Source organism: Mercenaria mercenaria, chromosome 4 (assembly GCF_021730395.1).
Source record: "Mercenaria mercenaria strain notata chromosome 4, MADL_Memer_1, whole genome shotgun sequence".
In the NCBI taxonomy this organism is placed as follows: domain Eukaryota; kingdom Metazoa; phylum Mollusca; class Bivalvia; order Venerida; family Veneridae; genus Mercenaria; species Mercenaria mercenaria.
This window is the reverse complement of record NC_069364.1, coordinates 24872076-25016254: the sequence shown is the minus strand read 5'-3', so window position 1 is coordinate 25016254 and position 144179 is coordinate 24872076. Positions and strand designations below refer to the sequence as shown.

The following is a 144179-nucleotide window of genomic DNA, read 5'->3' as shown; positions in this document are numbered from 1 at the left end:
CTTTGCTAAAGTCGGACAATGCGGTAAACCGCAACAATCTCTATTACGCCGGATTTGATTCCATATTAAGAAACATAGGTGAATGGAAATGAATTACTGTAACAAACTTATCACATAGCCCTCGTACGTTCTTCAGTGAAGCATTGCGGAGTGGCTACACCTTTTCGGTGAGAACTCGTTTAATATACAAAGTGTACGATGGGCATGACAGGATATGAAACCGCTCTAGAGGAACTAATGTACCGTGTACAATGTGATTCTCTACAAAGAGTTATTATTTTATTATTTCCAAATTAGCCGATTTTGTGGGGTTAACAGGCCAGAAGAACTTATTTCAGACGACATCTTTCTTATCGATTGCCGGCAAATATCAAGTAACCGTAAAACATCTATCTGAATTAACGAATGTACCATCTGATTTCACAAGTCGTAATGCTCCGGAATGTGTTTAACCTAGATGCCAAGTTAACCCATTACATGTCTAGAGTACGTCTGTCAATATTCAAGACATAATCCATAACTATGCCAAATTACTTTGACGTCAGCTTGGAAAGATGTACAGTCCAAACGGCTTTATGTACGCGGGGAAATGGCAAACTTGAAAGAGGGCATCCTTCCATCAAGAAACTTACAAACTTCAAAGACGTAGCCAATCTTTAGTCGGTCTTTCGGTGGTTCGTCGCAGTGATCCTCTACTTCCACCTTCTGATCTGATTTAGTTCCAAGGAGCGTTTTAAATGGGCTTTTCATGGCACTACATATCTGATTAGAACATGCATTGAAAATATCAACCGCAATAAGATAGTCAAGAGGCACTTTAACGCGCTGGACTTGTCACAGACCATTGAAAGAACATTGTGCAACGTTCGAGCAAGTTCCAGATAGCTCTGCTTTGCAGTCTTCCAATCATCCCTTTGAATGTATTGTCGGCAATTTTTCTGCAACTTTACTCAAGTAATCAATTTACTCGGCATATCTGATACATACTTCAAAACGTTGCACTTTGTTGAAATGACAGCAGACTTATTCTACTAGAAAGCCTTCCTTGTTTTCGCATGTGCATGCAAACTTAAATTCACATAAAACTTACTTTCACACACTTCTCCTTCTTTATTTTTGTTTTTAAGTTCTAATCGAAAATGCACGTCAAATATTTTATTGGCTCTATCGAATAAGAGATAAAAACCAATATTTATAGGTAAAAGCAATATCACGAAATGTTTATATATCTACTACTTTCAGTATAAGCATGTTGGTGGGAGTATATCGGATGAGACAGGGGTATGCGAGGGATTGCCTCCTTCTTGGGGTCAGAACCAAATTATACAACCTGGATATGGATACGTGAAGAAAGCATACGTTCGAGAAAACTTTGATCCACCGGTATATGCATTTTAAAAAGAATATATTCAGAATTTTTGATAATAAACCTAAACCCTCCTTCGAACAATCTTTTGATGAGGAAACACCATTTGGCCATCATATATTGTGTCCATGTTAATTAATGCTATGGAAAAGTACCTATGGCCTAGTATGATTAAAAGCTGGTGTATAGTATAGTACGAAACAGGAAATGTTTCTGCGCATGCGCATGATCGAAAAGTACTTTAGATGTTACACCTATCGTAGAGCGTACTGCTCTCTATCGCTGGAGGTGAAGAAGTTGTTATATTAATATGGCGGCACCCATACAAATTTCGCTAATATTCATACGACAGAGCAGGACACACATAGGCACTCTCCTCAACGGTTCGTGTGTTCCAGCTCTCTTTTAATTGCAATTAAGAACAATAAATTCCAACAAAACACTAAAGATATTGTAATTCCATTGCCTCTTTAACATGTTCGAACCTTTCTCCGCCAGTTTTAAAGTAGAGGAGCCAAGCTGACCTGCTAGTTGAAATATAGTTTAAAAGATACGTAATATCCGTTAACTAGAGGAAACCATACCCTAACTATAGTTAAAGTAATAAATTATCAAACTAGACCTTTGTTACCTGCTATACAAATTAACACAGTCATGCATCTAACAGTCCTAGAATTGTTCATTTTTCCTCACATTTTTAGGTATTTTCCTATACTTTTACGCAGATATATAGACAACAGAGGTTGTTCTCTTTCCAGTAGTACTTTCTTAACATACTTTTTCCTCCTGAAATCTTAAAAAGAAATTGCTGACAAATTTGACCATACAAAATAATACCCTTCACCTCTGGCATTTCTAGATTTTTACACAGTCAGCTGAGGCTACTATTAAGTTTTAGTAAAGTCTTCTTTTTTCAAATATTTTACCCAGGCTTAAAGAACTCTCTGACAGAAAATGTTACTTTGATATTTTATTACTGCGCAATTTGATGCAGCTAATTACACCAGCACATTTCTGAAATAGGTAGCGCCTACTTGTATTGGTATCTTTAGTTCTATTGCCTGAATATTCGCTTGTCTTTTATATTTCGAGATAGGAACGCGCTATAAAAATTGTAGCTGACTCTCGAAATAAATTGTTTAATAGAAGTATATATTTAACCCTTATCATACTGGACACGATTTATTCTGACTTTGCTACATGTGGTATTGTAAGATATTTACATTCACCTTATTCTTTTCCTTTGAAACTTTTGACGTTCATTTCGCATGAACAGCAAAAGGAAAGGCGCGAAAGTTACGTAATCGCTGCTTAGTGATAGCCGACCGCTGCTTTGACGACGTCCGCGTATAGTCAGGGAGGACATCGCAGTTGTTCCGTCTGGCGAACAGAATGACCGGGAAGCTGATTTGAATGCAAAATGCTACAAATTATTTGCAATTCATAATATTATATAGTTTACAATTGGAATGGAAATATGATGTAAATATAACGCGATTCATGGATTTGCCGATTCTATTCTGTTGTTCATTTTGCATGAACACCGAAAAAAAATCATTTCATTTCTTAAATTACCTCCTATAGCCTATCATTTTGACTGAAAGAAAAAGACCTAGGCCTAAATTCTATCTAAATTAAAGAAAGACAGAAAAAAATGATGGATTTTTGTATCTTTACCAACCTCATATAGATCTATTATATGAAATTCATAGCAGATCGGAAAGCGTTATACACACTCTAAATGAGCCGCGCCATGAGAAAACCAACATAGTGGCTTTGCGACCAGCATGGACCCAGACCAGCGTGCGCATCCGCACAGTCTGGGCAGTATCCATGCAGTTCGCTTTCAAAGCCTATTGCAATTACAGAAACCGTTCGCGAACAGCATGGATCCTGACCAGACTGCGCAGATGCGCAGGCTGGTCTTGATCCATGCTGGTCGCAAAGCCACCATGTTGGTTTTCTTATGGCGCGGCTCAAATAGTTTACTCTTTTATCTCACAGTTACAGTTGTTTTTCATTAAAAATTATTACTTCAAATGTCCATGATGGTAATTGTTGGCAGGATGTCAAAAGGTGTTGCGTTATTTTTATTTTTTATCTGTTTTATCTGTTTAGCATAGGGGCATTAAATGGCCAGGTTTTCTTCGGGGAGGATACTGAAGACGTAGGACTTTCCAATACCGACTCGGTTGATCTGCCCTCGGGATTTAGCCCATTGACTGATCATAAGATCTCGTTTGTAGTCAAGAACAACTCTGTACAAGTAAGAAGTTATATGTTTTTTTTTCATGTTGTGTTATAAGATAAGTAATTTTTCAAATTTAATGGTATTTCAATCAATACATCTAACAAAATGCGAGCAAGAAATCGGGTTTGTACATTTCTCAGTTGTTGTTTTTTTTTTCTTTTTCTTTTCTTTTTTTTTACATTTTGTTAATTGTTGCTGAATAAACTTCGTTGATTTCTTTAAACGACTGGATTTTTTTTAATTCACTGGAAAACCAAGTTCACTATTTGTTCCGTTAGGAATCGTGACTTTTGTAACGATGTCAAAGTAACGATAACGCCGCTTATGTGATTACGTGCTGCCGCGTGTGTGTAGTCAGTTAACATAAGAAATGTTCCTTTTGCAAACACAATTTGCGAATAAACCGAGCGTATTCTGTTCTTCATTTTGCGTGAACTCCAACCCAATAAAATAAATTCATTTCTCAACTGACAAAATAAATTCATTTCTCAACTGACAAAATAAATTCATTTCTCAACTGACATTTTTTCCTGATATATTTCTAGGCCTGCAGGTAGATTTATCTTTATACATTTTATGTTCAGTTAAATTCTAATTAAGAAATGATAAGTTCCCAAACGTGCTTTATGGTAGAATAACCCGTGTTTTGAGTTCTTATGCGTAAATATATATCACGAAGGCCGTAGGCCTGTGTGATATATTTTTTCGCATAAGAACGAAAAACTCTTGAGTTATTTCTACGATAAATCACACCTTGGAACTTATTATTTCGATTCTAACATCGACATACTAGTATCGACAGTGTTTGAAAAAAATGGTAACTACTTTTTACAACCGTGCTACGCACCTTGACCGGATGACGTCATTGCACGCGAGTGGTTTATTGCAGAATAATCCGGGATATAGATTATTTCAACTTATTTGCTGGCCGTGTTAGAATTGATAATATATACATGTAGTTTGACAGTGATGTCCACCAAAGCATGTGAATGCATATTCACGTATCGGAATCTTCATAGATTTTTTCCCCTGAACATTCTAAGTTGAGAAGTTTTTACTTACGATTTTATAGAATCTGTCGTGTTTTAATGGAAATGTTCATGATTTGTTTCCGCTTAAGAATTTTGTATAAGATTGGTGCATTTTGATTTGAGAAACAATATATCCTTAACAGGGATGCGTCGTTGAATAGTATATTTCCTTAATATGAAAGTAGGTGCTACCTAAAGGGCAGAGCTTCCATGAAAAATCACCAGTGCTCGTTAAAAATTAAAGGAGTGGTGCTGGAATTATCTGGAATTATGGGTTCGTTTAGGAAGTTTATGTTCTTTAGATCTATTAAAATTATTAATGATAATTCATGATTTCTGAATGCATGTTTTAGACTGCATCAAGATTAATTCTCGACATGTGAAAACTCTACAAATATTCTGTATATAATCAAAAGAAAGTTTGGTATAGATTAACATCTGCACCAAGATAAAGAAAAAAAACGTATTTGAATAATTTCTGTTATTCTTATTAAAACGCACTGCATCAACAATTTTACATAACTTATTATCATACTGGAAACCAGTCAAAAAATGATAACTGCTTCAAATTGAAAAGCTTGAACTTTGAAAATTTCAAACCTAACAGAATCTCATTAGGCCAATAGCCAAAGGAATTCTGTGTCTTTGCGTGTGAATGTTGGGCAATGAGGACTTAATGTAAAAAGTTAATGTTCCAATTCCAAATTTAATTACAATAGTTTTTAGTTATACAATATTTTCAAAACTCATAATAATACAAAAAAAAAAAAAATGAAATAAAAAATAAAAATTAAAAAAAAAAATCTGGTCCAGGTGAGGTTCGAATTCACGACCTCTGAATTACACGCGAACTCGCTAACCACTACACCATTGTGGAGTTATGACGTAATGAGACAAACATAAGTATATATAATAAAGTTCAGTAATGGCAGCGTGACAAAAGTCGTTTCAAACTGAAAATATTGTGTTTTATTTCTTTTTTTCTTCGTAGAAAATATATTTAGCATTAATTTCTTATTATCAAACGCTCATTTGCATTTTTATTCAATATTCAAAGCAGTAAACGAGACGCTTTTGTCAACCGTAAACAGTAAGCGTCTACTGACGTCTTTACTGATTAATTACTATGTGCATAGTGTACTTGAAAAAATCCGAACAACACCGATTCCAAAAAGTACCACGAATTTTCAACTCGATAGTATACACAGTTAGATCTCTCTATTCATTTTATTTTTCATACGTTTAACCGTAATGCGGCGCCGGTAGCTCTGCTATTGAAATGTTTCAAAATAAGATAGCGTTACGCTCCAAGTGCTATTTATAAATAAACAGGAGCTTGTTGGCGTGCGTCTTTAGAATGAATGTGATGACGTCATTTCTGCTTATAGACGTTGATTTCCCGCTCTTATTTAAAAAAGCTACTGAAAGAGTAAGTAATACAAAGAAAATTTCATGTATTACTCTAACTATTTTAAGATTTGTAAAATATGGTATATAAGAAAAATGATATACCACTAGTTGTTGATGCGGATGAAAATATTCAGCTCTAAATAAGTAACTGTTCTGGAGAGACTCGGCAGAGTCTCGGTACCACACAAACTGTTACTTCTGGACCCGGATATTCCCATCTGCATCTGAAACCGGTGACAGATTATAATGATCTGAATAGCTTGCCTGTGTAAGACAGGGTTTTCTATGAAAAACTGAGCGTTAGCGAGGTTTTTTTTATCCGGAAACAAAGCATCCCTGACCACGAAACTGACCTCTTGCATCTACTTCAGATTCTTGCTGATGACCAGGAAATCAAGAGAATGGACATGGAATTCGTGAGTTTGAACAACCTGAAATGGCTTAGTATGAGAAGCGTGGAGACCAACAGCATTCCTGTAATTCTTCGATGTCTTGAGTTCAGTGAAGCGTAATATTGTAATGGCGTTCGACAATAAATCGTTGGTAGAAAATCCAAAGCTATAGATTTGAGCGAACATTTTAATCCGTATTTCAAGTTTAATCACATAAATAATTACGTAGGGTATTATTTGTATGAAGCAGTTGTTTTGGTCCAATAACTATAAAGTCTTGTCATAGGTAAAGTTACATTACTAATACAATTAAAGCAAATAGGTAAACAACTTGCTCTACTGTGTAGTTGTTAAATTACAAAGGCGGACATGTGGAATCTAAAGGAATCCTCATTAATATCAATTTAATACCTTATATTCAAATCAATATAAAAGAAAGCATAACTAGTAAAGATTGATTATTGTCCAAAGTTCATCTTATTCAAGTACAACCCCCCCCCCCCCCCCCCCAAAGAAAAAAACAACAACAAAACAACAAACAAAAAAACAAAGCAACTACAACAGAAATACTTTACATTTTTTATTCTTATACTCTTTAAAATGTTTGCTGACTTGAACTATTCCATAAGGATTCACTACGCATTACTCTTGTTCATACGTTAGCATTGATATCACGCATTAACGGTGATAATACATGAACATTGATTCCCGTTTATCATCCATGATAACATTTTTTTCATTTTAAATACAAATTATATCTTTGTGAGCAAATATAACAATATACTGCACGTACACTAACAACAATGAAAAAACTAAAAACTTCTTTCGAATGGCAGAGTTATGGACCGGCAAAAAACAGGCCTGTTAACCTTTGGCATCTAAGTGTGTCCTTGACCTTGGAGCAAGGAGTCTGGGTCGTGCCATCCATGAAGGGATTTTGAAATAACTTGGCATAAATGTTTACCATAATGAGACGATATGTAATGCGCAAGACCCAGACCCCAAGCCCTAAGGTCAATGTCACATTTAGAAGTTTACAGAGTCTGTTTCGTGTCCGGTTCATAACTATGCCATTCGTCAAGGAATTTTGAAATTACTTGGCATAAATGTTCCCGATAATGAGACAGCGTGGCATGCGCAAGATCCAGACCCCTAGCTCTAAAGTCAAGGTCACACTAAGAGGTTAAAGGGTTTCTCGTCCGGTCCATAACTCTGGCAACGATGAATGGATTCTAAAATTACTTGGCATAAATGTTTCATAAATTGAGATGACATATCATGCGCAAGAACCAGACCCCTAGCTCCAAGGCCAAGGTCACACTTAGACGTCAAATTTTAACAGGGTCTGTTTTGTGTCCTGTTCATAATTCTGCCATCCATGAAGGGATTTTGAAATAACTTGGCATAAATGTTTACCATAATGAGACGATATGTAATGCGCAAGACCCAGACCCCAAGCCCTAAGGTCAATGTCACATTTAGAAGTTTACAGAGTCTGTTTCGTGTCCGGTTCATAACTATGCCATTCGTCAAGGAATTTTGAAATTACTTGGCATAAATGTTCCCGATAATGAGACAGCGTGGCATGCGCAAGATCCAGACCCCTAGCTCTAAAGTCAAGGTCACACTAAGAGGTTAAAGGGTTTCTCGTCCGGTCCATAACTCTGCCAACGATGAATGGATTCTAAAATTACTTGGCATAAATGTTTCATAAATTGAGATGACATATCATGCGCAAGAACCAGACCCCTAGCTCCAAGGCCAAGGTCACACTTAGACGTCAAATTTTAACAGGGTCTGTTTTGTGTCCTGTTCATAACTCTGCCATTCATCAAGGGATTTTAAAATAATTAGGCATAAATGTTTCCTATAATGAGACGATATGCCATGCTCAAGATCCAGACCCCTAGCACTGAGGTCAAGCTGACACTAAGAGGTTAAAGGTTAGCTTGGTCTGTTTCTTGTCTGGTCCATAACTCTGTAATCGATAAAGGGATTTTCAAACTGCTTAGCATAAATGTTCCCTATATTAAAATGACGTGTACGCAAGACCGAGACCCCTAGCTCCAAGGTCAAGGTTACACACAGAAGTCAAAGGTTAACAGGGTCTGTTTCATATCCTGTCAATAACTATGCCATTCATCAAGGGTTTTTAAAATCACTTGGCATATATGCCCTATAATGAGTTAATTTGTCATGCACAAGACCCAGACCCCTAGCTCCAAGGTCAATGTTACCTTTTGAGAACATTTTTGTCTGGTCACAAAATGATTCATACCTAAACTATTCTGGCATATTTTGCGCAGACAAATGTAGCATTCTTGGACACGCTTTGGGGGCATTTGTCACTAATAGTGACAGATCTTGTTTGTAAATATCAACTACTAATATTTTTTTTTATATTTGTTCGTAACAGATATTCAAATTAAAAAGATATTTTTCATAATTTAGAAGTTACAAGCATGTCCAAACATTGCATAGATTGGTCAGTCAGTCAAGAAAGAAAGGAAAAGAAATCAAACACTCATCTCGTTCCAGCAACACTGAATATATTTATCTTAAGGTAGTGGACCCGTAATGACAATCGGCAATTTCCGTTCGTTTACGTATTCTTCGTATGCGATTTCGGCATTCTCCGTATTTTAAGGAAAATGATTTTCTGTTATGGCCGAAGAATGCCGAAATCGCATTCTGAGGTTACGGAATCACACGGAAATTGCTGATCATCATTACGGGTCCATTACCTTAAGATAGTGGACCCGTAATGACTATCACAAATTTTCGTGCGATTCCGTAATCTCGATAGGCAATTCGGCATTTTTCGGAAAGCTGAACGCGCGCATAGTTCTCCTATGAAAACGGAAAATGTCGAAAACACATATGAAAGATACGTTAATTGCCGGTTTTAATAACAGGCCCATTACCTTAATTTTGCCCGAGTTCACTGAAGAATGTAGACGTTAGACTGTTTTGTAATTCATTTCTTTGAAAATCATAAAACAATTTATTAGAGCTACATACATTTTAGTAAATTGTCGAACTATTAGAATGAAATATTTCTGGCATTTTCACAATGGAAACATATCAACTGTATTTTCGCTTGTAAAAAACTATGAAATAGGTAAATTTAGTCAAAAGATGAAATAAAAAGAAATGTGTTTGTTTTACATATAAGATGAAAATATATTTCACTCATGAACACCATATTTCACATTTTCACTTGTGGTTATGCCACTTGTGAAAATATTGCATCTGGTTTTCACTCGTGGAACATACATCTTACATTAAAAGTTTTAATGTAAGATGTATGTTCCACGAGTATTCGAATATTCGGTTTGCCATATTCGAATATATTCGAATATTCGGTTTGTTTTAATGGAAGCTTTAAATTCTTATTAAGTGATTGGTATATACACAATGTATTCATTTGTTTTAAGCGTGGATCATCGTACGTAACAATGTCAAAAACTGTTTGTTTCGGGTAACCTGATCCTAACTAGCAAAACCTGCCGATCCTAGCGTTTTATTTCACGATTCTGTCAGTATAATCATGAACATATTTAACTAGTTCAGTGTTTTAGCTTCAAAATGATATAAAAACTCAAAACGATTATAATTTAGACCGTCGCAATTTTATCTAGGTCGTCCAATTCAAACACGTGACGCGCTGTTGTATTACCGCCGCCATTTTGAAAATTTTCAATCGGCGTGTAAAAATCGTCGTGTAAAAAGCAAGTAAACCTCCTTCAACATGAACTTATACATCAATCATATGTTATTTCTTGATTTTATTATAAAGTACTTCGAATTTAATTCGAATACGACCGATTGCCGATGAAAACCGATTCTGTGGATGGTCTGAAACGTCGTACAAAATATTGTGAAAAGATCGACAATGTCTACAAGTTTGGTATATTGTTTTCGAAAAAAAAATCTACAAACTTGTTGCATAAAACAGGCGCCAATAAAAATGAACAAAAGATAAAAAGATATCACATTTACGCCTGATACAAACTGTTAATCCGTAGCGATGACCCCAGGTAATTATGCATTGCAATTTTCTTGTTAATTGGACATCTTTTGACATGCATCTGACACATTGACGCCTGTTGCAAACTGTTAAACCTTAACGATGGCCCCTGCCAAATATGCATTGCTATTTTCTTGTTAATTGGACATCTTTTGATACACGATAAACCAACATGAAATGGTTTTATTCTGTAGAATTAGCATGCTCATATTGCCCAAAACCAATGATACTTATTTTGAAATTTTTTTACGAATATTCGAATTTGATTTTCATATTCGAATATTCGACCGATTTTCGAATATTCGAATATTCGTTCCCATCCCTAATTAAAACAAATCTCCTCTATATATTGAAATTCACCCCCTCCCATCCCCTCACACACACACACAAAAATAATAATAAAAAAAAATAGTGTGCTATACTATTTACTTTGTTTACGTGTTAAGTCATTGTTTACTTTTTTGTTGTATGCTTTATCAAACATTTATTTTAAGTTTGAAGAGATAAATAATGAATTTTCCACGAATCCTATGAAATAAATTCACTCTGTATATACTAAACAAAACAGCAAACCAGTCCTTTGTTACTTTGTCAATATCCTAAAAAAAATAACTGAAAGTATTTTCTTGAATTCTTATACTTCTAGAAAAATATGCTGTTGATAAGTTTGCAAAATTTCCGCAAAATCACATGCTATAAAGGATTTACTCATTTTATGATTAAAAAAGTAAAAAAATGGAAATAACGTCGTTGTCACACCCCATTGGGAAAGATATTTAGTCATGTTTACTAAAAGAATCAAAATCTACACCTCTGAGTTCTTATAAATGGTATTCTTCAGTTTTCTAGAAAGTACAACTTCCATGCATAATTTTGTCACTTTAGAAAATGGGGCCTGGAGGTTTAATGAATAGAAATATCTTTGAGTTCAAAGTTTGATGATATGTAATCAACAACGTATTGGTCCAAACATACGGCTTATTTTCAAAGGCACATACAGCAACCTTTTAGATATTGGCAAAGTAGAAAATGGCGGGTTAGCCATTTTGTCCAGCATATAACTGTGCTATCAAACTAATTTACTAAAAGAAACGAAAATATTTTACAAAAAACATTACAGTAAAGATCACAAAATAACAAATGTAAAATAAAAAGAAGTAAATGAAATTATGAAAAATGTGACCATTCAGCTCTAATACCAAACGAGGAAAATAAAAATCCAAAGTGGTATATTTTATACTAATTAAACATTTTCCCGGCATGGGTAGACAGACTAGTAAGAACCTTGAAATTTACAATACAAGCAACTATGTTTGCTTTAGTTACGAACAATAAACTATTTTTATAGAACCTAAAACTTCTGTCTGTATTGTTCATTAATTTTCTTTGATTTAGTCAAGTCTAAGTTGTTCCTTGTAAAGACATCTTAGTTTCATGTTTTTGTACAAAAATTCGTAAGCTATTTAGAAACACTATTATTGTATTTGTATTTGTCTTTTCATTTTCGCTTGTTGTTTTGTATTCACAGTGTATGCCTTATCAAATGACTTTGAGTTATAACCTTTAGCATGCTGGCGGCAGCTGATTCAGTCTTTGTGACCAGTGCAGACCAAGGTCAGCCTGCCAGGCTGATCATGGTCTGCACTGTTCGCTATTCAGTCAGTAAATTTTCAGTGAACACCCGCTTCAAAAAAGTGGTACTGCCCAGATTGAATGATGGACCAGTCCATTTTAGAAATTTATCAGGGTAATGGTCAAGAGGGATATTAGAAAGAACGAGATTACATTCCAGGCAAATATTTAAAAAAAAATGTTAAATGAAAATATATTGGATGTTACTAATACTTTATATAAAAAATGATAAAAAAATCTTTAGAAATTTCAATTAGATTTTGTTGCTTTTTTAGAAATTGCTATCTACACATGAACCAGATGCCTAGTATACGTTCAGTTTGTGATACCTCAGTACTTTTCCGTTATTTTGCAACTTACTGACCAATTTCCCTAAACTTTTTGAGCTATGTGGTAGATAATGTATAATTTTAAATTAGTTTATAGTATTTCATATAATAAATAATATTATTCCAATAATATATACTATATACACAATGACGTGCCACTTTCATATGTAATCAAATATAAAAACGTCAAACATAAGAGTGATTGTAACAACTTAGAAAGTAGAGGCCGTCTCATCATAGTGTACAATGTAATGGGCAACTTGTTGACATATTAGTTGTCATAAAGTGCCATAGAGGGGGTGACTGGCAAACTTTTGAGGTGTCAGAAAGTCTAGTGAAGTGGACGACTGGAAAATCTATTTTATGTCAGAAAGTGCAGTGTAGTGGGCGACTAACAACCCTATAATATGTCAGAAAGCACGATGTATAGAGCGGCTGGTAAACCTATAACGTGTCAGAAAGTACATCATAGTGGGCAACAACAAGGTCTATAATTTGTAAGAAAAGAGAATGCAAAGCGAAAGTGTATTACAAAGTACTGAAAGTAATATTCGATCACACTGTAATATTTGATACGAAAGGCAAAGTGTAAACTGAGTGAAATAACGATTTGTCATTCTACTATGTCATATAAAGGTAAAACAAAACATAGAATTCTTTCAATATATGAGCCGTACTATGATAAAACTAACATAGTACATTTGCGACTAGAATGGATCCAGACCAGCCTGCGTATCCACGCAGTCTGGCCAGGATCCATGCTGTTCGCTAACAGTTTCTCTAATTGCAATAGGGTTTGAAAGCAATCAACATGGATCCTGACCAGACTGCGCGGAAGACTAGGCTCGTCTGGATCCATGCTGGTCGCAAACGCACTATGTTGGTTTTCTCGTGGTGCGGCTCATATCTTTGTTTCATTCTACACTGAGATTGTTTTGGTTAGTTTTAATTGTGTTCTTAAATTTACATAGTTTCATTTTAACACTTGTTATGTATCTGGAAATGGCAATAAATACAACGTGGCATGAAGTAAATAGAAATTACAAAATGAACTTGCATTTATATCATTGTGCGGTACATACTGACCTAACGATACCAAACAGTATAATATCATAAATATTTTAATTTATGTTGTCAGTAAATAAACTTAATGTGGTTTAGTTGGCGACTTTGTTTTTATTTAATTAAGGTAAATTTTTCAGTGTTTCGACTAGCATCCAGCCAGTCTCGGAATAATCTTAACTGATATTTATTACATCTTATTAATTGGATTAAATATTCGCATCAATATTTCTATTCCAGTAGAGTACATACCCAGACCAAATGATCCCGGTCTTCTAATGTCTTTATAAACATTCTACGTCAGCTTAGCACAGGAAAAATGTTGCCAAGTCGGCAATTGTCTAAATTCAAAAAAGAAGAAAAATAAAGATAGTTGTGCTTCAGTATACACTGATGAAAGACATGATTTAACGCTGACCATTGAGACAAACATTTCAGAGGTAATGATGTCGTGTTACACACTGCTGAATTTTTGATTCAGTAAATACACTTGAAATATTTGTGTATAATTTCTTGATAGTAAGATGTGAAGCATGTTTATTTCTCATTACCAACTTTTAGTAATATCGCTTTACATGTCCCGCTTTATCTATCACACAAATTAATATAACCAATAATCCAATATCACAGCTATTGGAGGCATTCTTCGATTTCGGTACAAATTGTGGGGCTTTTAAGACAAAAAAAGGGTTTTAATTCAGGAATAGTGTTTTTGGACGAAAAAGGGAAAAATATTGAAAAGTTTTTTTATAGTGTGTTTTAAAAAATGATTAGTTAGGTTAAATAAGATGTAAATAAATTTTTAAACACAGAATGTTTTAATCAGTATTTTTTAAAAAGAAATTTCTTACATTTTGATAAAATACTTTAAAATTTTATAGTTAAAGGGGGAAAAATTAATTATTTGATTGTTTGTTTTTCCTTTTCAAAATAATTATGTCAGCTATCTTTCCCAAGAAAATGTTTATGTTGGGACGAACGGGGAACTACACTTTCAATTCGAGTCTTTCATGCTATCGGTATGTCAAAAATTTGGACAAAGCCATTGAATTAAGTAAACGTTTAAATCACAGAATATTAATCATGTGTAGGTTTTTTGTCTTTTTTTGTGATTTACATGCCATGATTTGGTTTTAGTAAAGAGTCTTTTAGCCTGTGAAATTTGCTCTCTTTTTTGTACATGTTTATTGTTTGCCATAAATGTTTACAGTTTTTAAAAATCTATGTGTCTGTTTTAACCGTTTATTTTTGTAAGAAATGAGAAAATTTCCTTAGATATTGAACACAGCGGCCATTCCCCATGGCAGTGAAAACTTGGTTATTCCCTTTAAAATCCCGGAAGTTTGATTCTCCCTTTTTGAACCAATGAGTATGATCACCGATACCATGCGTTGATATGTTTTTGCATGTTCGCCATTCAGTGTATCTTTTTGGTAAGCCCTTTTTTTAACAGTTAATGGTACGTCCAATTGAAAGATGGTAAATTATTATGAAATTTGTAGGGTAAGAGTAAATTTCAGTTTAAAAATGTGGTTCCTCGGCAGCGAAGTGGGCAAATGAAATTTGGTGTTGGGGGACTTTAATTTCACGCAGGTTTGTTGATTTTTGGTAGTGGATCAAAGTTCATGGTCACGGTCAGGTTCATGGTCACATTGACTGTTTTCTGCTTGGTATCTGTGAAACCCTTTACCTAAGATTCTCAAATCTTGCAGGCAATTGATCAGTCTGTGGATGAATCGTTTTTAGCTCACCTGTCACAAAGTGGCAAGGTGAGCTTTTGTGATCACGCAGCGTCCGTTGTCCATCCGTGCGTGCGTGTGTGTGTCAGTCCGTAAACTTTTGCTTGTGACCACTCTAGAGGTCACATTTTTCATGGGATCTTTATGAAAGTTGGTCAGAATGTTCATCTTGATGATATCTAGGTCAAGTTCGAAACTGGGTCACGTGCCGTCAAAAACTAGGTCAGTAGGTCTAAAAATAGAAAAACCTTGTGACCTCTCTAGAGGCCACATATTTCACAAGATCTTCATGAAAATTGGTCAGAATGTTCACCTTGATGATATTTAGGTCAAGTTCGAAACTGGGTCACGTGCCCTCAAAAACTAGGTCAGTAGGTCTAAAAATAGAAAAACCTTGTGACCTCTCTAGAGGCCATATATCTCAAAAGATCTTCATGAAAATTGGTTAGAACGTTTACCTTGATGATATCTAGGTAAGTTCGAAAACTGGGTCACGTGCCGTCAAAAACTAGGTCAGTAGGTCAAATATATAGAAAAACCTTGTGACCTCTCTAAAGGCCATATTTTCATGGGATCTGTATGAAAGTTGGTCTGAATGTTCATCTGATGATATCTAGGTCAAGTTCGAAACTGGGTCACGTGCCTTCAAAAACTAGGTCAGTAGGTCAAATAATAGAAAAACCTTGTGACCTCTCTAAAGGCCATGTTTTTCATGGGATCTGTATGAAAGTTGGTCTGAATGTTCATCTTGATGATATCTAGGTCAAGTTCGAAACTGGGTCACGTGCGGTCAAAAACTAGGTCAGTAGGTCTAAAAATAGAAAAACCTTGTGACCTCTCTAGAGGCCATATATTTCATGAGATCTTCATGAAAATTGGTCTGAATGTTCACTCTAATGATATCTAGGTCAAATTAGAAAGTGGGTCACGTGCCTTTAAAAACTAGGTCAGTAGGTCAAATAATAGAAAAACCTTGTGACCTCTCTAGAGGCCATATTTTCCATGGGATCTGTATGAAAGTTGGTCTGAATGTTCATCTTGATGATATCTAGGTCAAGTTCGAAAGTGGGTCACGTGCCCTCAAAAACTAGGTCAGTAGGTCAAATAATAGAAAAACCTTGTGACCTCTCTAAAGGCCATATTTTTCAATGGATCTGTATGAAAGTTGGTCTGAATGCTTATCTTGATGATATCTAAGTCAAGTTCGAAACAGAGTCAAGTGCGGTCAAAAACTAGGTCAGTAGGTCTAAAAATAGAAAAACCTTGTGACCTCTCTAGAGGCCATACCCTTGAATGGATCTTCATGAAAATTGGTCAGAACGTTCACCTTGATGATATCTAGGTCAGGTTCGAAAGTGGGTCACGTGCCGTCAAAATCTAGGTCAGTAGGTCAAATAATAGAAAAACCTTGTGACCTCTCTAGAGGCCATACTTTTCATGGGATCTGTATGAAAGTTGGTCTGAATGTTCATCTTGATGATATCTAGGTCAAGTTTGAAACTGGGTCAACTGCGGTCAAAAACTAGGTCAGTAGGTCTAAAATTATTAAAATCTTTTGACCTCTCTAGAGGCTGTATTTTTCAATGGCTCTTCGTGAAAATTGATCTGAATGTTCACCTTGATGATATCTAGGTCAGTTTCGAAACTGGGTCATTTGTGGTCAAAATCTAGGCCAGTAGGTATAAAAATAGAAAAACCTTGTGACCTCTCTAGAGGCCATATTTTTCATGAGATCTTCATGAAAATTAGTGAGAATGTTCACCTTGATGATATCTAGGTAAAATTCAAAACAGGGTCACGTACCTTTGAAAACTAGGTCAGTAGGTCAAATAATAGAAAAACCTTGTGACCTCTCTAGAGACCATATTTTTCAATGGATCGTCATGAAAATTGGTCAGAATTTTTATCTTGATAATATCTAGGTCAAGTTCAAAACTGGGTCACATGAGCTCAAAAACTAGGTCACTATGTCAAATAATAGAAAAAAACGACGTCATACTCAAAACTGGGTCATGTGGGAAGAGGTGAGCGATTCAGGACCATCATGGTCCTCTTGTTATTTTAAGGTCATTGGGTGAAAGGTCAAGGTCACTGTGACTGTTAGTAGCAAAAACAATTCCACCCATTTCATGTGGGCATTATTTAGAAAATTCATGTTAACAGCCTTATTCACGGTGTTGAGAATTTGCGAAAAATGAATGTTTGAGTTTTAGGACATGAAGCAGAATGATTCATTCTCACAAATATTTTTAATTTGCGAGTGGCATTATGTACAAATAATGGCAAAACTGAAACATAAAATATACAATAACTTGTCCCTTCATAAAACCACCCACCTACCCCTAAAATTCTTAAAAAAATGCAATACACCTTGGGGGATACAGTATCCTGGTAAAAACAGGATATCACAGTATTAATAGGATATACTTAAGATACCTGCAATCATTTGCATTTTAGTTCAATGGATCTGATAAGCAAAATACCATTTAAATAATATAACAATGTGTTTTTCCCTTAAAAATGAGGTTTGGTAAAGATTTTTTGGATGATAACAGGTATTAAGACAGTTTTAAAGACATTTTAATGACTATAACAGTACTGTAAATTAGGTGCATATCCGTGTAAATGCATGCAGTATATATACAGAAATGCACAATTTATTACCTCTAACATGGTGCTTGCTGAAAAGAAATTATATTGATTGAGTAATCTCCTTTCCTTTCAATTATAAAGTGACTCATCTAAAACAATTAAGGGATGTTTTTGCAGGTTTTCAAAGACACATACTCCATTATAATAACGGATATTTTGGCTTAAAGTCTTAAGACCTTATGACTGTTAACGGTATGAAATGGCTCATAACATTATATATACGTTTCATCAACTATAATCAGAACAACGAAGCTATCTATATCGAACCTACATTTAGATTAATCTCACAAAGTGTTGCAAAGTGATGATATGAAAACTGAAGCTTTCCAGCAATAACATAATGCATTTCAGAATTTTGAAAGAGATGGAAGTGTTTGGTCCATAGCTGAGATAATTAAGCTGGAGATAAATACGACTGTAAACAAATCATTAGAAGGTAAAAGTTACCTCCAATTACCAGTTTATTATTCAGAAAAAGTAAAAAAAAAAACGGCTCTCATATCAGAAATGCATTTGGTTTACAACAAATCATTCCAAATTGAGTAGGTCATTATATTCCAGATGATAAAGAAATAAATTTGGTGAAGTTGATAGTGTCCAATTTTGAAAAGGAAAGTTACAGGACTCGTTTATTTTTAATCAAAGCATACACAAAAATGAAGTCATGACGTTTTTAAGGGCGTACTAAATGAAAGTATGTCTATTCTGTTACGGTATTTCTTGAAAATACTTATTATGTATGTGTTAAGTAATTAAGTCATTTCAACAGTAGCCTGGGCACCACGGTTGTTCAAGTTTTGGGCAAATACATTATAGCCAAATACATCACCCAAGGCTACGGTTATAATTAATATATAATCATTTTTTCAAGGTTCGCCTGTCAATATATTGAAAGATGTATAGTTATCCGGTGAATAAAAAACATATGTCGTCTTAAGTGTTTAATACTTACACAACTATTCACTAAATAATATATAAAAGATCTGTTTACAACATTATTTTTTAATCAAAGATTTTACTAAATTTTACATGTTTGGCCTACGTGGGTACAAAGGATTTACGTAAGAAAATGACTTCATCCAATATCGGAAGGACAATATGTAAAATAACTAATAAATATATAAGCATGATAGTCTAAGTGCAATATATCAGAAACAATTGCAGGTTGGACATTTTTCTCTACAATTCATTTAAAATGATCCCTACTACATAACTTTATTTCCATTTATTAAGAATATTTAGTTCACAGAGTATGGTGGACGGGTTTTTTTTCATAGTGTAATTCAGAAACGATATTTGAATCTGCGACTAAGATTTTCATGCTTTATATACTTGCTATCATTGTGGGTAAACATACGTACCCATTCTGTTTGTTCACCCATCGTTACATTCGTTCTAACAGAATGTGATCACATTTAGATATATTAAACCGACAATTGCAGACATGAAATTCCTTGATGCTGAATTCGATGTGATTTCTTGTTCCTGGTCATCGTTCATGAGAGCAAAGATTCTGGTCGGCCCCCAGTGCCACCTCGAACCTTGGGAACCCCGAGAACAATGGTTGTACCACGTGGCGGAATACTATCTAGATTGGCCATGTATTCTAGTAGCGGCACATTGTTAGGCTGGAGATACATGTGGCATGGGTACATTGGTGGTTAGGCTGGATCTGTTGACGGTGTATCTACTCCAAGCACGGACACCTGACATGATATCATAAAGTAATGAGGTGGGAATTTTCATATCATAATGAATAGTGACTTATTTTCTCGATAAAGAAAGATGAAATCTAATGAAATATTTTAACCAAAACTAAAAACAAAAACAACAAAAGAAAACAAACAAACAAACAAACTAAAGACCCACTTTTACGAGAACTAGGTAACATATATATTGCAATCTGACAGGGACATCATGCTATAAGTATATATATTTTCATTTGTTAGTGTAATTAGAAAATTACAAAGTTTACAACGAGTTCTACTCGACTGTGAAATATTTACATGTGATTAATTGTAGAACTTTCTACTTTAGGTTCAAACTTAGACTCGTATAACCATCAAGATATGATTTCATTGATTTACATTAACTGAATATTTGATTTACATTATCTAAATATGATCATGTCAGTGTATAAGGAAAGAACGAGGATGTCACTTTGTGTCTAAACGACTGCCGTTTTATTAGAAATATTCAACAACTATATAGTTTGTAAATATAGCCCGATTTTTTAATGTTTTACTAAACTCTTTCTAACGTCCATATATTTCTTCTTCTTTTTATATTTTAAGATATTTAACGTGTATTCTAACATGGCTCGATTTGATTTTCAGTTAAGACGTCAATTATGACGTCAATTTGCCGCATGACGTCCGATACATTACTCCTCGCGTAAATGAAGTCCAGCATAATATTTATTAAAATATATCAATGAGCATGTCAGAATGAAAACAATCAACGCCGACACGACACCGATCAAGTGATGACAATAACTCATCTTTTTTTTTCAAAAATCAGATGAGCTAAAAAAACAAATATGGAAACAAGCCCCTCACACTAGCAGCCATGTTTTTCTACAAATCATACAACTTGAACACTCTTAAGACACTAAAGCATAGATAAGTTTTTCCATGATTTGACCTACTGACCTTAATTTTTATACTGTATGACCTAGTTTTGAAACTAGCATTCATAGAGAAAAATATTTTGACAAAGACAGACAGTGTGTGTGAGGATGAATGCCTACATCTGTATTTTAAACATACCTTATCTACTGTGAAATCTAGTTTTGTAGTTTTAGCTACAGACTTCATCAGAGACTTCATGATGTTTGAATAATCACAGAAGATCCGAGTTTAACAAGCTCTAGCATATCAGAGAGTTTATGATTCTATGATGTATCAAAGTTTACAATACTACAAAGAATCAGAGTTTATGATCCTATACTATAACAGAGAGTTTAAGATGCTATGATAAATCAGAGAGTTTAAGATGCTATAATATATCAGATATATCAGAGTTTATGATGCTATGATATATCAGAGAGTTTATGATGCTATGCTATATCAGAGAGTTTTTGATGCTATGATGTATCAAAGTTTACAATACTACAGAGAATCAGAGTTTATGATCCTATACTATAACAGAGAGTTTAAGATGCTATGATATATCAGAGAATTTATTATGCTATGATATATCAGAGAGTTTATGATTCTATGATGTATCAAAGTTTACAATACTACAGAGAATCAGAGACACCGATCAAGTGATGACAATAACTCATCTTTTTTTTTCAAAAATCAGATGAGCTAAAAAAACAAATATGGAAACAAGCCCCTCACACTGGCTAACTCCCTCGTGGTTCAATTCCTACGCATCTGAACTCTGAACCGTGGTAAATCAGACGATAAACAACTCGAAGGCCTTGATTATTTGTTAATTTATGCATATACCTGACGTTCCTCAAGTAACATTTTACATGCTTCCAAACTCCAACCCGGAAAGTGGAATGTGGTAGGATCGGAGGTATTTTCCGTCCCAAATATCAGATTTGCGTTCGGATACTTTTGTGCCCAGCCGGAGTTAAATGAAACTATAGCATTAGGAGGTATTCTGTCATATTCATCTTCATGATCTGCAATGAAACAATACAGTGAGTTGTTTAGTTGGCTACTCTAATTTATATCAATTAATTTAGCAAAAACAAACAAATTATGTATATGTATCATAAAACCAGGAAGGCCAGTTGTTCCAGATAAAACTAATCTATCAAACTTTATTGATTTTTGATAAAAGGATACACATAAACTAAAGTCATGATCCCTTATACAAACTATATTAACCTTTTTAATGCAAAAAAAGTTTTAATATATGAGCCACGCCATGAGAAAACCAACATAGTGGGTTTGCGACCAGCATGGATTCAGACCAGCGTTTAAACGAAATAAAAAAAAGTCTCACATTACCTAATTGGAAAAAAAGTGTGTAACATGTCACTTTATGGGCACCGTACGATGATCAGCTTACAAATACAAATGAACCTCACACCGCGAAAGAAATATATATAAAACTGCTTGAAATATATCATATGTATTATTTTCTTACATGTTTTGGTGTCAATGTAATAGTTGTACAGATTTTTATTCAGAGACACATATCTTTTAAATTTAATTATCTCCTGTCAAATATGTGATACAGATTAAAATATGTACCTATTTGTACGATTTTTTTCCAGAACAAAACTGCATCCACGGTAGCGTATGTGTCATTTTCAAAAACCTATCTACAAGGCATGAAAAGTGTGGAAAAAAACTCGTTTCTTCCTGACAGCGTTTAAGCCCATTAAAATATACCCAAATCTAGGTTTTAATTGTAGCGTGTGACTAACAGAATAACTGCACAGTATAAATAAATGAGGACTGTTTGTATTAGTGAATGAAGAAGAGTATATGTACGAGTGTCTGAATATACATGACCAAAATGTGTATGTGTGCGTGCGTGCGTGCGTGCATGTGTTTGTGTATGTGTGTGCGCGCTTGCGCGCATGTGTGCGGTGTGCATGTCTGTCTACAGGTAGATACCTATATTTCAGAAGGGGAATAAAAAAGTAAATATTGTCAATGCAGTTCCAACACAAAACTATGGAAGCGTCCTGGTGCCAGCAGAGAGATTTAAACTTGTCTTACGTACAACTATCTCCTACGCAGGACATATTGTCTCCTACGTAGGACTAAGTACCTACTTTGTCCTACGCAGAAGATACTAAGTCCTACGCAGGAGATACTAAGTCCTACGTAGGAGATCCTAACCCCTACATGAGGAACTGCTTTATTTTCTACCCCCAGTGCCATGCGATAATTTAGTCTGGAAACATTAGTTGTAGATAGTCTGACATAGTAACTACTGATAAAAATTATCTGTTGACATAGGCTGGTTTACAGACGAGTGTACAATGTCTTCTTATGTTTATAACACTACATTTAATTAGACTAGATTTTATGTCAGATGTATTATATCAGTCATTTACAACTTCTAATAAAGTTTGAAATTTATTTTTATTTTTGAAATAAGTACAATATAATTTGCATACATAAAAATACACATTTTTCAGGATAACAGTCAGTTCCAATTCCAAGAGATTTCAATTACAAGGAAAGATCATTTATGAAAAAAACACTAAAAAAGGAGGTGACACAAAACCTCCTGCATCGATCTGCATTTTTGTATTGTTTTAATTGGGTTTAACATAGCAGCGCCCCAATTACATGCCATATGGCGATTTTCCAGCGTTGATGGTAGACGAAGACCAAAAAGTGCCCCTCCGTGCATTCATTATTTCGTCGAGAGCGATTATCTGGATAGAACCACCGATGGCTGTATGGCTTGATAGCTTCCTTACATGAAACATTGATTAACGCCCCAAGTGAGGCAACATCATCGGTTAGGGGCAAGTAATTTAACGTCAGCGACGATAACCACTGGACCACAGAAACCCTCTGTCTCGATCTGAATGTAGTTAACATTAAACCAGTCTGTATAACAGATCGACTTAATTGCTATCAAAAATTTTCATACACACATATAAAACTTAATATATATATTTTATATTGTTGAGCCTAGACACACAGATGCAAAAGTCGTCGCCATGATTTATATTGTACAGCTCTTGTTCCTTGATAAGCCTAAGATTTTGGCAGTGAGCCAAGGGATTTCTAGGTAGGGACTTAAAATACTTTCACAGTACGTTTGTCATTGCACAGGGAACATTAATCATTGGAAAGTCACTCAAACATTAAGAGATTTAATATTTGATAGAAGACGAAACTGTGTATTTGAATATCAAAGTTATTCAGACATGATATCAAACATTTCAATTTGAAAAATAGTATATTTTACACTATTTTATCTTTTAAAAAAGAAATATACAATATTTATCATGATTAATTTTACGGAAAATACATCCTTTAATACTTTTCAAGTTATGTCAGGTTGATTGAGCAACTTTACACTTTTAAATATATAAGACTTTTGATCAATATGGATTTTATAGAAAGTCAGAGTATATTACTTCCCGCTCCTGTTTAGAGATATACGCAAAATTACGAAGGATAACGATGAAAAGTATTCTATGTATATGACTAGCTTAAATGTAACGTTTATAATGACTCTTAGACCATCATGTCTTTGAAGGGAAAAGTGATTTCAAAAAGCCAATGAAAAGATATGAAATACAGTACAGTATTTTACAATAGAGTACAACCTCTCCGGAGCGGCCCTCTCTTAAGTTAAAACCTCTCTTTAACAACATCATCAAATTTTCTCTCAGCTGAAAAATACTATAATTTTTACCTCTCTAGAATATCAACATCTACATTACGGTAAATATAGTTTCTCACATAGAGAAGAAGAAGAAGAAGAAGAATAGTTTATTTCACTAATTAAGGACTTGAGCCATTATGGTTCCTCGTCCATAAATCTATTACAATCTAATACAAGGTCAAAAAAACATATATACATAATATCATATAACGTTCTGAAGGTATAGTGTTATAAAGTACAGTATTGAGGATGAACAAAAATAATATCAAAATAATATTGTTGGCTACATCAATGCACATAGCATAATACATTTTCATAAAACATTTTTTATAGAAGTACCAAAATATATAATATGTACTAAAATAAAACAGTAAACATATTTCTATCTCATAATCACAAGATATTGTTAATAGTGGCAGATCGTATATTTATGGCATTTTTGATAAAGGCTGCTAAGTTATTTAAAGTTTTTCTATCTGTTGAGTTCAGTAGTTCAATAAATTTCCACATACTAGGATTTCTTCTATATCTCTTTGCAATATAACGTTTTCTTAATGCGCTGGATTTTGTACATATTAAAACAAAGTGGTATTCATCTTCTATGTCAGAGCTTCTATTGTCACATATTAAGCATAGTCTTTCATTTCTCTCTATCCTGTTTCTACCATATCTGCCTGTTTCTATTCTAAGCGTATGTGTCGATGTTCTAAGTCTTGTTAGTAAACTTCTGTAATATTTACTGTTCATTGAATTTAAATAACTTTCATACATAAAATCTTTCTTCAAGTGTTTGTATAGCGATAATGTTCTATTATTTTGTAGGTTCTCATGCCACTCTTGTCTGAACATATCAATTAGTCTTTGTTTAAATATAGCAGGGAATCGCTTTTGATTTATTGCTGAAGGATTATCCCACACATATCCGTAACCATGTCTGTATAACAATGAATTAACATTATATGCCCAATTTCTTTTCTCATTATTACAGTCTTTTAAAGCCTCTGAATATAATGACTTTATAATACAATTATCTGAGTTGATTACTTTTATCCAATATTTGATTACTCTGATATACCTGTTTATATACAATGGATATCTGCCTAATTCACCATATATACTTGCATTACTAGCAGACATTTTTACATTTAACAGTCTTTTACAAAATTTCAAATGCAGGCGTTCTAACTCTTTCGACTTGGTATTGCCCCATATTTCACATGCATAATTCAAAACAGCCCCAACAAATGCATCAAACAATTGACAACATATTTTCGGATTCAGATCAAAGTATTTCAAATTATATAATAATATGTTCATTGCTTTTAAACCCTTACCGGCGAGCATATTCTGGTTGACACTGAAAGTTCCTGAAGAGCTAAACACGACTCCTAAATAGTTAAACTCTTCTACCATTTCTAAAGGTGTATTATTATAAAACCATTTCTCGTTTTCTTTTATACGGCCTCGTTTTTTAAACACCATAACTTTAGTTTTTTCTTCATTAACCGTTAATCCCCATTTATCGCAATATTCTTTCAAAGAGTTCAAACTACACTGTAGGTCTTCCGGAGTCTCTGCTAATAGTGCCATATCATCGGCGTACATCAACAATATTAACATCACTTCATTAATATTAAAACCTGAGTTAGGACTAGTTTGTAAATATAATTCTAAGTCTTCTATAAATAGAGAATAGAACAAAGGCGAACATATATCTCCCTGCTTCAATCCGACCGCTACATTGATAAAGTCTGACAATTCTGAACAATGTTTAACTTTACATCTTACCAATTCATACATAGATCTGATTATTTTCAGAATTTTTCCTGAAATGCCTGTTTTATAAAGTTTGTACCATAATGCCTTTCTGTCAATCGAATCGAAGACTTTTTTCATATCCACCATAGCTACATATAAACGTTTACCAGCATTAAGCATATTTTGTATTAAGTTATTTAAGCAGAAAATAGCATCAACTGTAGAATACCCTTTCCTGAAGCCGAATTGCGCATCTGATATGATATTGTGTCTATTACACCAGTCACTTAACCAGTTATTAATTACCGATGAAAATAATTTCGCTAAACAGCTTATCAGTGTTATTCCTCGATAATTGTTTGTATCATTTTCGTCGCCTTTCTTATACAGGGGGATAATTAAGCCTTCCATCCATTTTTCTGGAAAGTAACCACTGTCAAAAATCAAATTAAACAAGTCTGTTAAATGACCAATCAAAATGTCGCTAGATTCTATGAAAAATTCGTTTATAAGGTCATCAGTTGAGCAAGCTTTATTACGTTTCAGTGATTTCAAAGCTGTTTCTATTTCTTTGCTACTTATCTGACGGTCTAGTTCAACAAAAATAGGATCTGTTGACTCTAAATTCCTTTCGCAAAAATTCTTAGCTTCATCGCAAGTGCGTACATTCAGTTCGTCTACTAACTTTTTGAAATATTCATAAAAATTGTTTACATTTATATTTTGTCCTTTTTTCATCTTTGTCTTAGAAAAATATTTCCAAAATTCTTTGGGTTTTTTAAATTTTAGATTTTCAATCTCCATTTTGGCACGTGTGTACACACGTTTCTTACGTATTAATAATTGTTTGTATTCTCTTCTATATCTACATAAAGATAACCTGTTTTCAGCACTTTTTACTAAGTTAAAGTTCGTCAGTGCATTTGTATAAAGTAGCTTTTTCTCATAACAGTCCTTATCAAACCATTCAGCTTTTTTCACGGGATGGTTTTTATGTATAAATCCTGTCTGGTCAGAATTTGTAAAATATTTTGTAAATAAGGGCTGAGTTACTGAGTTAATAATCCCGATAAAACCGTTAACACATTTATCCACCGACTCTTTATTGTTGCTACTGTCTGTTAATACCTCGTTAAAATCGGGCAATTTTGAAATGATAGATGGCCGAAATTGATCTCTCTTTTCACTGTCCCAGCGTATATAGGTCACGTGCTCATTAATATCCCGTGATTGTACAATTGATCTTTCACCCGTAATAGAAAAACAAATTTGTGCGTGATCTGAGAACATGTTGAAATCAAGCACTTGAAACGATGTTATTGATGTAAAATCGTCACTTTTTGCGAGTAAATAATCTATAACACTGCATCCTGCTTCGCTATAGAAAGTATATTGGTCCGTGTTATCAAGTCTCCCATTGCATATTCGTAATTCCGTTGCCTTACAAAGGTCTATTAATTGTAATCCTTGCGAGTTACTGACTTTATCAGCTGAAAATCTTTTCAGTGGTACATCAGGACTGTAGTTTACAGCATCTATTCCGTCGTGCGTTTTATCATTTGGAATAAAATCTGGCTTTAAACCTGTCCTTCCGTTAAAATCGCCTGCAACATAGACCCTGCCAATATTCTGAAATTCATTTATATCATCTTGTAATATTTCAAATAGGTTTACATTTGCCACATTGTATGCCGGTGAGCTTTCGCCCCATATATAAGCCCCGCATAAGTATTTATCATGTGTGTATCCGAAAAAATCTTTATCTAATTTTATCCACACAATTGTATCATACTGATTTTTTACAATTTTGATACCCTCCTGTAAGCGTTCTTTGTAGTAAACAACAATGCCGCCGCTGTTTCGTTTAGCATTTCTATTTTGAAACTTTCTATACAAATTCTTACAAATATACCCGTGCATGTCTATCTTACTTGATTTATGTGTCCATGTTTCTAGCAATATGATTATTTCATACTGAGCTAATAACTGCGCAAAATTTTCATCTTCGAGCTTTTTAGTCGTTAAGCCGTTACAATTCCATATACATATTTGTATGTCACCCTCCTGTCTATCCTATTCAACTTTACCATACTCCCCGTCCGTGTACACTTTTCCATCTACTATCAGTCTATTATATTTAATGTACGCGTCTTTTTTGTCTTTTCTTGCCGCGACTAATATAGGAATTAGCCGTTTTCGTTGTGCGACTACTTCCGGCGGAAACTGATCATGTATGTAATAACCAGAGTCTTTTCTTAGTTTTTCTCTTAAGGATTTGACATAATTTTTGTCTTCAAGCTCTTTGAAAATTGCCACAATATTCCTGGGTTTATTAATTTTTTTCTGCCCCACTCTTCTCACGTTTTCGAACTTTATAGTTGCCTCTTTCTCCTTTGGAATATCCATATTATCTGTGAGGAAAGTTCTTACTAACTCTTCTGTTTTTACTTGCGTTTCATCCGATTCCTCTGTGATACCGCCAATTATCAAATTTCTCATCATGGACTTTGATTCCATGTTGTTAATTGTTTCTTTCAACTGGCTGTTTTGATTTTTTAAGGTTTTCAGCTCTTCTCTGGTCTTCTCAGTATCAAAATCTATGAGGTCAACTCTCCCATCTACCAGATCGATACGGTCTGTGTTTTTTGATACCCTGTAGTCTATATCTGACCATAGCTTGTTAAGTTTATTATCTACTTCTAGAACTTTTTTCTCCAATGATTCTAATTTGTCAAGTCGTTTATTAACTTGGTCAAATTTTGATGTCAGGAATTGCATCAGGTCTGAATTGGTTATATTAGATTGGCCTCCTTGTGTATTCCCTACGTGATTATTACCATTTGGTGACTGTAGCACTTTATTATTTCCAGTCATATTGCTATTTTGTGTCATTCCGCAGGACTGTCCCTGTGCACCGTTGGGTATTATAGTATAACTAGGAGCGCTTGAAAAGTTCTGATTTTGTATAGGATTATGGAACATCATTGAAGGCTGTGGTACTTGAGATAAAGGTAGTTGCTCTGATTGACTTGAATTGTACATAATTCCGTTACACTGATCAGCGAAAACGTTATTGTCAGACGTCAAAAGCTGGTAATACGATATATCACTTACTGTACCGTTATGCTGCGACTGCGTTGAATGGTAAACATCGCTCACCTGACCTGGACTTTTTGCTGTTTTCGGTTCTTTGTTACCTTTTGTAGCTTTCGAACAATAGAGTGTTGCTCTTTAGAGCTTGCACTGGTCATAAAGAAGGTATATGCAAAATTGTTTTGGATAGAATCAGAAAAGTCAACATTACACAATCATTTATGATTTTTATTCTACAGCATTGCACGTGTATTCTATGTGGTCTGTTTAAATAGGGCACAAATTACATAATTTATCTAATAATGACAGTAACAGCATTATCACCATAGATTTGACCTTACAAAACATTTACTGTTACAGGGCATGATAAATACAAAAGCCATAAATAAAAACAACAACAACAACAAAACACCAATACATACCAAGAATATCTTGTACAGTTACTGCATAATCAGGGTTATTCTTGACCTTGTTGCGAATGTCTATTACTACTCCAGGACCAATTAGCCTTTCAGGCGGAATCTCATCAAGTGCCTGCCGACCATTGCCGAAATGGTTCGGGGCGTCTATGTGTGTACCTTGGTGTTCGTAGTATTCAATCTTATTGAATGCTAGCCTTAGAAATGAAAATGATATTTACATTAATATTTCATTATAACATCAATAATATTTTTTACTTTTTTTGGATCAGTTAAAGAAAATTTGATACTTTTAAAAAGGTATTTCAACCATAGAACTTATTATCTAAGAGATGCATAAATCAAACGCATTTACTTTTCTAGGTCTACCCACAGAATCAATTATAGAATTCCTATCTAAAATGTGATTATCGTTTTCATTATAACATCAATAATAATTTTTACTTTTTTTGGATCAGTTAAAGAAAATTTGATACTTTTAAAAAGGTATTTCAACCATAGAACTTATTATCTAAGAGATGCATAAATTAAACGCATTTACTTTTCTAGGTCTACCCACAGAATCAATTATAGAGTTCCTATCTAAAATGTGATTATCGTTTTCATTATAACATCAATAATAATTTTTACTTTTTTTTTTGGATCAGTTAAAGAAAATTTGATACTTTTAAAAAGGTATTTCAACCATAGAACTTATTATCTAAGAGATGCATAAATCAAACGCATTTACTTTTCTAGGTCTACCCACAGAATCAATTAAAGAATTCCTATCTAAAATGTGATTATCGTTTTCGTGTCATCCCCATTAACTGTAGATAAAATAACTTTAATTTATCGAATTATTTCATTTCATGTGTAAGAAGTATTTCTTGGTTCTATTTTGTTTTGAATGCATATCAATTCTAACTTTTTATGAAATGAGCCGTGCCATGAGAAAACCAACATAGTGGCTTTGCGACCAGTATGGATCCAGACCAGCCTGCGCATCCGCGCTGTCTGGTCAGGGTCCATGCTGTTCGCTTTTAAAACGGTTTCTCTAATTGGAGTAGACTATGAAAGCGAACAGCATGGATCCTGACCAGACTGCACGGATGTGCAGGGTGGTCTGGATCCATGCTGGTCGCAAAGCCACTGTGTTGGTTTTCTCATGGCATGGCTCAAATGATATCTGAAGTACGTTTCACAATTTCTTACATTATAACTTGGTTCGAGACATTTAATTAAGTTGCACGCAAAACAACTCTCCAATTTGTAATATTTATTATAATTCGAACTCACCACATTTCATCAAAATATTGCGCAGCCAAGATGTCCATTTGAAAGTATGTGAAATTTTCATAATTAAGCCAGACTAATGGATATTTGGGGGCATCTTTATCAAAGGTATGCGTTAAGTCAACAACCTTGCGGGCTTGGATGAACTGGAGAGTGGTACACAGCAGCAACCAGTAATTCAGTACCATGGTGTGATGATAATCTAAAAAGAAAAGTTACGGTTAATTCTTTCGCCAAATTATAGAATTTATTCCCTCCCATCTTCTAAAAAGGATAGCATCACAATTGATTAAAATGAATTATTTAAACAAACGTGATTCAATGTATTAGTATTTACCATCTTTTTCGATATAATTCATTTTAATATGGTACTAAGACTGGTCAAAAATGGTTAAAATGAAAATCAAGACGAAAGACAGAAAACATCTTTTGTTGAGGCCATGTTCTTTTTATGTAAAATTTACAGTTTCTGCAAGCAGGCAGTATTCTGCCTAAAAGTGTCACCAAATTTCTTTTCAATTTCTCAGTATACATTGAAAACATGAGTATCAATTTGAGTAAGTAAGTAAGTTAGATAGTAAGTAAGTGAAGTGAAGTGAAGTGAAGTGTGAAGTGAAGTGAAGTGTGAAGTGAAGTGTGAAGTGAAGTGAAGTGAAGTGAAGTGTGAAGTGAAGTGAAGTGTGAAGTGAAGTGAAGTTAAGTGAAGTGTGAAGTGAAGTAAGTGAAGCGAAGTGTGAAGTGAAGTGAAGTAAGTGAAGTGAAGTGTGAAGTGAAGTGAAGTGAAGTGAAGTGAAGTGTGAAGTGAAGTGAAGTGAATTAAAGTAAAGTGAGTATTAAAGTGACATGTGTTAAACGTTTCACCAAACATATTAAAACTAATCAATTTAACACAACACCCGACCCGATGGACCTGTAAGTCACCTAGTATACAAACATTACAATATTATATCACATGAAATTATATGTACAAATTGAAATCTGCTCAAGTTTACACATCAACTCATAAATATAAGTCAAGAGTTGTTAACTATAAAGTTTGAATATGAATAGGTATTTATTCAATGATGATAACTGTATTTGAGCCGTGCCATGGGAAAACCAACATAGTGGCTTTGCGACCAGCATGGATCCAGACCAGCCTGCGCATCCGCGCAGTCTGGTCAGGATCCATGCTGTTCGCTAACAGTTTCTCCAATTCCAATAGGCTTTAAAAGCGAACAGCATGGAGCCTGACCAGACTGCGCGGATGCGCAGGCTGGTCTGGATCCATGCTGGTCGCATACCCACTATGTTGGTTTTCCCATGGCACGGCTCATTTCTTCTTAATAAATAGGCATTCACGAAATATTTAGCTTTTTTTTTCTTGGAAAGTTTTCGACAATATGTTTCAATTGATCAATATTGTTCATGTTTGTAAACTGCATTCACGAGATATTTAGCTATTTTTCTTGGAAAGTTATTGACAATATATTTCAGTTAATCAGTATTGTTCATGTTTGTAAACTGTATATTAGACAATCGATCACTGAAAGTATCTACTCTGATTTCATTGTAAAATAGACACTGAATTAGAAAGTGCATCTCGTCTTCAATTTGCTGCTTATTGCAAAACGTACATAGTCTTTGCTCTGGTGGCTCGCCAATATATCGGCCTGTTTCTACTCTTAACGGTAGGATACCACATCTGAACTGGGATAACAATGATCGGTCATGTTTACTCATATTTAAATACACATGTTATTCTGTTCTAAAAGTATCTTTGAAGGTTACATAAGTTCGTAATTTAGACACTTTCATATCATCCGCTTTCCAAATATAAGTGTAATAAACAACTACCTTTGCCATTGCGGTGTCTATGTGTTTCAAAATGTTCTATCAAGTTCAATTTTGACATAACTGTTTTTAAGTCACTACACCAATTATTCTTACATTTGCTGTAATCCATGTTAAAGACACGTTTAGTAAGTGTATTGTTATCAAATAATACTAATCGATTCCAAAACCTCAAAATCGATATCCAGCGGCGATAGTTACTTGGGAGCCATCATGTATCTCCAGTGATTGCGAGTTTTGGTGCAAATTTATGCACCCCAAGATAATATCGTATAGCGCGGTATTGTAAATTGTCTAATGATTGGTAGTATTTGTAGCCCCATATCGAGACACAGTAATCTAAAACTAGCACAACACATGCATCAGATAGTTTATTAAATGCTTTATACCCAAAATCTTTATACTTGTATATTTTTTGAGATTATCTTTCCAAAAGCACGGCCCGCACCCTTGGTAAGAGCCTCACAGTGAAATGAAAAGTCTCTTTTATCGTGAAGAATAACTCCAAGGTACTTGTATCGATCAGCAATTTTAAGGGTATTTTTACCTACATGAAATGCATAGTTAGTCTGTACAGTACGGTGCTTTCTAAAATACATACATTTGCTTTAATCAGTATTTATAAGCACACGCCATTTCTTACATCAAGAATAGAGTACGTTTAACATTGCTTGCAAATTTTCTTCCGTTTCAGCGATCAAACAAATCATAATTAAAAGACACATGATCTCAGAGGAGTATTATTTTAAAACTTGAATATTTGAAAGATTTCTATCAACAAAAAGGAATATATGGGCCGTGCCATGAGAAAACCAACATAGTGGGTTTGCAACTAGCATGGATCCAGACCAGGATCAGGATCCATGTTGTTCGCAAATGGTTTCTTTAATTGCAATAGGCTTTGAAAGCGAACAGCATGGATCCTGACCAGACTGCGCGGATGCAAAGCCACTATGTTGGTTTTCTCATGGCGCGGCTCATATATATACACTTATATTTGGTTAAATAATGAGTCCATATATAAATTTTATATACAATTTTGACCCACCAATCAGTTATAATCAAAGAGACCCACTTATCGTTTCCTAACACATTAGGCTAGTTTTATAGGGGTAACCCCCCTGGACCGTTGGAGAAATGGTAAAAAATAGTTGGGTGCAAAAGACCCACTTTTCCACTTCGCGGCCTGACAATCAACTTTGTATATTATATGTGCGTGTTCGTTTGTACGACGGGAATAACAAATGGAGTAACCCTTACAAAAATAATTCAAATATTGTAGCTGATGTTCTTTTCTAATAAATATTTGAATATAGTTAAAGATATATATTAGAAAAATCAGACATAAATAAATATGAGTATATTTTATGATAAGTTTAAAGGAAGAGCGAGCCGTACAAATTATTGTAACAGAAATGATTATTTTAATCAGTCAGTAAAAGGAGAGGAGATGGTCACATTCTAACTGGTAAAGAAGTAGGTGTGCAATCGATTTGTGTTTATTTCAGTGTAGTTTAATGACTCATTTAGAAATGACATTTGCTATTGTTTTTGAAACGTGTGTAGTAAAATTGAATGAACAGAATGGCATGATTTGATTACTCAGTGAATCGTTTTGTTTTCTTGATGTATTCTTCGATTAACTTGAAGATAGAATTGTTTATGCCATATCCTAGTTTACCAGTTATTTTCATATATGTGGCTGGAAAACACCTACGTAGGTATTTCGTGAAGATGAAAGTTTTATGTGTTATATGTGAAGTACATGATACAAGTAGTTCATTGATGCCGGTAGTCACAATTCTAAGGTCAAATTAAGGTCAAGAAATTAGGTCAAAGGTCATTAAGTGTATTTACTAATTTCACTTATATGGCATCATATCTTTGCCATTTTGATGAAATAAGTGAGCAGAAATAGTATTTAATTGAAGCCAATGTATGAAATTATGAAATAAAATCAGTATATGCAAATTAGCTCATTAGCTCATTTGCATATTAAGTTATATTAACAAAATTACGATAAAAATTGGCATGTAGTACAGCTGTACAATAATTATTGTTTTAGATAAAATTTTCGTGATTTGAAAAACAGAAAGGTAACAAATGATATGTGGGATACTCATTTTCTTGATAAACGCAACTGTTTATATCGCCATCATAGGTTTTGCAGTATTTTGACGGATAATCAAAAATATACTATTTAAAACATATATTTGGTCTAAAATTAGGATAGCCTAAATTGGTATCAATAGTATACTTAGTATAACGACTGGGCACTAAATGTATCTAGTGGTATAAAAAAGGCAAATATATATGTATATCTTTGGCATATCGGCAGGCAAACTTGGCTTTTCATACAGGCCACTGTGTGTATAAGTGATATAAAGTCAGGCCATTTTTGGTATCAGACACGCCATCCGAGATAAATATTGATGCCACTATCGGTATCGAGGGTATACAGACATGTGTATACATACTGACAAATACTGGCATACTGAATACACAGACAGGCAATTCTGGGCATTCTGAACATACAGAAGGGCCAACCGAGTTTCATTGAAACTCTGGATAATCTGGATATACAGGCATGTCGTCCTGGCTTTACAGTTGTATATAAAGGCTACTAAGGGTAACTTCGATTTACATACACACCATTTTGGGTATCTTGGGTATATAGACATGCCATCACGTCTATACATTCAGGTCACTTTGAATGGCATTGGAATACAGACAGGTTAACTATGTATCCACGGTATAAAGCCATGCCACTTTGTGTAGCCTGGATATACAAACATGTCATCATGGCCATATATACTGGCCATTATGGATATCCCGGTTTTACATAATAAGCCTTTCTGGGTAAAAAAAAAACTGGGTATACAGGTAGACCATCGTTGCTATACACTAGGCCAGTATATACGTTGAGTTTGCTTGGTATATAGACAGGTCACCTGAGTGCATCCTAGGTAGGCCACTTTAGTATCCTAGGTATACAAAAATCCTGACCTTTTACTTAATGCCTGTGACCACTATGAATATCTTAGGTATAAATACATGCCACCGGTGTACCCAAGGTATAAAGGCAGTTCTATCTGGGTATCCTTGGTATACTATCAGGTCTTCTTCAAGCTATAAATACAGGCCACTATTGGATCTTGCAGGGTACCACTATTTGTAAACTTGCAATACATAAAGACCACTCTGGGTATACTTGGTATATAGGTCTTCCTGGTTATATATACAGAAAACTATGGGTATCCTAGGTGTACAAACAGGCTTCTCGTGGTATCCATTGCATACATACAGGCTATCTGGGCTATATATGTATGCCAATCCGGATATCCTTGATATACAAAAAGACCGACAATGTATCCAAGGTAGACAGGTCACTCTGGGTAATATGGATATACATACAGGTCAGGTTAGCGATACATACAGATACACTTTGAATGATCGTGGCATAAAATGAGGCAACTATCGGTACCTTAGATACAGATGCAGGACATTTTGGGTATCTGGGTTATACAGACTGACTACATGTGTATCCTGTGTATACAGACAGACCATCATAGCCATATATATATGCCAGTTATACATATACTAATTACGCTTCACAACTTTGCACCGATAGCGTAAAATAATGGATCTAAGTTTGCATGCATACAAAGGGTACCACGGGTGATATGTATGACTGTATTCCTATTATACCCAATGTAACATATTATATACTAAAGTGGATTGCAAGACGGAATGTGGAAGTTCAATGTGCAAATGCTACCGATCAAACCAGGTTTGCATGTTTGAATGTGCATGCGAGGCTATTTACCAACTTTAGAATGTACCTGGCACAAGGACAATAACGTTTGACATTTTTTAAAACAATGTCCTATGGTTTTGTGTATAGAAAGAAAGACTATGAGCAAGATTGAACTGTGTAAACTACGTTGTGCAGTATTTGTATAAAATTTATGTTAAATACTAATTATTAGACATATTCTTAATGCATGAAATATTAACAAGCTTCACTAGGACATTTATAAAACTGATAAGATTTTTATCAATGGTTAAGAACAGATATATGTGTACTAAATGAACGTTTTAAATGAATATTTGATACATTTCAATTAATATTCATGAGTATGCAGATGAGCTGAAAAACTCTGAAATAATATTTAAGAAGAACATTATTCCAAAATCAAAATATCTTACTATCTCAAAATATGGTTTATATTTGAGAAATGTTAGTATTGTCAGTTTTTTTAATATTTGTTTTTTTCTATGATTAATATGACCCACCCACTTTTGACAGTATTTACTCTTACAAACAATAAATAATGCTACAAACAGATATATATTTATATAAAGTAATGTTTCAAATGTAATATTATATTGCTTATTTTTGTCCTTTTATACACACAAACAGTAAAGATTTGATCTTTGTATTATTTGAAAATAACATTTTATCGAATTATCTGCCCATTTTTTAACTTTTCATGAATATTCAGAAGTATGTAAATGAGAAAATAATTGATTAAGTGTTTGTAAATAAATGTACAAAGCCTTGGCTTCATTTTGATACCATTGTTGTTATTTTACACCAATAAATGACCAAGATACAAGGTATTTTATGTGACACACATGAAAATATGCATTGAATGACCTTTGACCTCGTTTATTTCACTACAAAGGGCCTCTCAAATGTGACTACCGGGCAAATCTTTCTTGTGGTACCTAGTAGATAACGTTTAACATGGTAGTCGTCCATCAGAGAATTCCTACGCAAGTCACAATTTTGAAAATTCTAGGTATAGGTGTAGAATGAGACAGGTTTTAGCTCAACTGGGCACGAAGTGCTCAAGGTGAGCTTTGTGATCGCCCTGTGTCCGTCGTCCGTCGTCCGTCCGTCGTCGTCAACAATTTGACTGTTAACACTCTAGAGGTCACAATTTTGGCCCAATCAGTGGAACTTTGTCAGAATGTTACCCTTAATAAAATCTTGGACGAGTTCGATATTGGGTTGTCTGGGGTCAAAAACTAGGTCACCAGGTCAAATCAAAGGAAAAGCTTGTTAACACTTTAGAGGTCACAATTTTGGCTTAATCCTAATGAAACTTGGTCAGAATGTTACTCTCAATAAAATATTAAATGAGTTTGATATTGGGTTATCTGCGATTAAAAACTAGGTCACCAGGGCAAATCAAAGGAAGAGCTTCTTTATACTGTAGAGGCCACATTTATGACTGTATATTCATGAAACTTCGTCGGGATGTTAATCTTGATGATCCCAAGGTCCAGTTTGAATCTGGGTCATGTAGAATCAAAAACTAGGTCACCAGGTCAAATCAAAGGAAAAGCTAGTTAACACTGTAGAGGCCACATTTATGACCATATCTTAATGAAACTTGGTCAGAATGTTAATCTTGATGATCTATAGGTCATGTTTAAATCTGGGTCAGCTGGGGGTCAAAATCTAGGTCACTAGGTCAAATCAAAGGAAAAGCTTGTTAACACTCTAGAGGCCACATTTATGACTTATCTTCATGAAACTTGGTCAGAATGTTAATCTTGATGATTTTAGGTCAAGTTCGAATCTGGGTCCTGTGCGGTCAAAAACTAGGTCACCGGGTCAAATCAAAGGAAAAGCTAGTTAACACTGTAGAGGCCACATTTATGACCATATCTTAATGAAACTTGGTCAGAATGTTAATCTTGATGATCTATAGGTCATGTTTAAATCTGGGTCAGCTGGGGGTCAAAATCTAGGTCACTAGGTCAAATCAAAGGAAAAGCTTGTTAACACTCTAGAGGCCACATTTATGACTTATCTTCATGAAACTTGGTCAGAATGTTAATCTTGATGATTTTAGGTCAAGTTCGAATCTGGGTCATGTGGGGTCAAAAACTAGGTCACCGGGTCAAATCAAAGGAAAAGCTAGTTAACACTTTAGAGGCTTATATATGACCATATCTTAATGAAACTTGGTCAGAATGTTAATCTTGATGATCTTTATGTCAATAGGTCAGGTGAGCGATACAGGGTCTTCATGGCCCTCTTTTTATAATTTGGAGACAGTCGAGAAGTTCTCGTCGTTCGGTGTTGTACCGTTGGCAAGCAAAGAAATAGTGGTTGCTGTCTTCAATTTCGCCGCATTTGCAAAATGGACTTAGCACAATTTTTTCCGAAAGAGATCTTCTTTGGGAGAACTACACTGTGTTCTAAGTCGTGTATGCATGATTTGAAGTACCCGATCTCCGGTATAGTAATATTTAGGAATGTTTTTAGTTAAACCTTTGATCCTGCTTTTGAAAACAGCCAGGGACGCGGCATCCCGTACGGCTTATGGAAATGAATTCCATTCACGAATAGAAGAGGAAAATAGTAGCTGGCACTAACTGTGAAACAAGTCGCCTTAGCTCCTTTTTTAGACATTTTATACATGTATATATATATATATATTAATCCATACAGAGTCTTGGAATCACCATTGGCGTTTTCTATCTTTTCACTGAGTGTGTTTTTTTTTTTCTTTTAACGTTTTATTTCAAAATTGTATTCCTTTCGTACTGCTATACCGACTCAAACTAATCTGTTTCACCGTAACGTTTCCATGTACGCCCAGTATTTCTAATTTGTTGTTTTGTTTCAAATTTTAATTGAACCATAGTTTGAGTGTTCTCTGAATTATAGCTTTCTGTTTCAGAGGAGCGTGCTTATTCAGGACGTCCTCTATTTCTAATTCAAACTCATTCACAAACATGTTGATATTCTGTGAATCAACGTTTGTTGCACTTAGGTAAATAGAAAGTTCTGATTCGTTTAATTTTTTGAAGTTTCTAAATGATACGCTCTACTAGTTATTGTCTCTTCTTAACATCTAGGAGAGATCAGATAAGAATTAAATGGCCCAGGCTAGATTTTAACAAAAATGGCTCTCTGTAAAATAAACATTTGTTTATGCATAATTTATTTTAGGTCGATTGTGAAGGAAGTTCTGCAACTTATATTAATCACTCTCGACACCTCATTCCTGATGGAATCTATAGCCACGAGGGTATGAAAGAAGAGGCCAGTTTCCCTTTTAATGCTAAGCGCCAAGCAAGGGAGCTACTGGTACCATTTTTCACGTCTTTGGTATGACGCGGCCTGGGATCGAACCCATACTTCCCGCACTCGAGTCGCGGTGGACGCTCTACCACTAGGCTATCGGGGTGGTTAAGCATTGAGCACAGCAAACACAGCCAGAGATACAGATAAACATTGTTATTATGTCTCTTAGGCCATACCAAATTGATTAATAGTTCTTCGGAAAATTTTCAAAAAATATAGGAGCGAACGAGCGAAATTTTTATCTTATTTTTTTAGTCCCAATTTTGATTTTTTTTTTCAGAGGCGGGTAGATTTTACATGGAGCGAGCGAGTCTTTTTTATTTTTTCCCAGCTTGGACTCTTGAGGAGGCGGTTATGATTGTACATGTTAGATGGCTTCGACACATGAACTATGAATCAGGCTAGGTTAAGTTTTTTGTGGTAGAGGTTCATTTCAGTGAAAAATGATAACAGACGGACAAAGGATGATCCCAATAAAGTCACCTTGAAAAGTGGTGTTTGTTGTGCTTTGATTGACCTAGAAATTTAGAGTTTGGGGAGGTCTGTTTTTTTTTCAGTTTCTTTCTTTCAATCAATTCACTTCCAATCAATATACAAGCAGGGAAAATTTGGGTTACAATAGGACTGATTTTGTTAGAAATTATTTTTAAATCTACACTACTTATTTGAAAAGATAAACAATCTGACTGCTGTACTAAAGAAGTTAGGTTCAAAAAGATTAGGGCCGATACAATGTGATGGATCGGTCAGGATCTGTGAACCTTTTTTATGCCCCCGAAGGGAGGCATATAGTTTTTGAACCGTCTGTCGGTCTGTCGGTCTGTCAGTCTGTCTGTCGGTCTGTCAGTCTGTCCGCAATTTTCGTGTCCGGTTCATATCTTTGTCATCGATGGATGGATTTTCAAATAACTTGGCATGAATGTGTACCACAGTAAGACGACGTGTCGCGCGCAAGACCCAGGTCCGTAGCTCAAAGGTCAAGGTCACACTTAGACATTAAAGGATAGTGCATTGATGGGCGTGTCCGGTCCATATCTTTGTCATCGATGGATGGATTTTCAAATAACTTGGCATGAATGTGTACCACAGTAAGACGACGTGTCGCGCGCAAGACCCAGGTCCGTAGCTCAAAGGTCAAGGTCACACTTAGACGTTAAAGGATAGTGCATTGATGGGCGTGTCCAGTCCATATCTTTGTCATCGATGGATGGATTTTCAAATAACTTGGCATGAATGTGTACCACAGTAAGATGACGTGTCGCGCGTAAGACCCAGGTCCGTAGCTCAAAGGTCAAGGTCACACTTAGACGTTAAAGGTCATTTTTCATGATAGTGCATTGATAGGCGTGTCCGGTCCATATCTTTGTCATTCATGCATGGATTTTAAAATATCTACGCATGAATGTGTGACACATTAAGACGACGTGTCGCGCGCAAGACCCAGTTCCGTAGGTCAAAGGTCCTAAACTCTAACATCGGCCATAACTATATATTCATTCAAAGTGCCATCGGGGGCATGTGTCATCCTATGGAGACAGCTCTTGTTTAAGATAGCACTCGGCTTTTGCTCTAGATCTAACATGCTGAACTAAACAACTGTTAACAAATGGTCTGAAAACTTTATATCTGAACAATATTTCTATGTTTAATCCAAATATTTTAATTGCATTCCCGTGCACGTATAACAAGTTGGGCTTCAATCTTTTCACTGTATTGAACAATCGTAGAACGTGCCTACTTTATCACCTACCAGCACATCGAAGGCCATGTGTGGCACTAGCACAGACACTCCGGATTTAAAACAAATGATGAGCAAGACCATAATTCCTGACTTTTTGAGTTTGGGTCAACAGCTACATGTATTATGGACGCATAATTCCGATCAATATTACTTTGTTGCATTAAAACAGCGATAAAACCTGTTTTGCCGTTATCATTCCGGACCGCGTAATCAGAAAAAAAATTTGGGAGTTTGATGTTCAAGATTCAAATGGCATGTGTTTAATTGGTAAATCAAGAGAGAAGCAGGAGAACAGAAAAGCCGATGTCTAAAGTAAGAAAAAATAGCTAAATATAACACTCTTGACGTGATGTTGAAGATTTTTCAAATAGTTGCAATTAAATCTTTCAGTCTATATCCAAATCTGGTTACTGAAATACCATTTAGTCATTTACGCAGTTTGAATTTGCGTTTGCCATTAATAGATGTTGTTTACATTAACAAGAAAAAACTTGCGTTTCGCGTGAGAAAACTTTAAATTTGCTATGTGTGGGTAGATAGATTCATCAAAAACCTGTCAAAATAAAGATGCAGAAGTAATGCATTAAATTATGTATGCAAGTTAAATTTTGTTATCACTTAGCTGATCATGCATTAAATTGTCATCAAATTCATCTGTATGATACGGTGGCATAGAGGGGACATAGGCAATATTTTATTTATCACGTGCGCACGTGTTAGCTATCACGTGCCCACGTGATTACTATCACGTTCGCACGTGTTAGCTAACACGTGCCCACGTAATAAATAAAGCTATCACGTGCGAACGTGATAAATAAAATATTTCCTATGCGAACATGATAGGTATCACGTGCGAACGTATTAACTACCACGTGCGAACGTAATGGCTACCACGTGCGAACGTGATAATTATCACGTGCGCATGTGTTAATTAACACGTGCCCACATGGAAGCTAACACGTGCGCACGTGATAAATAAAATATTTCCTATGTCCCCTTTGTGCCACCGTAGTATGATAACAAAAAGTATAAATATCATTTTGTCATGTTATGTATGAATTTTTCAATTACATTCGTACATAAACAGATCTATATGCAGCAGACCTTTAGACATATCTGTTAACTTATTGAATTAACTTAATAATTAAAATAGTGGACTAAAGAAGATAGAAGATATTATTAGTTTTTACTTAAATTCAATTTTGTAAAAATTCTTAAAATGTCGAAGGGAATATTCATTTTCTTGTATTGTGTTCATAGTTTTTAATTGTACTGCACTTAATTCATAATATAAGATATAAAATGACCCATCATGCATGCTACGCAAGACTTACTTGGTCATTAACATTTTATAAAAGTGAACTTCTTGATAATAAATGTGACATGATTAAACAAACTACAATATATCTAGAGAGTTATATACTTCTCAAATCACTTGCCTCCAACCGATGTGGGTTCGAACCAAGGGGCACCGAAATCTTCATTAAAGGAAGTAATTCAGCTGGCTTACCGAAGTTCAATGGTTCTACCAAGGTGCCCGTCCATGATAAAATGATAACAAACTGCGTGGCTCTGTTTTCTCTTTACTTAAATATCATAATTATTTATCATTGAAACAAAGATAACTTGCTGTCAACGTCTTTGTCAAAGCCTCTAAAGAATTTCCCTATTATTTCAAATACCTTTAATACAAGTAGGACCTACCTAAGTGTTGTAAGTTCATTAAAAGGAAATCTGGTAAAACTTTAATATATATTTGAGAATATATCTAATAATCAAATATATCAATATCAAAATGTTATTACCTTTTATGTTTACAGCAATCCTAAAATAGTCCGACTATGACGAGTCCTAAAATCTGTATGTTTGTAGTTAAGATATATTAGAATAAAGCAAGTCAACTTAGATTTTATAGATGCATTGTAGCGTAACAGGGAAGTTACCGAGGAATAAAACCCAGAAAAGTATACCAATTAAGTCTTTTTATATACCCTCCTAAACCCGGGTCCACATTTCGAAGCTAAAGTGTCTGCCTGTAGAAAATATGAACATAGTATAAGCTCCTGTAGAAATGTTTGTTTTGGGTCTAACCCGTTTTTTCAACAGTATTTCAATTATGTAACGACGGGCATTTAAACGAAATAGTGTTCCTGGATTCTGTACCAGTACAAACTTGTTCTCGGCAAATAACTGCTAATTTCCCCACAATGAATCAGAGAAGGGGGACGAATGAATTCAGACACAATGTCTTCTATCAAATCATCACGGAGAACAGGATCGAACTCATGGCACCGCGATCCGTAGATCGGCGCTCTACCTATTCAGCTAAGCGGGCGCTCTGTAGAAATGTAGTTTGCATTTTAGCGCAGATTTTTAAGACGGTATACGTAATTATTTTACTTAAGGTGCTATGGAGTTTATTACGTTCAGTAGTTTTCTATATTATAACGACCTTTAGTGGTACCATAAATTCTACTCTGTATTGAATGCAAAAAATTAAGCTCTCTTCTTTGCAAATTTAATGTTCTACATGTACTTCTTTTTGTTGAATTACTGACTGAAATCATAGACCATGTACAAATGCTTAGCTCTAAAGTATATATGAGCCGTGCCATGAGAAAACCAACATAGTGGTTTTGCGACCAGCATGGATCCAGACCAGCCTGCGCAGTCTGGTCAGAATCCATGCTGTTCGCTAATGGTTTCTCTAATTGCAGTAGGCTTTAAAAGCGAACAGCATGGATCCTGACCAGACCTGGCGGATGCGCAGGCTGGTCTGGATCCATGCTGGTCGCACACCCACAATGTTGGTTTTCTCATGGCGCGGCTCATATTTAAACTCAGGTGTCCATCGACTTTAATACATTGCTAATTCTGGAGACGTTTTTAAAAAGAATCATTGAAAGCATAGAATGCAACCAAGGAAAAATGATAGCAAAAACGATGTATTTTTATAATCACAACATCAGACATTTAGTGCCATGTGGTAACTGTAAAAGGTTACCCCGTACTATATCCCAATGTTGTTATATCGTGGCCTCAACGCGAAACTAGTCTATCTGCTTCTATTTCTATATACACATAGACTAGTTTCGCGTTGAGGCCACGATATATCAACCGATTCCTTAAAACCATTTACCATTTGTATGTTTGACCGAGCCTATTTATGGCAGGTAATGAAATGTTAACTTAAGACAGCCTCACACCACCTATAGAATCGGCCTAAATAGAATTGTATTAGTAATAAAGATTGAAAGGACTACCAGTCCAGAAAATATAACAACACTGTGAGCAAAAACTTGATGATTGTTTTGGACACGTATTCATAAATATTACAACTGTTTGATTAAACGCAAATATGACTTTTCAACTCATGTCTGTTCTTTCTCATCTCTTTAAATATCTCCGTAAACTGAGATTTGCAATAACCACATGGCTAATCAAAAATTCATGTGCAACCGTATACATATGTTTCTGAAAACGCCGTTGTCCATAATATTACATTCATATTTTGTTTTGACCTATATGAAGATTTAATAAATACAATTTATTGAAATACACTCAATACAAAATATACACAAGTTCAGTCTGCGTAGCTATTTACTCATTATTTAGGTATATGTTCAATATAAATGGAATAAATGATTTCTCGTCATTAAATACAACTCATTCTTTTGGTACACCAAATCCATGTTCGTTTTCAATAGAATTACAGGGTGAGGTAGACTTTTCTTGCCTACCTAGCGGGGAAAGTATACATTTATCCGAGCACGCGCCGGGAATAGACATTCCTGTCTTTCCCTAGGGAAAACCCGTGCACTAAGGTGACGTCACATAGTACTGGTACCATTGTGACGTCATAAACTTTATAAATAATGTCTGCGACACTTTCAGAAGGACTCAGAGACTTTCAGGAATCGATGCCAAGGGAGGAAACACCGCCTCAGTAATCCCCGTGTCCTTTCAAAACATTCAAAACTGTCTGCGACAATTTCAAGACGAATCGCAGACTTTCAAGAGTCGGTGCCAATAGAGATAAAACCGTCCAAGTAATCCCTGCGTCATTTCAAAACATCCAAACTGTCTGCGACACTTTCAGGACGACTCGCAGACTTCCAGGAATCGTTGTCAAGGGAGATTACACCGTTCCAGTAATCCCTGTGACCTTTTAAGAATGGGTGCCAAGAGAAATTACATCATGCCAACAAATGATGACGTAGCTTATTCAAAGGCCGTTGACCTCATCTTGAATCTAGAACAAGCTAGCGCATGCGCATACAGCATGAAAACAAGCTAGAGCATGAACATGAAATAATGAAACCACAGGGCAATATATACTATTAATATGCATTCAAAGATTAATAATATCTGTTATCATTATTACATAATCAAAGATACCCGTATTATACTGTTACTGAATAGCTTGCCGGTCAATACTAAAATCTATTGATCTTCGGTTTGACTATTGTCCGTCAAAACATTAAAAATAATTAGAGCAAAATATGGGTATTTTTTTGAATACGTGTTTTACAACATTATGTGATAAGTTATAAAGGTTTGTTACACCTCAAAATGGTAGCAACGCATTTTGGTAGTCACTACCAAATTTCGGCCGAGTTTTGGTAGCGACAAAATGCGTTGCAAGAGTACATATGATGTGTTAAGGATCATGGAATAGAATTTATTTTGGTAGTTTTTTCTAGGTTGTGCTCATTTTTACATTACGCACAAATAGAGAGATAAAAGGGGTGAATGTCTCCTATAAAATGTAGGAGGGAGCTCGGAGGTCTTCTCCCGAAATAATAGTTTTCGTATAAAAAATATCCAAAATGTAGATTCCTGAGCGTGTGAAAGGCTCTCTATGTAGCCTGGCTCCCTGGCTGCATGGTTATTTTTTAAATATAAATACTGCAAGCAAAGTAAGAAAATCTTAAGCCTCTAAAATAGCACATTTTATCTGATGGCTGAACCATACATGTTCGGAGCCAGGGGCAATAAAAAATGTCAATGTAGAAACAACCTGCTGGAGTTACTTCCCTCTTAATGAATAAACATATATATGTAAATAAGAACAAACATAGGGACGGGAGCCAGTCTACTCTCTATGCAATAACATTGTATTTCGCTATATCAAACTACACTGGGATATTCTAAAGATTTTTGGTGGATAAAAGTTGCATGTCTTCCTTGCACATACTTATAAAGGTATTATACAACCTGACTCTTATGTGACCTTTTCTGGTGAATCTCCTGATTTTTAATCTCAGACAGCCCATACTTACTTATGGGCGTTTGTGAAACCTGTCCCAGGGTAGGCTAAGGCATGCGAACGACGCATGAAATAATTATGGTGAACAGTTGGGCCAAGTTCCTTCAATATCTCTCGCTTTATGTCAAAGTTAAGAGTTGCATCGACCTCTTTCACGTGTTCCAATGGTCCTGCTTGACTGAAGCTAGGACCGTTATATTTTCAAGGCCAAAAGGTCAAGGCCAGATGAGCGACTAAGTCCCATCACGACTCTCTTTGAAATAATATTATCCATTTGTCATAAAATATTCTTTGGTACTACATTTTTGTAAACAACCAAATTGCGTTGAGTGTAACGCATTGTGGTAGTGACTACCAAAAACTCGGGCGAATTTTTGTAGTCACTACCAAAATGCGTTGCTACCAGTCTGAGGTGCAACATTTGTTAACATAATTTAATTTCCTACCGTTTTAACTTTAGCTACAGTTTTAACTTTTCGGTTAGAGCCTGTTCACGGACGATAGTGGAAATGCAGTTTACTATCTACAACCTCTAGCCTCGTCTTGAGCAGAAGTCAACATTTACACATTATACATATACCAGAAATAAAACAAGAGACATCCGCAGATTCATACGGCGGTATATCGGCCATATGCAAGACCATGTTTCCTCAGAACGTTAAACGTCTTTTTGAAGCATTTTTTTAAAATAGCCAATCAAATCGAATTTGCTATTATCTTGCTTGGTTGCGTTTATCAAAAGATCTTTACCAGGGGAGTAACATAACCATAGCTTGTTCTGTAGGCTAGAAATTCCCAAAAAGGGAAGAAGTCAGAGAAGACGGAAAGAAAATGGGTTTTCGAAACCGCCTTCAAAGTGTACGTGGCTGCTGCTACATACGACCACGATATAATTCATCTTTATGTTAATTATCTCTAAGAAACTAAGAATTTTACCTTTAACTTAATTTCATTATTTTTCCCAAATTTAACAAGTTAATATTAATTGTTATGAAAATTTGGGATATATTGTGTATAAAATTGCAGCGAAAAAGGTGTTCTTAAATGCTCTTAAAATGCCCCAGAATGCAGGAAATGAAGCCCTGAATTTCAATCAAAATTGTCCATGGGGGGGGGGGGGGGGGGGGAACATGCCCCCGGAACCCCCTAGCTGAGCGGCTAATTTTCTATTTCAGCCTGTTCAAAAAAAAATCTTGACAACCTTGTACTTGTAAACAGCTAATATCCACAAAAAATCAAATTAGTAAGTTTCGCTGTGTATAAAGACACATGTTTGTCATAGCTATAACGACTGATATGTATTAGAGCTTCCTGGACATAATAAATGTCGGTTGGACGCCCTCTGACAAAATTGGCTGGATCCGCGCATGAAGGTAGAGTCTCGAAAAATGCCGCAGGTATATTGGAAAGCAACAAGTAGTGTAGCACATGAGGAATGGGTGATTTCACGTGACTTCTTACCGATATGCGATTGGCTTATGGAACGCCGTTTTTGCAATATAGCTGACACTATATAACATATAGAGAAATGTTTGTGACCTGAATTCCTCATTCATTTTTTTTTTCATATTTATATAATTCATTCAAACTTTCAGCAATGATCAATATTGATACCTAGTTGTGCATAAGGGATTTTTAAATGCTCTTAAAGGGGGGAGTGGGGTGGGGGTCCCAGTTAGGTGTCTGCGCAAAATGTTTTTTGATTTTCTCTATATTTTATGACAATATACCTACATGTATTAAGTTTCATTCACAATTGTTACTGTTATCAGTTTTGACTTACTTTTATAGAAATTCACATTTAAAGTAGGTGGGGTAATTTGACATGTAACTAGCCAGGAACACAATCTCCGCCGCGTTTTTAAAAATGGTTCAAACTTTTTACCTGGAACTTTCGTGATAAAATAATTATGCAATGGACATTTACGCAACATGTTGCGTTTTAAATTGTCTTGGATACTTTTTTCAACACAGAGCCACAAAGTGGCCTAATCAAATTTACTGATTTTCAATGGACGAACTTCACCAAAAATCTAAAACATCTTTTATTAGTTGAGATATTCAGGTGTTATTTTCAGCAGATATTGTAAACTAAATAAACATTAAAATGACAATATATCAGTACACTCTGATTAATATTGGAAGAGTGGTACACTCTCAAACTAGGGAAAAGTGGGTGGGGTAAATAAACATTCGAAGCTAAACATTCGAAGCAACACAACTATAGGAATAATAATTTTGCAGTTCAAGAAATGGCCTCAGATTATCAACTTCTATCTTAATTATGCCCCTCTGAGTGGTGGGGGCATATAGATTTGGTCTTGTCCGTGCATCCGTGTGTTTGAGCGTCCGTCCGTCGCCCGAAGTTCTTGACGCATCTAGCTCAAAAAGTATTTGATATAAATTGATGAAAAATTGCACGAGTCTGTATCGTGATATGTACTTGCGTACCTTCTATTTTTTGTCTGGCTCCGCCCCTTATTTCCAGAATTATGGCCCCTGACAGTCAAAAACACATATTTTCACCTTGTGACACGCCTAGCTCAGAAAGTATTTGATATAGATTGATGAAACCTTGCATGAATCTTAACCATGATATGAACTTGCGCACCTTTTATTTTTCTACGGTCTCTACACCCTTTTTCTAGAGTTTTGGCCCCTGAAATAGTCAAAAATGCACATTTTCACGTTGTGATGTGGATAGCGCAAAAAGTATTTCATATAAATTGATGAAACCTTGCATGAATCATTATTGTGATATGAACTTGAGCATCTCCTATTTTTTCGCCTGACTCCGCCCCCTATTTCTAGAGTTATGGCCCCTGAAATAGTCAAAAATTCACATTTTTACCTTGTTGTGCGCCTAGCTCAGAAAGTATTTCATATAAATTGATGAAACCATGCATGATATGAACTTGTGCACCTCCTATTTGTCGTCTGGCTCTGTCCCCTATTTCCAGAGTTATGGCCCCTAAAATGGTTCAAAATGCACATTTTCATCTAATGACGTGCCTAGCTCAGAAAGTTTGATGTAAATTCATGAAGCACTGCATAAGTCTTGATTATGATGTTACCTTGCACACTTGGCATTCTTCTTGAGAACCTTAGTGCTTATTACAGAGTTATTGCCCTTAAAATAGCCAAAATAGTGGATGTTTTGTTTGCGATGCTCATAGTTCAAGAGGTATATGTCCTAGAATAATGAATCCTTTGTATAAAATGTTTGTTGAGGCTATATCCCCTTAAAACTGCAAACATGAATCATTGAATTATTGCCCCTTATTTGTGACAAATGTACCAGTGGGGGCACACCATATGTCCTACAGACACATTCTATATCAAATACTTTCTGAGCTAGGCGTGTCACAAGGTGAAAATATGTGTTTTTGACTATGTCATGGGCCATAACTCTGGAAATAAGGGGCGGAGCCAGACAAAAAACAGAAGGTAAGCAAGTACATATCACGATAAAGACTCGTGCAATTTTTCATCAATTTATATGAAATACTGTTTGAGCTAGGTGCGTCAAGAACTTCGGGCGACGGTCGGACGCTCAGATGCACGGACAAGACCAAATCTATATGCCCCTACCACTCATAGGGGCATAATTAAGATAGTAGTAGATAATCTGAGGCCATTTCTTGAACTGCAAAATTATTATTCCTATAGTTGTGTTGCTTCGAATGTTTAGCTTCGAGTGTTTATTTACCCCACCCACTTTTCCCTAGTTTGAGAGTGTACCACTCTTCCAATATTAATCAGAGTGTACAGATATATTGTCATTTTAATGTTTATTTAGCTTACAATATCTGCTGAAAATAACACCTAAATATCCCAACTAATAAAAAATGTTTTAAATTTTTGGTGAAGTTCGTCCATTGAAAATCAGTAAATTTGATTAGGCCACTTTGTGGCTCTGTGTTGAAAAAAGTATTCAAGACAATTTAAAACGCAACATGTTGCGTAAATGTCCATTGCATAATTATTTTATCACGAAAGTTCCAGGTAAAAAGTTTGAACCATTTTAAAAACGCGGCGGAGATTGTGTTCCTGGCTGGTTACATGTCAAATTACCCCACCCACTTTAAATGTGAATTTCTATAAAAGTAAGTCAAAACTGATAACAGTAACACTTGTGAATGAAACTTAATACATGTAGGTATATTGTCATAAAATATAAAAAAAAATCAAAAAACATTTTGCGCAGACACCTAACTGGGACCGCCTTTCCTGGATTATGGTCCTGTGTGGTCTTGCTCTATATGTCAACGAAGTTCGGATGAAGGCACGTATCACATATGTGATAGCTCTAGTAAAGTATTTCCAATAGTCAAGGAATGTGTCCAGTTGAGCTAAATGTTATGTTATACATAAAAGGGAATTTATAGCTATTTTTGCTCAAAACAATAGCTCTCAGAATTAAGAAACACATATTTCATAGATCTACTTAGCGTAATGGTATTTTAAAAAAAAATCAAGCACGTTATTCACCCATAAGTTACTTTTTAGGCTGAGTGGTCACACATACATCCATAACAATTTCTGTTCTGTATAGCTTCTGGCCGCATGAAATCTTTCGGCTTGTTTTACTTGGATTCAAATAGGAATATATATCGTTAGTCCGGTTACTGAACGCCGGTGTAGTCATAACACTCTCGGTACTGTTCGTGTGTTTCCGTGTTTCGGTACAAAGGGGTTATCTCCACCTGAACATTTGAGAATGCATTTTAAAACAAAATTAATTTATGGTGTTAAAACGCATCATAACCCATGAAAACATCAAAGCTCCTTGCAGTCACATATTTACGGAACCACTTAAGTTGAGCCATTGACGCTCCAAGAAGGCACGATGCAAGTAACCACTAGTTAATATGATGAAGTAGTTATTCCGAAAGCTAGACGGTATTTTCACCATTGACGCTCCAAGAATGCACGATGTACTGTACGGAACTATTAATCAATATGATAAAGTAGTATGTCAGATTACACTGAACATGTCCGAAAGCGAGACGAATATATGAAGCAAGCACGATCAAACGAAACTGAATACCAAATAGAGGCATGTACATGTAAGAATGTAAGACGGTTTTCCGAATAACAAAATGAAGCAGTCAACTTGTCAGACAAAAGGCATGCATACGCAACAAGGCAAGATGCAATTTTTGTCTTAATATTGTTCCATAGTAAGGGTATGATAAATTTCAAAATTATATTGTCTCTCGTTGAAAAGATATTTGCAATTAATCGTGTTGCGCTGGAACATTTATTTCGTGCATGTTTCTTTGGTGTTTATGCATGAGCCAACCTTGTATAAAACATCCATAAGAGCTATTATATCTGAAACTTAAATTTGTATAAACTAAAAGACTGATTCTTAAAATTTGTAAAGACTAAAAGATTTATTCCACTATGTATATTGACAAATAAAGGCATTGTGTAAATTACAAGGAATATCATTTAACCGGAAAAGTTTATCTAGATCCTGTCTCTTGTACCAGTGAAGTACAACACACTGCTCATTGACATTGTTTGGTTCCCCCGCGTGCCATAAATCTTGAGCTATCGTCTGCTGTGTCGTCTGCCATATAAATTTCTGTGGGTCACTCTGACTCTGTTTACCACCAACCCAGTATTCAGCTTTAAAATGAAACCATATTTAAATTTGCATAACTATGTAAAATACAGATACGTTATTTCAAATTCGGTTACTTTACGTTCGTAGATATTCACGGGTGCAACGGACTAACATTGAGCAACCGTTACAAAGGTTGTGCATCATTTTCCAGACACCTATGCGCGATATGGCCATGCAACGCGGAATCTGATTTACTAAAATGATTAATTAAAATAAATGTACGGAGTACTACTGGTACGAAATAATCGGACACTTATTTATTTAAATCATTTATTCAACTACTGTTTTATGTTTTGTATATAACTAAACTTTTATCAGAAAAGTGGCATTGCTAACCAACTAACACGTTTTCATTGTTCGTATAATATGATAGTGGTCTCTAAGTAAATGCATGCTTGTTATGTTGGTAAAATGTGTAACATAATTAAATCATTTTTACTTGTTCCAAAGGACTTCAAATAATTGTCGAAGAATTTCACTATCCCAAGTGTATTAGGCTCAGCAAGTTCCGCATGTTCCAAAAGACATCTGTCACGTGCCTGTTGCCATGTTGCCATTGTTGAGAAAATCTTGAAGCACAAGTCAAAATCTGGCTCGTAAGTGTAACCTGCATTTGTACATCTTTCTGTAAAAAAATACTTTATATTGTTATCTTACTTCCTCTCAATAGCTCGATCCCGTTGCTTATATTGTTTGACAAGGGAGACAATTTGGTGTGACACTTGAGGTCGGACTTATTTGGACCCTCGTTATATGTTCTAGGTTCCTAAAGGACCAGGAAAAATAGGAAAAAGTGGAATCTCCACATGTCGCTCAACATGACAAAAAATGCAAATTCTGCAAGCTCGGTTTGATTGAGCATGTACATGGACGGCAGTAGAAAACAATGGGTAAAACTAAACGAGAAGGGGTCTGAGGAGTCTACTACGAAAAATGACTTCGACCACACAGATACAGTCTCAAATCGAAAAAAAAAACAACATAAAACGGCAATATCCAGAAATAGTCCACTCTAAGGAATAAAGTGTGTTATATCCACCTCCACCCCAAACAACCGCGCCTAAGAGTGCCTTTAGCTTATAGATATGACTGCAAATGTCGCCGGCTGCCAGTTAGTGTTTTGTTCGGGGTTTTGACGTGACAGCAGGAGAGGAACACCTCATATTTGTTGCGATATGTATTGTCTCAATCCAATATATAAATCAACTGAAACATATACAATATAATAAATAAACAGCTACTGATATAAAAGTACAAGTACTGTATTGGACAATACATGAAACATATTGATGGTCAAGCAATAACGGGATCGTGATGAATGTCTTTTAGTTTTACACGGACAACAGAAATAATGTCAACAATTCATCGGACCATTGCTGAAAATACCAATACATCAATCGACAAATAAGTACATGTAGTTGTTGAAAAAAAAAATAGCGGTTCAAATTTATAATAATTACCTGCAGATATATGTCTACATAATGTTGAGTTTTTGTAGCACAAAAATATGTTTTGCAAAAATTGCGAGTGCGGATGTTTCTTTGTTGTGAATGGTCAGTTTAGGTCATGTGATTTAACTGTCCGAGTAGAGGGTGAACAGTACGTGTCCGTTTATGGTCAAGGAGAAACAAGGACTACTAAACCATAATAAAGCTACAGTTGTAATACTGCTACAATACATTTACGATCCAGAAGTGTTTACTAGATGGTATATAAGACGGACAACGGAAAAATAGACAATATGTATCAGCAATATAGTTTGTTTATTTATTACCAGCCTATGACACAAACATACCAGAAAGATTTAGTTCACAAATGAAACTGGATGGCAGGGTACAGTTGTCGTCATTTAGCAAAATACGATGGTTTTGGTCAGCAAAATACGTAGCCGCTGCACAATTCTCGTGAAAACCCTCGGGATATCTAAATATATCACAAACAATTAGCAGTCGATTTAAACAATTTGATTTTACAAATAGATAGAAAAGTTGCAATGTATAGTGTAAATTAATCTTTTAAGATTCGCAAAGAGATTGGCCAGCAGTACGCGAAAACACGCACGTGTTTATGCGTGTTGAAAGGCTTCAAAGAATTCTATGCGATTAACCATCTAGTCAGAAGATTGAAGATGCATAATTAAGTATAATTTTAAGCGTCATACGTGTACGAAATGCTTTTAAATGCAAAACAAAAAGAAAACGAAATCGACTTGATACAATATCAGTATATGAGCCGCGCCATGAGAGAACCAATATAGTGCGTTTGCGACCAGCATGGATCCAGACCAGCCTGCACATCCGCGCGGTCTGGTCAGGATCCATGCGGTTCGCTTTCAAAGCCTTCTGCAATTAGAGAAACCATTAACAAACAGTATGGATCCTGACCAGACTGCATGGATGCGTAGGCTGGTCTGGATCCACGCTGGTCGCAAATGCACTTTGTTGGTTTTCTCATGGCGCGACTTATATAATTCCACTTTTAGAATGATCTGTTTGTCTTTGTCTGCATACCCAGCATCATTCGGTTCCCCAGGGTGGAAGTACAATTTGGTGTCGACGACTGTCGAGTCCACCCACAACCATTTTCCCTCATGTCCAAGATCGGAGGCCCCGACCCAGTAGCGTGTGCTGGTACCTTCACATTATTTATACATCATAATAAGCAAGTACATCTTATTGATAATAACATGATAGACCTAAATCACGTGATCAAAGAAGCAGAAGTTCTATTATAAAGGTCTCTGCTGTTTATAGTAGGTAAATATTTACATTTTACACTGAGACCATCGTATTTTATCTCCAAAACAAAATAGGCCTAAACTCATCTGCTATTCATATTCTAAGACAAGGTTAATTATTGTTTTATGAATGATATTTCAAAAAGATTTACCCGTCATATTTAGTAACCAAGACTCAAAGAGACTTTCCTCAGGTTTGTTATGAAATATTAACAGATCGCCGCCATCTTGAATACAACGGTCACGTGCCTGTTGCCATGTCAACTGTAGGTTTTTGTATGGCTTTACACAATGATGATAATTCTTGAGATATTCGTAGCTCAGCATCTTACATTGTCTTTCTGGTGAAAATGTGTTGTATGCAACATGTAATTCAGAAGTTTTTTTTGCGAGATGAAGTATAAGATGGGTATAACATTGTATAAACTATAGAATCTAATTAGAATATGAATATTCTCTTTAATATATTTACTCTTCCTGCTTTGACTTTAAATACATGTATGCAAGTTTTGTCGTACGATATATATAATAAAATGTACATTAAAATAATACAACGTAAAGTGTTAACTGTCATTTAATGTCTTTAAAATGATAGCTCTATTTATATAGCAAAACAAGATTCATTAAAGTCAATGCACACTGGGAAGCGACAGTGACTTTCACTTTTAACAAATTTTGCAAGTCTCTACCTTTTGTAAACAAAGTAGGCAGCGTCACTGGCACGGTTTGGGGGTTCGAAGATGGCGCCACGGAACTTAATGTTATTGGGGTTCTTTTTGTCGTCTGCTCCGTTGACTTTGACGTGCTGGATGCTGCCTGCTTCGTGGGTGACATCAAAGATGATGCCGGTAGTGTCGTCATGGCAGACGTTCTTGACACAGAGGAACAGTCACTGTACCCAAGTCACAATAATCATATAGTGTCTATTTGATCAAGAATGTAATGTTTTCAAAGAAATGAGATATGGATATTGGCAATTATTTTCCTAGCTCCAAGGTTATAAAACTGAGCTTTTATACCAAAACTGGTCTCCAAACTCAGTATGTAGTCTGTCCTGAAGAAACTGAACTTTTGCATTCAAAGTGATAAATTCTGTAAAGCAGTGGCTTAAACTGATACCTGATTTTTGTTGTTTTTTTTCATAGGATTAACAGTCACACTGACACAATTAAGGTCAAATGGTCGCTTTAAACTGATATATAAATCTGTGTAAATAAAAGGTAGACAGATAGAGATTCTTTTCCAAGAATTAGATCACCTTATTTCTACCTAGAATGTACAACGCCTAACAGGGTGGTCATGAGTTCGAACCCAACTAGAGACACAACTGTGTACTTCAGCATTTGATGTCAGTATTGGTTTTTCCCAGAAAGCGGGCCCGAGAGTGTTTAAAAAAAAAGCTAACGATCTTGTCATAATACACATGAGTAATTTTCACAATTCTTTTCGATCATTTGACAACCACATTTTTGAGTTGCTATTTTATGTTGCGATTGTGAAATCATTCTATTATTTCGATTAACTAACTTACTTATTACAGAATTCGCCTTTGCAACAACCCGAGCAAGGAGTTATCCCCCTTTTGCCAACCAAAACGTCACTTATATCCCCGCACTGAAAAGTTGATCATCGTTGTTCATTTCAATACTACCGAAAACAAAATGTGTTAGACAAATTATAATATGTAAGTCTAATAACCAAGTATTTTTTTTCTTCTTCAAAATATCCTTTAACTGGCATCTGAGACATATGGGATAGACATATTACTTATGGACACAACTATTCGAACAAAATATGTACTAGCTCCAGTTTATATGTACTCATCAAATTATCACAAGCTATTTATTATATTATATACAAGCTATTACTTAAAGACATCTTTGGGTGTTTTTGAAAGGAAAGGGAAATTCAACAATTCGATACTTTAGAAAAAAAAATCCAAATAAGCAAAAAAAGGTATCAATATAAAGTTAAGTTAAGAACATTTCTAAAACTTACGAAAATGAAAGAAACTCGTATTCACGGCAACGTGAAATAAAACAGCTTAACAGTTTAATTTACTTTTGAAAATACATGTTACATTAAATTTACATTTACTTATAACTATACGTTTCAACCAGAGATAGGGAATATTTATTATATGTATAAAATCACCTACACCTATTAGCAATTTCACTATTCAAAGAAAGATCTAATGCAGAATGTTTTTTTTAATGGCATATTAAACTTCGATATCATCAGACTTTATAGATATTTCAGTCAGCAGCAACTTTTTATTGATAATTCAAATGAATTCGATTTCTCTTTCTTTAAACAAAGTTGACATACCGCTTTACATCCTGTTCTATACAGCTGATCCCCTCCAATACCCACAATTGGTTCTATTGCACAATGCTTAAACATAAATATGATTACACGAATCAACGTTAAATCTAATTCTAATATGCTTGTTTCTGTTAAACCACGCTAACGCTAAAACAACGTCACGTTAAAGTGCGATGACGTCAATATTTTTGTTGCGACCAAGAAAGAGCGATGCTATATTTTATCTACTGTTTTATATTAAGAGCATATTAGAATCGAAATAATGTATAGCAAAATCGTGTTTACTTAAATTAATACACTCAAATCGGTTATACGTCCCCAGAATAATTCACTCGGGCTACGCCCTCATGAAATTATTCACCTCTTTTCGTGCATTCATAAAGTTAAAACTGTTTACTACACATTATTTCCTAAATAAAATTCTGACGACAAAAAAAAATCCCTATAAATGAAAAATCGTGGAGGAAACAAATGGTAATGGAAACAAAATATGAACATTCGCATTTCCTGAAGGGCTGCATAGGGCAATGAATTAAATTCAAAATAGAAAAAAAAACAATATAGATTCTATATAAGATATGGAACATGTGTACAAACTGGAAAATATTGTCTAAAACTCACGACTGGAATACGGGCCTTGCATTAACAGACAGAGACAAAAGACACAGTCAAAAGAATAAAATGGATTTTATACATTTTTATAGTTTTTGACGTTTTGTTTCTCGTTTCAGTACCGTAGTTTACCGTAGATTAAATATAATCATTTCGGTGGATTGGACAAAACAGTAATATTTCCCCATATACCTCGTCCCTGCTGCAGACGATCACTGTTTCACAATCCTTGGGTGATACTGTTCCTTTCTGGCAGTTAAAACAAAGAGGACCACGTGCTTCCGGATATGGCCGAAGGGCTGAAATTAATATTTATTAATAAGCTCATAACGTGTATGTTCTTAATTGTTACTTTTTCTTCTTTCAATACATGTCAACTATCGTTTGCCAGAATATAACTTTATAGAATTTTGATACTAAATAAAGTTTTGTTAGGTAACATATAGTCAACCTTGAATGATATAAAAAGTTAAATAGGTGAAGAACGTTCTTACCTGTGACTAGTGGAACAAGAAAAGTAATATGACTGATTGGCAGATACGGCAAAAATCTATAGCCCCTAGCAAAAACTAAGCAAATATCTTTAGTCCGTAGAAAACACATATAGCCCCAAGCAAATGATTATAGCCTAAAGCAAATGCATATAAATCCAAGCAAATACTTAAAGTCGCAGGCAAACAACTATAGTCCCAAGCAAATGCTTACAACCCCAATTAAATATCAAAAGTCCTAAAAAATGCCTATATATAGCCCCAAGCGAAAACCTATTAGTCCCGAGCAAATGCCTTTAACACCAAGCAAATACCTATTAGTCCCGAGCAAATACCTATAGCCCAATGCATGTACCTATAGATCAAAGCAAATACCTATACTAGTATTACGAAACAATTAAATGCATATACCTATAGTCCCAAGCAATAACCTGTATCCCCAATAAAATGTTTATAGCCTCAAACAAATACCCTTAGTCCCAAGCAAATAACTATAGTCCCAAGCAGATGCCTAAAGTCCCCAGCAAACTGCCCTAAGCATTTACCTATAGTCCTAGGCAATAACCTATAGTCACAAGCAGCCCATAGGACTTATGAACACTATAAATACAGTTCTATACCCAGAAAGGTAAAGTTACTTGTTCAAATGGAGTGAAAATTTGAATATTCTTATTTGTATACAGCTAGATACATGTACATGTTAAAAAGAAAAATTAATAGAGACATGTAGAATGTTGATCAATTATTCATTGCAAGTGTTATAACATATTTCTTATGTTTTTGTTCTTTTTAATCACTGTTGTTTTGCACTTTAATACAATATGTAGAAACTTTGAAAAAAAATAATAAATATGCCAGTATTATTATAAAAGCTGTTAACAAAGCTATTTTTACAAAATACATTTCAAGTTTTTTAAGTCTGTGTAGTTCTTAACCCCTAAAATTGAAAGGGTAGCTTTAAAACTTACGATCCAAAGAAGCGAGAAGAAAATGTAGATTTTTTTTTTCAATAAGTGAAAGGATCAAATGTAATCCTTACGCTGTGTACCACATCCCTGGGAGTTGCAATAATCACCATGGCAACAATGTGAGCACGTAATTAAATCACCAGATTCGTCATCAGCAGTCGACAAGGTGTCATTGCTGATTATTCTTTTGCTTTTGCATCTCTGGAAAAGAGTTTTCTTTTGTTTTAAGATGATTTTAACTGATGTTGATCCTATACATACATAATAAATTATATATATCGCCGGTAAATATGTTTTTAGTATAATATACATTTTTACATACTTATAGCGCACCTCCTTCTATTTCATTTCACTATATGCGCTGGAGTGTATATTCCGTTGAAGACTATATATTATATGAGCCGCGCCATGAGAAAACCAACATACCAGCATTGATCCAGACCAGCCTACGCATCCACGCAGTCTGCTCAGGATCCATGCTGTTCGCTTTCAAAGCCTATTGCAATTAGAGAAACCATTAGCGAACAGCATGGATTCTGACCAGACAGCACGGATGCGCAGGCTGGTCTTGATCCATGCTTGTCGCAAAGCCACTATGTTGGTTTTCTCATGGCGCGGCTAATTAATGTTTTTCGTTGAGTAGCTCATTCTGTTATGTGCATTATCTAAAAGTGCCAGGTTGGTGTCATATAAAGAGGTGGGTATGAATCTGCTGCCCAGGGTGTGACTAACAAACACTAGCTTTGCTGCATTAACCTACCTTAGAAAAATAATGCAGTTTGAGAAATCTGTGATGTAGTTACACATACTTATAGCGCACCTCCTTCTATTTCATTTCACTATATGCGCCGGAGTGTATATTCCGTTGAAGACTATATATTATATGAGCCGCGCCATGAGAAAACCAACATAGTCCGTTTGCGACCAGCATGGATCCAGACCAGCCTGCGCATCCGCGCAGTCTGGTCAGGATCCATGCTGTTCGCTTTCAAAGCCTATTGCAACTAGAGAAACCGCTCGCGAACAGCATGGATCCTGACCAGACTGCACAGGCTGGTCTGGATCCATGCTGGTCGCAAACGCACTATGTTGGATTTCTCATGGTGCGGCTCATATTATATTTGCTGATAACAGAGGCTTACAGTTATTTCAAGACGAAATAAGGCGAAAAAGAGAGAAAAACTGTAGGTAAGTTAATCCAAAAATAATGTTTCATATGAGAAAAAAAAACATACTGCGCAAGTATTATGTTCTATCTATATGGAGTAATTTAATTACAAGTACAATTATTTTAACTATAGATATATATCCACTCACAGCGCTGTCCCAGCACCCTGTATCATAGAACACGTGCCCACCGTCTGATACAATTTGCTTAGTGTGGCAAACCTGCAACATTAAACACAGAAAATGTTGTTTTTTTTCACACAATCTCAGTCTAGGGTGCAAATATGCAGTAATCACAGATAACAGATACGTGCCTTTCATTATAGCTTTCAATCGCATTAAAAATATTTCTTTAATTCTGTTAATGTATATCCATGCAAACGATGGGCTCTTTTATTTCATATTTTCATCCACATTGAAAATGCTAACATTTTTGCGTTTAAGTTTAAGTTAGCCTTGCTTGCGACTTATTCTACATCATACCACATTTTACCTTACTGTACGCAGGCCATGCTATGAAAAAGAGATGCATTTGTAAGGGGTCTAATCAGATTCTATATTTATATTGGTAATTAAGCTGCACATTGTTAACTATAACGTTTAAAGCTATGAAAATAATATACAATTCTATTTGTTCGTAACATGGACCTCATGATCACCGCATTCCGTCACATGATCACAGTCTCGTGGGAACGGTATTCTCGTGCAACTAAAGCATTTTGGTCCGGCATCTGTAACAACATAAGACTGATATCCAAAAACATTTGATAAAAATTACTAATGAATAACTTGTTATGATATCTTGTCAAGTTCTCACATGTATTATAATAGCTAAACACGGTGGAAAGTTATAACACCGCTAAAAACTGGAAGTAGTTTTAAAGGTGGTCAATCATACTTAAGCAAAATTTAGTGACATTTTTTACTTTTTGTATATTCTGTTAGAGATTTATTTAAGAAACAAAAATACCCATTACTTAGAGTTAGATCCCTGTTAGAAATGTATACTTTATTGATTTTCATAAAAAATTGTAATTACTCCCCTTTAATATGAAAATATTTAAAATGCTTTGTATTTCTTTTTATTTCCATATAATTCCGAGTTTTACATTTGCATTGGATAGATATACCGAATATTTAACAATCTGAATCAAAAGGTGGGTTTTAAAATGCATGTAGCTTCTGAATTTCATTTTTTTCCATTCTATCTTGGTTGCGCAACGATAGGCAAAGGGAGGTAATAATAATTTTTCAAACTTGCATTTCTAATGAATTCAATCTACATATGTAATTGTTAATGCAATTATTTTATGAATATAATACAATATATCGGTTAGTTTTACATTTTCTTAGGTAAAGTATGTTTATCACATTTATACTTATGATAAAATAACTCGATCTTGGTTGGGCAACTGCAGTAGGAAAACCAATTATTAAAAATATCTCCAGTGATAACCTAACTTGTATTAAGCGCTAACTGAACATAAATGAGTGTAAATGATCGGATGTTAAAGTTTAAAACAAATCCGTTACTTAGCCAAAATCTGATTATCCACCTTTAACAAACCGCCGCAGTGTAACTGTATGACATTTAATCATGAATGTAGCTCTATGTATACATATACACAATTAATTCAAATATATAGTTAAATATATTTGATAAGGATTTTCTACGATTGAAGTTAATATCTAGGTCTAAATATAAAATATTTGGATGAAAAATTGGCATTGGAAATCTTTAGATATTGTTTCTAATTTATGTTCATAAGTTAAAATACTTACCTTTTGCTTAATTAACTAATTGTTGTAAAATCCTTATTGAAAAAAAATGTTTTTAAACCTTTATTTCATTGAGCATTATCTTTAATCTCTGATAGAAAGGAGTATTTTTTTTTTTAAAAAGTAACTACGAACCTGTATATGTTGAAAAGTGTAGCATGAACACAAAGGTAAACCAAACATTGTCTTTCATGATGACGTAATCACATGTAGGTGAAGCTGGGTATATCTGACCTAGTTCCATGTACAGTATGTTTAAAGCAAAACAAAAACCGTGAACAAACTAGAAATAGTACGTTTGTGGAAGAGAAAGTAATGCTTTGGATAGAACTGTTACCATATAAAAAGTATCTAAATATACGAAAGTGAGAATAATGACCATAATTCTTCTTAAACATAACGACATAGAGGGTTAGTAAACATAACATCAAGGGTTAAATAATGGTTGATCAGATTCCATCAAATAGCTCTTAAAAGGAATAAGGATTTTCTCGACTCGGGAGGCTTCCAAATATTCCACATACTATTAAGTACAATGAGAGCCAAATAATCTATTGTTGTAAAGCTACCTGAGAAGGGACATCTTTCAAATCGAACATTATGCAATTTACTTTGTGTTTAAATGACATTACTGTTGCCACTAAAAATACAGTCATCTACCTTTGTAGTGTGAAAAGAACGACCTAAAAAGGCTTACCTTTTAGTCGGCTTACAAGGTTACTACTATCTATGACAAAAGTAAAAGTAATGTTATGGAATCTATAAATATAATCTGTGGCATTTTATCTTATCTGTATAGGAACAGTATTTTGAAATATTTTTCTACTCCTACCAATCTGCCAGTCCGACCATTGTAAACAGGAAGATGTAAGAACACGCTGATTTGATCTTTCAGCTAGATATGGATATCCCCACTTATTGTACTTTGCATGGTCATATATTGCCGACAATGCAAGACCAAAGAAACTTTCTTTACCGTCATTGTTAGAAATCAAAACTAAAACAATAGCTTTAGCCCTTACCCTGCTACATTTCTATAATGAAGTTGTCCATCTTTCAATTTGGACAGTCCCATTAACTGTTAAAAGGGGTGGTTAAAAGGCACTGACTGAATGCCGAACAGTGCAGATCATGATCAGACTGCACGGATGTGCAGGCTGATCATGATCTACACTGGCCGCAAAGGCAGACTTTGAAGTGCGGAATGTAGGTGAGGTTCTATGAAGGATCAGGAAACACAATATACAAAAAACTGAAAAAGGTTAAACAATCTTTTAAATCCCAAATAGAAAAGTGTAACGTTCTTTCAAAGCACTGTCCTCTAAATTGTGATACGTTATGGTGGTATCCCAGTTGTTCAAGGTTGTGCGTTAGTTTATTGTGACCAACCTTGTCAACCGCTATACCAACGTCAAAAACAACATCTGATATTTCTTAACTTTTTTACTCTGCAAAAATTCAAAAATATCCATTGACGTTCATTTTTTTATGAACCGCGATTTCACGTCGGTCAGACGGTTTTCGTAAATCGTTCTGTTCATTCTACATGTTTGGTCAAAGTCTATCGTTTAGGTTTTACATGAGACAAGATTAAAGCAAACTTTTTATTCAAAACTCGATGTCATATTTGTCGCTCTGACATCAACTAACGTAAATATCGACTTTCACGTTAAAATGATCTCAACAAATTATACACCATTTTAAAGACAATTTCAAAAGAAAATATAATGAGAAACAAGCAAATCGATTCTTGTCAATGGTCCTGTTTGAAGATTTGCAGAGAAAAAAATTACAGAAATATCAAAAAGGTAAAATACGCAGTGTATGAGGAATATGCTGAATTTTACATTAAACAAGATGTCGAAACGGAACCCAACAACTTAAGATTAGGCGCATTCCACCATAATTACATACGGCCACTGCATTTAAGCGTTTTTCAAATCAATATGAAACAAAATTCTGCTGCTTGTGTTTGGAAGCAATGCAAATGAAAGAGGTTTACCTGTAGCTATTGCACTATATGTCGGAAAGACGACTGCACTTTTCCAATTAGGCAACAATATTCGTTTCTAGATACAGCTTAAGATTCTAGCGAACACTGATGATATCTCGTGTTGTAGCTTTTGAAGTAGTTTTATTGGTATATCAGCATGACCACAAGTTCCGTTAGGTGATAGCCCAAGGAGTAATTTTTCAAAATCTTCGTCAGATATTAACATCCAAGGTGTTAATATTGGGCAAGCAAGTTTTTATACAACTGATTTAAACTGCAAAGTATCGATTCTGAGTACTTATTTAGTACTTGTACTTTGCCGACAGGGTCAGTATGAGACCCTTATCTTTCCGATACCCTTGTCTTTTCGATGTGCTACACCAGAATTTAGTTTTATTTTGCTTATTATACTAGTACGATTTTTATTACTACCGGACTAGAAACCGCCGTCGAAAAGATTCTAAATATTTACGAACAAAGAAGCTTTATTTGCTTCAAGGGTCTTTGGTGGCTTAGTATACTGAGCACTTTTTGTCACGCTCATGTGTCTAACCGATTTTGGTTTGGATGTACTGAGAGCTAAAGCGTTGAAGTTTTTCTTTAAACACATTCCAGGCAGAAGTTTGGTGGCATAGGCACTGTTTGTAAATTTAATTACAAACTCTAATAGGTCACTCTTGAAGTTGACCCGATTTGATGCATCTTACCTCTAGCCTGCAATATTTCTAAAATGGACTGGTCCATCATTCAATTTGGGCAATACCATTAATTATTCGAAGGGGTATTTGCTGAAAAATTACTGACTGAATAGCGAACAGTGCAGACCATGATCAACCTGCACATCCGTGCAGGCTGATCTTCGTCAGCAGTGCGGATCGCAAAGACAGAATCACTTGTCGCCAGCAGCTAGGTTACAAGTTAAAAAGCCGCATGGACTAGAAGGATCTGCCTGTTTTAATTTCTTAGAAGACTTTATTATGATCAGATGTGCCTCGTCTTGTAAGGGGTTTGGTGATGCAGACTATATGGGGGACTTAGTCAGAAAGAAAACTAGGATATATTCTCATTTCTGGTAGGAGTATTGACAATTTGTTGCAAGTTGAATAAGTTTATTATATCAAGAAAGTCCCCATACAGTTCTTAGAGCTTACATAAGGACTTTATGGATTCAGATGACCAATCTTTATTTGGAAGATTGAAATCAACTAATAACCAAATAACTGTTCTTAGGTATTCTAGATAGGTACTGACTTAATAAGTCTATAAGGTATTCTTCATCAGTAAGCCCCATGTGGTTCTGGGACAATCTGTGTATGAAAAGAATTGGAACCACTGCCTTACCCTTGCATGATCGTAAGAGGCGACTAATAGGGTCTTAACACTTGGTTTTGCAGTAACTCTGTGATTCCAGCAGGTATGCAAATTTTGATTCCATACCTCATGTTTTTATTTCGATGTAAATGAGATGTGGAACCAAAACTTGTAGTCCTGTTTGGCGCCATATAACCTATACTGTGTTGGTGGGCCATAAAACCCAAACAAATAAATAAACTTCATCAGAAAATTGTAATAACATTTAAAGCCTTTAACATTTAATAAGAGTAAAGTACCTCATGTCATAATTGTTATGTTATTGTGATTATTCTAATGTGTACACAAGAGAAAAGCTGATAAAATGTGGCGCTTTTGCAGCAAATTTTAAATACATGTATATATGAATACATGTATATTTTCTTGAGAAAATGAAATGCATTTAAGTACTACAAACATCTTGCTTTAATGAATACAGAAATATCTAAACTTGGAAATAAATACAGTTTAAACCAAACATGGTAATAAACTTTTATCACCTATTTTTTCCAATACAATGAATAACATGGTTGAAAGCACATTAGCAAGTGCTAAAAACACTGGAATGTTACTCTGTGGTTTGTGGGACTGAGCCAATAACACATGAAAATAAATGTTTTAATCTTTCTAACGACAGGCACACAAGACCAAGGTCTTGCTAGCAAAGGATACACATGAAACAAGGTCAACTGGGATACATGTGTGTGCTATATCATATACCATTCTTCAACCATTAGCCTGCTGGTGGAAAGTGATTTTGCCTTTGCGACCAGTGCAGACCAAGATCGGCCTTCACATCTCCGTGCAGGCTGATCATGGTCTGCACTGTTGGCTATTCAGTCAGTAAGATTTCAGTGAACACCCCTTTGAATAATAAGTGGTACTGCCAAAACTGAATGATGGACTAGTCCATTCTAGAAATTTAGCAGGGTAAAGGTTAAGAAAAACTGTCAGAGGAAAACTATTTGCATAATATGATCAGACCAAGAATCATAAACAGAAACAGATGTCATTGCTGTTATATCTCTTTAATTTATAAAATCATTTATAAAAACAAACAAGAGAAGAACATGTATCACTTGATCACAGTATAGATTTATCAGCACTTACACAATATTAAAAAAATTAATAAAACTTTGCAAAATAACTTAAAATGTAAAGATAATTTTATATGAAACATGTAATAGTTTTTTCTAAAATGCAAGTTTAGAGCTTTTTTTTTTGGAACATATTCACTTCTAAAGCAGCAGCTCTTTTGATGATTAAAATTATCAGCATTTTAAGAAGTTAAAGAATGTACATATTATATATATATGTATTATCCAAATCATACATAAATACCATGTAAGTTGGTATTTTTTTGGTGCAAGTGTTTTCATTGCTGCCTTGACTTCCTAAAAAAACTTTGTTTTCATTTTCTTATCAATTACTAAGGCATCATTCAATATCGCAAGCATCAAATATGTGCTTTTGGCAAAAATGGCCATTTTGTGGGATATAAATACACAAAAATTTTAAAACTAAAATGAATGGGGATTTTATTTCTTCATTGGCATTAACTAAACCAGGAAATCCATAAAATTAGTTGCTCATGAATATTAATGATTTCACAGTGTAATTAAAATGTAAAACAATTTCTCAATTTTAAATAAATTACGTAAATCTACAGCATTGTACACAAAATATATAAAATAATAATCATAATATAGAAACAGTTGAGTAGACGAAAAAATTCAGATCGTTTTACTGACACTGTCCTCATTTTGGCCTGTGTCTGTATTAATAGAGTCCAAATTACTTTCCTGTCTCACAGTATTTTCTAGACTGGTTGCAGATTTACTTGTCCCAACAGGAAGTTCTGAACTGGTTTTATAGTTAATCTCTTGTTCTGGAAATTCTGGACTGGTTTTGGAATCATTTTCTCCTGTCTGAAGTGCTGGACTGGTTGGTGTTGTGGAATATATTGCCAGTCCAATAATTATCACAGCAAATGAAACAAAATATAACACATGGAACTGAAAAGAAAAATGAAGATCATATTCAAAAGAAGGAAATAAAGATTAACTTTTCAAAATAACATTGCATAACAGATTTCAACAAGAGTCATGATGGCCTTATATCGCTCACCAGAGCTTCATATGAAGTATAACAAGAAACATTTCTGCCATAGAACTTTGAAAACTGACATGCAGATTCAGAGAATATTTTCAAAGTTTACCATAATACAATATAGGGAAAACTAAACCCACCCCAACAGCCATGATTTTTCAAATGAAGACGGCTACAAAATCAAGCCAAAGGTTTAGGAGGTGATGGCATATAGAGATTATTCTATGTCTAGCTCTAGTGGCCACAATATGAATACTTGGTAGATGGTCACCCAAGGAACATTTCTGTGACATTATTTTTTAATCAGTTCCGGGATGTTGTTTGGCACTTTCACATCCTAGTTTTTGACAATCTGAATTAAGAATTAATAAGAAAACTCTTGATAAAGGGTCACCTCAGGAACATTTCTGGGAAATTATTCCAGACCGAACAAATGATTTGGGGGATGTTGTTTGGAATTTGTAGCTTTGGTGACCATGTATTTGACAAATTGGAATAAAAAGAACAATCTTTGTAAAGAGGATTACCCAAGGAACACTGCTGTGAAATTATTGTTAAATTAGATTTAATCAGGCTAGCAGTTTCTGTTGGGAAGATTTCCAAATTTTTTCCTTTTGGTTACCATGCCAACCAGACTTTTGCTTGTAGGACTAGATTTGAAAGAATATGAAATAGAACCACCAAAGGAACATTGCTGTAAAGTTTGGTTGAAATTGGCTTTGTGATTAAGGAAGATATGTTCTTTAAAGAAATTATGGATGATGGACAGACTGACAGCAGACATTCAACGATCCTTTGACGTTCAGGTGCAAAAATAAGCCAGAGGCCACTGTCTGGGTGTAACTACGTGTAACTACATCACAGATTTCTCAAACTGCATTATTTTTCTAAGGTCGGTTAATGCAGCAAAGCTAGTGTTTGTTAGTCACAGCAGATTCATACCCACCACTTTATATGACACCAACCTGGCACTTTTAGATAATGCACATAACATAGAATGAGCTACTCAACGAAAAACATTAATGAGCCGCGCCATGAGAAAACCAACATAGTGGCTTTGCGACCAGCATGGATCAAGACTAGCCTGTGCATCTGTGCTGTCTGGTCAGAATCCATGCTGTTCGCTAATGGTTTCTCTAATTGCAATAGGCAGCATGGATCCTGAGCAGACTGCACAGATGCGCAGGCTGGTCTGGATCCATGCTGGTCGCAAATGCACTATGTTGGTAATCTCATGGCACGGCTCATTTCTTACCTTATAATTGAAGAGGAACAGACCAAACAGAAGTGTATAGAAGTCTGCAGAAAGTATTGACAAATTGACAGTGGTTGCGCTAGTGAGCTGGATGACCACCGTCATTGTGGAGTACAGTAAAAATAAACATATCACAAACACCACTAAAGGTACAACTGAAATGTTAAAGTAATGCAGTGTGAGTATTTATGATGTATACAAAATAATTATAATAGATATATAAATCAACTTAAAAATATCGTATAAAATATTTTATTCCTAGGTAAAATTTCATATAAGATCATTTCTTATCATATTTTAGGTTATCACATCCAATGAAATTTAAAGCTTATGAGCAAATGTACTATGCAGAATACTTACAGAGGAAAGAAACCAGATAATTTGAGAATAATTATTCATCCAACAATTTAATTGCAGAAGGAAGCTTTAATTAAATGTGATAGAAAGCTTTAAATGCAGTTTCAAGGAAGTAGTAAGCTATGAATGCTTTAAATGCTGTCGTAAGCTTTTAATGGTGTAGTACATGTAGGAAATGCAAAAAAAAAGTTAGATTATGTCCGTACTTCATAAAATTTACATTTGAGCCGCATCATGAGAAAACCCAACATTTGCATCCAGCCAGCCAGCAGATGCGCAGGCTGGTCTGGATCCATGCTGTCCGCTAAAGGTTTCTCTAATTGCAATAGGCTTTGCAAGCGAACAGCATGGATCCTGACCAGACAGCGCAGATGCCCAGGCTGGTCTGGATCCATGCTGGTCGCAAATGCACTATGTTGGTTTCCTCATGGCGTGGCTCATTTGTCTAAAATCCGAGAATAACAGAATGGCACCGGCTGCTGCAATGCTCCAACAACAAATCAACAGTAACTGGCCTAACAACACATGAATGCATTAATCAGTAGTTATAGGTTATTAGCTTTGTATCGGGAAATATGCAGAAGTTCTTCAGCGGAAGTACTGCGCGACTTTAGGAGCACAATATTCTTCTGTCGAAGAACGAGTGCATATTTTCCGATGCAAAGATAAGAACCTTTTTATTACATACACATCTACACGTATAAATATAATGTAAATATCATAAATTTGTTCAATAGCCTAAAAAGGATTGACAATAATGAACAAAATAGAAAAAATAGTGCAACAACACACACTGAATTAAGTCACGCACCCGATATGAAATTCAGGCGTCAGTGTATGGAAAAATAAAATTATTCACGTTTTTCATCGTCTGCTAACTATTTTGTCTCCAGTTCCCTGTGGTTATTTTACCGCTTGCAATTCACGATTTCTCATGTTTTCAGTGCACTATATAAGTGATTGTTAATTGATATTCTTCACTCGAGGTTGAATATTTGACAGCATAACAAGTATTTTGATTATTTGTTTATTCCCTCCCACCCACCCTTACAGACATTTCAAGTTTCTTAATAGTTATTGCTGATGGCTTGTAGCAGATTTGACTTTTTGACTGATTTAAACAAGAGTAATCATTTAGTTCTAAAGAGATTCCTCTAGCCATCCTTTATGTTCTGATAGAAAATAAGGTTCACAGTTACGTACCTTATATTTCAAGGGTCTTTAGACATGAACAGTTCCTTGATAGTTATTACTGTTGAGTATTCATGTATTACTAGAACTTTAAAGGCAGATATACATTTAACATTATAATATTATGAGAACATTTGAATTCTTCATGCCAGACTCGGTATCTATATTTAGAAAAGTAACATTCACAAGTACGCTTTAATTCTATATCAATATATTTTATGCTGTTTTTTCCCATGCAATATTATTCTTTCGTTATCAAATGGAAATTGCCGTTATCCTCTTTTGAGCTAGTTTTCATTTTATTTTTGATATTACCTTGAAGGAATGTTATGTTTTACACACATGTTTTACACACTGCACATTTTTTCTTATTTTGTGGTTATTCAACGAAGCTGAGAGAGATCTTGTATGCTGTTTAACTATTCTAGATAAGATAAGTTCAAATTATTACATTTGGTTCATTCGGGACCTCTATTTTTACAGTTTAGATTTTCATGTACATCTGATTGTATGTTTGCCTTAAATTTTGATAGTATGTTTTCAGGCTGAGTGGTGTACAAAGATAAAGATAACCGCATTTACCCCACTTCTACTGGTCGATCATCAACACATCGCACAACATCGTACCGTCTGACATTTGCAAGACAAATATATTCGTATTTTTTGTACATTGGAATGCTGTCAAATACTAAGACCTGTATCCTATATTTTTGTTTGTTGTTTTTGTAGTTAGGAACATGAAATTAGTGAATAATTGATTTACTCACGACATAGAGTGAGTAAATATTGACGTTTCCGGTACCAGTGTAACTTAACGGGGAATGGAAATGAGCATGTAATAACCTATTATACCTGTACTTATATACCGCACCCATAATGATATTCAAATAATCTTTACCTATTTTATAAGATGTGAGATCAAGGGAAGCAACTTCATCTCTTTCAAGTATTGCACTGAAATAAGTAAAAGTTTCTACAATTTTATCAGTAATCTGAATAAATGCAATGGAAGTAAAATTATTTAAGATCCAGGTTTTAGTGCACTAAAGATACGAATCCATTTCAAGTATCAAAGTCAGAGTTGTCTTGGTCCTCTCACAAACTAACTTCATAAAGTATTTTATCAATTTAAAAGTAATCTAAAGCATTCAACACTACCAAATCTGGTTTACCACCATGCATTCTCCATTCATTAAAAGGAATCATTTTTTTAAAGTTCTACCTTTCAGTGACCTTGAATACTGGCCCAAACATCAATAGGGGTCAGCTAGTCATATAAACATATTTTCATACCCTATAAAATTTGAGGTAAATACTGCCAAAACTTTCAGAACTAAAATGCTCTACAAAGTAACTGACAAAAGCTTTATTTCAGTTAAGGTCAGATGCTATGTCTTAAAAATTTAAAATGTGACTACTTACAATTGAGCTCCATTAATGAAGCTTCCAAAGAGACCAACCATTGCTAGGAATTCTACTTTGTCATATGTTCTCACTACATACTCTTGACACACATTAGACACACCATATAATGTGGCCCCAACAATGATCAATACATCTCCCAGAGCCACATTACTGGCTGAAATATTTCATAAAAAAATGTATTACTAAAAAATGATACTATTCACATTCTATCAGTCGCTGGTTTTATTTAGCAATCCCATACACATGTTTATGAACAATGTTAACAAACTGTGTTGTGTAGCTTTTTATCATCATTCCTTTATAGATTAGTATTGTCAAGAAATTCGCAAATGTTTTGTATTCTCAATTCTTTAATACTTTAAAGTACACATTTGTGCTGTAAATAGAGGATATTACATGAGTGTCTTTTCATACTGAATTTATTAAACAAGTTGAATGAAATAATAAAATGCAAGGCTATGCCGAGCATTTTATCAATGTTATTCAACGAGTTTAATAAATTCAGTGTGGAAAGTCACAAATGTAACATTCTATTCTTTTTACCACATGTTAGCCTTTCCTGTCGAAACATCAAAAATTCTACTTTCTTTTACTATAAAACAAGTCAATTTGACCAAGCTGAACGTCTCCTATACTATAAACGAAGTCAACATCAAAGCTTTATTACACTAGTGTATTATCATTTTTAAGTAATGGCTTTATTACACTCCCGGGACATCAAACATGTGATAAAACAGTTTAATTTTGTGGGCGTAAAATTTCATTTTTTAGTCAAAACTGCTATTTTGTGGCTAAGGGAAGTTGTGCAGAACAAGCAGACAACACTAATAATCTCTCAAATCTTCAGTGTCATTTTTTTTTCAGTAGAAACATGCTTAAACTCTAAATAATAAAATATATAAGAAGATCCTTTGGAAGCATAAAAAGCAACCAACCAAAATAATAGTAGACACTGATCAAAAAGGTTGGTTCATGAGAAATAATGAAATGTGCAAACGTCCCTCATACCCCTAGCAATCGCTTAAATGTATTACTGTGTAACAGTAAAATTACTCTATGATCCCAAAGGCCAAGAAAATATAACAACACTGAATCCAAGTACTGGGTGACCTTTCACACATTGCACTCAAAGACTGCTGTTGTGATAGTTTATAAAATCTTTAAGAAGATCCTTTGTAAGCATAGATAGCAACCAAGCAAAATAATAGCAGACTTGGTCTGATTGAGTCTGTTCAAGGGAAGTAATAAAATGTGTAACACACCTCACGCCCATGCCTAGAGACAACAACCTGGGTGTTGTATTTAATCTCTGCTACTGTTAAATTAAGACAAAATGTTGAAAATGTTGTTAAGTACAAACCTGCATTATCATTTTTCCCAACAAGAACATCTGTTAGCACCAAACCCACCATGCCGAGGAGACAGACAGCAGCGCCACCTAGGTGCTGTATACGGTATCTGGCATGTAGAAATAAACGTGACAGAATCATCACACTGACAAGACTGAAACAATCCAACAACTGAAACAGAGGGAATTTGACTAATAAATCTAGTGTCATAAATTGACACAGAAAGTGTCGTAAAATGACATAGAAATAATAAACTGGCTAAAAAATATGAAATTTCTTATCAACTGAAGATCACTTTAAATATGTGTGTTCCACTGGAAAATCTTCATATGTATTACAATTGTATTACACAAAGTTACAATGAGTTTGAGAAGCTGATGTAACATTATGTCTGCAAATTCATAACCCATATTATGTTTTTGCAGCACTTTTGCATATACAATACAATCTGATATTAGTCTTTTGCCTGTGAATTGTCTTCGGTGCCATTTTCATATGGATATAAAATGAGCATGTTGCAAAACTGAATTAAGCCTGTAATTAAAATTAAGAAGTAACCAAGTACCTAGCCATGTACCATGCACTGCTTTTCAAAAATTAAAAACCTGAATCTGTATCAGTGGATCTAAATTTACTGTGTTGTGGATTATTTCTCCCAACAGTTTTGTGACAAGATTTCTAGGGATCTATCTTTACTGCTGAGGGGCTGCAGTGTTCTAGTATAGTGCTTCAGGAGCTGAGAATCTGACTCCAGTATCCTGTAGCTCAAGGGACTGAATTGCATTAACCCTTAGACTGCTGGCGGCAATTGGTTTTGCCTTTGCGACCAGTGCAGACCAAGATCAGCCTGCACATCCGTGCAGGCTGATCATGGTCTGCACTGTTCGCTATTCAGTTAGTAAATTTTCAGTGAACATCCCTTCGAATAATAAATGGTATTGCCCAAACTGAATGATGGAACAGTCCATTTTAGAAATTTAGCAGGCTAAGGGTTAAGAGCAGAATTTGACCATTTGTTCAATCTATAAGACGCTAAACTAAGTTATAAACTGCTCAGTCTTATGAACACAATTCACTCTTTACATAATTATTTATACCTTAAGCATATTATTGCCTCCCTTATCCACTTTTAGCATAGGGGTGATGAATATTATAGTTATTTACCCTCAATTCTGTCAGTCAAAACCATTATCTGTACTGACCTGAACACTTGTAACGGTGGTATAGGCATATGCTTTAACTACCAAATAGTTTGCTTCAACGTCTACAATGGCTATCAGGAAGTAACGCCAACCCCACTTCCGTAAAATTTCACACATTGATCTCCCTTCCCTCCGACATGACAATATTGTTGTGAAAACCAAACACAATAGGACATAATTGAAGAAGCTTTGAGCTGAAATAGAAGATAAAATCATAATGAGTTGCATTATGTAACTCATACAACAACATAAATATACATAAAACATGTGTTCAAGTTTAAACAAAAACAGAAACCCTGAAGAACTCGCAAAGCAACATTTCTATATGTATATTGTTTTTTAAATTCACAAAATCTAAACAACATGTTGTTTTTCCATTTCTATGAATGAATATCTCCTTTTTTTCCACTTTCATTCTCAAGTTATGTGAAATCAATATCCTTCAATACAATGTGTAGGATTTAGCAACATTTCCTTTTTTCTATAATTTTTGTGAATTTTTATCTTCGAACTAAAGCAATAATGCAATAATGGGTTCAGTGTCCACCTTCTGGTTTTTGACCATGTGTCCATGTAGATTCCAGAGCTATCTGAGAAAGGACTGACACTAAACTCAAATTTTATGAGTGAAGCAGTAACCTTATACTGTTCAAAACAAAGATCACCTATTCAAACCCAGCTGTGATGAAAAATGCATCTTAAGAAGGCACTTGTAGTGATTTTCACAGAAAAAGGTCTGGTCACAGATTTAATCATGGAATACTTTTGTGAATACAAGCATGCCCAAAAACTGCACAACAGATACAGGATTTGGGTCAGTTAGGGTCTGTAACCTTGACTGTGGGAGCAGAGACCCAATTCCCGCATGTCGCAAATTTTGTAGAGGTCCACTAGGCAATGCTACATGTCAAATATCTAAGCTCTAGGCCTTCTGGTTTATTTTTAGAAAATTTTGAAGATTTTTCTATGTACAATCAATAACCCCATGGGGCAGAGCCAATTTGACCCCGGGGGTCATGATTTGAACAAATTTTGTAGAAGTCTACTTGGCAATGCTACATGTCAAATATCTAAGATCTAGGCCTTCTTAGTTTATTTTTCGAAAATTTTTGAAGATTTTCATATGTAAAATCAAGTGACCCCTTGGACGGGGTCAATTTTGACCCCGGGGGTCATGATTTAAACAAATGTTGTAGAGGTCAACTAGGCCATGCTACATGTGAAATATCTAAGCTCTAGGCCTTCTGGTTTATTTTTAGAAAAATTTTGAAGATTTTCATATGTAAAATCAAGTGACCCCTAGGGCGGGGTCAATTTTGATCCCGGGGTCATAATTTGAACAACTTTAGTAGAGGCCCACTAGGCAATGCTACATGTCAAATACCTAAGCTCTAGGGCTTCTGGTATTTGAGAAGAAGATTTTTTTAAGATTTTCCTATGTAAAATCAAGTGACCCCTGCGGCGGGGCCAATTTTGACCCCGAGGGTCATGATTTAAACAAATTTTGTAGAGGTCCACTAGGCAATGCTACATGTGAAATATCTAAGCTCTAAGCCTACTGGTTTATTTTTAGAAATTTTTTGAAGATTTTCATACGTAAAATCAAGTGACCCCTGGGGCGGGGTCAATTTTGACCCCGGGGTCATGATTTGAACAACTTTAGTAGAGGATCAATAGGCAATGCTACCTGTCAAATATCTAAGCTCCAGGGCTTCTGGTTTTTGAGAAGAAGATTTTTTAAGATTTTCCTATGTACAATGAAGTAACCCCTGGGGTGGGGTCAATTTTGACCCCGGGGTCATGATTTGAACAAGCTTCGTAGAGGTCCACTAGGCAATGCTTCACACCATATATCTAAGCTCTAGGGCTTCTGGTTTTTGAGAAGAAGATTTTTAAAGTTTTTCCTATGTAAAATCAAGTAACCCCTGGGGCGGGGTCAATTTTGACCCCGGGGGTCATGATTTAAACAAATTTTGTAGAGGTCCACTAGGCCATGCTACATGTGAAATATCTAAGCTCTAGGCCTTCTGGTTTATTTTTAGAAATTTTTTGAAGATTTTCATATGTAAAATCAAGTGACCCCTGGGGCGGGGTCAATTTGGACCCGGAGGTCATGATTTAAACAAATTTAATAGAGGTCCACTAGGCCATGCTACATGTGAAATATCTAAGCTCTAGGCCTTCTGGTTTATTTTTAGAAATTTTTTGAAGATTTTCATATGTAAAATCAAGTGACCCCTGGGGCGGGGTCAATTTGGACCCGGAGGTCATGATTTAAATAACTTTAATAGAGGTCCACTAGGCCATGCTACATGTGAAATATCTAAGCTCTAGGCCTTCTGGTTTATTTTTAGAAATTTTTTGAAGATTTTCATATGTAAAATCAAGTGACCCCTTGGGCGGGGTCAATTTTGACCCCGGGGTCATGATTTGAATAAATTTGGTAGAGGTCCACTAGGCAATGCTTCACACTAAATATCTTAGCTCTAGGGCTTCTGGTTTTTGAGAAGAAGATTTTTAAAGTTTTTCCTTTCGGTTGCCATGGCAACCAGAGTTCTCCATGGAATTCAATTCTTTGAATAATTTTGAAAGGGGGCCACCCAAGGATCATTCCTGTGAAGTTTGGTGTAATTCTGCCCAGTGGTTTTCAAGAAGAAGATTTTTTTACAAATTGTTGATGCACGACGGACGACGGACATCAAGCGGTCACAATAGCTCACCTTGTCACTTCGTGATAATTATGCCCCCCTTCAGAGAAATAAAACCAAATTGTTTTCTCAGTAAAAACGTAAGGTGTGAGATGGAAGGGCTGTTAAAAAAGTTTGCAAATCACTTACCAGTAGGAATATTAACTCCTTGCTGTTGTAACAGCCCAGTACTAACAGCAGTTCCACACAACAACAGGGAAATAAACTGACCTAGAACCAGAGCCTTGAGAAAATATCTGAAAATCAGGAAAAGAATATTGCAGATTAGCAAATACCTGCAAGGTTCTTTTGTTAGTTTTTGCAATCAGGGCAACACATGAATTTGGAACTCTGCTGGGGCATTACTTTGGTAGAACTCTAAATAGTAATAGTATTTATACAAATAGAAAGTGAAAGCTCTTAAATGCAAATAAGACTATTTTCTTCCACATTCAGAGACAAGAAAATAACCCAAACAACCTAAAATACATCTAGCATAGTTATTGGAAGCTACTGACCAAACAGTCAAAATTCCAATTTATAATACCATTGTTTGTGTCTAGGAGTTTTCCATTTACTGAAATTGTTGCCTTATTCTTACAGAGAGATATTTCCTTTTTTCCACTTTAACCCTTAGCCCCCTAAATTTTTAAAATGGACTGGTCCATCATTCAATCTGGGCAATATCATTTATTATTGGAAGGGGTGTTCACTGAAAATTTACTGACTGAATAGCGAACAGTGCAGACCATGATCAGACTGCACGGATGTGCAGGCTGATCTTGGTCTGCACTGGTCGCAAAGGCAGAAACACTTGCCGCCAGCAGGCTAAGGGTTAAGAAAAGCACCCATAAAGTTTCAACATTAATATTTTGCAAAACGTGGAGACAGTGCAAGATGTGACTGAAAAAGGCTTTAACAGCTTTAACAGGTTATGCAATCTTAATTTTAAGGGCACCAAAAGATAGATAGCCAGAGGTATAAATATCTCAAATTGTTCAAAAATGGCACTTACTGCACCATCAGAGTAAGGTGACGAAATGTCTTAAATAGGAATATTTAAACATACCCAATATAATTATTTTATCACCATCAATTGCTATAATCAGAAAAGTGAGATAAAAACATTGAACCTACTTTATAACCCAATATATCACTAAACTTATGAAAGAAAAAAAAGACTTGTACAATGTACAAATTTGTAAAAAGTACCTCAAGTTGTAGGTTTCCAAATTCTTACATAGCATGATGAAAAGTACCGGTACTTAAAGAATGAGAGAAAAACCACAGCAGAAATATAACTCTAATATTGCTAAGTTTCACTGCTACCCATAAATGTCCCACAGCTGAAGATGTTCATTTTATAATATGCTGCTATAATTACAGTGTTACATAACATATTCAACATACTGTAGAGTGGATTTATTTAGTCTCACTTTAAGTTAACAATTGATAAATACCAGTCATATTCAGCGTGTTAACCCTTACCCTGCTAAATTTCTATAATGAACTTGTCCATCTTCCAATTTGGACAGTACCATTAACATTAAAAGGGGTGTTTACCAAAAAGATACTGGCTGAATAGCAAACAGTACAGATCATGATCAGACTGCACAGACGTGCAGGCTGATCATGATCTACACTGGTCGCAAAGGCAAAACCAATCGTTTCCAGCATGGTAAGGGTTAAGAATTGGCTCCTCATAGATTTTTTCTTTTTGAGACTGCTCTGCATAATGTTCATGACAGTTTAAAATTCACAAGTAGATCTGATTTGGAATATACATGAAAATAAAATCAAATTGAATGTGAATATAATCCAACCTACAGAATGAAAAGATATTAAAATGCTACAAATTCCTATTTATCACTGAATGATACTGAAATAGCATAGACAACTGGCAACTGAACAATGCCATACAGAAGTGTATACTATGGAATGCCTCAGCTGTCTGAATTACATTAAAACTATTGCAATCAGGGCTCTGTTAAAAATTTGACACATAATAATCTACATCTTGTACCTTCTCACAACCCAAAATGTTTCTATTTTTTTTTTCAGTAAACTCTATATTCCCTAATAAACATACCTCCTCTCAGCAAACACTTTTTTTAAAAAATCACTATCAAGGTGCTATAAATGATAAAATTCCTTTATAGGCTGTATTCATACTAAAAATGTAAAAGAAAAGAATAAAACAAAAAGACAAAAGCAAAATTGTACATGGTTTCATTAAAACACCTCTCCTGAAAAATGTAATGCCCCTGCAGATCTAACAAAGGAATACATTGTACATACATTTTTATAGGGAAATTCTGGCAGACACAGGTATGAAATGAGTACTAATTCTGAATACCCAGTCCTGTGCAGCAATAATATGAACTTTTTCATCTACCTTGAACAACACAGTGATGTCAGGCGTGATGCTATACTTTGTTTCTTTACTTGTCTAACAAGACCTTCTTCCTCTGTGGGGTCCATTATGTATTAACATCCTGTATAAAGTTCAAAGTCTTCAGTCTTCATATTTGTAGCAAGTCTCATCTGCAGAAAAATTCACTGTGTTCTCAGAAAACTGACATATTCAGTACAGCTTTTTTTCTGGCTGATCTTATAGCCAATAGTCAGAAAAGAACATTAATCTTGTCTAAGATAGAAAACCCCATGTGCATTTCAATGTTATAAAATAAAGTGATTTTATCATTATATTATATTCCAATAACAGTGATTTTATGTTTATGATAAAGTCATTTTACCATTTTGTGTAAATATCTTATATAAATATAAACTCACATAATCACTGATAAGCAGCAGATAAGGTTGGAGTTGTTTACTGAACTAAGGGTGGGACACTAATATAGTAGTGAATCTAGGCCTTTAAAAAGAAAGTTCCAGGGCTGGTCGGCCAGGTTTCAGTATGTGATTTCTTTTTTTTTTTTTGGTGGTGGTGGTGATGGAGGGTGTAATGTCGCACCTACAAAATTATAGTTCACATGGCAACTTTCCAGCTTTGATGATGGAGGAAGACCCCAGATGCCCCTCGGTACAATTTATTTCATCATGAGCGGGCACCTGGATGGCTTCCTCACATGAAGAATACGACGCCCAAAGTGAGGCTCTAACCAACATCGGTCAGGGGCAAGTGATTCGAAGTCAGCAACCCTAACCTTCTGGCCACTGAGGCCACATATAATGTGACTACTAAGGTTCGGTATCATGTCATATGTTTAGGGTGTGATATTCCAGTGAGGCAGCACTAGAAAGTTGGGAATTTTGCTCACTGCTGCTAGTAGACACTGTCCTTTACATAACTGAAAAATTGTTGAAAAAGTGCCAAACCTGAATCCAAACATACACACAGTTAGACGTCTAAGAGAACAGCACATAAATTTGATTTGTCATGGTAATCTTTTATATATCTTGTCCTTGTAATCTTTTAATGACTTCATAAGTTATATCATACAACTATAGTCTATAGACTATAAGAGATTTTATGTCTGACAATATCATTAAATTTTAACATGTATATCAACCTGTAAATATCACTGAATTTAGGAGTCCGCTAAATTCAAAATAACTGTCATCTGCACCTTGAATGGCAATATCAAAGGGAGATATCAAGGGAGACAACACTCCTTGTTAAGCTTCATGACAAAATGTTGAATCTGCCTCTCACATTTGACAATCATCCACTTTTGACATTGTGAATAACTTCATTAAGGAATTCAAATAGTCTGTTTTATTACGGTCATTAGTGCACTTTAATATCTGCTGTGACAGTGAGTGACAGAACAAGGGAGGTAACTGAAAATTTAAAATTGTAAAATCTTTGTAATTTCTTGGTCAAATTTGATGAAATCAGCTCCAAAATGCTTCTGATATATAATTCAGAGATATCATCTCAGTCAAAAGCACTGAAATAGCTTTACAAATAAATTTTTCCTTGAAGCCTCAAGAATAATTATAATATCTATATCAAATCACAGACACTTGGGGGTCAACACCCCTCCCACTCCCATGCCGCCCCTGACAACCCTCAGTCAATACATTTTTGTTTTTTAAAACAAACTGAGCACATGCCTTGATCATCCAACGACTTTTGTTACCATTTCAACATGTTTGAAAAATTCCCATACTCTATCAATGCATGCTCAAAAAAACTAAAGACAACTTACTTCGCAATGTAAACACGATTTTCTTGTCCAAGGAATAGGAGAATAGATCCCAGCTTGATGTTGCGCAGTCAAATTTACTACACAGAGCTGGGATACAGACGTTATCGTTAGCGGTAAAAATAGAAATACTTGCTTTGAAAGTCAATTGCCTCGGTGGCCGAGATAGTACAGATGCTGATTCTGAAAGAAGTTTTTTGGGCAGGGCTACGGGTTCGCTCCGCGCTTCGGGCATCCTTTTTTTTTTTTTAATATAATATTTTCATTTTCTTTTTAAACAATTTATTCTCAAGATATAAAAAAATATCTAAAAAAAAAAAAACAAAAAAAGGATTGCCCATAGTGCGGAGCGAACCCGCGGCCCTGCCCAAAACTAAGCTCACAGAACCAGCGTCTGTACTATCTCGGCCACCGCGGCAGTTGACGTCATGAGCGAGTATTTTTATTTTAACCACTAGAGTAAGTGTACCCGTTTTCGCACAGTTCACGGTTTCGCACACCAGAGAATTTTCCGTTTCTTGTAATGAAAGGTTTCCTTTTGAATGTTCCTATAGTTTTCTAAACGACAAGCAGGCATTCTGATAAAAGACAAGGATCTATAAAAGTGTAGTAAAAGTATCACCGAGACAGCATAAAATTAGACACCACTGAGGGTACCTCGTTTGTGCATGTTATAGCGACATCATTATGATAATGACAGCTAAAAATACAGTTTCTACAGAAGTATCTTTGTTGTGCAATTTCGATTCAACCAATATCCGCATTGTACAAAGAATTAGAGAGTTTTCAGTCACGGTGTGCGAAACCGGGTTCAAATATGTCCGAATAATGGGTCACTTTCTGGCTATATTGGAAAGCTACCAATGGTGAGTAGTTATCACATGAAGAATAACCTAGTGCATAAATAAAGAGCCATGTATCTATTCTTCTGTCTGAAAATGCAAAATAATAAATTGCTTCCACATATTTCATGTTATTTCAAGAAGTGTGTAAAAAGTGTGCGAAACCAGGTACACTGACTCTAACGATATTGTCTGTGTCCCGGCTCTGTGTAGTAAATTTGACTGCGCAACATCAAGCTTGGATCTATTCTCCTATTCCTTGGACAAACTATTTTGTGTTGAAAACACTCAGAGTAAGTTGTCTTTAGTTTTTCTGAGCATTGATAGTATATGGGAGATTCTTTAAACATATTGAAATGGTAACAGAAGTTGTTGTATGATCGAGACATGTGCTCAGTTTGATTTAAAAAGCGAAAATATATGGTTGAAGGTTGGGAGGGGGGGGCAGGTTCTGACCCCCAAGTGTCTGTGTATCAAATAACTACCTTCATAAAAAAAAATTAAAAATCGTATTTTTTTGACTTTTACCTGCATTCATGTAACTTTTATTCAGAAGAAAATGTAAGTATTTGTAATTGTAATCAACTTGAGCATTTTTGGAGGGTATATGATTGATATGATTTTTTGTTTTCATTCTCATTAGACTTTATTGAGTTTAATTTTCATTTTTTTTTTTTCATATAACAGGTATTAGTAGGGTTGAATCAATATACCGATATGTCTATATGAAATGAGTATCAACATTTACATCAATACACAAATTGACTTTGTATCAAAAGTCAGTGACACTATTTAAACATAAAATAAAATTATAATTTATGATTCTATTAATCATGTGACACTAAAATATTAAGTAAAATGTCTATTTTAATAGATAATAATTATTCTGTAATAGCCACTGCATACTTTTACTATTTAAAAGATCTGGTAACTTTTGAAAGCTAAGTTCAAAGACATCCACCAACAAGCATGACTAATTCTCATGTAAATCAAGCATGTGATTTTAGAAAAATCTGTTTGTTATTCACTGGTTATTTATCATATTCATGCAATCTGTAATCAAGATTTTAACTGTGAAAATGAAATGAAATCCATTTGTTAAGCCAGTAATTTTCCATTTTGCACACATGACTGTGCAATCTAATTTCATGTATCAGGATATTCAATTTAAATAGATTATATTTACGACAAAACTTAAATTGATATGCTGATTGCTGTCAATTTTGATAATTAAAGAAATATTTAAACCAAACATGTCATATTGGTCAGGTTACGCATAAAGTTACAGGTTCTTCAAGTTATTGTATCACTTATTTGATATGTATTGCGAACTGAGGTTTCTGTATTGCAATACATATTTCCGCATTTAATACAGCCATTGTTATTTTGTGGGCTCGATTCATATGTAAAACAGTGGGCTTTCCCAACAAAGTGGATGAAATGAGAGTACTGTGCACAGTCATGGTATACAATCATGCCCACAAGTTGATTGGAAGTACAGATGGCACTATTTGTTTCAAGAGTAATTTTTCTGGTGGGTTTGGGGGGGGGGGGGGGGGGGGGTTGAAAGTAATTCTCATAGCAATCTGTTCTTATAGACTACAGTTTTGTTACAAATCTAACATCTTTTTCATTTCATCTGCTGAAAATGAAGTGTGTCACTTACCCGGACACTAGAATTATTTGACTGCTAAGTTCGCTGAATAATACTTACGTTCTTTAATTAATCAAAGTGACTTTTAACAGAGAAAGAATGATATTTACCGGTGACTTTGCTAACTTTGTCCTCCATGATGGGTGATATATATTACAATTGAAATGATTGGCCAATATGTGAGGCAGGCTTTGGTACTAGCCAATCAAATTGACGAATGCAACTCTACATTGGAAAAATGACAACCGGAAGTGAAATGTGTTTACATTTTGCGTAGCAGACAGCAGATTGATGTTAATAACGATTTTCTTAATCAAGTGTTTAATTATTTGTCAATGACAGCACAAAATGGTTGAACCAATATTTGACTTTCAGTTTAGACTCATTCTTATAGGAGACAGCACTGTAGGAAAATCTTCATTATTGAAATATTTCACAGATGGCAAATTCTCAGAACTTTGTGATCCCACGGTTGGGGTAGACTTTTTCGCACGGCTTATTGAAGTAAAGAACGGGATCAGAGTGAAATTACAGCTTTGGGATACAGCTGGACAAGAGAGATTTAGGTGCGTAAAATCTTGCTTGGGACAGTGCCATAGTTTCTTTCATTCATGACCTAATTAATTCAACATGGCTGCCAGCCTGCAAATGATGCCATCAGTAGCAGACATTGCGTGGGTTATTGTTTTTGTATGGCATGACTTTAAATCAATACACAATATCTTGATTTCAAAATACACAAATGTAAGTTAATTAAAATTGTCACCAGTTTTGCTTGTAAGAATGCAGTTGCAGTTTAAAATAACATTATTAGAAGTTGGTTTAATTTATATTTTCATGTTTAGCTGTATACTACACCTCGAGGCAATTAGGCATTTATAGCTGTTATTAATTTCACCAAGTGATCAGTCTAACAATAAAAGGGCATTGTTTAACTCTGGATTGTTTCTGAGAGATTAATTACTATTGATATATAATTAAGTGATAATTATTTAGAACAAAGACCACCATTGTGCTTTAATTTATGTTCTTTCCACTTTCAATATGACTGTGATGACTGATGTACATGGCTCATGCTTTATCATTTGTAGTTATGTCTCCCACTACACAGCGGTGTGGGAAACATATTGAGCAGTGTGGAAGACATATTGATTTACCCCTGTCTGTGTGAGTGTCTGTCTGTCACAAATCTTGTCCACACTCTAAGTCGAACATTTCTCATCCGATCTTCACCAAACTTGAACAAAATGTGTTTGATCACAAGTCCTCATAGTTTGATAACTAGCCAAATCGGCCCAGGAATTTCGGAATTATGGCCCTTGAATTACCGAAAAATCGGCCTTTTTACTCTTGTCCGCACTTTTTAAGTGGAACATTTCTCATCCGATCTTCAACAAACTTGAATAAAATGTGTTTGACCATAAGTCCTCAGCCAGATTAAAAAACTAGCCAAATCAGCCCAGGCACTTCGGAATTATGGCCCTTGAATTACCAAAAATCGGCCCTTTTACTCTTGTCCGTGCTTTAAGTCAAACATTCCTCACCAAACTTTATCAAAATGTGTTTGACCATAAGTCCTCTGCCAAGTTCGATAACTAGCCAAATCGGCCCAGGCACTTCGGAATTATGGCCCTTGAATTTCAGAAAGGCGGCCCTTTTATTCTTGTCCGCGCTCTAAGTCGAACAGTTCTCATCCGATCTTCACCAAACTTGAACCAAATGTTTTTGACCGTAACTTCTCGGACAAGTTCATTAACTAGCCAAATTGCCCGAGGCACTTAAGAATAATGGCCCTTGAATTACCCAAAATCCGCCCTTTTACTCTTCAAAGGTATATTTGTAGTGTCGAGTAAACAGTATTTAAAGACTGACTTACTATTTAGAGGATTAGGCAGTTGTGGGAGACATGCGCTTTTCTCAAAAGCAGCTCTAGTTTTTCTGGTTTTAGATAGTTAATTACTTTGTTTTTAGTTCATCCTTTTGAGAGTTATCTTTCCTACATGGAACATCACGGAATCTATATAAAAGATATTGTTTATAAAGGTTTTTCTTGTGTGTGATAATGGCATAGATCATAATAACTGTTCAACAGTATGTTATAGCTGTTGTTTACTTAGTTAAATTAAATACACATGGTAGCAAAGCTATTGTTAACCGCAAAAACCTTTAAAATGAACAATCATTATTTTGTAGTTGGGAAAAAACACATTTTCACTTTTGGACTGTCTCCTACTGGAGATTGATTTATATTGGGGAAAGCTCTGCCTCCTTGGGTTATGAGAAGTTTGACAAGATTAAAGAAATAAATGTAAAATATTTAGTAATTTGATGAAAACCTGGAAAAAAATGAGCCTGCAACATTTTCATTTTTTGTCATGTTGAACGGCCTGTTGACTTTCCATTTTTATGTTTCTACCCTGTCCGTCCATCTGTCCACCACACTTCATTTCCGATCAATAACTGGAGAACCATTTGACTTAGAACCTTCAAACTTCATAGGATGGTAGACCTTATGGAGTAGACGACCCTTATGGTTTTTGGGGTCACTCCATCGAAGGTCAAGGTCACAGGGGCCTGAACATGGAAAAACATTTCCGATCAATAATTTGAGAACCACTTGACCCAGAATGTTGAAACTTTATTGGATGATTGGACATGCAGAGTAGATGACACTATTGATTTTGGGATCGCTCTGTTAAAGGTCAAGGTCACAAGGGCCTAAACACGGAGAACTATTTCCGATCAATAACTTGAGAACCACTTGACCCAGAATGTTGAAACTTCATAGGATGATTGGACTTGCAGAGTATATTACCCCTATTGTTTTTGGGATCACTTCATCAAAGGTCTAGGTCACAGGGGCCATCTGCCCGTCACACTTCATTTTCGATCAATAATTGGAGAACCATTTGACCTAGAACCTTCAAACTTCATGGGGTGATAAGGCTTACAAAGTAGATGACCCCTATTATTTTTGGGGTTACTCGATCAAAGAGCAAGGTCACAGGGGCCTAAACATGGAAAACCATTTTTACCAATTGACCCAGAATGTTGAAACTTCATAGGATGATTGGAAATGTAGAGTAGATGACCCCTATTGATTTTTGGATCACTTGATCAAAGTTCAAGGTTTAATACACTCCGGGGGGCCAGAAATTAGAAAAAACGTTTCTGTCTGATCAATAACTTGAGAACCATTTGACCCAGAATGATCAAACTTCATCTGTTCATAGGGTGATAGGACTTATATATATATTAAGTTATTGATTTTGGGGTCACTTGAGCAAAGGTCAAAGTCACAGTGGCCTGAACATGGAAATCCATTTCCGATCAATAAGTTCAGAACCACTTGGCCCAGAATGTTGAAACTTCATAGGATGATTGGACATGCAGAGTAGATGACCCCTATTGATTTTGGGGTCACTCGATTAAAGGTCAAGGTCAGAAGGCCAGAACATGGAAAACTGTTTCCAGTCCATATCTCGAGAACCGCTAGGCCCAAAATGTTGAAATTTCTTTGGATGATTGGACATGCAGTGTATATGATCCCTATTGCAGCCAACCTTCGGTGTCTCTTGGACTTTTGCTCCTGTCCCCGATTGACTTCTTGCCTATTACTACTATGCATTGGGGGAGAAATGTGCTTTTCTACAAAAGCATCTCCTAGTTACTATTATATATTGGTTTAAATATGTAATTGATGAAACAGACTATAGGCTTTCTGGCCATATAAATACTACATACAGCATTATGCTAGAGTGGACTCAGTGGTCCAGTGGTAACAGTTACACTGTCTGACTACGAAACCAGGGGTCATGAGTTTGAGCCCCACTCCTCCAACTAAAACTTACTAACACTGGGATAAGAGTCCCATGTATGGGTGCTTTACACCTGGCACAATAAAGAACCAGCTACTATCCTCCGACTAACATTACTAACAGTCTTCCGGAGGAGTCACCCATATGGGTTACCGGTGGCGACTAATTAAATAAGCTTACAAACAAACAAACAGTATCTTGCACTAGCTGTTTGGATACTAACCAGTTCACATGTATTACATGTATATATAAATAAATTGTGTATACTTTCTTTGTACTATGTTCTCATTTGAGAATCCAGACACCATAGTATTATACAAACATTCAGAAACATTATCAGACTGCAGGTAATAAATCTATGCTATTCTATAACTGTATATACAGTATTTTCCATTTCAGATCAATTACAAGATCGTATTACAGAAACTCAGTGGGAGTCTTGATTGTGTTTGACATTACTAAAAGACAAAGCTTTGAGAACATAACTGGCTGGCTGGCAGAGGCTAAATTTCATATAGAACCACATCAGGCAGTATACATGATTGTTGGACACAAAGCTGACTGTGAATCAGAGAGACAAGTGTCATCTAGAGAAGCCTCACAATTTGCACAATTAAATGGATTGAAATATATTGAAACTTCTGCAAGGAATGGGCAGAATGTGGAAGAAGCATTCCAGATACTGGCAAAAGATGTGTACAAGTTATTGGAGGAAGGGAGGGTAAAAATGCAAGAGGGGTGGGATGGTATAAAACCAGGATTTAGCAGAGGGGAGGAAAATGTGCATCACCTTGAAGAAGAGGAGACAGAGAAGAGTAAATGCTGCTAAATGATTGTCATCTTAACAATAAGTTTTTTCGTCAACCTCAAGTTCACCAAGATCACAAAACAAGGGTCTGCATTCAAAGGAGAGGTCATCCTACTTTCCAGATTTTTGGAAGTATAGAATGACTCAAGTCTTTACTACTAAATCAGAGTTTTTAAAAGGAGTTAATCAGAAGTACTAATTTTAATCAAACTATAAAACAGGTCTGCTTGTCAAACTGTTAGAACAAATGTCCGAAATTCAGAACAAACTAGCTATTACCAGTACAAAGAAATGTAAGGATGTTAATTAAATTGTTAGCCTCATAAGGCCTATAAGTGTTTGCTTAGGGTAACCAAACCCTACATAGCATAAAATTCCACACTGCAGATTTTTTCCCCAAAGAAAATTATCAAAAGAGGGGGATAAATGCAAAATTTAATGGACTGTTCAGTTTGTCAGTACAATCTCCTTTGTTTTCTATCACAATTTAAGTTTCTTACCTTCGTAACAGAAATGTTTCTGATGTTCTAAAAGAAAAAAAAACCCCTACCTACAACTTTTGGGGGTATTTTAACCCAAAACAAACATTTTTAGGCCTAAACTAAGTATGTCTGATTTGTGCTGAACAATAAAAAAATGCATTTTATGTAGACTTTTTAATACTTACTGTTGTAGCAAGCACCCTCTTGGTGATACGTTTCTATGTGTTAAGGTTAGAATATAGATCTATGGCACATTAACTAGTCAGTCATATTGCTGTGTAACTGCACTTGTATGGCTGAAAATCACTTTCCATCAGAAGTCATAACATGGTGTGTTCTTCCAAATCATCACAAGTCAGTTTTTAGCGTGAAAAATCTTAGTTGTGCACTTAACCTTTAGCCTGTTAGTGGTGAGTAATTTTTTGCCTTTGCAACCAGTGCAGACCAAGATCAGCCTGTTTGCTATTCAGTCAGTAAATTTAAAGTGAACACTCCTTTGAATAAGAAGTGGTACTGCCGAGATTGAATGATGGACCAGTACATTTTAGAAATTTAGCAGGGTAAAGGTTAAATTACATTGTACTTTACTTTATTTCATTATCTGTGAAAATACTGAAGTCTATAACTCCTTTGAAAGCTGCAAAATGATAACATTACAAAACCATGAATGTTCATTTCTTGGAAATGCATTCTTCCAAAAAAAAAAACTTTATCTTATAATGAAAAAGTTTCAGTGACCTTATTTTCCTCCTGTTCAAATGGATTGGATTACAAACACTATTGAGTAGGAAATACAGTATAACATTATATGAGCTATATTATCACATCATGAACTGATGATTAAAAAGGAAAAGAATTATTGATCTGTGGTTTTCTCGAACACAGTTTGTATCACTTTAAGGCACTTAAAAGTATATGAGACTTTTTGTAGATTTAGATTTTTGCCAGTCTTGAAAAGTAACTTAACCATTAGCCTGCTGGCAAGTGATTCTGTCTTTGCGAGCAGTGCAGACCAAGATCAACCTGCACATCTGTGCAGTCTGATCATGGTCTACACTGTTTGCCATTCAGTCGGTTTATTTTTGGAAAGCACCCCTTTTAACAGTTAACGGTACTGTCCAAATTGAAACATGGACAAGTTCATTATAGAAATTTAGCAGGGTAAGGGTTAAACTGACATACAAGATTTTTTTAAACAACAGTGATGATACATTGTCTTTTTCTTTAGGTTGAGAAGTTATACTCGTTCCATTTTAATGAGAGGGAAGCTTTCATCAGTCAGTTTCATACAGTCGTGTACATGTAATCATTGTTTAGTCAATTCATCATTAGAAAACATCAGGTTTGTTTAAATTTAGGCTAGAATATTTTGTGATTTGTTTCTCAGGCTTTGTTTTAGGCTAGAATAACATGCAATTTTTATTTCTCTGGCTTTAATCTGATTTGAAGACCTTAACATAATGTGCCTCACACAGAAAAAGGCAAAGAAAAGTTGATATAATATAAGAGAAAACAGGAAAAATATAAGAGCAGACAGGACAATAATTTGAAAAAAAAAGAGAGAAAAAAAAATATTAATGTCTTTCTTTCAAAAAAAATGTCTTTCAGGTCATGCAGATTTCCACTAGAATTGACATAACATCAGGATTTGTTCCTCTTTTTCCAAATACCAACAGACTATTTTTTCCCTAAAGAACAGACACAGGTCGCTTTATCTCCACATTAGTAAAAAAAAAAGTGAAAATAATTTCTTGCATGATTGATGTATGATTATATCCTTTGAAATCTGACTGAAAAAGTAAAGATTTACCAGTAGATCAAAAATGACTTCCCCCAAAATCTTTATGGACTAATTTTGCAGTTGTTTTTTTTTTTTTCGTGATAGAGAAGAAAAACTGTTAGAAACTCGAGTTTACAATGTGGTTTTAGATGATCAAAGTAGTTTTAAAGAAAATGATATTATACAAGTTCAATAAATGTGGCATATTTCAGTGTTAAAACACTGCCATTGTTGAAATATTTACATTTAAACATAAAGGGGCAAGCCTTCAGATTTAAGTGAAATTTTTCTATCTATAGAATTCCTTTCAGTAGTTTAAATAGAATTCATTTTGTTAGCTTTAATATTACATAAAAAGTAAAAATTATTTTTCCATGTCAGGGTGGCCATTTACCTTAGTATGTGACTTTTGTACACATGGAGAAAACTTTCCATTAGGCAAACGAGATGTTTCTCCATATGTACGGTATCCAGAAGTCACGTGGTTTGGCCACCTTGCATATATTACTGTGAAATCATTAAAATTCATGGAAAACCAAACAAGTAAAATTCCTGTTTTATATTCAAAATTTGAAATCCACAAATTCAGATCCCCACGAAATACCGGTAGTACCGGTAGTACATGTAGTTTTTGCTTTAACTACCAAATTTAATACCCGCAAAATTAAATGGTTTCACAGTACTTTCAGTTTCAAACATATTGGGCTTTTGTTTTTCATCAGAAGGCAATTCCCAGCAATATGTTTATTATTTGCATGTTTTTAGTCATATCACTTTTAGACTGTGTATACATGATTATACCCTATTAATGCTTTTTGAATTATTTAAATTTATACACTATTTATAATTATTTTACATTGTGATAATGATAAAATATGTGCCATCAATAGTGGCTTTTATATGTTACAATGTATTCTATATTAAGTTATAACCTTTGTTGCAAAATGTTTAACCATATTTAGTGTATTACAACCTATACTCCAGTCTCATAAGAAATTTTATCAGTGGGGTAGTTTGACGTTATGTTGATTGATATAGGTGCTGACGTGAGTGACAATTTGAGGCTTACTTAACTTTTCAATGTCTTGCACAAAGTTTTGATTCCTGGCTTTACTTTCATACCTGGTCAGCATTTACAAAGTAGAACACCCATGGGACAATATTTTACTGAGAATTCTAACATTTTTAAGATTTCTTTTATATAAACAAAGAAGGATTTTACCATGTATTGTCTTGTCGATTAAAACTCGTTTCGTTAAATGACCTTTATTCCGGTTTAAAGTAGTTCTGCATGTTTGGATCGTAATTGTTTCTACAATGTAGAATTTGATTAAACTCTGATTTTTCAAAACTTCAGAATATACCTAGAAAATTCAGCAAATAAAAGAGATAGGGTCATGTGCTTGATGTTTTGCTAGACAGATTTGAAAAAGTTGGACCTCGCGCAATATTTCGTAATGGGAGTCTAATGGAAAATCATATCTTTCATAACATTTTCGCGAATAGAAATTTTTCTACAGTGTAGATTTTGATGAAACGTCTCACAGTTGTAAATAAACACATGGCCTACAATTTGGTGAAATAAAATGTATAGGTCCATGTGCTTATTTTTGAGATATTTGACCATGATTAAAGTGAATCAGACATTTCACGCTAATTTTAAGACATTATTTTGAATTTTTAAACATTACATGTGTTTAAATATTCTCATTTGACTTTAGAAATATAACAACAGTGTCATTGTAATAAATTTACTCACAGGTTTCGATTAATTCATTTCCGTACGCCGAATCCAGGCTTTATCCTACGTTTTCCGAAAAAAATGACGTTACACTATTACTTCCGGTGTATCAAACATTCAGAACTACCTTAAAACAGCATTTTATCAATGAAAATTCAGATTAGTATCCCTTCCTGGTGTAATTCAGATGTGTTAGAATGGAAATAGATTTTAGTTTTGCGTACTTTGTTGGCAAATAAAACACATTGTTTGTTCAGCTGCGTCGTAATTAATTAGATTACTAAGCATCTGAACTCAAAACTGTGTTTTTATTTGCCGACAAAGGATGCAAAACTAAAATCTTTTTCCCAAACAAAGTTTTAAAGCAACTCATTTGCACTTTTTAGGCAATTTTTTTCACTCTCTCTCAGAAATTGATTAAAATGTGGGTACAGTGAAAGTGACCAGTGGTTCAAACTTACTGACATTATTTTTGCAAATAAAAAATATGCAGAAGGGAGTAAACTATTTGTAATGCTTTTGATTATAGTGGAGAAAATCAATATACTTCTTGTATTTTTACCAATATCTTACATAAACTTTCACTCTATCATTTTTCATTGTCATATATACATTCTGTGACAAACTTTGTAGAAATGAACATCTTGGGGGAAAAAATGACACCAGCTGTGATGGAGAAGCTTTAATCAGACCTGTAATTATTTATTGACAAACCCTAGGCCAGATTTTGCAGAAAGTCGGGGGATGCGTACATGGGTGCGCATTATACATGGGTATCAACGGTACTCTTTTCAAATGGACACAGATACTGTTCTTATAAAGGTTTTAAAAGGCGAGTATTTCATGACTATGGAAAGGCATGAAAAGGTGCATGATGACTGACATGTATGTGAAATAAATGCCATACATGTGTAACTGTCTAAATGTTGTGGCTTTCTTTCAAAATGCTGCATCCAAGTCTTCTTTCACTCTCTGGCTGTATTTATTATTTGTGATGTAACTTTTCTGTTGCTGTGTTTCAAGGGTAATATTCTACTTACTGGTATTAAAAGGCCTGCAGACCTGAAAAGAAATATTGAGCGATTTCACTGAAGATAAATATTTAGATATTGGCATGAGATAACATTATAAAATATAGATTGTTTATTCATATGTTAAAATGATTGAATGAGATGTTGTAGATAAAATGTAACATGTATGTGTATTTGTATCTGGTTGACTCAGATGCGTGATATTTTAGGTCAGAAAAAAAAGTGATATACCTTTTGTGAAATTGCAAGGTTTCTATGGCATGATACTTGTAGTTAATATGTCATGTAAATTTTTAAATGATATTAACCTTGAACTTACTCAGTCTTGTTTACTCCCAAGGTTGTAAAAAATCAGTTTGGAGACGAGTTTCAGAATGCAACCTTGCTATTGGTCAGTTTAAAGGTTAGAGGTCATGTTTAACCAGTCAAATGTCCTATTGGTCAGTTTAAAGGTTAGAGGTCATGTTTAACCAATCAAATGCTTGAGTTTTGAAACTGGTCTCCTGAAAGATTACTTACTAACTAAATGTTAGTCTATAGTTTAGTAATAAAGAAAAAAAATCCAGGAAAATAAATCCAAACAAAAAATACAAGGTTATTCCTTTTGTTTTCAAACATTGATCTCTATGTATTCATATCCCCACGAAATAGCCATTTTGCAAAAACCATGAAATGTTATGCCTGTGAAATGGAATGTTTATACAGTATGGGATTTTCATTTTATACAGGTAAAATTGAAATACCTTTGCTAAATCTAGTTTTAATAACTGCCTTAAGACAAAAGATAAAACTCTGATATTGTGTAAGTGTACTGAGCCACATTAAAGAATTGGGAGTTAGATATGGAATCCATTTTAGAGTGTAGGTAATACAATGTATATGCAGCTTTAAACTCGCTGAGAAGCTTGTTGAATTTTAAATTTGTTCAGTCTGTGTCAATGAAATGCTTGAATCTATTGCTGCTGATGGTTGATGGGTTGATGTCTACAGCTTATTTTTATTCTGTTGCTTTTTACTTCATAACAAACATATTATTAAATGAACTTAACTGGGCAATATATCTGATATACAGGTTGCAATTTATCTAGTGGATTTGATAATTTTATTGATGAGAAATTTTAGAGTTTTTATAATGGAATCCTGTTAATAGGAAATCTGAATATTGTAGTCCACATACCATATATCTCATTATATTTTGTTTTACTTTTTGCTTGTGTGCAATATATTTGATGTTGAAAACTAACTGTTGTAGTATATATTTCTGTGAAATCATTTTTTATTTGTGATGATTATATTTAAAGCATTATTATTTTTAATGAACTGTCTGTAATTTTCATGGAATTCATAGTTGCTTTCAGTCAAAAAAGTAAATCTCAATGAACAATTGTAAATTCCCATACAATTTACCTTCAAAAGTTGACATCCACAATTTTATATCGACATCAATAAGCCACTACGGCCAAAACCTCGAAATTTGATGCCAACGGAATAAAATGGATTTACAGCCATGGAATAAAATGAATTTACAGTAAATGTTGAAAATGGTGACTATGAATCGCCATGTGGTGTCTTTAAGTATGAAACTTGCATCTGTATGTAATTTCCTCCTTAGTTTAGTATATCACCTTAATATCAGTAATTTATTAAAGAATCAAAAGCCTAATGAATAGCATCATGTACATTGTGTGTGAAAGGTCTTGTGCATCTGTCTATAGGAGCAGATAGTCTTAATAATGTGATTCTTGGATGATAACTTGTGATTGAAAAGAATTAGAACAACTTGCCTAACCTTGTACAATTGTCAGAGGTGACTGTTAGGCCTGAACAATTGGTTTTGCTGTATCTCTGTGGTTCCAACAGGTATAAAGTTCTAATTCCATATCATATTTTTTTTTTTTTTTGATGTTAGATTTGAAACCAAAATTTTTAGTCTCGTTTAGCACCATATAACCTGTACTGTGCTGGTGTGCTGTAAAGCCAAAATCAAAACAGGAAGGGATCATGTCGCTTCATTTTGAACTTCTTTCCTATAATGAACTTACATTAAGTCTTTCTTGTCAAGTTTTGAGTTTAACTGATGTTGAATCATGAAAAAGAACACATAAATTGTTTTACAAGTTAAAATTATAATAATAGAGGTTGTGATTTCATGTATCTGTGAGCAGTAAATCCCCGTACCTAGCAATAATGGTGTACTGTCTATGATTTTTTAGATAAATTTAATTAAATTGCTCGCTACAGATAATCTGCACATTAGAAATGTGTAAGTTTGCATTTACAGGTGCATTTAAGTGTGTAAGGTTATAGAGTAAAACCTGTCTTAAGCAGCCAGCCAAGGGAGTGAGAAAATGTGTCTGCTTACAGCAGGTGGCTGCTGAATGCAGGTAATTTATAGATAATAACCATTATACCATTATAATGACCATTTTGGGAAATGAGACACTGGCTGCTTAAGACAGGTTGGCTGCTTAATAGAGGTGACTGCTAAAGCAGGTTTTACTGTATGCTATAAATAACTTGCAATGTTCTGACTTTAGACATTTTTGAAGCCTACATATTTATTTAATTGTACAAGTATGAAATCACAATCTTTTATTATACAGACCATTATGTTGACTGTTTTAATTGATATCAACATGATGAATATGTATGAAGGATAAAGATAGTGCTTTAAAAAAATGTCAGTATTGAGAGGAAGTTATATATGCAGTTATATGCTCAAAATTAGATGTGCTTACACACCTGTGTTGTGTTTACCAGTATTACTCGTATTTAGTCTTTCATTTTGTAGATCGAAGTAAATAGTGCATCATAATGGTAAAAAGGATCATCTTGCTGAAAGAGGTGTAACTTGAAAAATGATGTAGTAGATATTGAAGGTCATACTGATTTTATAGTCATATTGATTTAAACTTTGTGCTGATTTTACATTGGTGTATCTTTTCTGATACATAATTCATTTTGCTATAAAGTTACATTGATAGTATAAACTATACTATAAACATTGTAATAATGTTTTACGTAATAATTTTTGGTATGGTACATTAATTTTGTACATTATGAAAGTTTATATTTGTTGTACAAAACAGTCTAGATAATGATAATCTATTATAATCAAGACTTCTATAATTTTTGCAAAATGGTCCTTTTTTACATGACAACACATATATATATATATAGTATATATTCCTTAGCAGCGCTATTATTTAATTTGCTGTAGTTTGATCTTTAATCCTGATGCACCATTACATGAATGTTTAAGATCTGTTTATATACTCCATACTACTTAAAGGGTAAGGACAGCCTGAAAATGAGTTTAATTTATATGAAAGCCATCATCAAGCCTTTCATAACGCTGAAAGAATTTTTAAAATCGGACAACTATTGAAAAAGATATGGCAGTTTGAAATTTAAGAAAATGGCTGATAATGGAGGCATCCATTTTAGTGTGTTTATGACATCATTTATACAGTGCTGAATACTTGATTTAGCAAATGACCTTTTAAAAGACTGATTTTTATATGTTTCTTGAGTGTAAGGTGTAAAACATGATAATTTTTTTCCTTATAGCTAGAAAAAGTAGAGAAATTATTTTACATTAATAAGTAAATGCATTTCAGATGTGTATTTAAAAATTTAATAAATCCGCCATTTTGTTTTTAGCTCACCTGAGCAATGCTCAGGTGAGTTTTTCTGATCGCTCGATGTCCGGCGTCCGTCGTCCGTCGTCTGTCGTCTGTCGTCTGTCGTCTGTCGTCTGTCAACATTTAGCTTGTGTATGCGATAGAGGCTGTATTTTTCAATTAATCTTCATGAATATTGGTCAGAATGATAACCTTGATGAAATCTAGGCCGAGTTCGAAAATGGGTCATCTCGGGTCAAAAACTAGGTCACTAGGTCAAATCAAAGAAAAACCTTGTGTATGCGATAGAGGCTGTATTTTTCATTTAATCTTCATGAATATTGGTCAGAATGATAACTTTGATGAAATCTAGGCCGAGTTCGAAAATGGGTCATCTCGGGTCAAAAACTAGGTCACTAGGTCAAATCAAAGAAAAACCTTGTGTATGCGATAGAGGTGGTATTTTTCAATTAATCTTCATGAATATTGGTCAGAATGATAACCTTGATGAAATCTAAGCCGAGTTCGAAAATGGGTCATCTCGGGTCAAAAACTAGGTCACTAGGTCAAATCAAAGAAAAACCTTGTGTATGCAATAGAGGCTGTATTTTTCAATTCTTCTTCATGAATATTGGTCAGAATGATAACCTTGATGAAATCTAGGCCGAGTTCGAAAATGGGTCATCTCGGGTCAAAAACTAGGTCACTAGGTCAAATCAAAGAAAAACCTTGTGTATGCGATAGAGGTGGTATTTTTCAATTAATCTTCATGAATATTGGTCAGAATGATAACCTTGATGAAATCTAAGCCGAGTTCGAAAATGGGTCATCTCGGGTCCAAAACTAGGTCACTAGGTCAAATCAAAGAAAAACCTTGTGTATGCAATAGAGGCTGTATTTTTCAATTCTTCTTCATGAATATTGGTCAGAATGATAACCTTGATGAAATCTAGGCCGAGTTCGAAAATGGGTCATCTCGGGTCAAAAACTAGGTCACTAGGTCAAATCAAAGAAAAACCTTGTGTATGCGATAGAGGCTGTATTTTTCAATTGATCTTCATGAATTTTGGTCAGAATGATTGCCTTGATGAAATCTAGGCCGAGTTCGAAAATGGGTCATCTCGGGTCAAAAACTAGGTCACTAGTTCAAATCAAAGAAAAACCTTGTGTATGCGATAGAGGCGGTATTTTTCAATTGATCTTCATGAATTTTGGTCAGAATGATTGCCTTGATGAAATTTAGGCCGAGTTCGAAAATGGGTCATCTGGGGTCAAAAACTAGGTCACTAGGTCGTATCACGTAAAAACCTTGTGTATGCGATAGAGGCTGTATTTTTCAATTGATCTTCATGAATTTTGGTCAGAATGATTGCCTTGATGAAATTTAGACCAAGTTCGAAAATGGGTCATCTGGGTTCAAAAACTAGGTCACTAGGTCAAATCAAAGAAAAACCTTGTGTATGCAATAGAGGCTGTATTTTTCAACTGATCTTCATGAAATTTAGCCAGAATGATTACCTTGATAAAATCTAGGCTGATTTCGAAAATGGGTCATCTGGGGTCAAAAACTAGGTCACTAGGTCAAATCGAAGAAAAACATTGTGTATGCAATAGAGGATGTATTTTTCAATTGATCTTCATGAAATTTGGTCAGAGTGATTGCCTTGATGAAAACTAGGTCGGTTTTGAATATGGATTATCTGAGGTCAAAAGCTAGGTCACTAGGTCAAATTAAAGAAAAATCTTGTGTATGCGATAGAGACTGTTTTTTTCAGTTGATATTTATGAAATTTGGTCAGGTTGATTGCCTTAATGAAATCTAGGTTGAATTTGAATATGGGTCATCTAGGGTCAAAAACTAGGTCATATCTAAGAAAATGCTTGTTTTATCGCAAGAGACCAATTTTTTTGTCCAATCTTAATGAAAATTGGTCAGAATATTTGTTTCCATGAAATCACTAAGTCAAACATGTTTTACACTGTTATGGAGTGTTTCTTAGGTGAGCGACCTAGGGCCATCTTGGCCCTCTTGTTTGTTGCCATGGAAACAGAATGGCCGCTAATTTGACCAAATATGTAAATGCTCATAACTGTCTCATTTTTACTCCAATTTTGAAAATTCTTTCAATTCTTTAAATGATTTAAGAAATCCCAGCTGACAAAATCAACATTAGAGCAACGTTGCCTTTCCCTTTAAAGAAAAAAACTCTTAAAATTTGCACAAACATTGTCTTGCAAATTTCATCCGATTATACCTGTTTGTGAAATGTTGAATTTGTTGCTTCACAAAAATGAAACCAGAAAAAATGCATTTCGATAGTTTTCCAAAAAAAAAATTAATTTGCAAGAGATGAAGCTTGATAATGTTAGTGAAATTTAGTTGTTACTGATAATGATTGCTTTATAGTATACAGACATGTTCATTCATTGGAGGTTATTTTATATTAAATATCTAGCTCCCCTTTTGCTTTATAGAGTAGAGAAAATTTCCATGCTTTAAACTTAGACATTTTGAATTTCATACACTTTTCATTATCTCGAAGAACAATTCTGGTACTTCAAGAATTTCAAAAGAAGCTAGGGTTTGTAATTCATATTGAACAGCTGTTTTCAGGCTGATTGACTTTACTTAAAATTGACACCAAAAATTGTGCTTTTGGCATAATTATGACCTATATTCACATTATAAATTCCTCTGGAATTAGCAGTATAACATAAAGGAAAAAAGATTGAGAGATAACCATTTTCCTTGTTAGGGCTTTTTAGCCTTTAGCATGCCTTTTACAGTATTAATTATGGTACATGGAAATTGCTAGAGAAAATTGCCATCCTTAGATGTTTGAAATGAAAAGAATGGTTTATGCTAAATTCAGACAATTTTATCATAATTGATCATTTCATTATTAGTTAAAATACACAGTAGTTCCTTTCAGTCTTTACTGTTATTCTTTTGTTGGGTCAATACATTTTATTAAATACCTAAATATATCTTGCTCTTTCAAGTTGCAATATTTATTAACATATTGAAAAATATCTAAAATTATACCAGCAAAGTCAGCATCTAAATATTGTGAACATATAGTTCTTTTCATTAAGAAGTAATGGTCAATATTTGTTTTTGATAAGGGTAACTATGTAACCATAACTTTGTGCTCACGCAACAATAAAGAAAAACTGTTTTTATAGTCATGTACTTCATAATTAATGAGGAGAGAAAATAGTATTGTTATTTTTCAGTTTTTTGAAATGAAAATTGGAGTATATAGTTATTTAATGGTAAATGCACAATTTACCTGTAACAATACATGCCACATGTTTTACCAGGGATAATTTCCTTAATGGTTGTGCAAAAATTCAACTGAAACTAAAGTTTAACTGCAATATCAGTGTGCTAATTTTTTAGTTTCAGATATTTTGGTCTCAAAATATATAAACCCCACCGGAATGTATTGAGATTTCATGTTTGTTATTTAATGTGCTCATTAAATGTGCTTCATACAGTAACAAGTGTTCAGTCTTATTCCCCTGTTCTATAGTGTTTAGCTCTACTTAACCAAAAGGTTAAAGGTTAAAGTTCAGGATGAGCTTCTGATAAAGGAGGATCCTTCTGTGTTCATTGTCAGTTGTCCTAAAATAAAAAAAAGACTTTTCATGAATATTAACCAAATGAAGTCAGAAGCATTCTTGCATGGACTATGAGTGTATTTAGGGGCCTTGAAAGCTTCTGTTTAATAAGAAAACCTCCTAAATGCTTGATTGATCCTCACCAAAAGTTGTCTGTGGCATACTTGCATGGCAGTTACAGTTTGTTTAAATGGTTTGAATTGTTGATTGCTGAGACCATATTGTTTTGGCTACGGTGGAGGTCAAATGTTAGCTTGCATGAACCACAGATTTAGGGTGGGCAAATAGTAGCAACGAAAGTGCTGTGTCTATCGTTTGAGGACCCCATTTTGTGCCCTCGCCCTCCCCCTCCCCCATTTTTTTGTGGGGGCACTGAGAGTTGGCATTGTCAGTCCATCTATTTTTCTGTCGTTCTTGTCTCAAAAAGTATTTGACCAATAGTCATCAAACTTCACAGTATTGACATTCAGCACAGGAAGTTGTGCACCAAAGGGTTTTAACTTGGATCTCACCCTGTCAGGCCAGAGGTATGGCCCTTGACTAAGTAAAAAAAAATATGCATAAAATGTTTGTGTCACTTGTATCTCAAGAAGTATTTGAACCAGGATTATGAAACATTACAGGAATATTATTCAGCGTGTGAAGTTGTGCACCTGGGGTTTTATTAGAGATGTCACTCTGTCAGACCAGAGTTATGGTCCTTGACTGTCAAAAATATGCATAAATGGGCATAAAACGTTTGTGTCGCGCATATCTCAAGAAGTAATTGACCTGGAGTCATGAAACATCATGGGAATATTATTCAGCATTGACACATATCTATGAACTCTTCCACGTGCTACGAGCAGACATTTTGGCTTATTCTCTTCATAATATTCTACCTTATGCAGAAGTGATGTCTTTATACAAACGTACACATTATGTAGAAAGGGTGTCACTTATTGTCAGTGTCTTACTGAAATAAAATGGGAGTGTGGGGCACATAATTTAATGATTACATTGTATTAGGTCTGCTCCAGTTAAATCTTCGCTATGGATTCAAAGTAAAGTGTAGTCGATCTGTAGATCCACATTATGCTCTTCCATACCAAAAATCAGTACAACATCTCTATGCCTGATGAAAAAAGCGTTGATCTTCGTTGTACACCTACATACTAAAGTTGGGACCAATAGTCAACTAATTTTCTCTGCATAGTGAAATACATTACTTAAAGTAAGGACCGTAACTCCACTAAAAATCACCTGGATGCTCCTTTGGTCAGTCGGGACTATGGCAAAATTTTACAAACTGTTGGAATTGCCGAACACACAAAATCGGCCCAATATTACCTGTGCCATGCAATGTTAACAAATCACCACCTAATATTACCGATGAATAAAGTCGACGTAGGTAAGATATCTTGCTGTTCGATGTACATTATAAATATATAAAAAAAAAGATCATTTCGTATATATATGAAACTATTAAATTTCTGTAACTGGATCTATCTATCTGCCGTTGACGTCAAATCCCTTGCGGGAACGTAGACGGATAAAATTAATAATAATTAATTTCTAGAAATATTTTGGACACGGTATTTCTAAAGAGTAAAATAAACAGTTTGTCCCCAAAAGGAAAGAAAAATGTTTGTTTGTATTTAATATTTTAATGGACTTGAGTAAGATGAGGTTACACACGAACAGAACTCAGGCATAGAAACTGTTTTGAGAACAAAACTTCCGATACGTTTTAAAGCCGTTATGGGCGACAGATATACCTATAAACGGTTGACACGTTCCACTCGTTGAGTGAAAATTGTGATTAACATTGAAAATATCAGCTATCGGAGCCAAAGTTATTTAAAACTACACGATCATTAAATTACACCGTTATTAAAAAAACAAAAACAGAAACATGATAAATACAGACCGACCAGCAGACTCTCCCTATATTCCACCAACTCCAAACCCCCAAAGACATTATACTAGTATACCTTAATCATAACGAAGAAAACTTTCTCATTTCTCAACGAAACATTTAAGTATCATGGTTTCGATTCAAAATTTTGTTTCGAAGTTTTTTGGTATGGAGTGCCAATCATTAAATTATGAAAATTTGGTGCGGAAACACGTTTACTTGATAGTATAAGAGTTTTTTTCTGATGTTTACGCATATCGACGTCTCAGAATTAGTCTAAGGGCGTAAGTGGAAAATCATAGTTTTCGGCATGTCTATGGCAGATACGCCTTTCTAATTCTATAGAAGTAACAGAAGGGCGTAAGTGGACCCTTCTGATACAACATTTACGTGCAGATACGCATTTCTATTACTACACGTATGATTCTGAAAAAAAAGTTTTACTTACGCCCTTTTTGTCATTGGTGAATTTGGTCAACACAGCAGTTTGTAACAAACAAAAATTTTCGTAGGATTATGTCCCTTGGTATGTAGTTTCAAAAAATATTTACTAGTAATTCATGAAAAGGCGTAAATAACACCTGGCCCTTTTTATTCTGGGGCGTGGAAATGCAAACCCTACCTTTCTAACGTAAAAGTATGGTCCAATGAACGGGACTTTATTCTGTGCGCGTTTTCAGCAGGGTAAACACATGCATGTACAGCAGAAAATAATTAAACCTATCTTATAAAGGAGTTAGTCGTCTCCTTATATAATTACACTTTAATGGATGGTATAAATTGTTAGATTATATATGTAGAGTAGCACCTAAAAAGTTAGTGCAAAATGGATTATTATACAATAGTATCAGAATTCTTGTCATTATTGATCTTAGAATGCCTCTGACGAATTTGATCGACCGAGATTACCAGTTTAACAAAACCATCCATAGTATATAAGGCAGCTATTTCAAGTTCTTCGTTTAACAATACTATCTGCATGAGATTTATCAAATTCGTTTCTGAAATAGATTTATTTGTTCCTGCAGTTCTTGGAAAAGTTAAGGGTATATTCTTTGCAAGCATAAGGCACGGCAAATACAACCAGAGCCACACATCGCCAAATAGACCCGCCTTACTTTGAATAGAAACACAGACGCACCAATGCACGCTCGCACACAAACAGACAGTTATGATAAAAAGAACACTGTTGGCACAGGAACGGGCAGTGGTAACAAATTCGATATTTTTCTCTATTCTAAATTATATAAAGAAACAATTTTATTGATGAAACCTGGTCCTATAGCTATTCTCCCAGATGCCTCCTTGCATTATTTTATCACAGGCGGACACCAAACTAACGACTTTCCTTAAGCCAGCTGGATTGTTTCTTCAGTGAGGCTCGAACCCACATCTGTGAGGTGCAAGTGATTCAAAGTTAGCGACCTTAACTACCCGGCATTAGATGTCCTGAGTAAAACATTGGCATTCAAGCATGCAAAGGGAGAACAAAAGAAAAAGAAAAAAGAGCGCTTAATATAACGTCAATATCGTTGTGCAATTCAATCTAGACCAGGATACCGAATACAAAAGCAATTTACGCAGTTTAAATTTTCGTTTGCAAAAAATATAATAAAAAATGTATTTTATAGTTCTTTGGATTTACATTTTCTATGAAAAGTTAAATTTCGTGTGAGAAAGATATATCAATGGTTATTTGATAAAACCGAATACATTCGCAATTTATGGGTATACAAAAACTGTCAAAATGCGGATACAGAAGTCATGCATGAAAATTAAACATTACGGTGATTTCAAAAACGATAACAACCCTTACACAATCCAGTCGAGGCTCTCTCTCTCTCTCTCTCTCTCTCTCCCTCTCTCTCTCTCACACCTACCCCATACTTGCATCATCGCTGTTTGGCTCATAGTTAGGCTGGTCGTATATCTGGCGTACAGTTCAAAATCATCCATGTACGTTCCTGCAAGGTGAAAAAAAAATCAGCCCGTCCAGATGACAACGACACAGTTGTTTATTCGGGAATATTACAGTCACCTTCCTGTGGATGACAACAACGCATCTTAGTATTCGGTAGTTACATACCGTTGTCGAACTTTCTCGTGCTTTTTATTAGCAAAATAAAATAAAACAGGAAAATGGTAAGTTTCATTGGGTGTTTGTTGATTTGGTTTTGTAAACATGAAGAATATACCATTGCAGTTTTATTTGTAACTTGGATATTGAAGAAAAATTGAAGAAATCATTAATATTTACTGAGAATAATGGAGCCATGTGACTGTCAGTTATTTTAGTTTCACGATTCGACATGTTTTTATTGAAATGTTAAAACATTGGCCATCTGCTTAATGGCAGTTTTAATGTAAGAATGTTGTATTGTTGTTCGAATGTGAATAAAATTAGATGCTTGCACAAAATTCCCTGTTTTCGTTACGGGAATATTTATTTGTTTACAGTACCCCACCCACTAATATTTGTGTGCATGTAGAGACCATAACTTACTGACACTCTTTTATATCCGGATGGTCACTGCCATAATTTAAGTTATGGCATAACCAAAGTCATAGAGTAAGTAACCCTAGTAACCAAAGGTATACTGTGGAATACAATTGGACACTTGTGCAGGGGTGCACATTATATCGGAATAGATGATAATCACATGACAAATGGTGGGCAAATATAGCAGTGCACGATTTCTGGTCAGGTTTCAATAAGGGGTCCGTTTCAGCTCGAGTTCCAAAACGGCATATATAACATCTCTAATGCTGAAATGTTTTAGCTAGTAAAGACCACCAGTTGTTTTCCCATCAAGACATTCATTATAGCGTCTTAGGCCTAAAAAAATTCTTTGTTTCCGGTAACATGCTTAAAAAAAATTAGGGGAGGTAGGTCGAAAAAAATTTTTTTGGATTTTTTTTTTAAGGGAGACTTTTCGGAAATAATTTTTGTCTCAAAAAAAAAAAAGAATGCAAATAAGGGGTTAGTGCCTTTAGAGCATCAGTAAGTTGATTTCTAACATCACTGGCCATGTTCAAAGCATAAAAATTGCAGTTTTGCAACTTTTTTTGAAAAAAATATTCTCCAAGGCCATAAAAACATTCAGGGTCGGGCCAAAAATTTATGGTAGGTCGGGATACTGGAAACAAACAGGTTTTTTATTTTTACGCCTTACAGAAAATGAAACATGTATATCTAGTTACATTTTGTTGAAGAAATGTCTTAGTTCAGGAATAACTTGTTATGAATAAGGCAATGGGGTCCGGTAACTAGACCTCTACACGGCTCGACACTAACACTGGTCCACTGGTCCGAGGCAAGTGAAAAGCAACAAGGACCAGTGAAATATTTGGATGACCAGTAACTGTTTCACTTAAAAATTTAGTGGAAACTGCTCTTCGGACCAGTGGCCCAAAATGGTTAGTGTCTAGCCCTGCTCTAGACCTGCAGTCTAGAGGTCTAGTTATCAGTATGAATACTGAGCAGGGGTCCTGAAATAAGCTGTCCGAGTTGTCCGATTCGTGGATTCCTCGGTCTGGACAAGCAGTTTTTAGAAGCTGGCTTGTCCGGGGACAAGTAAAATTTCCATGGTAAACATTTTATGAAAACGAAACTAATCGGCGTCATCTGTTATTTCCGCATGCCTAAAGGCAATATCTAATCTGTTTGTGATCATTTATGACCCTTAAATTTATAGAAACAAAATTGTATGCAGCCATTTATAGACACGTGGACTGGTTTACTACATTTAATGATCATTATTGGAAAATTAAACCGTGAAGTTGAAAATGAGTGCCAGTCTGGGGATTCCCGTTATCTACTTTCATTTTTGATTTTCAGAAAATCGATTAGCTAGGTTGACGCTATGTAAAAAAGTTTAGTAGCCAAAATTTGTGGCTTAATTTTTCGAGTCGATTGTTTTGACATTTAACAACTCGGACAGCTTATTTCAGGACCCCTGAAAGACCAGTGCAGTATTCATTGAATGTAATCGTAATGGGACCAGGGTAGAAATTCTAGGCATACATACATGTACTGAGATTATTTTTGTCAATGGCATGTGTTCAAGTGTTCTTAATTATTCTCTACTCACTAAACTTGCTGGTCATAACATATTTTCAAGTGGATGTTCTAGTCACTTAGCTTGCTAGTTATAACATATTTTCAAAGGGATGGTTCTAGTCATAACATAAAAACTTTATATAAGTTAAAATAGAAGTCAACAGAAGTGTATGTTTGTATTATTTGTTTATTTAGTAATGATGATACTGATCCTTTCCTTTTTAAACTAAAAAGTACGGACAAGTTCTTCTTAGGTACGGACAAGTGGATTTGTGGGCCCAACTTGTCTGTGGACAAGTAGACTCTGAAAATATTTCAGGACCCCTGCTGAGAATAGTATGTACTAAGAGGAGACTATATTTTACCTTTATAAATGGGAGATGATTTTAAAAGATTGTTCTCGTATTTTTCTCGCCGCTTTAAATACATAGTAAATGATAAGAAATAGAAGTATTTGAAATTCTTTAATCCCTGAAAAAATAAGAATCGTAGATTTGATAAATTATAAACAGCAATTTAGTATGCCAAACTCTGAAGCTTTTATCAAATTCTTGTTTTTCTTGGGATTAATGAATTAAAATAATAAACTTAATGTTTCCTTTAGTATTTAAGGTATTAGTTACACAATAGTGTCCCTCTTTTTGAAGAGTATTCAATTCCTACCATAAACTTAATTTGCCTTAATTTTTTGAAGGGACGCTTGTTTTGCAAAATTCACATACATATTAAATAGTTATTTCAATGATTCTTAACTTGGAAAGTTCCTTGATTTTACTTCTACCGTATTTGTAGTCATTTTGGGATATTTTAGGTTTGAAATAGGGGGAAACAGTGACTTCTTTCAGTTGGGAATCGGTCCTGTTAATGGTACTATACATATAAGGAAAACAATCACTGAATCTAAATAGATTTCAGCTGACTTGTGATACATCCAGCAGTATAAACACACAAACACACAGAAACCATAACATTGCAATAATTAATATATTTTATGCAAACCCTTTTTTATTGCAGGTGTCATTAAATCCAGTAAATATATTTAGCCGTGGAGCTGAAGAGGAGAAGGCAGAGACTGCTAGACTGGTATACATCATTTTATAAGTTCATGTTGTTGTAATGGTTTATATGTATAAAAGTATTGCAACAGTGTCTATTTTACACCTCCAATTACACATACATACAGTATGTAGTGTATTATTTTGTATAGTTGTTACTGTATTCTTCTATGTATGATTTCAATATCAGTAACTTGTGCCGCGAACGAAAAGAAGAAGAAGTAACTTGTGCTACTTTTTGTGTACAAGCCTAAATAATGAAAGTGTGTATAATTGTGTTTTTCTAGAATTTGTTTTATTTTACATAAAAACATCATAATTAACCCTTAGCCTGTTGGCGGCAAGTGTTTCTGCCTTTGTGACCAGTACAGACCAAGATCAGCCTGCACATCGGTGCAGTCTGATCTGGTCTGCACTGTTTGCTGTTCAGTCAGTAAATTTTCAGTGAACATCCCTTCGAATAATAAATGGTTTTGTCCAAACTTAATGATGGACCAGTCCATTTTAGAAATTTAGCAGGATAAGGGTTAAGATTGCTGTGTAACAAAGTTTTAATTGCATTGCTTCTAATATTTCAGTCATCATTTGTTGGTGCCATTGCTATTGGAGATCTTGTAAAGAGTACCCTTGGACCAAAAGGAATGGTATGTTAATTTTTAAGTCCAGTAAGAATTGTTTAAACTTGTTTAGTTGAGAACTTTGTATAAAAACAACATTTAAAAGAAGTTTGTAATTTAAAAATCAAAGTAACTTTGAAAACTTTTCAGGCAGATTACTTGAACTTCTTACTGTCATTGGTTGGTGAGGGTATAAAATTAAGATGAACAGTGTCTAATTATGATATGTGCTCCATGACAGGTGTGCTTTACATGTTAATTTAAAATTGTTTAGCAAAGCCTCAGATGGAATATTTTAACATTCTATATTTATTAAGCTTCCTGTTTAATATAAGAATAATTTACATGTCTGGTTACAAATGTGGTTTATATGTATGTTTATAAATGACTGTTACTTTTGTTCAGGACAAGATTCTACAGAGTATGGGTAGAAGTGATAGGATACAGGTCACAAACGATGGTGCTACAATCCTGCGTTCTATTGGAGTAGATAACCCAGCTGCTAAAGTTCTTGTTGGTAAGGAGATACAACAGCTATTTTAGTTCATCAGTGGTGTTAATATTGTGTAGTGCTTAAGTAAAGCTTTACAAGTGTGGTACAGAAGTGAAGCATCCTCTGATACAGTTACTATTGAACTGCATACGTAAAGCATTACTATTGTGGTATATTACTGTTGTGGTGCAAAAGTGAAATAATTGCGGGCCATTACAGTGAAGCATTTCTAGTCGGTACATAAGTGAAATGTTACTATTGTGGTGCATAAGCGAAACATTACTATTGTAGTGCATAAGAAAGGCATTAATATTGTGGTGCATAACTGAAGTTTTACTACTGCAGTATATAAGTGCAGCATCCTGAGTATTCTTTGTAAAAAATTCAATTGATTGTTATTAATTGTATTAAGTACATTGTGAATTAAAAGAAACATTTGCTTGAATTAGTTCCATTTATATATGATCATGTGTCTGTTGTTTTTATAGTTTGATTGCTTGTTGAAGATTATGAAATTTGATTAAAGTACTACCAATTTAAGTCACTAACTGAAATGGATGCTATATTGCAGATATATCAAAGACACAGGATGATGAAGTGGGTGATGGAACAACATCAGTTGTAGTGTTAGCTAGTGAACTTCTCAGGGTAAATAATGTTTTCGATTTTTGTTGTTGCAACAATTGTTAGTTTTAATTTCTTTTAATTCATCAAATTTTATGCCAGCTCCCATTCTCCATGACTGAGCTATTTTAAATATGCAAATGAGGTTTAAATTGCAAAGAGTAATGAATTTGTTTTTAAAGTATGATGGAAATTTTATATGAGATTTATAGTTGATACATTTTGCATCTGTCCTTTTCAATGCCCGGATTTGTACTGTTCAAATACACTATTATGTTAACCCTCCATTTGGTATATTGCAGAAAGCCTTCATATTTTGGGAGTGTAGAGTTTATAGTGTTATCAGTTTTGAGTGCAGTGTTTTGGATTGTGTTGATGTGATTTTGTTTTAAGGAAAATCTACAGATGTGAAATTTCTAATTTTTCAGGAAGCAGAGACCCTTGTTTCCAAAAGAATACATCCACAGACCATTATATCTGGTTGGAGAATGGCTACAGATGAGGCCAGGAAAGCTCTCACAAATTTTGCCAAGGACCACGGGTATGAACAAGTACTTGAGTATCAGCATGTCAGACAGTTTTTTTTTGTATCAAGGTTATGATGATTGTTTAGAGTTACATTCATGTTTAATAAACTGTTTATTTCATAGAGTCTGTAGTGGTAAAGTCATTCTGTAGCCAGATACATTGTATCATTATTGTCTCCAGTTCAAAATAAATGCCTTCAGTAAGGGTCTCAAATATGGAACAGAGAAAATTCTGAGTAACTGTATAATCTTGTGTATAATTATATACAAGTAATTTGCGTTATGTCGCAAGATTTTGTTTTGCTATAAAGTATGATTACTGTAGTTGTGCAGTAGTTTAGTTTTATATTCACCATTTCTTAGAAGTACAAATTGTTGATTTATATGATATTGTAATCTTAGGAGCGACCCTACAAAATTCCGTCAAGATCTGATCAACATAGCACGTACAACCATCAGCTCAAAGATTCTTACACAATACAAAGAAATGTTTGCAGAATTAGCTGTAAAGGCAGTTTTAAGGCTAAAGGTAAATATTTAGTGAAAATGAACATACTAAATGTTGATATATGTATCTAAAGATAGGTTAATGTAGTGTGCTTCTTGTAAGAAAGTTTAATTAATTAAGACATGGTGTGTATTATACTTTTGCTGGCACAGCTGCTTTCTAGGTGGAGTCATCGTGTGTGTGTGTGTGCGCGTGCGCTCATACCAGTTTAACTGTTTTTTTTATACAGTTTTGAGTAAATCACTTGTACTTTCTGTCTGTTGTACAACTGAATAGTTAATTTTCATATTAATTATTTCATCAGGGAAGTGGAAATCTTGATGCCATCCAGATCATTAAGAAATTAGGAGGAGGTCTTCAAGATTCTTATTTAGATGAAGGTAGGTTGAAATCACATTACTGTTTCAGTATTGGTTGGGACCTTCATGGCCAATTTCATTGGTTATAATGTCCGACTCAAGTCATTTGTCCCTCACGTGTGTTGGTTTGAACCGCACTTAGGATATAGAATTGTTTATTTTATGTTTTTCGGTGGTTTATCGAAATATAACGGTGAATTATATCCTGATAAACTCACTGGCCACTCAGTGAAAATTATCAAATCTGATACCCGGATTAACGTCAAAAAGTTTACCGAGCGTACTGAAAGCTAAAATGACGTCATCTTTGCGATGCTTCCTGATAAAGTTTCCCACAAATTTTGACATTTTATTGAAATAAACACAACAAAAGTAGAGTTTTAGACATAAAATAAACAGAAAAATTGTTGGTATCGATGTAATATCACAGTAATTTCACTCGTGAACACCAAAAGTTGTTATTTTCACTCATGGCTGTGCCACTCGTGAAAATATCACTTTTGGTGCCCACTCGGTGAAATTATAACGTGATATTACACCGAAACCAACAATTATCCTCTATATCATGTGAAGCCATCCAGTTGGTTTACAGGTCAGTGGTTCTACCCAACAAAAGTTGGATAAAGGTACCGGTATGTTTAAATCACATCTATTTATTGGCTGCTTAGATTATATATTTAATGTGATCGATCCATTGTAAAGCACCAATAGAGCAGTCTTAACAACTGAGTGCTTCATTTATCAGAGGTCCTAGTATGACCAAATTTGATGTATTCAGATTTCACTTAAACTGTAAAATTTGCAGTGTTAAGGAAGTAGTAAAACATCGTGTAGTTTAAATATCCAGCGTAACATACGCACAAGGGCAAGTATCGTTGATTGCCTGGTGAAATAAAGTAATTGATATTTTTGTAACATTCCAGAAAGCTCTCTGTTTGAATGTAAACTACATTATTAGCCCACCATCATCAGATGGTGGGCTATTAAAATCACTCTGCGTCCGTGGTCCGTCATTCCGTCCGTCCGTTAACAATTTCTCGTTATCGCATCTCCTCAGAAACTACTGGGGGGATTTTGACCAAACTTTGTCAGAATGATGTATTGGTACCCTAGTTGTGTCCCCCTGAAAATCAGACTGGTTCAAAAATTTATGAGTGAGTTATGGCCCTTTGTTTATTTCTATAATTTATATAGATTTATATAGGGAAAAACTTTGAAAACCTTCTTGTCCAAAACCACAGAGCCTAGGGCTTTGATATTTGGTATGAAGCTTCTTCTAGTGGTCCTCTACCAAGATGATTCAAATTATTTCTCTGGGGTCAAATATGGCCCCGCCCTGGGGGTCACGTGGTTTATATAGACTTATATAGGGAAAAACTTTGAATAACGTCTTGTCCAGAACCACAGGGCCTAGGGCTTTGATATTTTGTATGTGACATCATCTAGTGGTCTTCAACTAAGTTTGTTCAAATTATACCTCTAGGGTCAAATATGGACCCGCCCTGGGGGTCATATGGTTTACATAGACTTATATAGGGAAAAACTTTGAAAATCTTCTTGTCCAAACCACAAAGCTTAGGGCTTTGATACTTGTAATGTAGCATCATCTAGTAGTTCCCTACCAATGTTGTTCAAATTATCCTCCTAGGGTTAAATATGGCCCCGCCCCGGGGGTCACATGGTTCATATAGACTTATATAGGGAAAAGCTTTTAAAATGTTCTTGTCAGTAACTACAACATTCAAACTTGGACCACATGTATATTTTTGAGTGGCAAGATGAACCTTGACATGAGTTGACCTTGATTTTGACCTAGTGACCTACTTTCACATTTCTGTAGCTACAGCCTTCAAATTTGGACCACATGCATAATTTTGTGCACTGGAAAAAACTTTGACCTTTATTTTGACCTACTTTCACATTTTTTAAGGTACAGGCATCAAATTTGGACCATATGCGTAGTTTCGTGTTTCAAAATGAAATTTGACATTGATTTTGACCTAGTGACCTACTTTCACATTTCTCAAGCTACAGCCTTCAAATTTGGACTACATGCATAGTTTCGTGTACCGAAAAAAACTTTGACCTTGACATTGACCTAGTGACCTACTTTCACATTTTTGAAGGTACAGGCTTCAAATTTGGACCACATGCATAGTTTTGTATTCTGAAATAAAATTTGACCTGGATTTTGACCTAGTGACCTACTTTTACATTTCTCAAGCTACAGCCTTCAAATTTGGACCACTTGCATAGTTTTGTGTACCGAAATGAACTTTGACCTTAAAATTGACCTAGTGACCTACTTTCACATTTCTGTAGCTACAGGCTTCAAATTTAGGACCACATGCATAGTTTTGTGTACCGAAATAAACTTTGACCTTGACATTGACCTAGTGACCTACTTTCACATTTTTGAAGGTACAGGCTTCAAATTTGGACCACATGCATAGATTTGTGTTGTGTACGGAAATGAAATTTGACCTTAAGCTAGTCAATAAGTCTAGAAATTTGGAACACTCAAAAATGGCACATTGGTGGGCGCCAAGATCACTCTGTGATCTCTTGTTTTAATCTTTACATTTTGAATTTAAGGAAAGTTTTATACTATAAATCATAGATCACACCATTACTTTGTAGGATTTTTATTGGATAAGAAAATTGGTGTAAATCAACCAAAAAGAATAGAAAACGCAAAGATCTTAGTTGCCAACACACCTATGGACACAGATAAGATCAAGGTATGTTTTCATATATTTTGTACAGTACCGTATTTATACTTGTACCTTTACGTAATAGTTATAGTATGTGTGAGAGTGTGTTACCAGGATATATCAGAGCTAGGGTACACGAGGGTATTTTTTCTGCACATATCGTCGAGGCGGTAGCCGAGACAGATATGTGAAGAGAAAAAAACGAGATGTACCCTAGCTTGATAATATCCTGGTAAACATTGAGCAGTACATATTATAACTGTTTTATCGCTAGTTTATATATATAGATTTTCATTTAAATTGTTTTTATTATTTTTACTATTTTGATTCCTTTCTGGCCTCGCTGACTGAAACACTAAAACTTCTGTTTTAGAAAATGTGTTCCCAGATAAAGTACCAACAAATTTCTGCATTGTTTAAATCTTTGCATTTCATTGCCAGAATATTGTAAAACTTGTTTTTTTTTGTAAAAAAAAATCAAGAAAAAGAAAACTTTTTAGAAATCTCAGAATTTCATAATTTCATGTATTTCTGAATTTGGCAATAACTATCAAGTTTTTGAAATATTCTAGTTTATCTATTCTTTTACTTTATAAATGTAGGTGTTTGTGACAATGCTTTCTCTGTGAATGTAAATTGGAGCTAAATCATCTTTCTCTTGAAAGGAAAAAAATTATACTCCCTTGATAGGACTCAATGAGAAAAAGTGTTCCGATATTATATCGAACAGTTTTACTGTGCTGATTATATATCGAACACTTTTTTTATGAAATTATAGAGATTTCCGTGTTGATATATATCGCAACAGTTTTGTAAGATATCAGCACAGTTTTGTAGTAATAATGTGTGTTACTATGTATAACATGCTGCAAAGATCAAAGGAAAATTGCCGCACTATGCGATAATTTTCAGTATTGAAAGGTTTGAGATGTCTAGATTTAAAATATACTCATCAGTTAAGACAAACACATCAGAGAAATTAATGTGAAACTTCAAGGCCAGATTTAAACCTTGCTAAATCTTGCTGGACTCTACTGCCTCTGCCTTTTATGACCAGTGCAGATCATGGTCATGACCGGCAGTTTGCCATTCTATCAGTATCTTTTTGGTATGTGTCCATCTTAACAGTTAATGGTACTGTCCAAATTGGAAGGGTTCATTATAGCAATTTACCAGGGTATGGGTTAAAACTGATTACCAGGTACATTGTAGATCATTAAACAATTTTACTCAAGCCTAAAACATACTACCTTCAAATATGATAAGTGTGTTTGCCAAATTAAATTTCAACCTTAAATTTGTGATTTGTTCAACTGTAGGTATTTGGATCTAAAGTGAAAGTAGATGCTATCTCCAAAGTTGCTGACTTAGAACTCGCTGAGAAGGAAAAGATGAAAGACAAAGTTGCAAAAATACTCAAACATGGTTGTAATGTATTCATTAACAGGTTCGTGAGCAATATATGTCATTCAATGTGTATATATCTAGTGTTGAAACTATACTGGAGGTTGCATTACAAATCTTGTCAGGAGCAAAATTTGAACATGATTTCTGGTTAGAAATTGTTATAGGTAGCATTGACATGGGTTTTAGACTTGTGATTAAATACATGTTCAAGGTGATAATAGATTAATATAGTATTACAACAAATTAGGAACTTTATTTGGTAGTTGCAATGCTATTTAAATTTATAAAGTGAAGAACAGATCCATAAGAATGACATACTTCTATAATGGGTGTTTTCTAAAGAGAAATCTTGACATAATGTCAACAAAAAGTGATTTTGTGCACTGAAATGAAAGCTTTCTTGCTTCAAAAAAAAATTCCTCAACAAACAGTATATTTTATTTCTGTTGGGAAACAGTGTATGAATGATGAAAACACAGAAAGCATGACTTGTATAAGTGCAGTAAAGTTACTGAAATTTTCCTATTTTTTCAAAGCCAGGGAAATTGTATGAGAAAAAAGGTCAGTTTGAAAGTTTTGGTAAAGCATTATGTCCAGGAAATTTGTTTGTGGCTTTGTTGGGGAACTGTGAAACTGCTCATTAACTGGAAGGAAACAAGACTGAGAAATGTTGACTATTTCCCCTTTTCAGACAACTGATCTATAATTACCCAGAACAGCTGTTTGCTGATGCTGGTGTGATGGCAATAGAACATGCTGACTTTGAGGGTGTGGAGAGGTTAGCTCTAGTTACAGGTCAGTGACAGCATTACAAGTTTCAAGATCCTATTTATTTGGTCTTGTAAATTTGAACAGTTTAAAGCTAAAATTCTGTAATGTTTGTGACTTTTTCATATGTATTGTAAACTACGATGGTAAAAGGACAAGCAACATACAAACCTGGAATAATCATAATCAGCTGTGAATGTTTAGGAGTTCTTGAAGAAATGGTTGAGAAATTTGTTTTTATCTTAATAGTCTTCAAAATTCCTTGATGTATTATTACAGTATAACGTGCACATAATTGTAAAAAAATCTTTTTGTGGAAAAACATGGACGATTTTAGGTCTACATGAATTTACATGAAGTAATATGCTATGAGAATTGTAAATCATTTGAGTAAAGTGCTGTGACCAGGCAGTACATGCCACCTATAGAAATAGTTTGTTTTTTAGCTCGACTATTCGAAGAATAAGTGGAGCTATCCTACTCACCACGGCGTCGGTGTCACACCTTGGTTAAGTTTTTCGTACCAGTCCACATTTTGACAAAGTCTTTTGAGATAAAGCTTTGAAACTTTCAACACTTGTTTACCATCACCATGACCATTTATATGCAAGAGCACATAACTCCATCTAGGATTTTGGCTGAATTATGGCCCTTTTTGACTTAGAAATCTTGGTTAAGTTTTTCGTACTAGCGAGTAAGATATGGAACAAAAATTTGCAAAGATGTTCCCGTTTGTGAAGAAAGCACCAAATTTTGCATGAAATTACTTTAAGGTATCACAAATCCTACAAGAGGAGGAGACACGCTATATGTGACCTGGAACCTCCTTTTAAATCAATTAAAAAAAGGGAGGTAAAAATATCTTGAAGAAAATAATTTTTCCTTTAACATGTTTAAATTGAAATTTATCCATATAGTAATGTTTCATATGATCTAAACATGGATAAAATATATCACTAGCATAGACAGACAACCATTTGGTATTGACAAATATACAAAGTTTACTCCAAAATACCCTTTATTTTTCAAGATACATACTAAAAAGGGATGGGATGTAATCAGATTTTACTGTATGTTTAATTTCAAAACAGCGTGTGAAAAGATGTTTCTTATGAAGAAAACATGGAAGTTTGTATTTATCTATTATAAAGTATACTGGATCAGAAATGGACTACATATACGTTTTGTTGACTTGAAAAGACCAAAACATGAGGCCCCAAAAGGGGAACTACCTTTCATTTATTTCAATTAAGGTAGTTCTGCACGTTTGGATTGAAATTATTTCTACAATGTAGAATTTGATTAAACTCTGATTTTTCAAAACTTCAGAATGTACCTAGAAAATTTAGCAAATAATAAAGATAGGGTCGTGTGCTTGATTTTTAGCTCACCTGTCACAAAGTGACAAGGTGAGCTTTTGTGATCGCGCGGCGTCCGTCGTCCGTCGGTCCGTGCGTGCGTCCGTCCGTCCGTCCGTAAACTTTTGCTTGTGACCACTCTAGAGGTCACATTTTTCATGGGATCTTTATGAAAGTTGGTCAGAATGTTCACCTTGATGATATCTAGGTCAAGTTCGAAACTGGGTCACGTGCCATCAAAAACTAGGTCAGTAGGTCTAAAAATAGAAAAACCCTGTGACCTCTCTAGAGGCCATATATTTCACAAGATCTTCATGAAAATTGGTCAGAATGTTCACCTTGATGATATCTAGGTCAAGTTTTAAACTGGGTCACGTGGGGTCAAAAACTAGGTCAGTAGGTCTAAAAATAGAAAAACCTTGTGACCTCTCTAGAGGCCATATTTTTCATGAGATCTTCATGAATATTGGTCAGAATGTTCACCTTGATGATATCTAGGTCAAGTTCGAAATTGGGTCACATGGGGTCAAAAACTAGGTCATTAGGTCTAAAAATAGAAAAACCTTGTGACCTCTCTAGAGACCATATTTCTCAATGGATCTTCATGAAAATTGGTCAGAATGTTCAGCTTGATGATATCTAGGTCAAGTTCGAATCTGGGTCACATGGGGGTAAAAACTAGGTCAGTAGATCTAAAAATAGAAAAACCTTGTGACCTCTCTAGAGGCCATATTTTTCATGAGATCTTCATGAATATTGGTCAGAATGTTTACCTTGATGATATCTAGGTCAAGTTCGATACTAGGTTATGTGGGATCAAAAACTAGGTCAGTAGGTCTAAAAATAGAAAAACCTTGTGACCTCTCTAGAGGCCATATTTCTCAATGGATCTTCATGAAAATTGGTGAGAATGTTCAGCTTGATGATATCTAGGTCAAATCCGAACTTGGGTCACGTGCGGTCAAAAACTAGGTCAGTAGGTCTAAAAATAGAAAAACCTTGTGACCTCTCTAGAGGCCATATTTTTCAATGGATCTTCAGGAAAATTGGTCAGAATGTTCACCTTGATGATATCTAGATCATGTTCGAAACTGGGTCACGTGGGATTAAGAACTAGGTCAGTAGATCTAAAAATAGAAAAACCTTGTGACCTCTCTAGAGGCCATATTTTTCATGAGATCTTCATGAATATTGGTCAGAATGTTCACCTTGATGATATCTAGATCAGGTTCGAAACTGGGTCACGTGGGGTCAAAAACTAGGTCAGTAGGTCTGAAAATAGAAAAACCTTGTGACCTCTCTAGAGGCCATATTTCTCAATGGATCTTCATGAAAACTGGTGAGAATGTTCAGCTTGATGATATCTAGGTCAGGTTTGTAACTGGGTCATGTGCGGTCAAAAACTAGGTCAGTAGGTCTAAAAATAGAAAAACCTTGTGACCTCTCTAGAGGCCATATTTTTCACGAGATCTTCATGAAAATTGGTGAGAATGTTCACCTTGATGATATCTAGGTCAAGTTTAAAAGTGGGTCACGTGCCTTCAAAAACTAGGTCATTAGGTCAAATAATAGAAAAACCTTGTGACCTCTCTAGAGGCCATATTTTTCAATGGATCTTCATGAAAATTGGTCAGAATTTTTTATCTTGATGATATCTAGGTCACATGTGCTCAAAAACTAGGTCACTATGTCAAATAATAGAAATAACGACGTCATACTCAGTTCAACACTGGGTCATGTGGGGATAGGTGAGCGATTCAGGACCATCATGGTCCTCTTGTTTGCTAGACTGATTTGAAAAATACGGACCTCACGCAATATTTCATAATGGGAGTCTATGGGAAAATCATAACTTCCATAATGTTTTCGTGAATAGAAATTTTTCTACAATGTAGATTTTGATAAAACTTCTCACAGTTGTAAATAAAGATATGGACTATAATTTAATGAAAAAGATATGGACTATAATTTAATGAAAAAAAAATGTATAGGTCCGTGTGCTTATTTTTGAGATATTTGACCATGATTAAAGTAAATCGGACATTTCACGCTAATTTTAAGACATTATTTTGAATTATTTAACGTGATATCTTTTAATATCATATTTTGACTTTAGAAATATAGCAACAATGCCATTGTAATAAATTTACTCACAGGTTGCGATTAATTCATAAAATTATTTTCAATTCCGTACGCCGAATCCAGTCTTTATTCTACGTTTTCCATAAAAATGACGTTACGCCATCACTTCCGGTTTATCAGACGTGCAGAACTACCTTAAATATATTTAGAACAATTTCAAAAATATTAATTCATGACCTTGAAATCAATTATAACCCTTGACACAAAATTTATTCAATTACATTTTATACACATTCAATATACATGACCCAGGAAAAATAATATGAGGTCCTTAAAGGAGAAATTGTTAAAAATCACATTTTAAGTGCAAATTAATTTATTTCAGTCGTTAAAGTAAAATTATTGAACTTAACATAAGTAAAGAAACAGAATTAATGGACCTTATGTATAAGATATTAAAAAAGTAAAACAATTCACATGTTGAGGTCCACGAGGTAACCTATATATCTGTTTTGATTAGAGCAGTAGATTTATATCAAAAAGAGAGGCCCCTCAATGGATAATTTTTTTATGTTTTTGTGGAGAACATCAAAATTATCCCCCTTAATCTTTTGTCTGTTATATAACAGTATATGACATATTCATGTTTTCAAATTAAATGACTCATCCAAAGACGCATAAGATAAAATAAACTGATATTTACACCCTTTCAATCGATATCTAAGAACTGTAATAGGTTCCCCAGTACTTCACTAATACATTTGTTTGACAAATTTATATTTCTTATACATGACTGTGTTATTGCACTGGCATTTAATTGGTTCTATGAAGTGTAGTAATAAAAGTCAAATGTGATTACTGGTCAGTCCAGATTCAACAGAATTAAGCAATGCAAGGGTCACAATTAAAGTATACAGACACTAAATAGGAAACTGGTGCGGAAAAAAAATCATGGTAGTCGCAAAATGGCGGATTCAAAGAGTGCTCCTTTGCTCTGTAGAGCTTTTTTCCTTCCTTTTTGCATTTTTTTTTTTTTTTTGCTGAAATCACATAACAGATCTATCATTGACATATAGGAAGCGTTTTCGCAATAATATGATAGCATGACAGGGTTATTATGGAAATGTAGGTCATACACCACCAATACAATTTGGGGTATCATTTTTATGCCCCCGAAGGGAGGCATATAGTTTTTGAACCGTCTGTCTGTCTGTCGGTCTGTCAGTCTGTCGGTCCGTCCGCAATTTTCGTGTCCGGTCCATATCTTTGTCATCGATGGATGGATTTTCAAATAACTTGGCATGAATGTGTACCACAGTAAGACGACGTGCAGTGCGCAAGACCCAGATCCGTAGCTCAAAGGTCAAGGTCACACTTAGACGTTAAAGGATAGTGCATTGATGGGCGTGTCCGGTCCATATCTTTGTCATCGATGGATGGATTTTCAAATAACTTGGCATGAATGTGTACCACAGTAAGACGACGTGCAGTGCGCAAGACCCAGGTCCGTAGCTCAAAGGTCAAGGTCACACTTAGACGTTAAAGGATAGTGCATTGATGGGCGTGTCCGGTCCATATCTTTGTCATCGATGGATGGATTTTCAAATAACTTGGCATGAATGTGTACCACAGTAAGACGACGTGCAGTGCGCAAGACCCAGGTCCGTAGCTCAAAGGTCAAGGTCACACTTAGACCTTAAAGGATAGTGCATTGATGGGCGTGTCCGGTCCATATCTTTGTCATCGATGGATGGATTTTCAAATAACTTGGCATGAATGTGTACCACAGTAAGACGACATGTCAAACGCAAGACCCAGATCCGTAGCTCAAAGGTCAAGGTCACACTTAGACATTAAAGATCATTTTTCATGATAGTGCATTGATGGGCATGTCCGGTCCATATCTTTGTCATTCATGCATGGATTTTAAAATAACTATGCATGAATGTGTGACACAGTAAGACGATATGTCGCGCGCAAGACCCAGCTCCGTAGGTCAAAGGTCCTAAACTCTTAATATAGGCCATAACTATTCATTCAAAGTGCCATCGGGGGCATGTGTCATCCTACGGAGACAGCTCTTGTTAGTTGATATTGTAGTTGGTTTGTTTGATTGAAATACGTGTCCCACAATTTTCTTTTGATGTTTTTTTTAGCACTGACAATATTCTTTAAGAAAATGTAAGCTACAGACATTTAAAACGGGTCCTGCTATGTGCTGTAGCCATTTGAAATTTGTCAATTTTATCTAGAATAAAGAAGGCCAGCTATTTAGTATGTTCATACCTTAATGTCTCTCCCAAAACATGGCTTCATATATAAATTGTTCTGTGGACATATTAGAAATGTGAACATCTGGTAGTTTAGATTTTTTCATGCTGTCTATTTCCTTTAGGAACTAGAATTTTATCTGGCACCATTTACTGACTTACAGCTTGATACCTTTGTTTATACATGACCATGTATTTAAGTGTGAAGTCATAACTGTTGAACATGTGGTGCACTAACTGGTATGCGATGAAGCAGTATCATAAACAAAGGTTCTCTTCATGCTAATGCCTGCAAGCGCAAATAATACATGAAAGAGCATATCGATACATCCAGCACTTACTATGCATCAATGAGAAAGCTGTACATGGTACACATTTGTTTGCTGCAGATGCATAAAAACAAAAGCACAAAGATATAATGTTACGAGCAACCAACACTGGTACACACTGTTATTTTCTATAGTAAAACAGTTTGCTGGTTGTTAGCTGTAGCTTCATTTGGCCGTTCCGAACAATTCTGGTACCTGCTGACTAATTCCGTAGTAAGCCGTCTTTTTGACATAAAAAGGACAAAAATCCAACAAAAAAAGAAACATCAAAGAACATAGACTTAAAGCTAACATTCTTTAAAATGCATTATCTGGTTATGATACTGTCTCAATACCTTTGCAAGGCATAGGTTATCTTAACTAATGGTTAGGCTGCGTTAAAAGATTTGAGAAGCGCACATGGCAACTGGAAGGATAGGTTGTTCTATCGTGCAAAGAAATATCAAAATGAAGCCAGAGAATATATTTTCTTAAGCAATTAGACGTATTGAAAGCAACCCCCTAAGAGATGTTCACGTATGTAGCAATTAACATTGTATCAAGCAGGTTGTAGACAGGCATTTATTGCATACATTGACATTGCTAATCCTGTCAACTGGAAATGAATAAGAGAACTCATACTTGGCTTTAATTATGTAATACAGAGTGAAATACTGGCAAACCTATTACAGTTTTAGTTAAATATTGAAAGGGTTGTTACGCCTAAAATTAGAAGTGGTTTGTTTAGGGAAACCTGATTGTAACTTCTGTAAGTTCACGAAAAATTCTTAGGGCATTACCCTAAACAAGCAGTTATTCTAGGACTTATAATTGCGCTACTGAGAGGTATTCCTAACACAGTATTGGACTAAAAGCACATATTAGCTATGAGTTAAACAAGGACAGCCTGCAATAGTCATTTTACCCGTGTTGAATGAGCTCCTTCGGCTATACCGAGATACAGAATATACTTAACTCTGACCCATAAGTACAGTGTTCTGAATGATCATTTCTTTATTAGATACATGATATCATTATATAGGCCGATTTGGAACCTAAGACAGAAAATACACTATTTCGTTATTTGTCAAAAGGCTTGATATGCAAGATAACTGTAGCTCCGTATATTTTAAGGAGACATTGTTTATAAACTAATCGAATAATCTTTACCTCCAAAAATTTACATCTAACTCTTATTTGGCATGACTTTCTTAATTGCTGTATTATATTTTCATCGGTAACAAATTTTTATATGTAACTGTTTGCGTTCTTGGGTGTCTGCAGTAAATCACTGCACTTTAGAAATGTTTATAGTTATAAGCTCTGTGGAGGGTATCAGTGGGAGAGACGGTCTAGTGGTAAAGGTGTTGTCAGATCAATAGGAAGGTCTTTGGTTCAAACCGTACAAAGGTTAACTTATTATACAACACCAGTGCTCTTTTCAAGAAAGCGGAATTTAGACTGATTCTAAAACTTGAAACCTGAATCAGATTTAAATAAATTAGTATCATTGAATATTGTATAAATTAGCAATAATAAATACAACAATACATTTAGTTCACATTCTATTTTCTGTTATTATAAAGAAAGCATTAGGATGATGGTATGCTTTAGCTTGAAGTTACTAATTGTCTTGAAAAACATATAAATTTATGTTTTGTATAAAACGTTTTACAGCAATTCAAATTAGATATTGAATTACAAGAAAAACACAAAACAACCCCTTTTTTTTAAATGCCTAATAATAATATTCATAGGGGAATCGAACTATCGGTACCCTATGTACAGTATAAGTACTGTCAAATCGATTAAATAAATTACAGTATGTACGTATATGTTAACTTGCTTCATAAAATACCTTTAATGAACCTCAAAATGTAAAGAATGTTTAAACAATGTTTTGATATAATTAAATACTTAAATTAGTTTTGTTTACCTGAGTGATATAATATTCACACTTAACCCTTAGCCTGCTGTCGGCAAGTGATTCTGCCTTTGCGACCAGTGCAGACCAAGATCAGCCTGCACATCCGTGCAGTCTGATCATGGTCTGCACTGGTCGCTATTCAGTCAGTAAATTTTTAGTAAACACCCCTTCAAATGATAAATGGTACTGCCCATATTGGAAGATGGACCAGTCCATTATAGAAATTTAGCATGGTAAGGGTTAAAAAAAAATTAAGTCATGCTGTAAATGAGATTTTTAAACAATATCCCCCTTTTAGGGCCACATCTATGTCATTTGTCTGTGTCCTATATATTAAATGTGTATAAAATGTAACCAATTAAATATTGTGTCAATAATAATTACTTATTTAGGTTATAAATTAACCTTTTGGACATTGCTTACAAAAATATATGAATAAAATAAATAAAATATAGGTCCCTTTTTGGGCCTCATTTTAAGCTAATTGAGGTTAGCGAACTGCGTGTCTCCTCCTTTTTCTGGATTCAGCATACTTCAAAATAGTTACATACAAAGTTTGGTGCTTTCTTCACAAAAGGAAACATCTTTTTCCTATAACCTATACACTGTACCAGTTCATATTTTGACAAAGTCTTTTGAGATAAAGCTTTGAAACTTTCGACACCTGTTTACCATCACCATGTCCAGTTATAGGCAAGAGTACATAACTCCATCAAGGATTTTGGCTGAATTATGGCCCCTTTTGACTTAGAAATCTGGGTTAATTTTTAGCTCACCTGAGCACGAAGTGCTCAAAGGTGAGCTTTAGTGATCGCCCTTTGTCCGTCGTCCGTCGTCCGTCCGTCCGTCCGTCCGTCGTCAACAATTTGACTGTTAACACTCTAGAGGTCACATTTTTGGCCCAATCTTAATGAAACTTGGTCAGAATGTTACCCTCAATAAAATCTTGGACGAGTTCGATACTGGGTCATCTGGGATCAAAAACTAGGTCATCAGGTCAAATCAAAGGAAAAGCTTGTTAACACTCTAGAGGTCACATTTTTGGCCCAATCTTAATGAAACTTGGTCAGAATGTTACCCTCAATAAAATCTTGGACGAGTTCGATATTGGGTCATCTGGGATCAAAAACTAGGTCATCAGGTCAAATCAAAGGAAAAGCTTGTTAACACTCTAGAGGTCACATTTTTGGCCCAATCTTAATGAAACTTGGTCAGAATGTTACCCTCAATAAAATCTTGGACGAGTTCGATATTGGGTCATCGGGTTCAAAAACTAGGTCACCAGGTCAAATCAAAGGAAAAGCTTGTTAACACTCTAGAGGTCACAATTTTGGCCCAATCTTAATGAAACTTGACCAGAATGTTAATCTTGATGATCTTAAGGTCCAGTTTGAATCTGGGTCATGTAGGATCAAAAACTAGGTCACCAGGTCAAATCAAAGGAAAAGCTAGTTTACACTGTAGAGGCCACAGTTATGACCATATCATAATGAAACTTGGTCAGAATGTAAATCTTGATGATCTTAAGGTCAGTTGTAAATCTGGGTCAGGTGGGGTCAAAAACTAGGTCACTAGGTCAGATCAAAGGAAAAGCTTGTTAACACTGTAGAGGCCATTTTATGACTGTATCTTCATGAAACTTAGTCAGAATGTTAAACTTAATGATCTTTAGGGCAGGTTTGAATCTGGGTCATGTCGGATCAAAAACTAGGTCACCAGGTCAAATCAAAGGAAAAGCTAGTTAACACTTTAGAGGCCACAGTTATGACCATATCTTAATGAAACTTTGTCAGAATATTAATCTTGATGATCTTTAGATCAAGTTTAAATCTGGGTCAGTTGGGGTCAAAAACTAGGTCACTAGGTCATATCAAAGGAAAACCTTGTTAACACTCTAGAGGCCACATTTATGACTGTATATTCATGAAACTTAGTCAGAATGTTAAACTTGATGATCTTTAGGTCAAGTTCGAATCTGGGTCATATCGGGTCAAAAACTAGGTCACGGGGTCATTTCAAAGGAATGGCTAGTTAACACTTTAGAGGCCACATTTATGACCATATCTTAATGAAACTTGGTCAGAATGTTAATCTTAATGATCTTTAGGTCTGTAGGTCAGGTGAGCGATACAGGGCCTTCATGGCCCTCTTGTTTTGTACCAGTTCATATTTTGACAAAGTCTTTTGAGATAAAGCTTTGAAACTTTCAGCACCTGTTGACCATCACCATGTCCAGTTATAGGCAAGAGTACATAACTCCATCAAGGATTTTGGCTGAATTATGGCCCCTTTTGACTTAGAAATCTGGGTTAAGTTTTTCCTACCAGTTAATATTTTGTTTAAAGTGTTTGACTTATGGCTTTGAAACTTTTATCACATGTTCAGTATAATAGTCTTTATCTGTAGGAAAGAGTACACAACTCTGTCATCTATTTTGGCTGAATTATGGCCCTTTTTGGACTTGGAAATTTGTTCTGTTTTCATACAAGTCCACGTTTTGTCAAAACTGTTTGACATATTGCTTTTAAACTTTGAACACTTGTTTATCATCATGATTTCAATCTGTATGCAAGAGTACATAACTTTGACAATTATTTTGGCTGAATTATGGCCATTTTTGGACTTTGAAATTGGTTCACACATTGCCATTTAGTGCAAGACTTACCGAAATCCACAAATACAGGAACATTGTCTAATCTTTTTTTTTCTTTTGTCTGAATATCTGTGGTAATATTTTGACCCCATTCTTCGAATAGTCGAGCGCGCTGTCATCTGACAGCTCTTGTTTAATATCCTAAGTAATCAGTTTAAGAAATATTATACTCTTGAAGAAAAATAAAAGCAAAGATGGCATTATGTAATTGATAATATATTAAATGCTCTTGTTTAGGTGGAGAAATTCATTCAACATTTGACAACCCAGAGTTATGTAAACTAGGACATTGTGATGTCATTGAGGAAATCATGATTGGAGAAGATAGACTGATCAAATTCTCAGGTATGTTTCATTTTGTAAAAAAGAACAAGAGTACATAAGTTACCCATCTTTCATTGGCATTCATATAGATGAATTCAGTAAGATCTATCTAACATCTGAGAGTGAAAAAAATATAAGTAGGCTGTTTACAGTCCCCTCAATCGTGTCTTACCTAACTACAGTTTTTCAGGTATATTTTCAGCCATTCTCTTTGTTACACATTGTCTCTGAGAACTTATGAATTATGTTCTTCTTTTCAGTAGATAAATTAAATTGAAAAAGTTTACCTACTGATGACAGTTGTAGGTGATGAAAAGTTTCTAAACTTTATCTGTCAAGTTCTTTGTATTTGAAGTTGTTGGTTTAAATTCAGTTTCAGTGAAAAATGTCAGTCCTTTAATCGGCACAAACTGCCAGATAACAATATTTTAATGTTTTTCAGGTGTTAAAATGGGTGAAGCATGTACTGTAATTCTACGAGGAGCCACACAGCAGATCCTGGATGAGGCTGAACGATCTCTTCATGATGCCCTCTGTGTACTGACACAGACAGTAAAAGAAACAAAGACAGTGTATGGTGGAGGTATGACTTAAAGCTTATTTGTATCTCTTAACAATCACAAATCTGATGTGATTTCCCCCCTTCCTCCCAACACGCACGCACACACACACACACAACCCTAAAAATACATAGTCCAACCAAAACTCCTTGTAGATCTGCATAATTGTAAGAACCATACCATTGAAGTACACAACAATGTGCTTTTAAGTCATTAACTTCTGGTGTGTAATTTATGAAAGACTTTGTGTATTATGACGCAATTTTCCCCTATTCCAGCCGTTAACCATTTGATATTCCCTTCACTGAGTCTGAAGTCCAGTTTCTGAAAATTCATAGTTCTTTATAGGTTGACACCCCCATGAATTTCTACCAAAGAAGAAATTTGATGGTAGTTAAGCTTGACCCACTACATGTCCAGGTTGAAAAGGATTTACTTTTGACACATATTCCAGTTTTATGTTTGAAAATGGTTTACCATTAAGGATGTGTTTATAGGTTTTCATTTTCAAGAAGTTTTTACAACTTAACTGACAGCATTTTCTACGTGGAGCAGAGGCAAAACAAAATAATAAAAGTCAGATTTTTTCAAAGAACATAATTATGTCTCCCCCAGGAGACATATTGTTTTTGCCCTGTCCGTCCGTCCGTACGTCACACTTCATTTCCGAGCAATAACTGGAGAACCATTTGACTTAGAACCTTCAAACTTCATAGGGTTGTAGGGCTGCTGGAGTAGACGACCCCTATTGTTTTTGGGGTCACTCCGTCAAAGGTCAAGGTCACAGGGGCCTGAACATTGAAAACCATTTCCGATCAATAACTAGAGAACCACTTGACCCAGAATGTTGAAACTTCATAGGATGATTGGTCATGAAGAGTAGATGACCCCTATTGATTTTGGGGTCACTCCGTCAAAGGTCAAGGTCACAGGGACCTGAACATTGAAAACCATTTCCGATCAATAACTAGAGAACCACTTGACCCAGAATGTTGAAACTTCATAGGATGATTGGTCATGAAGAGTAGATGACCCCTATTGATTTTGGGGTCACTCCGTCAAAGGTCAAGGTCACAGGGGCCTGAACATTGAAAACCATTTCCGATCAATAACTAGAGAACCACTTGACCCAGAATGTTGAAACTTCATAGGATGATTGGTCATGAAGAGTAGATGACCCCTATTGATTTTGGGGTCACTCCGTCAAAGGTCAAGGTCACAGGGACCTGAACATTGAAAACCATTTCCGATCAATAACTAGAGAACCACTTGACCCAGAATGTTGAAACTTCATAGGATGATTGGTCATGAAGAGTAGATGACCCCTATTGATTTTGGGGTCACTCCGTCAAAGGTCAAGGTCACAGGGGCCTGAACATTGAAAACCATTTCCGATCAATAACTAGAGAACCTCTTGACCCAGAATGTTGAAACTTCATAGGATGATCGGTCATGAAGAGTAGATGACCCCTATTGATTTTGGGGTCACTCCGTCAAAGGTCAAGGTCACAGGGGCCTGAACATTGAAAACCATTTCCGATCAATAACTAGAGAACCACTTGACCCAGAATGTTGAAACTTCATAGGATGATTGTACATGCAAAGTAGATGACCCCTATCGATTTTGGGGTCACTCCATTAAAGGTCAAGGTCACAGGGGCCTGAACATTGAAAACCATTTCCGGTCAATAACTAGAGAACCACTTGACCCAGAATGTTGAAACTTAATGGGATGATTGGTCATGCAGAGTAAATGACCCCTAACGATTATGGGGTCACTCTGTGAAAGGTCAAGGTCACAGGGGCCCGAACATTGAAAACCATTTCCGGTCAGTAACTTGAGAACCACTTGACCCAGAATGATGAAACTTCATAGGATGATTGGTCATGCAGAGTAGATGACCCCTAACGATTTTAGGGTCACTCTGTTAAAGGTCAAGGCCACAGGGGCCTGAACATGGAAAACCATTTCCAATCAATAACTTGAGAACCTCTCGACCCAGAATGTTGAAACTTCATAGGATGATTGTTCATGCAGAGTAAATGACCCCTATTGTTTTTGGGGCCACTCCGTTAAAGGTCAAGGTCACAGGGGCCTGAACATTGATAACCAGTTCTGATCAATAACTTGAGAACCACTTGACCCAGAATGTTGAAACTTCATAGAATGATTGAACATGCAGAGTAGATGACCCCTATTGATTTTGGGGTCAGTCTGTTAAAGGTCAAGGTCACAGTGGCCTGTTCATGTAAAATCATTTTTTTGGAAATAACTTGAGAACCACTTGACCTACAATGTTGAAACTTAATAGGATGATTGGACATGCAGAGTAGATGACCCCTATTTATTTTGAGGTCACTTGATCAAAGGTCAAGGTCACAGGAGCCTGAACAGTGACTGGAGAACCACTAGGCCAAGAGTGTTGAAATTTAGCGGGATGACTGGACATGCCAAGTAGATGATCCCTATTGCAGCCAACCATCAGTGTCTCTTTGATTTTTGCTCCTGACCCCTATTGACTTCTTGCCTATAGGACTTTGCATTGGGGGAGACATGCGCTTTTTTACAAAAGCATTTTCTAGTTAATTAATGAAAGCAAAAAAAAATCTTTTCTTGTTTATTTATTTGACATCTAGAGATTTAACAGACTCCTCTGTACTGTCCATCTTATCTTTTCCCAGTTGCACAGGCAAGAGTTTACTTTAATAGGATGTGACACTATTTTAATTAATCCCCCGCCACAAGTGGTGGGGGGTTATAGGAATGGTCTCCGTCTGTTCGTAACACTTTCGTGTCCGCTCCATATCTCCTAAACCCCTTGAAGGATTTTCATGAAACTTGGGTCTAATGATCACCTCATCAAGACGATGTGCAGAATTCATGAATCAGCCATGTCGGCTCAAGGTCAAGGTTACAACCCAAGGTCAAAGGTTTTAGCCTTCCATTTCGTATCCGCTCTATATCTCCTAAACCCCTCAAAGGAATTTTATAAAACTTGGGCCAAATGATCACCTCATCAAGACGATGTGAAGAACTCATGAGTCAGCCATGTTGGCTCAAGGTCAAGGTCACAAGTAAGGGTCAAAGGTTTGAGCCTTCCATTTTGTGTCCCCTCTGTATCTCCTAAACCCCTTGAAGGATTTTCATGAAACTTTGGTCAAATGATCACCTCATCAAGACGATGTGCAGAACTCATGAGTCAGCCATGTTGGCTTCAGATCACAACTCGAGGTCAAAGGTTTTAGCCTTCCATTTCGCGTCCACTCTATATCTCTTAGACCCCTTGAAGGAATTTTATAAAACTTGGGTCAAATGATCACCTCATCAAGACGATGTGCAGAACTCATGAGTCAGCCATGCCGGCTCAAGATCAAGGTCACAACTTAGGGTTAAAGATATGAACCTTCCATTTTGTGTCTGCCCTATATCTCCTAAACCCCTTGAAGGATTTTCATGAAACTTGGGTCAAATGATCACCTCATCAAGACAATGTTCAGAACTTATGAGTCAGCCATGTTGGCTCAAGGTCAAGGTCACAACTCAGGGTCAAAGCTTTGAGCCTTCCATTTTGTGTCCGCTCTGTATCTCCTAATCCCTTTGAAGGATTCAAATGGAACCTGGATCAAATGATCACCGCATCAAGATGATGTGCAGAACTTATGAGTCAGCCATTCAAGGTCAAGGTCACAACTTCAAAGTTTTGAGCCTTCCATTTTGTATCTCCTAAGCCCCTTGAAGGATTTTCATCAAACTTGGGTCAAATGATAATCTCATCAAGAACTCATGAGTCTGCCATGTCAACTCAAGGTCAGGGTCACAACTCAAGGTCAAAGGTTTGAGCTCTGTATCTCCTAAACCCCTTGAAGGATTTTCATGAAACTTGGGTCTAATGATCACCTCATCAAGACGATGTGCAAAATTCATGAGTCAGCCATGTCAGTTTTAGGTCAAGGTTACAGCTCAAGGTCAAAGGTTTACCCTTTCACTATCCATAACAGTGTGTGTGTGTGTGTGTGTTCGGGTTTAACATCTTTTTCAACAATTTTTCTGTCATATAAACGACGGTGTCTACTTGTAGCAGTGAGCACAATGCCCAACTTTATAGTGCTGCCTAACTGGAATATCACGCCGTAGACACGTGGCATGATACCCCACCCAGTCACATTATACTGACACCGGGCTGACCAGTCCTAGCACTATCCCCTTAATGCTGAGCGCCAAGCGAGGAAGCTGCTAGTACCATTTTTATACGTCATTGGTATGACGGGGCCGGGGATCGAACGCATGACCTCCCGCACTCGAAGCGGACGCTCTACCACTAGGCTACCGAGGCGGTTTATCCATAACAGTGGCGGGGGATTTAGCTGTCTTTTAGACTGCTTTGTTAAGAGTTGTTATAAATGTCCTACAAAGTAAGATTTTAATGCAATGAAATGTTATTTTGATATAATGTAGAGAATAAAATAATGAATATGTAATTACAGGTAGTGCAGAGATGCTAATGTCTGATGCTGTCTCTAAATTAGCTGCTAAGACACCTGGGAAGGAGGCTGTTGCTATGGAAGCATTTGCTAAGGCACTTAGAATGGTAAATGTTTTCACTAAATAATGCATCTTTGTTGGCCACTGTTAACATTTGCCTTTGTACTTGTGACTGAAATCTGTGAGCAGTATTTCAATTTGCTGTTTGACATAGGTCCTACATGACTGTATGTAAACTGTTGTGAACACGATAAAACTTTTGTATGGAAATTCATGTTGATTAAACTATAGCATTATTGTTTAATTGACCATTTATATAATATTGTTGAGACTTTGAAAATTTAATATCAAATTCCGATGTGTAATTGAAATTTGTACATCTATTTGTCTTGATATAGAAGTTTGTTACATTCTGACACTTTTAAGTTTGCACGGTAGTGATATTTGCTAGAATAAAAAACCTTAACTTACTATTGCATTCTTATACTTAGATTCCAGCAACCATTGCCGACAACGGAGGTTATGATAGTGCCCAGCTTGTATCTGAACTTAGAGCTGTACATACTGAGGGAAAACAATCCTGGGGCATCAGTAAGTATAGTTTTCTGGATTTATTGTTGACATTTATGGGTGTTGGAAGAGCTCTGTATGACATTTGTCTTTGAAGCTTCCTTTTAACATAAATTGATATAACTATTAACCCCTGAAATGACATAGCAGTATGGAATGAAAAATCTGAGCACACACTATTTATGGTGGTTGTACTACCTGCACATCCGTGCAGTCTGATCATGGTCTGCACTGTTCGCCATTCAGTCACTATCTTTTTGGTAAGCACCCCTTTTTAACAGTTAATGGTACTGTCCAAATTGAAAGATGGACAAGTTCATTTATAATATAGAAATTTAGCAGGGTAAGGGCTTAAATGTTATATTTTTAGCATCCATGACTCGAGTACCAGGGCTGACTAGCAATGTGAACCTGGGCTGTTTTTTTTTTCACTTGAAACACCAGCATTTTCTCATTCTTTTATCAGTTTGAGTGATCATGGTTTTTAATGTGTATGGAAATCTTATTAGAATCTAATGATAGGAATTTTGGTTTTACAGACATTCAGTAAAAATGTCATGAAAGATTTATCTTTTACAGCATATATGAGCCGTGCCATGAGAAAAACAACATAGTGGGTATGCGACCAGCATGGATCCAGACCAGCCTGCGCATCCGCGCAGTCTGGTCAGGATCCATGCTGTTCGCTTTCAAAGCCAATTGGAATTAGAGAAACTGTTAGCGAACAGCATGGATCCTGACCAGACTGCGCGGATGCGCAGGCTGGTCTGGATCCATGCTGGTCGCAAAGCCACTATGTTGGTTTTCTCATGGCACGGCTCATATGGGTGAAATTCTAGATATATTTGTTAAGAAAAGACAAGTGATAAATAGGGTTATAGTAATGATATAGAAACCAACATTTTAGTAACGATAATAATAATAATTGTGTTTATGTGACATTAAACCCAACAAAAAATAAATCAATGAAAATGATTTGCACGTTTATAGATATGGATGAGGGAGAAATTGGTGACATGGAGAAGCTTGGAATTACAGAATCGTTCCAGGTAAAACGTCAAGTTTTACTGAGTGCCTCAGAAGCTGCCGAGATGATTTTACGTGTAGATGACATTGTGAAAGCTGCACCAAGACAGAGACAGCCAGATATGAGGGATCATTGATAAACTTTATAGATATTAGGACTGCTTAATTGTCTTATGTGTGTAACATTAATTCATTTTTGAAGATCATGAATGGTAAAAATTTAGTGCTTTTGCACTCTCCTAAAATACACTGTGCTGTGAATAATCTGTGTTTCTGTTTAAAGGTTTGTGCTTTTGCAAACAATGTTCTTCAAGAAAAAAATCTCTGAATTTAGTTATTGTAGACACACTTTTTCCTATGCCTTAATGTTTGCTGCATTTATGAGAAAACATCTTAAGTTATTTTCTATTTTTAAAAATCTCACTGGGATTGGATAAAAAAAGTGTGCTGAATCTGCAGGCATGTTTAATTTCTAGTAATAAACATTAATCATAGCACAGTATTCAGACATGTATAGTGTTATGACTGTGATGTGTTCAGTAACATTATGGTTTCATTTGCATCATGTTCCTTAATTTTGAACAATATTTATTACATTAGATTTTCTTTTCTACAACATGTGCTCATTTTTAATAAAAGGCTGAAAACAGACGTAGTTTTTTTACTGTATGAAGTAGTCATTGTAACCTTATTTTTTCAACTTGTTATGGGAAAGTTCACTTTGGCATTCAGTCCATAAGCTTCAGATGATAATTGTCTGTGGTAAGCAGATTGCTCCCATTATGTTGGGGACCAGTAAGTCTAAGGTCAAGATAATAGTGATCTTAAGGACTGAAAAGTGGACAGGTCGTCATGTGTGCAAACATATTTTACAACCCGCCTTGGTAGTCTAGTGGTAGAGTGCTCGCTTCGAGTGCGGGAGGTTGTGGGTTTGCTCCCTTGCCATCAAAGATGTGAAAAATTGTATTGGTAGCTTCATTACTTTTAGCTCTCGGCTGTATGGGGATAATTCTAGCACTGGTCAGCCCTTTGTTGGTATAATGCTACTGAATGGGGTCACATGTCTATGGCGTGATAATCCAATAAAGTAGCACTATAAAGTTTGGCATGGTGCTCACTGCTGCAGTTTAGTTGTCTGTTGGACGGAGATTTGCCTGTTCGTAGCTAACCTAAGCACAAAGTGCTCCGGGTGAGTAATTGTGATCGCTCACTGTCAGTCCATTAATACTTTTCTCGAGATGACATTTGGTCTTAACCTGGTCAGAATTGCACAAAACTTGTTGAGTAGCATCCTAGTATGATTATCAGGTTTGTTAAAATGTTCTAGTTTGTCAACAAAAAGGGGCTGACAGACCTAAAGAATAGAAAAACCTTTAAATAACTTCTTCCCATGAACCACTAGATGGATCTTCATCAAATTTGATGTGTATAGCATCATTATAAGGTCCTCTCCAAGATGTGTTCGAATTTGGGCACTTTGCCCTCGGGAGCTAGAAATCCCTTATATATTACTTCTCATGAACCACTGAATGGATCATCATCAATCTTTATCTTTGTTATCATTATAAGGTCTTCTCTCAATTTTGTTCAAAAAAGGATGCTTGGTCCATATTAAGGGGCACTAGAGCTAAAAATAGAAATATGTTTAAATTCTCGTTTATCACTTTATGGATCATTGGCCTCGTCAGCCTAGTGGTAGAGTGCTCACTGGTGATACTGATCCTTGGCCGTGTCATAACAAAGACCTAAAAAAAGTGCTAGTAGTTTCCTCGCTTTACGCTTGGCATTAAGAGGAAGTATAATATGACTGGGTTGGATATCATGTCACATGTCTGTGGCATGATATTCCAGTGAGGCAGCACTATACAGTCGAGCATTATGCTCACTGCAACAAGTAGACACAGTTGATTATATGACTGAAAAAATTTTGAAAGACGTTAAACCAGGGCTGGTATTCATAAAGCTCCTAAGGGAAAATCTTCACTAAGGACTAACTAAGGGAAAAGTTCCAAAGCATTTTGTGGGCAATCGTCAAGATAGGTGGAATGTCTATCAACATTGTCACATAGTCTGGCATAGTAATGAAGATTATCAATAAATCTTACAGTCCACACTTTTCTTATGTGCTATGTTGTTCTGGAAATTTACAAAGTTAGGGATTTTCTTAAGTTTTCTCCTTAGGAGCTTTATGAATACGGGCCCAGAACACATGTACACTTGATGGATCTTCATCAGACTTGGTCTTAAGGATCACTGTAAGGTACTCTCCCAAATTTTCCAAATGGGCATGCACTTGGACCCTTTTAGGGGTCACTAGATTTAAAAATAGAAATACCATTTCTGAACCTGTTAACTGCGGGTTGGATCTTTATCAAAATTTGTCTGTACCATCATTGTAAGTTCCTCTCCTAAATTAATTCAAGAGTTAGAGCTTGAAATAGAAATACCTTCAAACAACTTCTCATGAAGATCTTGATTGGTCTTCACCAAATTTGATCTGTAGCACCATTGTAAGAGTGAACTCTGGCTGGGTGGTTAAAGTTGCTGACTTCGAATCACTTAACTCCTCACCAATGTGGGTTCGAGCCTCACTCTGGGTGTTGAAGGGTGTTGAATTCTAAGGTACCCCCCATTTGCTTAAAATTGGGAGAGGACCTTGTAATGATGGTACATAATAAACTTTATGAAGATGCATCCAGCGGTTCACAGAAATTATTTGAATAGTGTTGGGAGAGGACCTTATAATAGTAATAGTGTAATGTTTGTTTTGTTTCATTCCACGTCACACCAACACATTTAGAGGTTATCTTTGAGCTCTTTCTACCATATGGAAGGTTGGTGGTTCTACCCATGTGCCGGTCTGTGATGAAATAATGCACACAGTGGCACCTCTGGTCTTCCACCACCATCAAAGATAACCTCTAAATGTGTTGGTGTGACGTGGAATGAAACAAAACAAACATTACACTATTACTATTATAAGGTCCTCTCCCAACATTATTCAAATAATTTATGTGAACCGCTGGATGCATCTTCATAAAGTTTGTTATGTACCATCATTATAAGGTCCTCTCCCAATTTTAAGCAAATGGGGGGAACTTGGTCCCTATTGGGGGAGGGGGGGGGGGGGCTAGAAAATACCCTCAGCCTGCTCTAGCTGTCGTCTGTTTTGTCCACCCAATAAATTCAGTAATCAAAGAACCTTTTAGTGTTTGGTTTAAACATATATTCTGACTTATTTTCACAACATGAATACAAATATACAAAAATTGATTGGACAAGGTTTGCCTCTCCCTATTACAACAATGTGCATACATAGTTCATGGCAATATAAAACTTCAAATGAAGCTTTAACAATTGAATATTTATATAGTTATATAGCGACTATCTATAAAGATTTCCGTAGTTGCAAATATAAGAAGAGAAAAAAAACCAAATTGTAAAATATTGTCAACAAAGCTAGTGGCAATTACATGCTTACTGTTGCTATCACGTGATACAGTTAAAAGGGTTTTGATATGTTATTTATTCACGTAAGCTATTTCTGATATGTGTACTTGTAGATCAAAATCTTTTTGGTATAAGAATGTTACACTGAACAGTAGTAAAGATTTCTACGTTTGCTTCATCTGATAGGGCAGGATTACCTTATAAAATAACATTTAATGTTGGAGTGCAAAACTGGGATATGACATTTAGCAATTGTATTCTTCAGTAAGAATACCTTGTGTATGAGTTTCTACATCCCCGCAGTCACAACTTGGAGGCTCATAAATGTTTTTGGCATAGAGCTCAGAAGATAGAGAGCTGCATTGGGTACGTAGCCTTGTATGAAGTATTTGAGCTTTTATTACTCCTGTCAGAAAGTATTTTGGAATAGTGGCAATGTAATTATTTAACATACGCTTAAAGGACGCTAAGAACAAGAATTACGTGTTTCATCTGGAAGCGCATTGAAGTCCTTCGTGACTAATGGAAGGAAGGAATTGTAATACAATGCAGTATGTGGGAATATAGTCTGAATATTTAGAGCCACACGTCGCAAAGTAGGTCAATGTAGTAGAAAGAGAAAGATATAGCAGAGCAGAGCAAATACACCCGATGTCACACGTCGCAAAGGAGGTCAAATAGAAACTAGTAAATTATACTAAACAGTTCGCCATAAACATTCATTAAAATGCATTTAAATTATATGAAGGACCTAAAATTAGGGATGCGGTAAACAGAGGAGAGTGTTTGGGTCTGTTAGACCCGAATCATTTGGACAAATTTTGACCTCCAGGGCTTAAAGTAGAAATACCTTAACACATCTTCCTCAGCAGAATGACATAAAATTTGTACTGTAGAACCCTGTCGGTTACGCTTGGTTGTATTTAGGGGTAATGTATATCATTTTAAACTCTTTTTTTTTTCGATAAGAACAACAGTTATCTTTCATGGTGCAGTTCATGACATACATTCAAGCTCAATGGGCTAGGTCAAGTGAGCGACTTTGGGCAATCATGGCTCTCGTGTTCTTTTCATACCAGGCAACAACTAACAATGTTGACCTGTGATAAACAAATATAGTTACATATAATCTAAATAGAGTATGGTGAAATCATAAGGACATCAAAATATATGGTAACAGTTTACTCGATTCATACTGATTGGTAAATTTTTTTAATAAAATTTGCAAATATTAGATAGATATGTGAATAGTACATTTTAAAACATTGTAAAAACCGATGTTTTATTCTGGCCATTTATTGACCCTCTAGCCACGGTTGCTTTTTACTACCAATTTCTTGAAGAAATTTTCAGTGATCAGCAGTGTTCAAGTAAACAAGGTTTAACTGAATTTAGATTCAGACCTTAGATAAGTGTACAATCCCTTCAAGACAGTTTAAAAATTGTCACATGGTACACGTGCAGACAGTTACTCGAGGTCATGAGACGTCTGCTTTTGCAGACACATCTAGGATGAACTTTTACTTTATGCTGTAAAGATTAGTTTTCAGTTTCATTTCTCCATCTGAAACACTTGAATGGAATTACCACAATTTGCATATATCCTATTTTCGTTGCTGGAAAATGTGATATAAGTTCCATACACATCTTCAAGCAGTACCTGAATTTTAATACAGTCTGTTGACAGCTGATGGATATTTCCTGCACCACGAACATATACCAAACCTTCGTTATCTACTGTTATACTGCCTGGAGATTTAAGATCTTCATCTTTATACACTGCCGTGACCTTGCCATTCAAGGTCATACTTGTTACAGTATGCTCAATGGGATTTGTTAGATAGATAACTTCTTGGTTTGGACACACTGCTATACCCTCTGAATATTCAGTGTTAATTGTGTTCAAGGTTTTCCCTTGCATGTCGATGACTTCCACTTTTTCATAGCAGACTACTAAGAATTTACCGTTATTAAATGCCAGACCACCTCTAGGTAAACCATCAACTTTTATTTGGCCTCCTTTACTAATGGAACCAGAAACTGACAATGCCAGAATCTGGATTTTATCCTCCCTACCGGAAGTTAGAAGCACTGCAACTTGATCATCATTCACATTTGTTATACTCCAAACATGTTCACATTTTAAGTCCATTTCATATTGGACTTTCATATTGTTTGTGTCAATCACTTTAACTGAATTATTTCCACTGTCAATTATCGCAAGGAAATGACTTCTAACTGCAGTCATTCCGAAAATACTGACCTCTGCGTTGTCATAGCTAGTACTGACATTTGTCTCTGATACAAAATTTGCAGTTCTAAACCTGCAGATTTCAGACGTGTTCTTTATAACGCTCTTTATTTTAGGGGAAAGTGTCAGTGCATATCTTTGTATTCTACTTTCCTCTCTCAACTTTTCAAAATCTGTGTCCACTTTTTCTATACTTTGTTTAGACTTTTTCATAGTTATAAACAATTCACAGTTTTGTTTAGATTTTAGTTTTGACTCAGTACTAGATTTTATTTGCTTTAGGTCATCGTGGATCGAGTCACACATGGATGTGGCTACTTTCAATGTTTTCTTGTTATTTTTATCAGTATCTTCAATTTTCCTATCCATTTCAGCTTCAAGATGATCAAAGAATTTGTTTATTTCATGACGCTGCCTTTTAAGTTCTTCCTTTGCCATTTTCTTCATTTCATCTGTTTCACATGTACTTGAAACAAGCTTTTTCTTTCTTTTTTTAACTGCTTCTAGCTTTTTCTCTAGATTGTTTGAAAATTCTTTGAATTCTTCGCTTGTGTCTAAGTTCTTAACAATGTCAGGTATGTGGTCCACATTTTCACATTGACGATGATTCACAGTAATGCAAGCGTTACATCCAAGTGTATCACATGACCTACAGAAATACTCAACGGTCTTCGTGGTATGTAGGCTACACTTTTCTACACAGACATCTCTAGCACCACCAGATTTTGTTACATCCAGTGGCATATTAGCTTTATCTTGAAGGACATGGTGTTTGAAAGCTTTATACCTTGTATGGTGTTTGTAACATTGTCCACACAAATACTCGGAACAGTCCACACAGTATCCTTCAGCTTCAATTTGTTTACCATCGTCAGCACAAGGTTCACAGTAAATATCCTTTAGTTCATCAGAGGCTGCTATAACTGATCTACTATAATCTTTAGAAGTCGCCATATTTAATTTGTTTTCGTACTTGGCAAGATGTACTTTGGACTTGTTATGTAGGTCATATAAATTCTCACAATGTTTGCAATTCTGTCCAATATTTACTACAACTATATGATATTTACGGATTGCTAAGGTTGTTTATCCAATAATTATAATCTATTAATTGTCAGTATTTTCTAAAGCTTCTTTAAAAAATAAAACTACAATATCCCCTCCGTTTTAATTTTACTTCCTTTTAAATATTTAACATGTCGATGCGTGTGCAAAGCGGGTATTGATTGATAAAGGCTGTATGATTGTTTTACAGTTTGTACAGGTGTGCTTGTATGGTGGCTGATTTCTGCCATTTCGTGTTGGCGGGGCGAAAACACGACAACACGAAAACACGACAAATTTTACACGAAAACACGATGTTTACAGGGCGCCGACACGACATATTTATTTGTCGAGTTTTCGTGTTGGCGGGTATGAATATGTCGTATTGGCGCCCTTTATTTGTCGTGCTGTCCTGTTTTCGCCCCACCGACACGAAAGCACGAAAACTCGAAAACACGACAAATATCTTATATGTCGAGTTTTCGTGTTTTCGTTTTGGCGTCTTCCGTTAGACATGTGCACAACTGAACTGAACACAACATAATTGTATGCAAAAATATACAAAAACAACTAGAAAATATAAGTTTAAGAATAAAATTTGACTTATATTCCATGTATATTTCGGCCGAATACCATTGTTACATAAAAAAGTATCGAAAGACGAACGTCGAATATCAAACTAAATACTTCTGCCTTTTTACTCCTCACCCACATTTTATGTATTTTCTCATAATATATCAAAGCAATTTCTTACTAGAATAATAAGAACTTTTTTGATAATGACCAAATTTGTTAAGTCTGTGTTTTGACAGTTTATTTTTTTGTTATTTTTTTTTTTTTAATTTAGTATTAAAGCTACGAAAGTGGCGGGTTAGCTGATAGCTAATATATAATCGTACACATATGGAGAATATCAACATTATTATAAAATTGCAGGACAAATATTTGATATATCTGATATTAATTCCACCCGACGACAATACAGAATTACAATCAATTTATTGTATGTGTACCCAGCGAAGAAGAATGCTATGATAAGGTTATGCTCTGTCATACGTTTAATATTTTATAAGAAGAACATCATAATAATAAAATCAAAACTCTTATTAACGAGGAAACTCATTTAAATAAGTTAATTATTCATTGAGGCCCGCGCGTATACGTAATTATTTTTCTAATTGTACAGGCTCGGGTCCAGGGCCGGGGCCGATGGCCGTTTATTTAGCCCACCCACCCCGAACCCACTATCGGCCGGCTGAGAAGTGACATGTACTCATCAAAGTTGCACCCAACCCATTTTTTTTGGCAAAGGAATAATATTTTCTCACAATTTAGACCCAAAATTGCACCAGAGGCCACCATTTCATTCCTATATTTCAAAAATGTACGTGGGGATACACTCTGACCCCCTAAATAGGAAGCCATGATCCCCTCATGTATCTCAAATTTTGGACAAAAATGCAGCAGGGACCACCGTTTCATACATATATTTCAAAAATGACAAGGGAGAGACCCTGTGACTCCACTGTCAGGAGGGGGTTAACCCCCGTACCTCAAACTTTGGACTCAAAAATGCAGCAAGGGCCACCATTTTATACATATATTTCAAACATTCCCAGGCGGACACGCCCTGACACACCTAACATGAGGGGTTACCCCCTTCCGTAACTAACCTCACTCGGCTCATCGATGCCGCCTTCATTCTTTTAACTGTTGCCGCTCCCCGCACCCCAATGAAATATTTCTGGAACCGGGTCTGTTACACACACACTTCATATTCTTAAAACGATAACTGACATCTGACATATTACTGTACTGTTTTATAAATGCAGCTTTAGTGAATGTAAATAAATTTTGAATTGGCGGTTCGTTCAAACAGAAAGAAAAATGCTTCTAAAACCCTTTGCCACTGGCTTCAGAATAACTCTACATATGAAAAGTATGTGTTGTGTTTTCGTGTCGTGTCGGCGGGGCGAAAACACGACAACACAAAACTCGACCAATACCTAATTTGTCGAGTTTTTGTGTTTTCGTGTTGGCGGGGCAAACACGAAAACTCGACAAATAATGCATTTGTCGTGTTTTCGTGTTTGCGGGCGAAAACATGAAAACTCGACAAATAAGGTAAATAAGCGAGTTTTCCCGATTTTGAGGGAGGAAATTGTCAAGGCAGACTTGCAAAAAATCGCTTTAAGTCCCTATATAACTGCTCGCTTGTCACAATGAGATATGTCACAATGTGTTATGCACAAAGTTGTTGTTGCTTATTTGTAACCGTTTGAAAATGAAACTGAAGCCACCATCTTTCTACAGTCAAGGATGCTATAAAACGAAGCCAACTGCAATAAAATAATTTATTCAAAAAATTAATTACTCTTATGATTTGCATAAAAAACAATTACTCACAAAATGCGAAACGGACAAGAGTCTTTAAGTTACCACCTTGGTATTATATATTTAAATAGTCAATATGCAGTGAACATATACTAATTTTTATAATCTAAAATTAGCATACATTGTATATGAAAAAGAACACAGAGGCACATGGAAGTTAACAGCTGTGTAGATTGTATTACAAATAAGAAATAAAAAGGGTGTTCGGAAAGTTTCGGGACAAGTGCCGTCACATTATTTTTTTTTTTTAAATATTTTTACACAACTATTAAAACATACATGTCGTTATATCGGACACAATACACATGTCAAATTCTCTCAAAATATTCCCCCGAGTACTTTACACACTTCTCGTGTCTGTAAACCCAAGATTTAAAGCAGCTGTTGAAGTTTTCTGTTTGTCAAACAAATAATAAACTATTGCATAGATATTTAGTGCAGTCTAGTAGAAGCATTGACAGATCAATGACAGGATGTTACTGATTAATTTTAGTGTAATTCTAAGTTTCAGAAGAGAATATGTTCATGTAATAAGGATTCCTCTACTGATATGTTTCTATGGCTGTGTTTGGGGTGCTCTGTGCTTACGGGAAATCTACCTAATTTTTCGCTTTTTTTTCTCCCAGCTAAACATGTCTTCAATTCAACAAAGATTTCATGGAGACCATGTTTTATGTTAATAAGGTAGAAAATGTGGTCATGTGTTAGATCTAACCAAGTTTCTCTGTGAGATGACCTTGAGACCTAGTTTTTGATGACCCAGTTTTTTTCACATTAACTAGATCATTCTATCAAAGTTTCGTTAATATGATGTAGGGATTTCTGGAGTGACAAAATGGCTCTTTTATGTTCTGCATAGTTTTGGACCCAAGATGGCCCAGTTACAAGTTCATCCTAAAATTATAATGAAATTTCCCGACCATGTTTCAATAAGATCAGGTAGAAATGTTGTCTAGAGGAATAATAAATTGCGACCTAGCTTTTGAACCCTAGATGATCCAGTTCCAAATTTACTTAGATTTTATTGAACCATTCTGAGCAGATTTCACGAAGATCTGGTATGAAAAGTGGTTTCTGTAGTGATAAAACTATTTTCTAATGATTTGACCAAGTGACCTAGTTCTAGACAGAAGATGACCCAGTTACAAATGTGTAGAAACATTCCATCATGTTTCAGGAAGAAAAGGTGGGAAGAAAAGATAGAAAACAATGTTTCCTATTATTTAACCTAGTTTGTTACCTCAGTGGTATCTAGAATGTTAACTTATTGACTGAAGTTTAGACCCCAGATGACCCGGTGTAAAAATTTGCCAAGGTTTCGTTTCATGAAGATCAAAATTTCACTTACTCATCTACTTTTAGACCCTTGATAATGCAATTACAAATCAGATTTCATACAGACTAATATTCTGATCACGTTTTGAAAATATCAGGTAATAAAACGTGGTCTCTGGGGTGCTAACAAGATTCTTCAATAAATTGACCTAGTGACCTAGCTTTTGAAAGATAAATTAAATTTACAATTCCAAAAA

The 144179-nt window shown here is 35.2% G+C and overlaps 6 protein-coding genes across 8 annotated transcripts; 2 read left to right on the top strand and 4 right to left on the bottom strand.

Moving 5' to 3' along the window:
* Positions 1 to 18366: 18366 nt before the first annotated feature.
* Positions 18367 to 34389, bottom strand: LOC128556273 (isatin hydrolase-like; the record flags this gene model as incomplete). The annotated part of the gene is made up of 4 exons (XM_053540787.1): positions 18367 to 19600; positions 21350 to 21531; positions 29489 to 29654; positions 34381 to 34389. Coding segments are annotated over 4 exons (402 nt in total), but the record flags the coding sequence as incomplete, so codon positions are not given.
* Positions 34390 to 52093: 17704 nt separating this feature from the next.
* Positions 52094 to 63156, bottom strand: LOC123553297 (uncharacterized). Its single transcript, XM_053542393.1, has 14 exons — positions 63123 to 63156; positions 62561 to 62659; positions 61295 to 61377; positions 60797 to 60868; positions 59551 to 59680; positions 58213 to 58319; positions 57412 to 57477; positions 56615 to 56697; positions 55773 to 55975; positions 55236 to 55424; positions 54857 to 54980; positions 54142 to 54269; positions 52786 to 52971; positions 52094 to 52348 (listed from the first exon to the last, which is right to left on the bottom strand). The coding sequence occupies exons 2-14, from the start codon at positions 62616 to 62618 to the stop codon at positions 52119 to 52121; spliced, it is 1659 nt and encodes a 552-aa protein (XP_053398368.1). The 5' UTR covers positions 62619 to 62659; positions 63123 to 63156; the 3' UTR covers positions 52094 to 52118.
* Positions 63157 to 66775: 3619 nt separating this feature from the next.
* Positions 66776 to 84199, bottom strand: LOC123551287 (solute carrier family 35 member F2-like). Of its 3 annotated transcripts, none has more exons than XM_045340103.2 (9): positions 84122 to 84199; positions 79739 to 79887; positions 77494 to 77600; positions 74657 to 74850; positions 73466 to 73625; positions 72103 to 72259; positions 71579 to 71634; positions 69133 to 69287; positions 66776 to 67783 (listed from the first exon to the last, which is right to left on the bottom strand). In XM_045340103.2, exons 2-9 carry the CDS (start codon positions 79822 to 79824, stop codon positions 67502 to 67504), a joined length of 1197 nt encoding a protein of 398 aa, XP_045196038.2. In that variant the 5' UTR covers positions 79825 to 79887; positions 84122 to 84199; the 3' UTR covers positions 66776 to 67501. The 3 variants fall into 3 exon arrangements, with proteins under 3 accessions (XP_045196038.2, XP_045196039.2, XP_053396761.1); XM_045340104.2 differs by having other exon boundaries at positions 84072 to 84172; XM_053540786.1 differs by lacking the exons at positions 79739 to 79887; positions 84122 to 84199 and adding an exon at positions 78556 to 78605.
* Positions 84200 to 84259: 60 nt separating this feature from the next.
* Positions 84260 to 100801, top strand: LOC123551286 (ras-related protein Rab-39B-like). Its single transcript, XM_045340102.2, has 2 exons — positions 84260 to 84577; positions 88229 to 100801. Exons 1-2 carry the CDS (start codon positions 84360 to 84362, stop codon positions 88656 to 88658), a joined length of 648 nt encoding a protein of 215 aa, XP_045196037.1. The 5' UTR covers positions 84260 to 84359; the 3' UTR covers positions 88659 to 100801.
* A 4022-nt stretch (positions 100802 to 104823) lies between these two features.
* On the top strand, positions 104824 to 134159 carry LOC123551285 (T-complex protein 1 subunit beta-like). The gene is made up of 16 exons (XM_045340101.2): positions 104824 to 104957; positions 107890 to 107958; positions 108509 to 108574; positions 108953 to 109064; positions 109612 to 109688; positions 110093 to 110205; positions 110594 to 110720; positions 111004 to 111079; positions 113699 to 113799; positions 115092 to 115219; positions 115871 to 115974; positions 126783 to 126890; positions 127312 to 127452; positions 131915 to 132018; positions 132404 to 132503; positions 133473 to 134159. Exons 1-16 carry the CDS (start codon positions 104955 to 104957, stop codon positions 133643 to 133645), a joined length of 1602 nt encoding a protein of 533 aa, XP_045196036.2. The 5' UTR covers positions 104824 to 104954; the 3' UTR covers positions 133646 to 134159.
* Positions 134160 to 138510: 4351 nt separating this feature from the next.
* On the bottom strand, positions 138511 to 140163 carry LOC123553296 (uncharacterized). Its single transcript, XM_045343038.2, has one exon. The coding sequence runs from the start codon at positions 140161 to 140163 to the stop codon at positions 138511 to 138513; it is 1653 nt and encodes a 550-aa protein (XP_045198973.2).
* Positions 140164 to 144179: the final 4016 nt, after the last annotated feature.

Bases quoted from the DNA above. Each gene is read 5' to 3' on its own strand.
- LOC123553297 (XM_053542393.1), bottom strand. From the start codon at position 62,618: ATGAAAGACAATGTTTGGTTTACCTTTGTGTTCATGCTACACTTTTCA. The intron at 59,681-60,796 runs GTGAGTGGATAT...ACTCTTTTCCAG, and splicing joins CAGGGTGCTGGGACAGCGCT to AGATGCAAAAGCAAAAGAAT. The intron at 52,972-54,141 runs GTATGTTTGTGT...ATTTTTTTACAG, and splicing joins TTGTGAACTAAATCTTTCTG to AAAGATGTACAAATGCAGGT.
- LOC123551287 (XM_045340103.2), bottom strand. From the start codon at position 79,824: ATGGACCCCACAGAGGAAGAAGGTCTTGTTAGACAAGTAAAGAAACAA. The intron at 69,288-71,578 runs GTAAAGATTATT...TTAACATTTCAG, and splicing joins TCTCACATCTTATAAAATAG to TTGTACCTTTAGTGGTGTTT. The intron at 67,784-69,132 runs GTAAGAAATGAG...TTTTCTTTTCAG, and splicing joins TGTTCCTCTTCAATTATAAG to TTCCATGTGTTATATTTTGT.
- LOC123551286 (XM_045340102.2), top strand. From the start codon at position 84,360: ATGGTTGAACCAATATTTGACTTTCAGTTTAGACTCATTCTTATAGGA. The intron at 84,578-88,228 runs GTGCGTAAAATC...TTTCCATTTCAG, and splicing joins GCTGGACAAGAGAGATTTAG to ATCAATTACAAGATCGTATT.
- LOC123551285 (XM_045340101.2), top strand. The intron at 110,721-111,003 runs GTAAATATTTAG...TTATTTCATCAG, and splicing joins AGGCAGTTTTAAGGCTAAAG to GGAAGTGGAAATCTTGATGC. The intron at 126,891-127,311 runs GTATGTTTCATT...AATGTTTTTCAG, and splicing joins TAGACTGATCAAATTCTCAG to GTGTTAAAATGGGTGAAGCA.
- LOC123553296 (XM_045343038.2), bottom strand. From the start codon at position 140,163: ATGGCGACTTCTAAAGATTATAGTAGATCAGTTATAGCAGCCTCTGAT.